Source organism: Thunnus albacares, chromosome 5 (assembly GCF_914725855.1).
Source record: "Thunnus albacares chromosome 5, fThuAlb1.1, whole genome shotgun sequence".
In the NCBI taxonomy this organism is placed as follows: domain Eukaryota; kingdom Metazoa; phylum Chordata; class Actinopteri; order Scombriformes; family Scombridae; genus Thunnus; species Thunnus albacares.
Genome location: NC_058110.1, coordinates 33,668,223 through 33,812,401, shown reverse-complemented (window position 1 = coordinate 33,812,401; position 144,179 = coordinate 33,668,223). Strand labels below are relative to the sequence as shown.

At 39.6% G+C, this 144,179-nt stretch overlaps 5 protein-coding genes across 12 annotated transcripts in view; 1 reads left to right on the top strand and 4 right to left on the bottom strand.

Annotated features, from left to right (window-relative positions):
- bcap31 (B cell receptor associated protein 31) overlaps window positions 1–19,931 on the top strand; it is a 35,641-nt gene extending 15,710 nt beyond the window's left edge. Inside the window, exons 6-8 of the mRNA XM_044350583.1 lie at window positions 12,208–12,334; window positions 13,682–13,782; window positions 17,071–19,931. Coding sequence (XP_044206518.1) covers window positions 12,208–12,334; window positions 13,682–13,782; window positions 17,071–17,097 — 255 coding nt within the window. The 3' untranslated portion in view covers window positions 17,098–19,931. The remainder of the gene's footprint in view (window positions 1–12,207; window positions 12,335–13,681; window positions 13,783–17,070) is intronic.
- A 9,638-nt stretch (window positions 19,932–29,569) lies between these two features.
- Window positions 29,570–87,809, bottom strand: slc6a8 (solute carrier family 6 member 8). Of its 4 annotated transcripts, none has more exons than XM_044350479.1 (15): window positions 87,644–87,809; window positions 86,805–86,814; window positions 78,092–79,215; window positions 57,082–57,213; window positions 53,775–54,042; window positions 48,446–48,578; window positions 45,300–45,434; window positions 44,663–44,766; window positions 43,967–44,091; window positions 39,995–40,107; window positions 38,116–38,253; window positions 37,833–37,935; window positions 36,910–37,010; window positions 36,201–36,371; window positions 29,570–35,513 (listed from the first exon to the last, which is right to left on the bottom strand). In XM_044350479.1, the coding sequence occupies exons 3-15, from the start codon at window positions 78,438–78,440 to the stop codon at window positions 35,379–35,381; spliced, it is 2,007 nt and encodes a 668-aa protein (XP_044206414.1). In that variant the 5' UTR covers window positions 78,441–79,215; window positions 86,805–86,814; window positions 87,644–87,809; the 3' UTR covers window positions 29,570–35,378. The 4 variants fall into 4 exon arrangements, with proteins under 4 accessions (XP_044206414.1, XP_044206416.1, XP_044206415.1 ...); XM_044350481.1 differs by having other exon boundaries at window positions 78,092–78,556; XM_044350480.1 differs by lacking the exons at window positions 86,805–86,814; window positions 87,644–87,809 and having other exon boundaries at window positions 78,092–78,556; window positions 79,139–80,451.
- A 3,986-nt stretch (window positions 87,810–91,795) lies between these two features.
- Window positions 91,796–110,767, bottom strand: slc35a2 (solute carrier family 35 member 2). 3 transcript variants are annotated; one of them, XM_044350546.1, is made up of 6 exons: window positions 110,374–110,767; window positions 108,082–108,264; window positions 106,000–106,151; window positions 105,659–105,781; window positions 103,732–104,318; window positions 91,796–93,299 (listed from the first exon to the last, which is right to left on the bottom strand). In XM_044350546.1, the coding sequence occupies exons 1-6, from the start codon at window positions 110,435–110,437 to the stop codon at window positions 93,272–93,274; spliced, it is 1,137 nt and encodes a 378-aa protein (XP_044206481.1). In that variant the 5' UTR covers window positions 110,438–110,767; the 3' UTR covers window positions 91,796–93,271. The 3 variants fall into 3 exon arrangements, with proteins under 3 accessions (XP_044206481.1, XP_044206479.1, XP_044206480.1); XM_044350544.1 differs by lacking the exon at window positions 91,796–93,299 and adding an exon at window positions 101,985–102,421; XM_044350545.1 differs by lacking the exons at window positions 91,796–93,299; window positions 110,374–110,767 and adding exons at window positions 101,985–102,421; window positions 109,772–110,275.
- A 4,758-nt stretch (window positions 110,768–115,525) lies between these two features.
- On the bottom strand, window positions 115,526–119,651 carry pim2 (Pim-2 proto-oncogene, serine/threonine kinase). Of its 2 annotated transcripts, XM_044350566.1 has the most exons (8): window positions 119,204–119,651; window positions 117,884–117,984; window positions 117,727–117,777; window positions 116,527–116,735; window positions 116,257–116,426; window positions 115,978–116,154; window positions 115,666–115,849; window positions 115,526–115,620 (listed from the first exon to the last, which is right to left on the bottom strand). In XM_044350566.1, exons 1-7 carry the CDS (start codon window positions 119,259–119,261, stop codon window positions 115,689–115,691), a joined length of 927 nt encoding a protein of 308 aa, XP_044206501.1. In that variant the 5' UTR covers window positions 119,262–119,651; the 3' UTR covers window positions 115,526–115,620; window positions 115,666–115,688. The 2 variants fall into 2 exon arrangements, with proteins under 2 accessions (XP_044206501.1, XP_044206500.1); XM_044350565.1 differs by having other exon boundaries at window positions 115,526–115,849; window positions 119,204–119,649.
- Window positions 119,652–123,197: 3,546 nt separating this feature from the next.
- The window catches only part of otud5a (OTU deubiquitinase 5a), a 37,721-nt gene continuing 16,739 nt past the window's right edge, over window positions 123,198–144,179 (bottom strand). For both annotated transcript variants that reach the window (XM_044350497.1, XM_044350498.1), the window contains exons 3-9: window positions 135,738–135,802; window positions 135,497–135,653; window positions 135,244–135,392; window positions 134,947–135,132; window positions 132,984–133,188; window positions 131,602–131,673; window positions 123,198–126,621 (exon numbers count right to left, since the gene is read on the bottom strand). In XM_044350497.1, the coding sequence (XP_044206432.1) occupies window positions 126,488–126,621; window positions 131,602–131,673; window positions 132,984–133,188; window positions 134,947–135,132; window positions 135,244–135,392; window positions 135,497–135,653; window positions 135,738–135,802 (968 nt within the window). In that variant the 3' untranslated portion in view covers window positions 123,198–126,487. The remainder of the gene's footprint in view (window positions 126,622–131,601; window positions 131,674–132,983; window positions 133,189–134,946; window positions 135,133–135,243; window positions 135,393–135,496; window positions 135,654–135,737; window positions 135,803–144,179) is intronic.

The window sequence follows — 144,179 nt, the reverse complement described above, 5'->3', positions numbered from 1 at the left end:
AGTCTGGTTTCCAGGAAAATGTTTACATGTTGTATATTTCAGGACTTGGTAGCAACGTGAACTGATTTGAATGAATCACGGTGTTTGTTTATAACTCGGCTCTGCTGTTTGTTTTCTCGTTAAACACGTTCTGAGACACGCTGACGATTCTCACAGGAAGTCAGGACGGTTCTGCAGGTTTCAGCAGCTGTTCGATCAGACATCTGTCCGATCTCAGCATTTTCCCACACAGTCATCTGTGACACACCGACACGTGGCACCACACCCTCCACAGCATCATAAATCACCATGTTTCATCATAAATACACGTATTAAGTTGAGAAACAGTTCTGTTGTCTGCTGAAGAGAAGTTTCAGAGGTATATAATTAAAGCAGCAACGATTAATCGATTAGTTGAAAATTAATTGACAACTGTTGTGATAATTAATGGATTAACCCTCTGAAACCCAAGCATTGACTTTATTGATGTAGATTTTTTTTTCTCCTTTTTTAAAACCATTTTTAGCAAGTCTCTGATCAGGAAAATAATGAGATTTTTTATTATTTTTTGTTTTTTGGAGAATTATGTGAAAATGTCGCAGAATTGCAACAGCAGGTCTTATCAGCGCTTATAAATATCACCCCTTTAGTTTTTAAAAAGTCCATCAATTATTAGGTATTGATGATTTAATATATCAAAATATGTATCTTAAAATGAATTTTATTGACATGAAACAGTTTGATACAGCACAATAAAAAGCTAATTAAATTGTAATAGTAATCTATGCTATAATGCTGAAAAACTGTAAGAAAACAACTTGTTGTTGTAACTTTTTTTTTTTTTTTTTTTTTGGACCTTGTAAAATTGGAATTTTATTACATCAGTCCTCTACAATTTCTTCATATTTACATATTGAACTTTGCCTGAACATCAGTAATTTCTGATGTCTGAGGAATCTGTTCTTATTTGGTGGATGTCGTCCTGGTTTGGGTCTCCTTATGTGTGAAACTGAAGGAAGCAGGTTTTTTGGATCTGTGATCAAATGAACATCACTCCTGAATCATGCAGGTGATGTATATCCATCCTTGCAGAGCCAGCAGCGGCCTCTCTTTTTTTTTTTTCCCCAACTTTGATTGGCAAGTGCCTCACATTATCCCTGTGAACCTCAGGAGGGGGAGCACTGTGGGACATCTCTTTCACACTGAGGCTTTGTGCTCTTGCCTCATCCATGGATGGTCTGCCTCTCTTCAGGGTATTGATTTGGATGAGAGAGGTTTCCAGCTGTGCCTGTTCATGACTTCCTTTTCAGGAATCTGCAGGGTTCTACAGTCACGCTTGTATTGCCGCCAAGCATTGACCTCTCCAAGGATGATTGTGTGCAAAAAAAATGTGCAAATACCAGCGTTGGACCTAATGTGAACTTGTACTTGGCTGTAAAGGAATCAAGCAAATCGATCCCACCCGTGTATTGGTTGTATGTCTTCACAGTGGATTGTCTGCTCACTTCACTGTAGGACTTGTGTGGAGTTGTCCCACATTGTCACCTGGGTGTGACCGTCAGAACTGGAGAGAAGAATAAGGCTGGATTCAGACCAATCAGGCGTTGCAGTGTACCGCTGCAGGGTTTTATGGAGGTGTGTGTGTGGGGGGGTGTGGGTGTGTTTATTTGTGCTCTAGAATGTAACCGCTGTTAAACGATCAGAAAATAATAATAACTGATCTGATTCACTGGCTTTCTCTCTACCACCACTCCCTCTCTTCATTCGTTGAGCTCCACTGCAGCTAAATCCCCTGCAGCCTAAACGCACTATACCCCCATTCAGATGAACTGGAGGACTGGCGTTTTGGCTGCACCGCCTGATTTGGTCTGAATACGTCCGAACTGACCGGTTGTCAGACCAACTCACAGCACAGATGTTGTGACCTTGCTCCACTCCCAAGCTCCCTCTGGCTTGTTTTCTCAGCTCCTTCTCTCCTGCTAACCTGAGGTTTTGGCACATGCGCAGGTCGCACCGTTCCAACAAAGTGAATTTCATGCTCAAGGACCTTTGACGAATAGAGGCACAGAAGTGAAGAAACTGTCTTGCAAATACTGCAATAGTTTTGTCGTGCAGAAAATGTTGATGCTAGCTTCATGACTATATCTCCTGATAATCCCAGCTGAGACTTGGCATGTTTACCCTGCACACTCCCTTGAGTACATGTCAAAGTGACACAGTATGCCTGATATTCCTGTTCTTGGCCAAACCTTGGAAGCCCCAGGAATGCCCCATGCATACTGTCTGAGTACACTGAACTTCCCCTTAAAAGTAATCAAAATTTCATCCACATACACATACATACACACACTGTATATGTGTGTGTGTGTGTGTGTGTCCCTTTTTTTTGTCAATATGTAGCTCAACATATGCACTGATGCAATATATGTATGATAAGTTTGACCAGTGTTTGAGCTTTTGTAAATAATGTGATCTTTAGTTAATTTGTCGCAGTTCTTTTGATTTATAAATTCACAAATTCCTGCCGTGACTGTTGAGTGTGCAGAGGAAATTATTATTATTGTTGTTATTATTATTATTATTATTATTACTATTATTATTATTAATATAACTGAGCTCTGAGGAGTCTTATTTCTCTTATAGCTGTGTGTGTGTGTGTGTGTGTGTGTGTGTGTGTTTTGAGGATGTGATATGAATCCGTCTGAAACCTTGAAGGTCAGTTATGTGAGCACACGTACATACATGTGACTCTCTGATAGTCGTCACTATTTTTGACAGGATGGACTTACTCAAGGTGACACAACTGCTGCATATGTGGGTGTGTGCATGTGCGCATGTGTGCATGTGTGCATGTGTGCATACACATGTTCTCAGATTGTCATGATCTTGCTTCAGATGTCATTTTCATAATTTACACCCGGTTTCTTTTAACAGCAGAAGTCGTAGAAATTACATAACAAAAATGAAGTTAATTTAATATTTAAATCATTTGATAATTTGTCCTCAAATGTAAAATTACAAATGTTCTCTTGAATAAATGTATAACATATCACAGAGCTGTCATTTGAAATAAATAACATCTCTATCACTGACTCGCCTCCCGGAGCTGTTTCACTCTTACAGCAGTGGCTCCTAAACTGTTTTAGACCGAGTCCCCCCCGAGTCCCCCAGCCCCCGATATAACTCACACAGCCTATATGTACACAGACGCTTCTGTTTAACTATATTATATTATATCAATATTAAGTTAAATAATATATAATCATTCTCGGTCACTCAGAATAATAGCCGACAGGTGCTGTGCAGATTTACAGATAAATAATTTCACTTAAAATAAACAGTGAATACGATTAAATAGGTTAAATGAGTTTTCATTTCCACTACGACTACCTGCATATTAGAGTTTTTAATATAGAGATTTATATATTTATTGCTGATTTATTCTGTTTTGATAAGTTTGAAACCAACATAAAAAGTAGTTTATGTAAATGTCACCTTTTTTATTTCTTTTTTTTAATGTGGTAAATATATTATAATAAACATACAGTAGATGAACAATGACATTAATTAACTCACTTTGGGAAACACTCACTGATCATTCAGGTTAATTACAACTTTGGTCTTTTGTGGTTTTGTCCAGAGCTGTAACCAAAAGATAGTTTTTATTATTAGTCTGTCTCCCTTTTCCTCTTGTCTCTGTATGTTTGTGAAGCAGATTCATAAAGCTTTGGGGATGTGCAATTTTTATTTATTTTTGCTGTAGTTGAAACATTTGCATCTTCAGGTAAAATCCTCCTCATGCAGGAAATATCTGCCGACCGGATGCTATGAAACAATCTGATCTGTTGTAACTTCAGCAGAGAACCGAGCCTTCAATGTTAGAATCATCTTTTTAGTATCTTGAGTAAAACTACAACGATTAGTCGTTTAATCGATTATTCTATTGACAGAAAAAATAACACCAACTATTTGAATAATCAGTTAATCATTTTTGAGTCATTAAAATTAAAAAAAATATTCAATTCTCTTGTTTCAGCTTCTTAAATGTGAGTATTTTCTGGTTTCTTTAGTCCTCTATGACAGTAAACTGAGTGTCTTTATGGACAAAACAAGACATTTGAGGACGTCACCTTGGGTTTAAGGGAACACTGATTGACATTTTTCACCATTTTATAGCCCAGATCGAGAAAATAATTGACAGATTAAGTGATAATGAAGATAACCATTAGTTGAGAATCAGCTGGTAACAACAGCAGCAGCAATTTAAACACTGAATTGACTAGATTTACTGTTTCAGTCTTCAAGTTCTTTGTAAAAGCCAGCCTTCAGTCATTATCAAAGCAGCTGTGATCAGAGAGTACAGTAGATGATATTGATCATCTGTCTGTATATGAGCAACAGATCAATAAGCTGAAGTGGCTGGATGTGATGCAGATGTTTTATAAATGAGTCGTATTGAACACTGAGGACCGCAGGCATCAAAACACAATCAATATACAACAGAGCTGATCTTTAACTTTAAAGGAATGCTAATCTCATTCAGCATTTATTTATGTTTTACTTTCCTGCAAACTGCGTGTTGTTTTTGTCCGGTAGTTGATGATTTCCTACATTTCCTAGAATGACTTTCACTGACTCCAGTTAGTTTATGAACCATTGTTTGGAGGAGTGTGTTACTGTAGTCTCTGGTCTCTGCCAGCTGCGCTGGCTGTTACTGTTGTTGACCTTCTGTCCTGCAGGATCATGTTTGTATTAACAGAACTGATGCAGACTGTCAGAGTCTGATCTGACTTCAGTTCGTCCTCGCAGCCGACTTGCAGCTGGGATTTTCTCTACAGTCGATAGATGATAAATATATGTCTGGGAAAGAAATCTGTCTGATTTCTAGAAGAAGAAATAAATAATTAAACTTCAAACATCTCTGTATTTGTTGCTCTGTATCAGAAGGCTGTTTGCCACAGAGAAGCTCCCTGTGTCAGTTCCCAAATAAACAAAAAACTGCTGCTCTGGATAATCTGTCTTCTAAAGGAAGGAATCTCTGTATGTATGTATGTCCTTTGCTTATCTCTTGAACCGTTCATCTGATCGACTCCACACTTGGTGAGTGCATTGCTGGGGACTCAAGGGAGTGCCGTGTCGAATTTGGTGCAATTTGGACACGCAGTACGTTTAATATTAATACATTTTGAATAAACCAGCTATCAGTGAGCCGCTTCACTCTGTGCTGGGGCAGGGCGGAGCTTCAGGGCTCTTACGACTGACTCCAGCATGTCTGAGAGAGCAGAGACGAGGCGTGACACGAGTCAGAGAAAAGTGCTCTAAACAGAGAAAAGTAGACAGTGAAAACACAGCTTTTAATCAAGAATGCACTCTGACCTCATGTCTAGACAGAAGCGTAGCGTTAGCAACAGTTTAGCAGATCAGCAGGGACGTGACTACACAGGTAGGTCAACCGTGTTTTGGAAGCACTCGGAGCCCGATACACAATGACTGTAGTTACATGCGTAAAACGGAATAAATGCTTCCAATGGGCAGTTCACAACCAGTTTGTCTCATATGCCCACTCAGATCCAAACTGAAGGCACAGAAAATAAACAATCTAAGAACACAATACGATCAATCCACTTTATTTTAGGATGCATATTATTTTATTTTTAAATGCAGCCATTATTTTAGGCTTCTTGAAATAAAGAAGAACAATTATTTACTATTAGAGTATTTATTTATAACATCTGTGTATAATAGAATGTTAGTTTCTTTCATGTTGTTGGGGTTTATATACGATATACGATGAACAGCAGCATTAAAACACGAGTCTTGCAGGTAAAACATGAGAATCATGTAGCTGTTATATCAGTTCAGTGCGGGGCGGCTGCTCTGAGGGTGCGCTTGATTTGACTGTAACTACAGTAACTAGGTGGAGATAAACCTCCTTAATTTGCACTTATGATTTAATTTGCATCTATAACCTTTTTTTTTAACAATCCCAGTATTCACATTATAGACACGACCACTGACTATCACTGTAACACACAGTCCAGACATACACTAGGTTTTGACCTCATCTTCTTTATGCAAATAAACTTGAGGATGTGTCACATGATTGTATATTGAATTTATTTGGATTTTGTTCTGTTGGTCAGACAGAACAAAACATTTGAAGACTTTGCCTTTGGTTCTAAAGAATTATAACGGACATTTTTCACTATTTTCTTACATTTTATAGACAAAATGAGTAACTGAAAGTAATTGTTAGTTGCAGCTCTAACAATAAACTATAACTGTGTTTCAGTTGGTGAACGTCCACATCTAGTTACATGTTTGATTCCTTAACTGTGAGGAAATGTTTGAACAATCTGTAAAATCTGCCCCCCCCCCTCCTCGTCCAAAGCTGCGTGTAGTTTTCAGTTTTAAATGTATTCGTCATTAATCATCCCAGAGGTGTCGACGGAGCTCTAATGTGTGCAGCTGCATGTTCAGTGTTGTAGCTGAATTGGGGTCCTGAGGTCTCGTGGCCTTTCTGAACCTGAGGCCTCGTGCTGCTGGATTCAGTTCAGAGCAGTAAAATCAGGTTTTATGACAGAGGCCGCTCAGTTAAAGGTCTGCAGAGAAGCTCGGCAGCTGTTTCTCTCACTCAACTCTGAACGCTGACGACACGTTACCAGCTGAAGTCGGTGTGACAGCTTCGGGTCTGAACTCTTCTGTTTATAAAGCTTTTTTTTTAATTGGACACTTGTGGTTTGGTCTCAGTGATTCAGATGGCTCTGGTGTTTCGTTCAGTCACTGCTGTTGTTGATTAGAGTGGGATAACTCCTCCCAAACAGAAAATCAAGTTACCAAAGCAAACAAATGGAGTGAAAACATATCAGACTTTTTTTGCAGTGATTCAAATCTCAATCATGCGTTTGAAGTTGGAGCTCAGACGGATATTTACACCGCTGAAGGTGTTAATTGATGTTCCTGCTCATTCAGCAGCAACTAGAAATACTTGAGTCCTGATTGGCTGGCAGGACACTTGGGCTGAAACGACTCATCAGTTAAGAGATAAATAACCTGCGACTGAAGTTAATTTTGGCACCTGATTTACTTTTAGTCTCAGTTATTTGGCAAAAAATCTCTGTTTGAGTCATTTGATTTTTTTTTTTTTTTTTGTTGTATGTGTTAGTTTTATTAAAACAGACATGCAACATTTTTGTTGCATTTGTAATTTTAATTCTTCTCAGCATTGTTGTTGTTTCCAGTTACCACGGTTACAGGTTGTCTATGTGATGTTGCTCTGCAGTCATCCAACACACTGACTCTCCTGGTTTTTTTTGTTTTTTTGAACAGAACATTCACTCACTGCTTCACTTAAATCTTCTGTTCTGGGTTTATCTCGAGAGGAGAAGCTCAAACGTGGGATTAACGTCCTGATATTTCTTTTACTGGACGTCTAGAGGGAGATTTAGATGTTTGACTGCTGATATTATTCCTGAACTGACTCATTTGGCCATCGTTCCTGTCGCTATCAGGAGTGAAACTAATGTTATCTTGATAACGCTACGTTAGCTTTAGCTTTATAAATGTCTCTGTGCTGCCTGCGTGTTTTCACAGTTGGTCAGTTGTTTTGTTGCTGGTCTCATAACATAAATTTAACCCAGAAATCTGTAACGTCAGATAACATTACTGACAGAGACAGAACGGGACTGAAAACAAGATTAATTTGGATTGTTGGTCGAACAAAACAAACTCCTTTAAGACATCAGCGCGGGCTCTGCAAATTATTAATGTTTCACATATTTTTATTTTCTGACATTTAAAATAAAGGAGTCATCGATTAAATAAATCGAGAAATAATCTAAGGGGTTTTATTTTTGCACATTTAAAAATCTTTTATTGTAGGAAAAAAATATGATTTTATTTGTACTCAAACACAGTTTCACCTTCACATATTCAGCTATACATGAATCAAAAGTGAACAAACACAGGAAGCTAAAAGCTGATACCTCCAGAATTACAATAAATAAGAATTATATAGTAATTAGAATAATGTTTAGTTGCAGCCCTGCTGAAAACATACTGTAGTTCCAGTTTTAGTTGTGACCAGAGAAGGAAGAAGACTCACGTTGACTTCAACAGATTATCAGATTTGAACTGCCAACCCAGAGACCGAAACGAGGAACACACTGTAGGTACTTTCCTAAAGTGTGTGTGTGTGAGTGAGTGTGTGAGAGAGACAGGTGTAAATGCCACACACACTCCTCATTCACCCTCACAGCTGCTCACACACACACACACACACACACACACACAGACACACACACACACACACACACACACACACACCAACATGTGATCCTGGTAATAAGACGGTGAATGTAAAAATGACATTCAGGGTGAAATCTAAAGTGATAAAACACTGGAAGTTCCAACATGAGGAGACTGAAGTGTTTTTTTCACTGTAAATAGACACAAATTAACAGAAGAAGATGAAAAAAGCAGAAGAAACATCAGCAACTCTCGATCGTATCATCTACAGTTTAAAGTTGAGTTGCGGCTGATTGTCGTCAGGGTTTTCCCGGGATTGCCAACCTTTAGAGAGTCTGCACTCAAGTGGAAAAAAAAACACAAATGACTTGACAGATGGAAGAAGTGACCATAGAGATTTAAATTTTATACCAAGATGGAACAAAGGTTGTGACAAATGACGGTTTAGATTTTGTCAGCCTGCTCAACAGTTGTCAGTGTTGTCAGAGGTTTTATCAACTAAATAATTCATTGATTAATCAAAGGAACAATTGGCAGATCACTCACAACTGATAGGAGGCCTGAAGTAACATTTTTTTTATATTTTAAAACTGTGTGCAGACGGTGTTTGAGTTTGATTTCAGACTTCGTGTTTTTATGTCTGCATCATTTTCCCCAAAATTTGCATTTTTAAAAAAAAAATTTTGTTGAACGTGCATGGAGCAAACCTTTTAGAGTGTTGTTCGTTTAAGTGGAAATAAATCATTATTTGACGGACGAAAGTGTCCATAGAGATTTAAATTTTATACCAAGATGGAACAAAAAGATGAAAAATAAAGGTTGTGACAGATGACGGTGTTTATTTCGATACCATCACAATACTCGAGTACCGATTCGATTCAGAATCGATTCTTGATTGAATGAATAGAAAAGGCAGCTGATAAGATAAATGGTCCGCATCCTTTTTATTTTAAAATGTTAACTGCATTAATTAATGAATCAATTAATTTGAAAGCCTCTTACAGTCTCCTACCTGTATGAGAATAACAAACTGAAGGGGAGGCAGACGGCTCCGCTGCGTTGTTATTAGTGTTTATATCTCCAGCAGTGGGCAGCCTCTCTGCTCCGCTGTGTTATTAGTGTTTATATCTCCAGCAGTGAGCAGCCTCTCTGCTCCGCTGTGTTATTAGTGTTTATATCTCCAGCAGTGGGCAGCCTCTCTGCTCCGCTGTGTTATTAGTGTTTATATCTCCAGCAGTAGAGAGGCTGCTCTCTGCTCCACTGTGTTATTAGTGTTTATATCTCCAGCAGTGGGCAGCCTCTCTGCTCCGCTGTGTTATTAGTGTTTATATCTCCAGCAGTGGGCAGCCTCTCTGCTCCGCTGTGTTATTAGTGTTTATATCTCCAGCAGTGAGCAGCCTCTCTGCTCCGCTGTGTTATTAGTGTTTATATCTCCAGCAGTAGTGAGCAGCCTCTCTGCTCCACTGCGCTGTTATTAGTGTTTATATCTCCAGCAGTGGGCAGCCTCTCTGCTCCGCTGTGTTATTAGTGTTTATATCTCCAGCAGTGGGCAGCCTCTCTGCTCCGCTGTGTTATTAGTGTTTATATCTCCAGCAGTGAGCAGCCTCTCTGCTCTGCTGCGTTGTTATTAGTGTTTATATCTCCAGCAGTAGTGAGCAGCCTCTCTGCTCCACTGCGTTGTTATTAGTGTTTATATCTCCAGCAGTGAGCAGCCTCTCTGCTCTGCTGCGTTGTTATTAGTGTTTATATCTCCAGCAGTGAGCAGCCTCTCTGCTCCGCTGTGTTATTAGTGTTTATATCTCCAGCAGTGAGCAGCCTCTCTGCTCCACTGTGTTATTAGTGTTTATATCTCCAGCAGTGAGCAGCCTCTCTGCTCCACTGTGTTACTAGTGTTTATATCTCCAGCAGTAGAGAGCAGCCTCTCTGCTCCGCTGCGTTGTTATTAGTGTTTATATCTCCAGCAGTGAGCAGCCTCTCTGCTCCGCTGCGTTGTTATTAGTGTTTATATCTCCAGCAGTAGAGAGCAGCCTCTCTGCTCCACTGCGTTGATATTAATGTTTATATCTCCAGCAGTAGAGAGGCTGCTCTCTGCTCCGCTGTGTTGTTATTAGTGTTTATATCTCCAGCAGTAGAGAGCAGCCTCTCTGCTCCGCTGCGTTGTTATTAGTGTTTATATCTCCAGCAGTGAGCAGCCTCTCTGCTCTGCTGCGTTGTTATTAGTGTTTATATCTCCAGCAGTGAGCAGCCTCTCTGCTCCGCTGTGTTATTAGTGTTTATATCTCCAGCAGTGAGCAGCCTCTCTGCTCCACTGTGTTATTAGTGTTTATATCTCCAGCAGTGAGCAGCCTCTCTGCTCCACTGTGTTACTAGTGTTTATATCTCCAGCAGTAGAGAGCAGCCTCTCTGCTCCGCTGCGTTGTTATTAGTGTTTATATCTCCAGCAGTGAGCAGCCTCTCTGCTCCGCTGCGTTGTTATTAGTGTTTATATCTCCAGCAGTAGAGAGCAGCCTCTCTGCTCCGCTGCGTTGTTATTAGTGTTTATATCTCCAGCAGTAGAGAGGCTGCTCTCTGCTGCTCCGTCAGCTCCGGGGAAAAACACATCGCTGTCCAATACACTGAGCGGCCGCAGGGTTCCTGAGGTGAAACACACTGAACACTGACTTATTTTCTTCACCTCCGAGTCGGTTTAAGTTGTTTAATGCTGCAGTGTGTGTTGGTCAGCTAGTGTTGTTTGTTACTGCTGGAGTTCGCTGCTCCGCTGTGCTAACATTAGCCTCTAAGTGACGGCGTAGAAAGTTAATATACTTCACGTTGGTCTTGCAAAGGTTATTATTTGGTCGTTAAATCAAAACATGTCTGCAACCACTGCCTGTTTTGAAGATGAACTACAAGATAACTCTAATATGTGCAGGCTGTAGGCTGTCCGGATGCTGCACTGCCCTCCAGTTGAGTTTCGCCTTTTTCATTCCGTCAACATCACATGTCGGAATTTTAAACAAAGGCGGCAGCTGGTAATACAAACTCTAACTTAGACAGGGAGGAAAAACCCTGGTTTTGGTCATTTTTCTTGCAAAAATGTCAAACATTTGCTTGTTCCAGCTTCTGAAATGTTAGGATTTCCTGCTTTTCTCTGTTTTATATCTTTGGGTTTCGGACATTTGAAGACGTCACATCGGACTGTCGGGAAATTCTGAGACATTTTTCACTGATTTCTTCTATTTTAAAGTCTTTGTCTTCATAGAAATGTAAACCTCAAACATCAGGATTTTTTTTTTGCAGCTGTGGTTTATCTTAAAAACAAAACACACTCAGAGCAGCTGGTGAGTCACACTGCGGTCCGCGTCGAGGGCTTAGGGGCGTTTGTTATGAACACCTGTTGGTCTCTGAGCGGACGGGGTTAAAACTGGATTCAAACTGAACCAGAAACCAACATCTGACTAAACTCCTGCGAGGAGGAGGATCGTTTAAATGTCTTTTTTTTTTTTTTTTTTTTTTTTTTTTTTTAGAAATCAGTTTTACATCATTGTGAACTGAATATTTGTGAGTTTTGGACTGTTGGTCTTCAGGTTGTAAAAACGGACAAAAAGCATAAAAATGTCAGGACAAAAACATAAAATATCTAAAGATTACGAGTGGTTCATTTACAAACTAAACAATTAATGTAATTGGAGAATAATTGACAGATGAATCCATGATTGAATAGAAAATGTTTTTTTATATTTTAAAACTGTGTTTGATTTGTTGTTAAAGTTGCAGCTCTTCACTGACGCTCTGTGAAATATTCAAACAACAGACTCCGTGTTTTTATGTTTGCATCATTTCCCCAAAAATCCAGCCTGACAGATTTTATGTCTTTTGGAAACTTTGAGTAGAATTTAAAAGAAAGTTCTGCAGGTTTTTGCAGAAGTTTGGACAAACATTAGTGTGTAAAGTTGGACACACTGAGATATTCACTGTTAGTCTTTCTCTCTCTCTCCATAGAAACTGCACGACGCCGGCATCGAGGTGCCGGAGGCCGGGAAGAAAGGACCCGGAGTGCAGGAGGAGAACAAGAACCTGAAAGAGGAGGTGAAGACCCTGAAGGAGGAGCTGGACACCACCAAGAAAGGTGAGGAGCAGGAGGAGCGTCTGCACACATTTATTCACATTTTTGTCACCAAACTATGAACTCTGTTGCCAGTTTATTAGATACACTTAGTTAAAACTAATGCAGTCTAATACAATATACATATAAAGTAGGTATAACCTTATTTTCTAAAGGTGTTAATTCAACTTGATGGTAATTTAGAGACTGTAGTTTGTGCTGCTGTCGAGCTGTATTCCTTTTAATCCACAGGGAGGTGCAGGAAGATGAAGGAGCGTCAAAACTCGTTATAACTCTAATCTGATACATGTTTAATTTCAGTTTCAGAGGATTCATTATCTCTGATGTGCATCATGAATAAACCTCCATAAATCTGCTTAGAAATCAGAGAAATAAGACTCAGAACCTTCCTCTTCAGCATCACACTGACAGTCGTCTGTACGTCCACGAACACGCTGCAAACAGGAGCAGCGAACAGATAAATCACCAGACTTTTAATAGAGACGATTGAACTGAATGTAAACAAATATCAGCTGAAAGTAACGCTGCTCAGGCAGTAGCTCACATGGCAACATTATACTTCCTGTTTGGACTCCAAAGCTTTATGTGAACTGTAGTTCAAAATCTGAGAGCTTGATTATCCCCCAAATAGAAGAAAGATGAGGAGCAAAGAATAATAAGAGGAGAAAACAAAACATGAATATGAACTTTTTTTCCATATTTTTATGACTGAATCTTATTTTCCTGGAGCACTGACACTGTCCTCTATCTGCTCATATACACATATGTGTCCTGTGTGGTGACAGACTTTGAAAACTCCTCTGATTTATACTGACAGATGTTTCTAATCGTTCATCCGCCACATTTATAGTAACGAGTATAAAAACACTTCTCAGTATATAAATGAATACACAAACTACAACAACACGTCTGTAAAACGGCTTCAACTGAAACATTTGAACTGTGATGAATGTTTTTATTGCAGGACTGTTGTATTAGACTGCATTAGTTTAGCTCTATTTATGTTTTATTAAATGTTACAGGACATTGTGACTGATATAGTTGTAGTGTGTGTGGAGCTGAAACAATCAGCCGATTCTTCTGTTGATCAACAGAATATTAGGCCACAACTATTTTGAGAATCAGTTAATCGTTTGTCATTTTTTGCCAAGTATCTGATGGTTTCAGGCTCTCAAATTTGAGAATTTGCGGCTTTTCTTTGTCTTAGATGATATTAAATTGAATATCTTAGAGTTGTGGACTGTGGTCGGAGATTAATCGGTAATGAAAATAGTTGTTACTTGCAGCGCGTGTGTGTGTGTGTGTGTGCATGTAATGTGTGTTTTGACATGTTGTCTGTGTGTTTTGCAGCTCTGCAGAAGTCAGACAGCGACGTTCGTGCGATGAAGAAACAGGCTGAGAACTTGACGGTGGAGTACGACAGACTGCTGGAGGAACACAGCAAGCTGCTGGTAACACACGCACACACACACACACACACACACAAGCTCACAGGCTTCAAATCCACTTACAGAATCCTTTCATTGTGTTGAGAATTTAAAAAAAGAGAGATTTTGAGGAAGAAGTTCAAACTCTGGCTCTTCTCTCAGCACCACACAGCTGATGAATGTGAATATCAGATGATCAGTTTCAGAAATGATCAGACGCCGCTCCCTCTAATCCGACGTCAGAAAGGTTTTGATGGAGGTTTCTGAAACTGGAGCAGTATAAAGGATCACAGTTTAAAATCCAGTAACTGTGATATAATTACTGGGTTTCAAATTCCAGTAACGTCTTTAGAAATACTTGTGTGTTGTTAGCTGACTTGCTAACGGTTAGCCTCGAGTGTGTCTACATTCAGGAGTCACCTGACTCTAGTTTAGTTCAGAGTTCAGGTGTGTGTGAATCGTACAGATGAGGGCGGGACTTCTGCAGCGCCGTGTGTCTCACTGCAGCTACGCTAACGCTAGCTGTTGCATGGTGAGTAAATTATTCCAAACTGTTTCCTGCCTGCTTGTTAAACCACAAACGTCTCATTTTCTGTTTCTACATGTGTTAAATACATTAGATGCTGTGTGTGTGTGTGTGTGTGTGTGTGTGTGTGTGTGTGTGTGTGTGTGTGTGTGTGTGTGTGTGTGTGTGTGTGTGTGTGGATGAGTCTGAGTTGTTTAGGTAATTTGTAGTCAGTTAATTCCAATTTTCAAGTAACTTGCCCGACACTTCCTACAGAGTTCTATAAAGAACCAGGAGAACCAAGAACATCACTGCTCAGTTACAGAACAAATATAAATCACTGAACAGTCAAAACATGTTTCTGATAAACGCTGCAGGTCCGAACCGTCAGCTTGAGTCCAAACGTTGAAGCTGCTGCTCGATAGAAACAAACTTCAGAACACTTTCGGTCAAAATGAAAAATTTATTTAGGGACCGAGCCCAAAAGGCAGAGGACTACTGTTTTGCAGTAGTCCTCGGGTGAGGACGCTATCGTTTTTCGTGTGTTTGTTTTGTTTGTTTCTTTCTTTATTATTACGCCACTTAAACCCTAAATTTGACCCCCTAAACATGCTCAAAAACTCAAAAACACATCAGGTCTGGTGAAAAATTTAATGTAAAAATGAACCCTTAAAGTGCCAAAATGTGCTCTTTAGCGCCACCTAGGTAACTAAAATGGCTGCCACAGTCTGTAGGAATGTTGTAGAGAGATCAAACCAAAACTCAATTATTCGTCTCATCAAGACCTACAAATCATACGTTGACACTCCTGACCTTAATCCAACAGGAATTCCGCAATTAGCCTTTCAAAATAAGACTCTGCCCCAATTTTGGTCCCCGAACAAACGCTGTCTCCTCCGAGGGCGTTAATGGTATCAGCTTCAAACTTTAATAGGTGACTTATGACACTATACTGAAAAAAAGTTGTTAAAACTTTGTAATAACTTGAACGGTTTGGATTTAATAAGCCCTGAAAGTTGCAGTGCCACATCACCCTTATAATGTAAACCAATGGGGAGGCATGAACTTTGTGTCAAACAGTGTCTGACGTCTAAACTATAAGTCTGACAACTTTCAAACCTGTATCAATGGATTCACAACGAAATTTCCTACTAAAATATGATTTTTAATGTAAGATTTGACCAAAGTCATGAGATTTATGAGGAGATTTCACAAGAAGCGTACTCTAAAATCCTCCTCTCCAACTGCTCCTGGTGATGTCACTCCCTCAGTGCTGTGAAACATTCCGCAATACACACTCATTATAAAATCACAGGAGGAGCAAGAAAAGACTTTAACACTCACACTCTAATATCTCAAAAACAGTAAAAGATAGAAAAAACATGTAAATTCAAGATTTGTAGGTCAAAGTCGTGTGACTCATTTAAAGTTCAAATTAAGTTTGTATCTAAAACTATGTGGAAGCAGTAAATGTTCAAAAAGGTGTGGGTTCGCTCACACTCTCCATTCAAATATGAGTATTTTTCTGTGTCCAGCTGCAGTTACTTATTGTCTCTACACACCTGACAGTACACATGTCAATCAAACTTTTATAAAAAAAGACTTGATGAAAATTAGGAAAATAATTTGTTTTACACACAAACTCATCAAGAGTTTTCAATCTACTCATTGAAATCCAAGTAAATGGGCCCAAAACATGCATGATTTTGATGACACAGGTGTGAGCAAGACAGACATGTCTCAACCTGCAGAAAATTCTCATCCTGTTAATCAATCTTTCAAAATAAAAGCACACCAAACTTGTAAGAAATATCCCTCATTTTTAAAAAGCAAAATGATCTGATCCCGACGGGCCAGAGCGTGAAGTCCCGACCAACGCTGCTCGCAGCTTTAATATTACATGTTCTTTCTTTCCGTCGAGACAGTAAAACGGTCTCAGTCCATTAAAAAGTTACAGAGCTGTTGTTCAGTTGCAGAGAAAGTCGTAATGATATAAAATATGTCGTCATAGGCGCCTATAACTGCTAAACAGGGAGACTTAAAGTGTTACTAAATCAGGTTTAGGTTCAGTTTAGGGTAAAGGTTGGGATTACATGTGTAGTTGTGATGCTTAAGAGCTGACAGTTGGGAATGCATTATGTCAGCGAGGCTGCGTGTGTGTGTGCGTGTGTGTGTGTGAGGACTCTTTCTGTTAAAGTTATATTTAGTGGCTGCAGTGTTGTTTGTAACTGATCAATGTAACAGTAGCTGGTCCTTCTTAAATCTGCCTGACAGGACACGTATAACACACACACACACACACACACACACACACACACACACACATACACATACTAGTGAACATACAGTTATGTAACATACTAAGAAATACTCTCACACATGTCGGTGCAGCGTTGGACACGACTGGACTGCAGAGTTCAGATCTGCTTCTGTTTTGGTTCCAGATTCAAGTTGAATAAAACAAACTGGACTTAAACTCTGCAGGAAACAAACATGTTGTTGAATATTTTATTTTATCTCCATCAAACGTTTTATGAGCCAAAAACAACCAATTTACGACTATTATTTTAGATTTTTTTTACTTTGTTTTCGTCTTTGCACACATTTAATCATTTATTTGTTCACTATTTTTCCTCATACATATGTTAATGAGATGGGCGTGTCCATGTGAATCCAGAGCAGTGATTGGCTCCTGACTGTTTAGTGGCTGCCCCCCCCACCCTTCCTGGATGTAAAACACTCTGCAGCCTGCAGGAGGCGCTGACGCTGTGTGTGTGTGTTTTTCCCGCCCTGTTCTGTGTCTGCAGGCGAGCAGCGACAAGAAATCCGACTGAGACGAAGACGGTTTCCAGCTTCTGTCCTCATCTTCATCATCTTCATCATCTTCATCAGCCTTGCACACAGAGATGTGATGTCACTTCCCGTCGGGTCAGCTGAGATCTCCCGGGGGGGGGGGCTGTGATTGGTTATAACGGGACCGTTTGGAAAGTTTCATCACAAGAAAAGAAAAAAAAAACTGAATGTCAGCTGTTTGATTTCTGTCACAGTTTTGAGTTTACGTCTGTAACCGAAAGGTTTTACTTTTTTTGTTTGTTTGTTTGTTTTTTTCATCTTTAATTGTTTTGTTTTTTTCAGTTTGCTGTTATCAAGAGTCGTCTATAAACTGCAGAATCACAACGTTTTCTCCGCTGAGTTTGTCTCTTCAAACAACCTGAATCATGTTTTCTGCAGGACGTGTTTCTCTCCCATATTAACGGCTGAAATTTAAAAGTTAAGCACATCCTGGTTTGAAAAGTCTCCACACAGTTCTTTCTTGAAGCACAACTTTTTTTTTTTTCAGTTTTAATTTCAGGTTGTAAATTTATTGGAAAAAAAAAAAAACGCCCAAAGTGATTTTCTATAAACTGAGAGTTCTGCAGCTTCATTGAGAGTCTGTGAATGTTTGAACCTGCAGTTGAATAACGTCGGTCATGTGGTCCAAAAATATGCGACTCTAAAGAAGCATCAGTGTTTCTTCTTCTGGTCACATTTTCTGAGTTCATTGATTTTTGAAAATGTGACCGGAGAGAAAAGAATCTTCTTTCTGACCTCAGCGGTTGGTTTGTTGTTATTTCCTGTTTTTTAGTTCTTCAGTTAAGTTTTTTGGGTTCAACAGTTGATGTTTTGGAGGCTTTGAGATTGAGATTTTGCCTTCAGATGAAATAACAGACTGTTGTTGTTTGTCGTGTCTGTTGGAGGTTCCCTTCCTGACCTGACGAGCGTCTGAAGAGCAAATATCTGTCTGAAAGCCTCCGTTCACTCTGAAACCTGTATGTTTGGTTGGAAAAAAGCAGATGTGATGTTTGTTTGATGAAAGTCTGTAAACAGGCATGCTGCTATGAAAGATAATTAGGGCTGCAGCTAAAGATTATTTTCTTTATCGATTAATCATTTGGTCTATAAAACGTTAAAAAATGCCATTTTACAGTTTCTCGAAGCCCACGGTGAAGTCTTCAATATGTTTCGTAAAGATTTTCACTTTGCTGTCAGATGGAAAAGAAAAGCAGCAAATCCTCTTATTAGAGAATCTTAAACCAGAGAATTTTTGGCATTTTTGCTTGAAAAAGGACTAAAACGATGATGATCAATAATTAAAATAGTGGCTTATTTAAATTTCTGTCATTGCAGCTCTAAAGATTATTTTTTTTCTGGATAGTTTCATGCAAACTTGCAGGCTGTGTAGAGCGAGAAAATATTTCGAGAAATATTCCAGAGTGTCATCAGCAAAAGAAATCTCGCTAAATTTTGTCTTGTTGTTGGTGCGTAACGTGTTGGTCGAGGCTCGTAGTGATGAACCTACAGAGACTCTGCAGCTCCTCTCGGCTTTACGGAGCTTTATAGTGAGTTTCAGCTCATTGTTTATCTGTCCGGCTGCAACTTTTACTGTTCTGGTTCACTCTCAGCGTCTCATAGCGTCGTTTTCAGAGAAAAAAACTCTAAAAAAAAGTCACTGCACACTACCTGCTCAGCACCAAACAGACATAGTTAGCTGTAGACTAGCTGGTGAACATAGTGGAGCATTTAGCAGCTAAAGAGCCAGATATTTCCCTCAGGAGTTGGTAGAGAGCAAAAAAACCAGAGCTAAAAGCATAGCACGTTGTTTCTGCTGCCCCCAAGTGACCAAAAAAACCAAGTTATTGCAGGTTTAATCTGCTCATGTTATGCATGCATGCTCACTTCATAGCTTCATGCCTGATTAAACTGTTGGATGTAGAACTGGTTAAAATACAGCTAATGTTTGGTTTGTATCTGATTTAAATGTTATCTTGTGTGTTTGCATATATTTTCTTCTACATTCCAAACTTTCATGACAAAACTTTGCTACTTCGAGTGATTTTTTTTGTTTGTTTGTTTCACAGAATGTTGTAGTTTCACAGAAACAAACAGTTGAGTTTCCTGCAGATCTCTTTGTTCTGTGGGATTTATTGACAAAAAAGAAAACATGAATCATCACCAGACTTCATTCGAATCTCGTCTGGTTGAACAAGGAGCCATTCCTCTGACTGTAGTTTCTTTATTCACGTTTGACTTTGTTCAATTGTTTTAGGTTTAGGTATTTAGTTTTTTTTCATATTATCATCACTTATTTTGGGAGGGAAATTCAGCTTTATTGATGAGAAACTTTTTTGTGGGGTAAATACTGCAGGTTAAAGGTGATGATACGCAGAGATTTTAAGCATAAATGTGTCTATGCATCATCAGCTTTAATGTGTTCGGATTAAACAGAGATATCGGTGTGTTTCGGGTGTTTTCTGCATGTTTCCTGTTTCAGTTCTCACCTCCAATAAAAGTGAGCTGAGACTTGGACAAAACTCTGAATCACACGTCGCTGCAGCCTGATGTAACGAAGCTTCTGTGGTTTATTCAGCAACAAAACTTCATTCATGTTTGTGGACAAATATATACATTTTCTTCTTCTGAAATGAGTCTTCTATCCTGTTCTCTCCTGTATTTTACTCTCTCGCGTACCTTGTTTGTTATTTTTTGAAAGAAATGCTTTCAGACAGTAAACTTGTGCCAGTTGTGTGAAAGCCATGAGACCACAGGGGGGCGCTGTTTCTTCACTGTATCTCCTTTAATCATCAGTCAACAAATGAAGTGCTGAAATAAACCACCAAAGCAACATCTACAGTGTGTGCAGGTATCTTCTTTTTTTTGTCTGTTTTGTTATTCGTGTTGATGTTTTTCAGATCACCTGGTTTACAACGTCGACACTTTTACTCACAAGGCCTTTTAAGTTCAATGTCACGATGTCATTATGGCGGTTTAATGCGTGTTGCACTGAAAATGTTTTGTCACTGAAGTTTTTATTTAAAGGGGCCAAAGTTCCAAAACTTGAGGTGAACATCTGTAAAAATGCTGCCCTGACACGTTTTATCTGCCCTGACACGTAGTGTAGGCTGACGTCATCTCGTCACATGTCCGTAAACATGTCCGTTCTGTTGCCTCGGTTGCTAAGGTTGTTGCTAAGGTGTTTCCATGTGTCTGCTCCAACATGTACGGATGGATTTGAGAAGTTGACGTTTGGAGTAAAGAAGGAGAAAAAGAAGTGAAATCCTGCTACTATAGTTTGTTTACGTAGCCTCCGGAGAAGCTGACCAATCAGAATAGAGTGGGGCTCATCAGGAGGCGGGGCCTTAAAGAGACGGGAGCTAAAACGGCCTGTTTCAGACAGAGGCTGAACTGAGGGGCTGCATAAAGGACCAGTAGAAGATAAATAAGGAGTTTAGAACTGGAAATCATTCAAAGATATTCCAGTAGAGCCCCAGAATATAAATATAGCTGGACATATGCAGTATGTGTCCCATTTAACTCTGCTTGGACGCCAATAATAGCTTCTTGGCCCTCTCTCCGTTTTCTTGCTGTGCTATATCTCACCCCTCCGTACACATGGACGCGTTGTGTTGCTGTAATCAGGGAGACCTTGTGTTTACAGAAATAGTATCCATTTAAAGTTGCTTAACAATTGGCCGTCTGTCAAATTCATTCTCCACACGCCAAACTGGGGGCAGCATATCACCAGAAGGTTGAGTTGTCCACCTCTGTCGTAAGAAAAAAGGAAATGCTCAGTCCCTCCCATAGAGGTTATGTTTACTGAATGAGCCGTTCAGATAAGCGCTTTGAAAGGAGTTAACGGGTCAGGAATTTCAATTCATTTCCATCGAAACACTTGAGGCCTTAAGTCAGCCCCACCCCCCATTAACTTGACGTGATGGCAGTGAAAACGTCATCGACAAAAGTAGCTGCAAGTCCAAAAGATGGACATTTGGATTCAGCACATGGGTCAGTTTTTACTGCCTGGAGGGCCCCGGTGAACTAAATCACCTGACGGTCCTCCACTGGTTGACCAGTACAACCTCTGAGACAATAGGAGGGTGTCACACCAGATATATATATGCAAATGTCTGTTTGATATCAACAACTTCCTGTTTCAGTGTAGAAACAATCTTCAGCTTGTGTGGTTTAATTTGAGATGTTTTGCCTCTCTGATCCTTGTGGCTGAAAGGCGGTGGCAGAACTGTTTTTCTCATTAATGTATGTAATACATTTTAGGTGAATCATAGAAAGTAGTAAAATAACCACAATCTTGACAGCTAGACTGAATCTCCCACAGAGGGTGTTGTCCAATTACAGTTTCTTATCTTCATTCTTGAGAAACAGTATCATTAGGGCTGCTGGTAAATGCTTTCTTGCTTTCTTGCATTTGCTTCATTGCAAAAATGTTCCACCCAGTTTGATACTGGCTGGAACGGATCTTACTAGCCACATGATTGATGCCGTGCTATTTGTTTTACTGTGAGGTGTTATATGATTAATAAATCTCACCCTCCCCAGGAAGCAAATATTGAACTCTGTGTGACAGATTTTGGCTCAGTAGATTTATGCCCACATGCTAAAGAAGTATTATATTACATCTACATATTATACCACAGTACTGTTTTTAAACCTAGTCGCTTGTTCTTTGTCTACAACTAATCTGTGAGCCTTTCATTTCTGCTTCTGCTGCAAACCGCTTAAGTGGTGGTGAAATATTCCTCTGTGTGACATCTTATGGAAAAAAAAAAAAAAAGGCAGACACATCCAGAAAACACTTCCTCTTATTATAGCAAATGAAGCTGATGGAACTCACAGACTGGAGGCCAGCGTGAGGGTCACTCTGTTGTCAGTCAGCATATTTCCACTGCTATCTCAATGAGCATGATCTTTTTAAAACACATGAGATACACAATGATGAACTGGAAGTAAGAAATATAAGTAAGCACGGAAAAAACACAAGAGAGCCGGCGTGTCCACTCCAAACATACAAAGAAATGTCCTTCCCATGGGTCTTTGGTCCCTTCCCACCACTCTCATAGAATGATCATTCACTGAAGCATAAATCTTACTGTTTACAGTGAACCAGTGCTACAGCGTAGTCAAGATATCAAAATGCTGTGAAGACATTAGAGCCAGCGGTAAATCACCAGAGAGCTGCAGATCAGTTCATCAGATCTTTTTCTTTCCGGGAAGACGATGTGTTGACTGGCCCATCAGCTGAGACGACCGGCTGGTTTTGTGACACTGAAATATACAGATATGTAAATTAGATGGTTTAATACTAAAAAAAAAAACCCTTAGAAGTTTAAACCTCCAATTAACTGTATCCCTGCTACCCATGCTTTTACTGTGCTGCCATGTATAGTTTCTTGTTGGGAATTCTGGCTTGGTCACCAGGTGTTTGGCCTGGAGAACAAAGGAAAGAGAATTGTTTGGACGGGAATGTTACTGTAACCTTGTTGGGGACAAACATACTTTGATATTTAATTTCTGTTGTTTTGAGGAGATTTTGGGATAGCAGGCGTTTAACACCTTGAGCTTGACGAAGTGTCAGAGCAGCTTTATCAGAGAGAGCCTAGTCAGGAAAGACCCCCCCACCGCCTTCATAGGATGGTGTCACCTTTAGAGAGCCTGTAGCATCTTCCCTCTTGAGTGATATGTATTTGGATGAGGAAGATGAAGATGAGGATATGGACACCACAGTAACCACTTCCATTGATTTCGAGGAAATTAGCAACACAGTCCAACTCCTCTAGGGCAAAGTCAAGGAGTAAGAGGAGGACTGTTAAACGTCCAGCGAAAGTGCCATGAAGAGAGCCTCAGAGGAAACGATTAATCAGTCCTTAAAGCAGATGGAGCAGGCAGCGGTGGACTGCATGCTTACTGAAAATTACCAGCAAACACCTCAAACAGACCCTCAGTGGTCACTTGATGTTCTTGAGATCACTACGGCAGCCTCGTCTGTTTCCCAGTCAGCGTAGCTAAGCCTCCTGTCCGCGTTACGTTTCCAACTTTTGGAGAAAACGGAGAAGCAACGGAGGTCTTGAGCTTTGTGGATCAAGGTGAAAACCTTTTGTCACTTAAGCTGAAATTATACTTTTCACGTCCACAAGGGTCCGCTACGGTCCACGTGACGTGAATTTCGTCATCAGAGGGTGAATGTGTAGGCTCTGTGCAGACATCCGCATACCTGCAGCCCACATGGTCACAATACTGTGTTCCTGTAAACGGCGATCTACTGTGCATGTATGGAACACGTCCTCCGAGCGGACCCCAGAAGGTAGTATAAGCAGAACAACTACCCATCCGTGGTGTCTGTAGCTGTATGTGTACGCGTCCGCTCAGGAGTATAAACGAAGCTTTAGACTCCTATCTAACAGAGAACTTATGGCTTCCATGACAGCAGTACTCACAGGCCCGACTAGAAGCTGGTGGATGGCAGAAAAGGCAAGAATAACAGACTTGAATGACTTTAGAGATGTGTTTTTAAGTGCCTTTTTGTTCACTGATTACATAACAGAAAAGTGTGGGCCTTGTTCCAAGACCAGTGTCTTAAGGACTTTCTGTATGATTACAGGGTATTGTGCCTGAAGTGGAAACCAGATATGACCAAGACTGAGATTGTTAGAAGCATGATGAACAACTGTAAACCCTCCTTAGTCAGCAGCTTGTGAGGCACCTGTCATACAGTGAAACAACTAAGAGACTGGGCAGCCAAAAAGGAGTATTGGGCAGAACAGCCAGAAACCCCCTTAAAAGCCCCAGAAAAAAAACAGGCTCAGAGACTCAGAGCCCTTCAGCCGAGGCCCATCAGCATTTGGAACGGTGCTCCGACATTCTTAAGACCAAACGGCATAACCTTGAAACGAAACAGGCCAAAGGGAGTCACAACAGCCGTCTTGTCCCTGCTTCCTCTTCCACGTCCACCTGCCAGTAAACTGATTGAAGGTCCAGTGTGCTGAAACACTCAGCTCCATGCAGAGACTCCAGGAAGCCACGTCGGAGCAAATATTTGGATAAACTGACCACATACTGGATATCTAAATGGTTACTTTCTTACCTAAAAATATGAAAACATAATAAAGTGACATATTAACAGGCCTAGAGGGAACATTACAACAGCTGTTAGCCTGGTTCAAAATCTCCGCCAAAGCTGCCAGTTGGTGTGAAATGGGACACAGCTGTTGACTAACCGTCAACATGCCCCTCTTCTCATTTCTCAGTTTGTACATCCTCGATTCCTTTTTTTTTTGCCTCCTCTCCTCGTACTTAGTCCCTCCCACCTGAAATGCGAGTGGAGGAGGCAAAGAGGAGACAGGAGGAGAGAGGTGTTGAGGCAATAGGCGTTTAACAAAATGAGACATCTTGATTCGGAGCCGTTGTGTCAATTAAATATGTGACAGCTGCATCACCTGTCCATTGTTTTGTTGTAGCCTACCACTGTAATCTATCATCTCTGTCAAATGAGCATAACAGTGCTCATGACAAATTATATATTTACATTTAATTCAAATCACAACGTGGCGTAATGTGACCAGAATGTGCGGATGTCAGACATTGTTATTTTTTATTTAACACACACTACAAATGGTTGTATATTCCAGCTCTGTCACATCTCTTTTATACGTCACAGCACAGGTGCTGTAAAGACTCCTGCAGAGGATACACCTGTATATCTCCTCTCTCCCCAAGATGCATTTTAGGAATTGAGACATTCTTAAACATGACGATGAGACACTGAGATCGATTTCCGGGGTCGCAGGCAGGAGGACGGAGGAGATGAGGAGGCACAAAGTAGAGAAATGAGAAGAGCCTGTGATGGACAAGAGGTTAGAGGTCATGTTGGACTGAAGGCAGGCTGGATGCTACAGTGACTTGGTGGTATTATGAGACATGACAGGCCAGGGCTAATTGGTTAGCATGCTAACTTGAGTAGATATCTCTGCAACACAATTCAGTCTTTGACATGATGTCAAAACTATTATTTCTTCACATTCTGTCGATAAGTTTAATTTCCGAATGTTTTAAACTAAAATTCTTACATGTAGCATCTTTAAATTGATAAATAACAGTTAGCATCAGAGACCACTGTGAACCAGGACTCTCAACACTTCAATTTTTATTGACTTCAGAGACCTTCTGCTTTGTTTCTGTATCACCTCAAGAGTTTCTGACACTTTAACAAGAAACTTTGGGAGGTTTCCTTTCTGGCAACACTGTATTTATCCAGATAGTCTCTGTGGTTCAGGAGCTCCAGACCATTTTGATTCGGGCATTTTAAGGCATTTTTACTCCAAAATAGGTGGAAGAGGTTAATATAGTTTGATCAAACAATTAAAACAGTTTGAAACGTATCATCATTTCTTTATAATTTATTTAGAGCTGCTTCCAAGTGGCAGTCAAATTCACCAGATCATTATACAGATCATTGTACAGTGTAACAACTACTGAGCTGGAAACTTTGACCCCTGAACTGAACTTTGTAGTAAATGTCTTCATGTCAAACTTGAGCACATAAGACTCAAATGTTTTCAACCTGTCTTGTCTTTCTGCAGGACTTTATCAGAGATCCACCACGTCTCCCTGTCTGTTCTCTGTCTAAACATAGCGGCCCATCTCCTCCTCCTCCTCCTCCTCCTCCTCCTCTAATGCAGCTGTTGGTCTAAACGGCCGTTTGGCATTAGAAACCGGTTTGAGCCGCACTGCCCATCCTCTCACCAGATCAGCTTTCACAGCCTACCCGGACCTTGTGTCTAAAAATGCTGACAGGAGAAACATCTCGGGCTGGGAACTTTTTTTAAGCCTCCAGTATTTATGTCTTCTGCTTCCTGGTAGTTTAAAGGTGTTCAGATTGCAGAGAACTGAAGCTTTCTGCTGGCAGCAGAGAGGAGGAGATAAAACTGTTTAAGGACTTTGTCTCAAAACCAAAGTTAGGCTCCCATATGGACACTGAATCTGTCATAAAACAACCAATAACACACTTTCCCCCATATTCACCAGAAAAACTAAACCACACAAACTCACACTGTCCAAATGAGTCAAATCAAGTAGATATCTTTCAACGTTACAGTCTTTTTAGTGCCAAAGTTCCTCTTTTTGTTACTATACTTCCACCTGCAGCTCAACAGGGAAACACTGTCCGAGGAAACACAAAGAGGGAATTAGATGCTAAAAAGACTGTAAATGTGTCAGATATCCACTTGATATGACTAACTCAGACTGCTGAAGCTGAATAGAAGCTTCACACAGACTTTTAAATGACTGTGTGGACACACTGTGGATTTTATCCTCCATCACTAACATTGAAAACACATTTGAAGGATCTTTTAATATCCAGTATGAACAGGAGGAATGATTACAGCGAGGAAAACCTCTTTCACTGCTCATATGGACACCTGACTGCTGGTTTAAGACGCTTGAAAAATTGTGAACCCGTCCTTTAAATATGAATGAACAGGGGACATCATCCCAGCTTCACAAAGTAGTCTAAGTATGAAAGATATTTTGGTTTATTTAACACTTTTTTTGATTCTACATGTGTTATTTCACAGTTTTGATGTCTTCAGTATTGTCTACAATGTAGAAACTAATTAAAATGATTTGGTATGGCCAAACTTTTGACTGGTATTGTACAGTTTATGATTCAGAAAAATCAAAACGACAACATTTTTCTGTATAATCTTTCTCGCATCCCAAACAACCCAGTAACCACGGAGACAGATCAGCTGTTTGTCATGACGTTAGTTTTATTGCCATTGGTTTGGTCAGTGGTGTTGGTGAGTGAGCACAGTGATCACAGTGGCTTACAGCATGAGGACCCTCACAGGGGTCAAAGGTCAATGAAACACAGATGACATCATCAGGGCCCGAGGTTAACTCTTACATCATCGACTCGGCAGGTTTTGGCTGGTGACTCGTCAACGTCGAGCCCCGAGTGTCGTCACTATCGTTAACACGGCTACTCATTAATTAAGCTACTTATCAGCTAATCGATTGTCTAATCTACACTTATGGATGGAAGACTGTGGTTTACAGGAAGTCACAGAGACACAGTTACAGTAAATAACCAATGTTTGGATGGATGAGGTCACCACATGGCTGAGTTTGGGCTGGAAACAGATGGGACTGAACTCTGATGGGACCTGCACGATTCAAACTCGACGTTCACTGATTATCATTTTAGTTTCTGCACCAAAGTGACAGAAGACGGTAAGATAAACTGATTATTTGTTTTTCTGGAAGCTCAAGTGGATGAAAAGGTCGGAACGATAAAAATAAAATTCTCAGAATGTGACAAACAGTCAAAATTATATTATTTGTCGTAATAGTCTGAATAAGTCTTAGTGTTATATAATCAGTTTACTTTCTTCTTTGATTTCTCTTCATTTTCCTTGCATAATATTCAATTAACAATAAATTAGATACTCTACATTGGAGAGAGTAAAAGAAAAAATAAACATGTTCGCTGATGATGTTGTGCTTTCTGTTCGTCATAATTTACGGAAAAACAACCTTAAATTCACAATTAAGTTATTATTTTGACTAAACCTGATAATCAGAAAGAATTCCATTTTGTTTTCATTTAATTAATCATCCTGACATAATTGCCCCGACCAATAGATACCAAATGATGAGGTTGATAGGAGCAGTTAGCTTCAAGCTAAAATTTCTGGAGTTTTAATTTTACCATGTTTTTTAATCTAATTTAGCTCAATATGAATCTCTTTCATCCCAGTTTGAAACCATCATGGCTTCATGTTTTTGTGAGAAGTAAAAATTCCCTCTCGTTATGTTTCCAGCCCGAGAGAACCGGGTCTCTGTTTCCAGCCCAAACACAGGGGAGAGTTCCCGCCGGAGGAGAGCGCCCCCTGCTGCTTCCATCACTATAACATCCAACCTGAGGTCACCTCCCATAACAACTCATAGGTAAGAAAGCAGTTTCTTCATAATAGTCGAGGATGTTGTTGATTGTTGTTTCTCTACTTGTTCTTTTAAAATTTTGAGGATAAAAAACAAAAAAAAAACAAAAAACATTTTGGCAATGTTTTTGGCTATAAACACTTAAAAACAATTTCAAAAAATTATCTAAAAAATAATGCACAGTGAAACCTGACCATGTCACCTATTGAGAAATCCCAAATTTGAAAAGCTGTGCTGTGAGTGAATCCACTCTGCGCCGGTCTGAAAACAAACTCCGGGTGTTTTTTTTTGGGAAACAGACGCTCTCCTCTGAAGGAAACCAGCTGACGGTTAAGTTTGTTTGACAGTATCGATCATCAAAACCTGCGTTGGACGGTCAGACAGACAGACAGATTATATTCAGTTTGTTTTTAAAGAGTTTTATATTCAGGAGCTGAATTTTCCTTGACAAGTTACTAGTTAATATGTTTGGATGAGATTAAAAGTTTGGGTGCACAAGATAATCAGATTATATTCTTTTAACTTGTGTGAGCAAGATAAAAAGGGCTAAAAGGGAGTCTAAAAACTATCTGCATCATAATTTGAGTGTAACTGTAGAACTTAAACTCCTCCTCAGGTCATTAAAACACAACACAGAGGAGACTGTATGAGCTCATCTTGTCGTCTGTCTGACCGTTCATCCAAAACACAACAAACTGAAGCTCGACTCTTTGCATAGCATGTTCAGTTCACACCTTCCCCAAATCACCTGTCGGTGACGTCACTCTGACATCACTGCTGGTCAGTGTTAGAGACAGACTGATGGCGGGTTTATTGATATCTTAATGGCAGCTTTTCAATCACTGTGATTAAACAGAATCTCTTGTATAAACATACACGTGGACATTATTATAAAAAAATATTGAAAAAGTATTTGGTTTGTTCATTGTTGTCTGTGTGAGAGATCCTCTCCTCTATTACAGAGTAAAGAAAACTAATATTTTGAATATTACACCTTTCTCTTGAAATAATGTGATTTTTTTTTTTTTTTGCATATTCCAACTTTATCCTCAAAATATTAGCACTTAAATAACATAAAATATTAGAATTCGTCCTTGAAATATTATGGCTTTTCTTTAAAGGTGCAGTGTGTTGACTTTAGTGGCGTCTAGCGGAACGGACTCGGCAGAAAATGGAATATAATATTCATAATTATGTTTTAATTAGTGTATAATCACAAGAATCATGGTGTTTTTCGTTACCTTAGAATGAGCCCTTTATATCTACAGAGGGAGCCCGCCATGTTGCACCGCCATGTTTCTACAGTAGCCCAGAATGGACACTGTGCTTGGAAGGGGAGGGGCTTATTCAGTTGGTTGCAATCTGCAGCCTCACCACTAGATGCCACTAAACCCTACACACTGCTCCTTTAAATATTACAACTTTATCTCAAAATATTCAACTTTACTTCTGAAATATTTTGTATGTTACATAAAAGTTGTTTTTTTTGTTTAAAAATTAAAGCTGTATTGATTGTTTGTTTGTTTTTTGTTTTGTTTTTGTCCAGCTGATCATACGACAGGAGTAGTGTGTTTACTTTTTGTGTAAAAAGCAAAACTAGGAAATAAAAGAGACTTAAAAAGCTCCGTAGAGCTGCAAAGAGGGCAGGATGTATTCATTATCACAAATTTTAATTTATTATTTATATTGAAAATCCCTTATCAGTCTGTCTCTAGTCAGAGTGAGGAAGGAAAAACATTCAAACTCCTTTAAAAAAAAAAAAAAAAACCTTAATAATCACCTTAATTATTAGTATACAGCACATCTCTGTATCTGTACAGGCATGATGACAGTTTTACAGCAGTGAGTCACGTTTTACAGCACCTGCAGAGTGGTTTACAGTTTTGGACCAAAGATACTGTCACAACAAGTTTTTTTGGCAGAAGAGCACACAGACAAAATGACACAAAACAACATCAGATTTTGGTAATGTACATTTCATTTTTTCAAGTTGTTTTTTTTTTCATATTTTCTTGTGTCTTGAATGGCTGCAGATTTGTACTTTTTTTTTCTCACCTTCTGACCCACCCAGGCTCCAGTCCAGAGACGAGATGTTAAAACATTAAAACATTAAATGATACATGTCGATTTTTAAAAATAAAGATTCTACATTTAAAATGTCCGTTTTGATCGTAGTTAAGGTTTCTACAAAATACTGCCTCAGGTTAGTTTTATTAGTGAAATAACACTTCTCAGTGGCACCTTTTGATCTCTAATCTTACTAGTTTTAATAATCAGTATAATTAATAATCTCTGTACGTCATCAGTGTTGGTTCACACTCGTGTCTGTTAAATTGTTTTTCTTCTAATATTTCTCGGCTGTGTTCAAATTTTTGTTTAATTTTTAAAACTTTTGTTTAAAAAGATCGTGTGAACCGTCTTCAAAGAGAGCGAGAAGCCGACTGAGCTGATTGGCTAATTGGCTAACTAGCCGACAGGAAGTGGCTCCTGTGTCGACCATATTGTGTAACAGCTCATGTAAATTGATTTATCACCAATATATTCTCCGGTTTCTGCCTGTGGTTGGTGTCTGGAGGCTTGCACTGACTGCTGGGATATGTAGTCATAAAAAAAACAGATTTTTTTTATGTTTCTGCTGCATCTTGTAGGTGTTTGTGTTGCAGCTACAGACTGTTCAGGTGGACAGTAGCTGTACTGCTGCATATTCAGACAGCAGTTTGTGGTGTATTCTCCCTTTTTCTGCATCAGTTGAGCCTCAGACAGAACAACCTTCATCAGAAACAATCAGCAGTTATTTAGTCTTTATTTGACTTTTTTCATCTTCAGTTTTAAAACTTAATTTATTTCTCTGCCAAAATATAAAGTATGTGAAAAAAATATTCTATTTAATGAGAAGAGCAGATAAACTTTTCCTTCTTTGAGGAAATAATAATAATAAAGTGAGAATGTGAGCCGTGGGGGGTCTGAGAGAAAAACACTGATATTCATTAAAACACACAGAGAAAAAAAAAAAAAGCTATCAGGCTAAAATCATCTAAAGCTAAAACTCTTAAAACACTTGAGCACTTTGAAAATTAGAAATCAAAAAAGTAAAGAAAAGAAAAAAAAAAAAAAAAAAAAGAGATTCCCTTTCGTAGTGTGTTCGGAGCCACACGAAGCCTCAACAGCCTTAACATCACTGCATCGCAGCAAACCCTCAGAAAGAAAAGCTCCGCCCCTCGCTGCTTGTTCACGTTAGCCGGTCAGACGCTGCCTGAAGGCCTCGCAGCACCAACGCGTGTTCATTTTAGATTTAAAGCCACAAAAATGTGACACTTTTCTTGTCAAAAAAAAAAAATCAGTTTTACAGTTTTCATTTCTGTTTAAATCTGCAGCGTAAGATGTTTACCCGACGCCGCAGATTTCTAGTTTATTACATTTCCATTAGTGTTGGAGAACCTTGAAAGCTGCGACGTAAGACAAGACAACGAGGGATTTTTCCCTCCCTCGGTCCTCGCCCGCTAGCAGCCGGCTGAGACGCGGACGCCGCCGCCGCCGCCCAAAAATGTTTTGCATAAAAAGCTGAAAGAAGGTTGTTTTTTTTTTTTGTTTTTTTTTTAAAGTTTGAATGAGAAGTGAGGTAGCCTGAAGCTCGAGTTGGTCGCAGCCGGCGCCGCGTTGCTCGTGTTCGCCGGCTAAACGTGAACAATCAGCCACAAATCATCATCATCACAATTACATACTGCATCAAATATAGATAACACCCAAAGATATTCAATATATATATTTTATACTGTATGTATAAGCAAAATAAAAGCCTCCACAAAATAAATCTCTGAATTATTTTACAATATGTAAAACAAAACACGATTTCTAACACGATTCCTTTAAAAGTGCTAGCAACATTATTTTACAACAATGTGCAAATGTATGTAGTTTTTAGTATATTTTACATTCTAATCATGATGTTTCCCCCCCCCTCAATGATAGGTGGATGGTGAGTGGTTGCTAGGAGACAGAGTTGTAGACACGCCCCCCGCAGACTGCTGATTGGTGGGATTATAGACCAGAGCCGTACACAGGACGTCCTGTAGGGCTCTGGGTTTGGCTAGTCAACCGTACGGACTCTAAAGTTAAGACAACGACGTAAGGCAACGCTTGGCATCACGCTGAGTCCTCCAGCTCTCCATCAGCTGATCTGCCTGCAGGCAAGACTCGTTCTCTATGAACTACGGGGCTCCAGGAACTAGACCAGAACACACACACAAGTATTAACAAAGATGGCAGCCTTGTTTGGATCTGAGGTCACATTTCAGGTTAATCTTTAGTGAACACGAGCAAATTGTGATGTTTTCTGGATGTTCTTAGACAGAAAAGCTGCAATTTATGGAACTGATGGACACCTGTCAGACTTATTATCAAATCTAATTGAGGAAGAATTGGACTAATTGCCAAATTATTGATTAAATCTGACAGTAAAAGAAACTTTTATGGCAATATTCAGTGAAAAACATCCTTTATTTATATGTAACAAGGCTTAATGCTTGTCCTGGAAACCAGCCACAGTGTTACTGTCCAATTCAGTGTCTAGTGAGGAAAAAAAAATTGTGGCACAAATGTAAAAAAATGGCAACTTTACAGGTCAGATGTTGGTACCGTCGTCATGTGGAGCTGTTGAGGAGGAGGTGGCGTGATGTTTGGCGGGAGGACCGCAGCGTTAACGAGACCGATGAGACGAGGCAGAGAGAGAAGAGAAGAGTGAACAGGTTGATATTGGCAGCCTGGAGCCCTGGTCTGGGATCAGCCCTAGCAGGGCGAGAATCGCTCCGTTTGGCACTTCAGTCGACCCGGGGACGCATTGAACGAAGCCCGACCTTTGACCCGATTCGGACACAGGCCTGAACCCTCCCCCCCCCTACAACACCTCGGACAGGAGGAGGTCAGATACGAAAAATATGAAGGGGTTAAAGGTCAGATCCAGTGTGATTTCAGTCTCAGTGTTTATATTTGGACTGTTTTTTGTCTTAGTTGCAGCTGTCTGAAGCTGAACTGTGTCTAATTAACTTCTAATTAGTTTCTGTCTCTTTTCACAGGCTGTAACTCTGAGCTTCATCTGCTGACGGCTGCAACATCAGGTACAGTTTAAAATATGTGTTTTTTCTGTTGATAAAACAGTCTTAACTTAAGGATTTAACTTACTTTTAAATGTGAAAATGGCCGAATTAACCTGTTTGTAGGGGTATAATAGTGACAAATCATAATTACCAAAAGCCTGTTCGTTTTGGTCGACCAACTTTCCAAAATATAAAGATATTCAGTTTACGATCACATAAAAAAAATCAAGAAGCTGGAAGGAGAGAATGTTTGTTCCATAACCGATATAGTAAGTGAAGTAATTAAGTCCCTGGTGTGATATTGTAGAGAGCTCAGTGAACGGACCCTTTTGAGTCGAGACTGTTTTGTTGCCCTTCTTACTTTTCCTAGGAAACCGGACTCGAGCTGCGAGGTTCATTCTTGAGAGAAACAGCAGCTTGAATAAGTTGTTCCTGAACTTCGCCTTTTGTTTCCAAAGCTTTCACCCATCCCTTGTGGCCTTCCTCAGCAGATTCCAAGAGGCTCGAGAGTTTGAAAGCTTCGGAAACAACAAGCTCCTCCTCGGCGATGAATCACCTTCACCGACTCTGTTAGAAGTGGTTTTTTGATGCTGTTTGGACTCGGAGGTTTGGAAAAAGTGATTTTTTTTTAAAACATTCAGCTGTTGAAACATTTAATATGAAAGAAAACACATTTAGGGAACAATTGAATTCACACTGGACCCTTCCTTCCAAAAATCAGATCTATTGTCGCCTGAGTGAATCAAGCCTCGGTGTGACTGTCGATAACAGGTCAGAGGTCAGAGGTCAGAGGTCAGACAGGAAACCGCACGCTGCTCAGGACGGTTCTGGGATCGATAGCAGGAGCTGGTGATTCACAGTATTATAGCTTCGGGACTGAAAGGAAAGAGAGCGGCGCCGATATGTCGAAACAATCGAAACATCAGGTTTTTTAGAATTTAGATCAATAAGAGGCTTCGACAATCAAAGTGTCACGTAAAGTGCTGACAAACAGGCGTAAAGACATATAAGACTCGTTAAACCCGAACAGTCTGACGATGCGTTCAGGACTCGCTGAGCTCAAGTTTTTTGGCTTCCTGGCAGCGTGATGCGTTCATGGACCTCTCGGTTGCGTCGTATCAGGAACTCACGAGCGATCGAACCTGCTTTCACACTTCAGTCCTGTTGCCAAATTATTATAGTTTGTGTGGTAATAAAAAGCCACAAAGTGTTTTGTATTTTTAGTGTGTCAGAGCAACCAAACCTCCAGGATTTGAACCCTTCTCGATCGTTCCCCGAGTCCTGATACGTCGCAAACGACCTCTGGTGATTTTTCTGGGGGTTCAGTCAGTCTGTCTGTCTAGAACTCTGTCTTAATAAACAGCCATTACACCCACACAGCTCCATGAAGTGTCACAAAATTTTGGAAAAGTTTCAATTTGACACAAACTAGTTTCGACTCTTGAGCTCATGATGTTGTTTAATGTTAGTATGATGATGAGTAATGACAGGCTGTGTGTGTGTGTGTGTAATGGCCGTCTATCAGGTATGTAAATGTGTGTGTGTCTGCATGTTGAATCCACCCGCCCAACACCCAAAACAAGATTGCATCGATACCCCAACATCCGCTTGACGGGAGACGTTCAGCAGCTTTTTTTTTTGAACACAGTGAGACTCCGTTCCTCTTCAGCCCCTCCAGGGTTTTGGTTATTTTTGCATTAAATTTTGGGATTACCCACATCCTGTATTTTATGGGGTTTTTTTTTTTTTGTTAAATGTCATTTAAATAGTCAATATTTACATTATCCTCATGACAACCGTTGAAATCGAAGCCCTTTACGCTTAAAGAACCCAGTGAGCTGCTGGTTTTAATCACAATAGTTTGTCTTAATCTGGAGAAAGATGGATTTGTTGTTGTTGTTGTTGCCGTAATTAAAACCACCCTCCTGGAGGAGCTCCCTCATTCCCTTATTCCATCCTTTTACAGGTATTAGAGATCCTCTTTGGTCTGCCTGGTGACGTTCGGAGGAGCGATCAATTAAAATCGATCCCAACAGACCCGATGATCCATCGATCGAGGGAGACCGACGGGATCGATCCTCTTAAAGGAGTCCTTTCCGAGGCCTGGTACTGAGTGGAGGTAAATCTGAAGGTTGTGTGCACTGGGGGAGATGAGGTGTCGGCCATCTTGTTGTAGGTGGAGGACGGACGGATGGACGGACGGACGGATGGATGGAGATGGAGTGCTGCGATTGGAGGAGCCCGGCTCACATGACGCTCTCGAAGATGATGACCTTGTTGTCGTCCGTGCCTGGAGACAGCGAGGTCAGGGACTTGATGTCGGGGGCCATGTACTCCAGGTGATGGACCCCCCACACCGGAGTGGTCAGGTGGGCCCAGCGCTGCAACACACACACACACACAAGCAGGAAACATCAGTGCACATGCAGACAGGAAACCGGTTCAGACGCTCTGATTGGTTAAAGAGGAGCCAAATCAGCGTGAGGTCTCATTAGAGCTGAGATCTTTTATTACTGCGGTGAAAAAGCAGCTCTGTGGTTTACCGCTAATGTCAAATATCTTTTTTTTTATTGCACTTTACAAACCTAAAATAATTTTAATAGATAAAAAGGATTAGCGGTTAGCGCAGCTAGCTGGAGAGCCAAAGTTAAATATGTCACAATGTACTACTGCGGCATACTTTTCATAGTTATGTAGGATATAGTACAGTATGACATATTATACTTTACTATAACAGATGGTCAGGATTAGATTTTAGGCTTTAAATAGTTTTGGGTTTGGTTAAAGCTTAATCATTAGTTTCTTTATGGGAAAAGGTTCCACAGTATTTTCCCTCCAATGTAAATAAATATACACAGAGTTACAATATGGACGCCAGTTATAAATGTTGCACCTTCTTTCCTGACAAATCCAGTTTTTCTGTCTTTATAATAACTACATACTACAAAAAAGAACCAACTGACGACTAAAATCCTGACGTTAAATGCATTTATCCACAGAGATAAACAAAGGGAGCGTCAGAGTGTCGTCGGTGTGTTTGTCTGGTGTCGGTGTCGGTGTCCGCTGACCTCTCTGAAGGTTCCCTTGGCTCTGAAGAGTTTGTAGAGGACGCTGACGGGGATGCAGAGCATGGAGGACAGAGCCAGGCACCAGCCAATCACCTCGCCCCACCACGGATACACGTACATGTTGTTGTAGGTCAGCGGCTTGTAGTTCACCAGGTGGAACAGAAAGATGCCCTGCAGAGAGGAAGAGGAGGAAGAGGAGGAGGAAGAAGGTATTAAATGGTCATAAAACAGGACAAATTTACTGAAAATGAACCGTTTGAAGTACATTTTTCTGCAAATTGTTATTAAATGTGTTCTATTATTATTAATATTAATTAAATAAATCAGGTCCTGGTTATGGGATGTTATCGGTAGTAAGTTGCATTAAGTTATTGACTTTCTCTGTATGAAGTGTGAATGAGGAATTACATCTGGGAATAGTTTTGATCTCTGACCTTTGAACCACGTATCAAGAATGTCAGTAAATCTGCTGTTTCAGCAGTAAATCCAGGATCCGTCTGTTGTTTTTATTCAGTTTTGTGTCTGTTGGTCGATTTTGTGTCGAGTTTCAAGAATATTAAAAATGCAGAAATGATGATGTTGCAATTTTTCTGAATTTCTTGTCAAGTATATTTTACTAACTGTAACTCAGTAACTAGTATTTGTGATGTTAATGTACAAGTGTGTGTGTGTGTGTGTGTGTGTGTGTGTCGGTGTTGTTCAGTCTTACTATGCAGACACACGGAGTTATAAAGGACCAGCACCACTTCATCCAGGGGAAGGGCCGGTAGCCAATCATACGAGCTACATCGTCCATGAAGCGGTCAGCACCTGCAGTAGATTATGACATCATCAACCAACGAGGAAACCGTTACTACACAGTAGAAACCTACAACATGACATCATTAACTGGTTTATTTCCCTGTGACTGATATACTATGTAATACTTTATTATGACATTCTTGACTATATAATACTATGATACACTTTACCTACTATAATATGTTTACTATGACATATTATACTGTGTTATACTTTACTGAGATATACATATATCTTATGAGAGAACAGTGTGTCATAGTAAAGTTTACACTGGTTTACTTTTCTATGACTCACTTTACTATGACAAACTTATGTCATATTACAATATATACTACAGTATGTAGCACATTTTGCCTACTATAATATGTTTACTATGACATATTATACTGTGTTATACTATACTATGTTACTGAGATATACATATATCTTATGAGAGAACACTATGTCATAGTAAAGTTTAACATGTGGCCCATTTTTCAATGACAACTATATAATGGTTTACTTTGCTATGACTCACTTTACTATGACAAACTCATGTCATACTATAGTATAAACTATGGTATGTAGCACATTTTGCTGTGACATACTGCACTATGATAAATAACACACTTTACCCTCACATACAATAACATTTTGTACTATGAAATAAATATATTTAAACACTCTAAATCACGACTTACTTCACAGTCACGTCACGTAACACCACTATTCATGTATCTATTCTGGGCTCAGATACTTCACTGACATGCCTTAACTGTGCTCTGAAATACTACACTGTGTGTGTGTGTGTGTGTGTGTGTGTGTGTGTGTGTGTGTGTGTGTGTTGCGTACCGTAGACCCAGGCAACTACTATGCATTCCCAGAATGCTTGCCACAACAGAGTCATTCCACTGGCCGAATAGTAGTCAAACAATTGGAAGACATACATCCCTCCCTGCAGAGAGAGAAACAGATCAGCGTATAAGAAGATAAAGTGTTGATGAGACTAACTGACCTTTTTCTACCTTCAGTTAACAGTTCGGTTTGTTTATTCGCTCTTTTTTTGGCTGCCAGTTAGTAATAAAGACGCCACTTTTTGAAGTGATGGAAATCATCTCAGAAGTCTGTAACTGACCTGCGTCACCATGGAGAGATCAATAATGAAGCACAGTAAACAGCATATCGCCACGGCGATCTCCCTCTTGTAACGATGGTAGTTTTTTCCAGGAAACAGATCCAGAATTCCAGTAATAAAACCTTCCACTCCGACGAACTGAAGAGAGACAGAGAGAGAGAAAACCAGATAAACAACAAGGATATGAGTGAACATGATGGATTATCTGTCGTCGTTTTTGTACAAGCTGTTTATGTTTCAGTTTTTTGTCAAATTTACATAATAATCATCGTCAGTGAACGTAGCTGAGAGCAAAGACAGTTTCTGCTGCTTTCAATGGGCCTCGTGAATGAATGTTTTCTTATTTTTCTCTTAGATTTTGTTTTTGCATCCAGAAAATCCTACAACAAACTCTCTTAACTGCCTGAACTTGTTGTAAATCGCCGCCTGTTCATGAGGAAGTGCATGATCCACGCCCATGAAAACAGCCATATAAGGCTCCACGTGGGCGACTTTCATTCACAAAAAAGTTCCCAAAGAGTAAAAAAAAAAAAAACCACACAGCGCAGCTTCAAACCCTGCCTCCAGACATCAGAAGACAAAACACAGAACAAATTTAAGACATTTAATTTATTAATCATCATCAGAGCGTCGCTGCACTGTGACAGAAATAAAGAAGGAAAAAAAACATCTTTCTAAAGCAAAGCGCTGCTCGGTGACGGTCGGCGGTAATGTGACCGTCACAGAGATATATCAGAGGAGAGAATATTACAGCCTACAGTACGTAATATTACACTGTCAGCTGCAACACAACATGATACTGGACACACAGAGAGCTGCAGACACACTGAGGCAGCTGCTGTCGGAGCTGAGAGAAGTTTCCAACATCTACTGACATGTAGAAGAAACATAAATTCTACAAAGCTTTTAAATAAATTGGCAGCCATGATGATGAAAATATGGTAAACAGAATATAAATTTTGCACAGCTTTGCTTATATATATATATATATATATATATATATATATATATATATATACACATATTACAGTTTCTCGGCTGTGAAGGAAAAGGCAGAGATGATCTATTCATGACACGTCCGACAGCTCTGAGCTCGTAAATCTTCTTTGAGAGAAAGTACGAGAAAACTGCTGAACGTCACAAAACGTTCTTAAATCATTCGAACGTGCATCTTGAGAGGGAATCTGTCAGTTCGAGAGCTTCTAGCATGAAGCCTGTCGATCCCATCGGTCACCGTTTTTAATTCTTTTCACACTGTCGATATTCAGCAAAGTAAAATACTCTTCACTAAAGTGCTGCACTTGTACTTTACTCAAGTGTTTCCAGTTTCTGCTACTTTAAACGTCTATTTTACTACATTTCAGAGGGAAATATTTGACTTTTTACTGTATTATATTTATTTGATAACTTTAGTTACTTCACAGATTGAGATTAATAACAGATCAACAGATAAATTATTATAGATTATTATAGATTCACACACTAACCAGCAGTTTATAAAGTCATTAAAATGAATCTCATCTTTACAAGCTGCAACATTAAAGTGATCAAATAATCAAATAGGAATAATAATCATTATTCTGCATAACGAGCGCTTTTACTTTTGGTATTTTAAGTATATTTTAAGTGTTTCTATATTGTTTCAGTGATTCTTCCACCGCTGGTTCACTGCAGATCTTGTCAACGTATGTTTAGCAGCTTCTGGTCTCAACTGTGTCGCCGCATGATGATGATGATGATGATGATGATGATGATGACAAAACACAACAACATACTAACAGCGACTGTGATGTTTAATCTCGTATCTCGGCGGTTAAACGTTCCTGCTGTTGTGTGTGTGTGTGTGTGTGTGTGTGATGCGTGTGCGTGTATCGGTCACCTGACTGTCCAGTCCCAGCAGCAGCAGCATGAAGAAGAAGAGCGCCGCCCAGAGCGGAGCCACCGGCATCAGACTGACCGCCTTCGGATACGCGATGAAGGCCAGACCTGGACCTGAAACACACACACACACACACACACACACACACACACAGATTAGCTCTGGATGCTACAAGAAAATAGATTCTAATATTTTCCTCGACAATTTCAGCTCTGAATGTTTAACTTTTCCAGAAGGAGTTTTGAGAGATTTGCTCCATTAAAGCTTTAATGAGCCTCTGATTCCTTTAAATGAAGCAACGTCTGCTTATAAACTCCTGAAAGTCACAGCAGAGGCTGAAGGTCGGATCAGAATAGAGGAATAAAGGAACCTTCAAGGTGTAAAACGACAAACTACACGACCATATATGTTTATAAATGAGTCAAAATTCAATCCAAGACACTTTAGATTCATTCAAAATCACATTTCAGCAAAGACAAACCACTATATTCATACATGAAATGCTCATTTCCCATATTATTTACTGTTTAACAGCCTGATCGCAGGCAGAAACATTTACAACACCAGACAGGAAATCAGCACATTTACATCACTGATAAATGTTAAAAAACTTGCTAAACAGAATAATTCTCTCATCTGTAGACATACAAACAGTTTGTCATCATCACAACAACTACAGAACATATTCTGTTTATTATATTATTTCTATGTATAAGTTGCTTTTCTATGTCTGCGTATTTCATGCTTCTCTTTAAAATAAACATTTAATAAATCAATAAATAGAATAAATAAACAGACAGTTTGACTGAAGAGAAGGATGTAGGTTTAGTTTTATATATATTTTGATTTAATGTGGCCTGAGGAGGTAAAATTAATCAGTTAATGTGTCTCCTGGTTCCTGTTAGTGACTCTCAGCTCTTTCTGCTACAGTTTGGAACAACATGAAACTCTGCAGTGATTTATTTTTTAGTATCACAGCAAAGATTAAATAAGAAAGACAATAAATGAACTCAGTGACGTTTGAAAGATGTTCTTTATATCTGTAACTTAAACAGTCAAAAACAGACGGACTGAGCCTTTAAGCCTTTAGTCTCGTCTGGACGCACGTTTGTCTTGATTGACAGGTTCATCATCCAATCAGCTGTTCTCAGCTCTGCATCATCATCATCATCACCATCATCATCATCGCAGCCTTTAAATGAAAATTAAATTTACTGCGAATGCAGAAGCGACGTGTCGGTTTAAACGTCAGCAGCTGCAGATTAAAGGTGCATTACGCACATTTTAGACTTTAAAAAAAAACACACACACACACACACTGCACACGCCCACACGCCGCCGTGTTTCTGTTTCTGTCGCCTCATTGTTACAGCGCCGAGCCTCATGAAATAAAGATGAGTCACATGTCATGAGGTGAAAGGCCCCGGTTAAATAATCCCTGCGGTTAATACTGCACGCACACACACACACACACACACACACACACACACACACACACACACACAGTGATGCTAATACTTTAAACCATTGTAAACGCATCAGACAGGATTCACAGTAAATTGGATTTGTTTTTATTATTTTCACAGCGAGATTAAGACAAAAAAAGTTATTTCTCTCCGTCTCTCTCTCACACACACACACACACACACACATTTAATCTCCGTTATGTACATCATCAATCAAAGATACACTGATGCTATTTTTTTCTGAGCACATTATTCCTACAAGCTTCAGTCTGGCGTTGTGATTGATGTACGAGCCGTCTTATTTCAGTCAAAACAATAATATCACAATCATCCGTCACGATGAAGAGCGTCTGTCTCCGTCTGCGTCCATGAATGAAACGCGGAGGAGGAGGAGTCAAAAAAACCCCCAGAGACGAATCTATCAGAGAAACCTGAATCTGCTGCGAGGCGGCCGCAGTGCCGCAGCGTGCTTCACAGCCTTCTGAGGAGAGACTAAATATAACCGTGTGTGTTTGTGATGTCACGTCATGTGCTTCAGAGTTATTAATACACATACAGTTGGCTGACACACACACACACACACACACACACACACACACACACACACACACACGCAGAGTGCTCTGGGTTCATTCAGTCTTCACATGAAAACATCCGACTGGTTTGACATTTACGGACGAGGAGTTCAGACCTGTCACTGATGATTCTGATTGGTTTAGAGGTTGTAAAGCTGCATTAGTCAGTTTTAAGATGTTACCGATCACACTGAAGCACTTTATGGTTTCGCTGCTGGTTATATATCGCTGAATCATTCCTCCGCTGTGAGTCAGAGCCTCACATCTTCATGCACAGACATCCTGGCTGCTCCTGAAGTCCTGCTTCAGGACTAAACTGGTTTATAACCTTTTTAATCCTGACATGCTGCTCATGATGCTGAGTTTTAACAGTATCCACTCATAAGTAGTCTCTATAACCAGCAGTGGTAGAAGTATTCAGATCCTTAAATGCAGTAAAAGTACATAAGTATTATGAGCTTGATGTAGTTAAAGTATTGCAGTAAAAGTACATAAGTATTATGAGCTTGATGTAGTTAAAGTATTGCAGTAAAAGTAGTGGTTTGGTCCCTCTGACTGATATATTATTATATATGACATCATTAGATTATTAATAGTGAAGCATCAGTGTTAGAGCAGCATGTTACTGTTGTAGCTGCTGGAGGTGGAGCTAGTTTACACTACTTTATATACAGTTAGCTAGTTTAGTCCAGTGGTTCCCAACCTAGGGGTCGGGCCCCTCCAAAGGGTCAGCAGATAAATCTGAGGGGTGGTGAGATGATTAATGGGAGAGGAAAGAAGAAAAAACAAAGTTCTGATACACAAATCTGTTTTCAGCTTTTGGACTTTTTCTCTAATCTTTGATTTTTGCTGAAATATTGGATCATTTGAACATTTATTGAAATGAAAGCATGTGAGAAGTTTAGAGGGAAAAATCACTATTTGGTGGAGCTGTTAACAACTCATAGACATGTGAAATGTGACCCCGACTACACACTGCTTTTTGTAAGACGTCAAAAGACAAAAAGGTTGGAAACCACTGGTTTCATCTTTAACAATGTGTTGTATTTTAAAAGCTTGTTATATTATCCATTGTGTCAAATCTGCATCTGAAAAGTAACTAAAGCTGTCAAATAAATGTAGTGGAGTAGAAAGTACAATATTTATTCACTTCCTCCACTGTCTAAACCAAACTTCTACTACTGTTCATTCATAAAAACCTCATCAGTCGTTAATAAACAGCTGATTGATCCTTAATGAAGCTTTCAGAGAGTTTTCTTTTGGTTTGTTTATAGAGAATAAAACACTCACAGCTGTGATTTCATTGAATGTTTAGTGAATATGAAGAATGCAGCCACATCTCTGAATGCTGATTTTTGAATAAATACGCATCAAATTTAACCCAAAACACACAAAAATATGACATGTTGGTCACTTTGTTTCCAGCTGACAGGAAGATGTTCCAGATGTTTTTACTGCTATCAAATGTAAAAAAAGGTCAAATCGGACCTAAGAATGTATAAATGTTATATTAATGTTAACTCAATGTTACTGTTGGGTTATTGACTCAAACTACAGCTTATTATAATCTAATCTACTCTTAATAACTTGTGTATCTGTTAAACGTCATCTGCACGTCGTTTCATACAAGAAACAAAACATTTGAAACAGTTTTTAGCTAAAGTTCGTTAGTGTAACATCAGAATAATCAGATTACTACTGAATACTGATTCTTAGTGTGTTTTATTATTATTAGTTATTGTTTTTAATAAGATAAAAAGTCATTTGAATCAAACAAGTGAAAAATATTAAAAAACGAACATCATAAAGCTTCAGTCAAACGTCTGTGTGGTTTGTTTTCCTCCAGTAAACATGTGAACAGTGATAAACTATAAACATACTATAATATCACAGCGGGACAAACAGCTTGTGTGTGTTGTTTTTTTTTTTACCTGACTCAGCGACCTGCGAGATGTCGACTCCCTGCTCGGCGGCCATGAAGCCCAGAATAGAAAACACCACGAAACCAGCGAAGAAACTGGTTCCACTGTTGATCAGAGCCAAGACGAAGGCGTCTCTGCAGGAGAGGAGAGAGAGGAACCATCAGCTGCTTCTCTCGCTTCATTATGACTTTCTCAAAGAACTTCAGGAGTAAATATCCTCCCTGTATTACGCCTGACATCCCATAATATCCTGTTCATTTCTATGAACACATGATTCACTTACAGGATTCCTACATTCTTGCAGGATCAAGTTGGAATATTAGAGCAACAATTAGTCTTATTTATCTTATTTTCTGACATTTTACAGACCAAACAACTAATCAATTAACCGGTTACAGCACTAATATATAAATATATATAAATATATATATAATTAGAGCGTGTGTGTGTGTGTGTGTGTGTGTGTGTGTGTGTGTGTGTGTGTGTGTGTGTGTGTGTGTGTGTGTGTAGCAGGTTTTCCTCATGTTGTGGGGACATAAATCTATTTACAGTCACATTGTGGGTCCACATAATGAAATCATTAAGGTTGAAGTAATTTAAAGTCAATGTGACGTCCTCTGAAGTGTGTGTGTGTGTGTGTGTGTGTGTGTGTGTGTGTGTGTGTGTGTGTGTGTGTGTGTGTGTGTGTGTGTGTGTGTGTCGTACTTGTAGCAGTCGTTGTTGAAGCGGTTGTAGCTCCCCAGAGCGGTCAGAGCTCCGAGTCCGATGGCGTACGAGAAGAAGATCTGCGTACCGGCGTCTATCCAAACCTGCAGGGGTCACAGGTCAAAGGTCACAGCTCTGATGCGTTCACTGCTCAGTTCAGCGTCCAGGACGTTTCGCTGCTGAATCTCTAATCTGCGTGCGACTTAAATTCCTGATTTATACTGTGAACGTTTGCACATTCCTGGTCAGAATGTATTCATTACGTCTTTTTATTGTAAATTTATACTTTAGTTCTATTCTACTTTATATTATTTATGATTACTTGACTTGTGATACTTGTGTTTTCTCTCACTTTGTAGATTTTGACTGTTATGCACCAAAACAACAGAGCGAATTCCTTCTATGTGCAAACCTACTTGACAAGGTTCAAGGTTCAAGGCTGAATTTATAATATATTACTTATATAATACAATAAAAGCAGAAAAGTAAAAAAGACAATAAAGTGCAGATAGTGTCGAGTGTTTCTGGCTCCACCAATCACATGCTTTTGTTTAACGAGGGTTAATGTTTAAACGAAGTCCGGTTGGCGTTCCAACAGTCTAACAGGGCACCAAAGCTCCGACGGTTTGACCTCTACCTGAGCCTCCTGCAGCTTGGACCAATTAGGTTTGATGTAGTACATGATGCCGTCGTAGGCTCCAGGAAGCGTGACTCCTCTGACCAGCAGGATGATGAGAACAACGTAGGGGAAGGTCGCCGTGAAGTACACGATCTGAAACACACACACACACACACACACACACACACGTTTCATCTGTGAGAATCAGGTAACGAAAACAAACGTGAACCTGATCTGATGAAATAAAGTAAAAGGAGCTGACCTGCTGAGTCTGTCAACACACACACACGCACACACACACACACACACACACACACACACACACACACTGAGGTCACACAGTTTCAGTTTCAGCACCATGGAGAGCTTCTGGCGCCAGGTGGAGGCGAGTTTCAGTCAAATCACAGCGGAGGACATTTTCCTCCCAGAATCCATCACAACCTCAGGTTAACACACACACACACACACACACACACACACACACACACACACACTAAGGTCTTTGAGGTCAGTATGAAGCATAAAACTATACAATTAATTTATCTGGTGCAATCAAAACTTCCCTCAAATTATTCATAATGTAAACTTTAAGTCCTCTTATATATCATTTATACTCAGTTAATAAATGTTTATAACACAACACAATGTAGTTATAAGCAGATATAAGGACATTATAAGTGTTTATTAATGTGTTTTACTATGTTGTCATTCATTATCTGTTCAGGAACTAAAATGACTGTGTTGCATTCAGGAACTAAAATAAGTGTGGTGCGTTCAGGAACTAAAACAGGAATTGTTGGTCTGATGTTATTTACATCTAAATACGACTTTAATTAACCATCTATAAATTGTGTTTTTAAACATCAGATAAGTATTTAATTCTGATTAATGACATCAGCCTAATGACATGTAGGTTAGGAGGTTTTCAGCTGACAGTGATGTGTGAGCAGCTCTCTCTCTCTCTCTCTCTCTCTTTCTGTCTTGTGTCTCTGCCTCGCTCGCCCTGCTGTGACATGACGTTCAGCTTTCAGACTCCTGCTGCTGATCAACAACAAGAAACGGTTTCTGTTGGTATTGAAGAGGCGTGTGAACTGTTTGACTTGGACTGAGACCAGAAACACACACACACACACACACACACACACACACACACACACACACACACACACACACACACACACACACCTATTAAAAACATAATGTCAGTGAGCCACAGCGCTGCACTGGGTGACATGTTTAGTAAACGGCTCCAAGAGTAATAATAATGGACAAAATATTACATTTCAACACCTTTAAATTCACTGTATAAAAGCTGAATCAACATCTCACCTAAACAGGACTGAACTTGTATTAGACTGTATTAGTTTTAACTAAATACAACCGTGTTACAGTAAAGTCTGAGCCCCAGCGGAGGAGGAAGTACTCAGATACTTTACTTCAGTAAAAGTACCAATAAAGATAATAAAAGTCCTGCATGAAAAGTGCTACTTAAGTAAAATACACAAGTATCAGTGACTGTAAAAGTACAAGTACCTCATAAACTGTATTTAAGTACAGTACTTGAGTAATTCTCCCCTTCACACATCCATTCTCATACATGTACAAAGAACTTTCTCTGGTTAAAAATGACATTTGAATAAAATTTCACTGTGAATTGAACCACATGCAAATGATGTTGAGTTACGAGGTTTTTCATCCTGTAACAGTACAGTGTACACATACAGTACACGTGTAGATATGAGTATTTCTCTCTCAGTGTCTCTCAGTCACGTCCCACTGCAGTCAAGCTGCCCTCCCGCCAGACGGCCAATCACATTCTGCCACCTCACAGCCCCCCCCCCCCCCCCCCCCCGCACCCACATCACCCCTCCTTCCTGCAGTCATGGCAACGCTTGGCCTGCCATGTGACAGCAGTGTGTACGAGTGTCATCGTCACAAGCCAGTGAAACACACACACACACACACACACACACACACACACTGAGGATTGTAGTTTTAAAGTAACAGTCCCATCGTTTTATGAACTCTTCCTGTTCTCCGTCCTCTCCAGAGTCAGATTGGATCAGTTTCACGTCTGAGCATCGTGCTACTAAAGAGCTCCAGGATATGTTTAAACTAGCTTAGCACAAACACTGGAAGTAAAGGGAAACTGCTAGCCTTCCTCTATCAAAAGAGAGAAAAAAAATACACACACACCTTCCAAAAACTGCACAGCTTGATTTGATTTGAGTTTTCTTTTTTATCGACTTCCTGCAGCTGTGTGGAAGCTGATCAATCAGCTGTCAGGTGACCTCTGACCTTCAGCGGTGTTATGTAATTGCCCGTAATGAGTCCAGCTGTCAGCTCACTTCACAGGCTGACACACAGTACTACGCTGGCTGCAGGGTTTCTAACATGTGGACACTGATTCTGCCACAGTGTCACAGACCTGTTTACACTCTGACACTGCGGGGACTCTCCTCCCATCAGGTCCCCGCAAGGAAATAAATGTAATTTTAGTTTAATTTAGGGTTAAGACTGTTTTTTTTAATTAAAACTGAGCCTCATTTAGGAGGTGATGTACTATTTTCCTGGACTTACGACACTTTTAATCTGTCACTGATTTGAAGGCAGGGTGACATCATATCTTTTTAAAAAATTATACCTAGATCATTTTGGTGACTGAGCTTTTATTTTGAAAATGAACACAATGACCAAAAAGAGTCTAAGTTTAATCTATTGATAAATATAAAACATGTTCATGTTCTTGTATTAACAGGATTGTGGGGACACAGGACTCACCTCCCATCTGGTCCCAACAAGGTCACAATTTAGTTTTGGGTTAAGATTTAGTTTAATTAACCCTTTCACACCCAACCAATATTTGAAGGCAGCCTGTCTAAATTGAAGAAATTGATTAGTTTTGATCATTAGGTTCCTTGTAATGAATTGGGACACCGTCAGACTGCTTTGAAGGTAGGAAGACACTGTATTTTCAGTTGTACTGTATATTCTACTAGGTGTTGTGCCTGGATTATTAATTAATCACCAGTAATACAGAGGACTGGACCCGTGCTAACAGATGTTCATGTGACCAGTGGCTGCCTGAGACTGTAGAAACATTTATAATAATCCAAATAGTCACCAAATATAAAGTGTGTATTCTGTATGTTTGTGTGTGTTACCTTTCCGGCGGATTTGACTCCCTTCCAGACGCAGAAGTAAACCAGAACCCAGACGGTCACCAGACACAACATGAGCTCCCAGTTCATCTCTCCGGGTTGATCCAGACCGGACGAGATGTTCAGCACTTTGTTCCTGCACAGAAAGAGAAAAGGACATTTATATCAATACAAGAACAGCTTAAAGGAATAGTTTTAACACTTTAGGAAATCCTCTTATTGTTTCTTTCTGAGAGTGAGATGTTCAGATGGATCAACGTCATGTCTGCGCGTTAAGTACGGAGCTGGAGTTCAAGACGTGGTTAGCTTAGCTTAGCATAAAGACTGGAAACAGATAGCCTCGTATCTGGTTTTACATATCAGTGTTATATCTTGTTTCTTGTCTTCCAGGTCTGTGGATCTTTCCAAATTATCTTTATCTTTCCTGTTATATTATCTGTTCTTATCCTGTCTTTTTTTAATTTAACTTCATCTTTTAATTCAGTTTTGTGTTTATTGTGAAATGTTATGATTCTTTGTTTTTCTGGATGTTGAGCACTTTGTGTTGCATTTTATGAATAGAATTGCATATCAGAAAATGTATTTTTGTATTATAGAAATAAAGTTATTATTAATGTTATTATTATTTATATATTTCTAACATTTAACAGTTTGAAACGCAGACATTTGAAGGACGTAGTTATTTCTCTTCAGCCAATCAGGAAACAGCTCATCCAACTTTTTGAAGAACAACATTCACTTTACGATTGTAGCTCAAAAACAAACTCCAATAAAATAAACAAACACAGCGTCCAGGGTGCGTCCGGTGAGTTACGTCTTGTTCTTTTTCATTCACATTAAGCTAATGTTGTGAGTTAAGTTAGCTAACGTTAGCAAACAAAACACCGGTCACGTTTAATCTGTTCACAGACAGTAACGTAGCTGTTAGCCATAGATTAGCTACATGACTTGTTGCGAATGATTGATCTGAACTGGTTTTAATATAAAGCGTCTCTGAGACAAACAGAGAAAAATTCTTAATTTGCATTACGGTTGTTCAAGGCTAACACAGACAGAAAACACGCACCAGTAAGAACCAATAAACAGAAATGGTTTTATATCTTTAGTTTCATGGAAAATATAACAACTTCTTTGTAAATCATCTATGAAAGATGAGTTCTTTCAGGAAATTCCTCCTCAACTCAGACGCTGAAAGAAACGAATACCAACACTGAAAGATGATGACGTAATTGCTAAACAGGAGATTTCTCACAATTCATCTTTCCCTCAAAGATTGACAGACCTGCCGTGCCTAGTAACGGTTGCTAAGCTATGATCGGACAATCACTGTTTAGAGGAGGAGTTTAGTGAACGTCCATTCCTGCTTCTTCTCCTCCCTCGGACCCCTCAGAGGTCGAGCGCCGCTGACCTGACTCTAAATTGAAATACTAATGAGCTCTGTCGCCTAATGAGCCCTTTCACCTCGTTAACTGCTTGTTGGTTTAATAGCCTGCCATGACAACACAGCCTGTAAGGACATCCTGTTCAGAGCTATTACTGCTGACTGTGATTGGCTTAGAAACATGTCAGTCAAGACAAACGTGTCCCCAAATATAGACGTACAGCCCTCTTTAAGCCTCAGTATTGTACAGAAGAAGTAAAATTAACCACTGAGCGCTCTAGTGGCTGTTAGAGGAACTACAGCTTCAAACGGCGGCTGCTGGTTGAACTCAAATGTATAATTCCCTTCACCTTAAACCAGAGTATATAAAACAATATGTCAGTTATTTATTATTACTTTATTAATAATGTGGTATGATCTTATATAGTTGTTTCTTACAACCAGTAGTGGAAGAAGTTTTCTGAAGTAAAAGAACCAGTACAGCAATGTAAAAATACTCCATTACAAGTTAAAGTCCTGCATGAAAAATCCTATTTAAATAAAAGTACATAAGTATTATGAGCTTGATGTAGTTAAAGTATTGCAGTAAAAGTAGTGGTTTGGTCCCTCTGACTGATATATTATTATATATGACATCATTAGATTATTAATAGTGAAGCATCAGTGTTAGAGCAGCATGTTACTGTTGTAGCTGCTGGAGGTGGAGCTAGTTTACACTACTTTATATACAGTTAGCTAGTTTAGTCCAGTGGTTCCCAACCTAGGGGTCGGGCCCCTCCAAAGGGTCAGCAGATAAATCTGAGGGGTGGTGAGATGATTAATGGGAGAGGAAAGAAGAAAAAACAAAGTTCTGATACACAAATCTGTTTTGAGTTTTTGGACTTTTTCTCTAATCTTTGATTTTTTGATCATTTTGGATCATTTGAACATTTATTGAAATGAAAGCATGTGAGAAGTTTAGAGGGAAAAATCACTATTTGGTGGAGCTGTTAACAACTCATAGACATGTGAAATGTGACCCCGACTACACACTGCTTTTTGTAAGACGTCAAAAGACAAAAAGGTTGGAAACCACTGGTTTCATCTTTAACAATGTGTTGTATTTTAAAAGCTTGTTATATTATCCATTGTGTCAAATCTTCATCTGAAAAGTAACTAAAGCTGTCAAATAAATGTAGTGGAGTAGAAAGTACAATATTTCCCTCTGAAATGTAGAAAGTAGCATCACATGGAAATACTCAAGTAAAGTACAAGTACCTCAACATTATACTTAAGTACAGTACTTGAGTAAATGTACTAGGGCACCTTCTCTTCACACGAACGTTCTCACGCATGTTCTAAGAATTTTCAGGCCTCAATACTGAGAAAAGATTCCTGTGATTCATAACAAAAGACACTTGAATGAGACTTAACTGTTTATGTTAATTAACCTACAAAAACACACTGTAAGTGATTTATCTGCAGGAAAAATCTAAACCACAACATCATGCTATTCAAACACACTCTGTCTACATAAACAACTCAAAATTAGATCAGGATGTCAGTGAATCACCTCATGATTCACAACAAACTGAGTCAAGAGTCAAGTCTTTACTTGTAATCTGACGAGCTGTGTGTCAATCCCAAACTATGTACCAACCTTTAGAGTACGTTTTAACAGTTAGTTCACAAGGAATCGACACACTTTGTTGTCTAATACAACGATTCAACCTTAAACCTGCATTATCTGATGTTTTGTCCACTAGTTTCCAGCAGAAACAAGCAGTGAACACAACACTCACACATCATCTCCAATATTCACTCTCTTTTAGCTCTGTTTTTGTTCTCTACCAACTCCTGAGGGAAATATCTGGCTCTTTAGCTGCTAAACGCTCCACTATGTTCACCAGCTAGTCTACAGCTAACTGTGTCTGTTTGAACAGCAGCTTTTTCTCTGAAAACGACGCTATGAGACGCTGAGAGTGAACCAGAACAGTAAAGTTGCAGCCGGACAGATAAACAATGAGCTGAAACTCACTATGAAGCTGAATATGGTGAATAGTGGATATTGTTTCAGGCTTTATGGCGTCTTATTTTCTGTGGTTTGTAATTTTTAACCGTCACGTCATTAGATTCAGAACATCTGGCCAAAGAGCTGCAGTTGAAACACTGATACGTTTACAGAAATGTTCATTAATGTGTGTTGTCCTTATAAACAAATAAATGAAATGAAATATGTCTAACAGGGATCAGTCAGGCATCAAAAAAATTACAAAAATAAAGAAACAGGAACCGTGATGAGTGGCACAGAAGTCATCCAGACTGTATAAATATGGTAAAAGCTGATATCTAGAAAGCTATTTCAGTGTAACTATAGTAACTGCTTTGAATTAGACCCACAAAACATCTAACTATTACACATTTTATGACCTAGAATGAAAGGAAAAACCTGCTGTTCCTTTTTTTTTTTTCTTATTGTCAACAAACCTCATGTGCAGATAAAACCAACAATGAAAACACAGCCGGTAGTTTTTTAACAAATAAACAGGAGGAAATAAGTGTGTATTTGTTGGGGACTACTTTCAGCAGCGGATGAATCCACATATTTGGTTTGTGTGGACTGAGTCAAAATAAATGACCCATGAAGGTTCCTGTGGTTCAAATGCAGGTAAAGTTTATAAAAACATCCCAGATGGAAAAGTTCCTTCAGTTAAAAAGCTCCAGATATAAAAATATATAAACTCTAGCCTTAAAATGTAACTAATTAATAATGATCTGACACTGACTAATAAGTGTGTAAGACTGTTAATAGTTTTCCCATCATGCTTCATTGCTGCCACGTGGATTGTGTTGATGTTTTGGGTTTTGTAGCTGTGGAGAACTCAGCAGGTCAGTTAGCTGTGCTGAAAAAACACACACCAGCATATTTCAGAGAGGGATAAAGAGATTTACACCATGAGAAGGTTAAGCTGCTGCTACAATAAAACATGATCTGCAACAATAACAACCCGACATTAACAACAACAAAGCTCACATGTTCAGCTTTTTAAAACCACCATCAACAGACTAACAGGGGGAAAAAAAAAAAAACGCTGACAGACAAATAACAAGAACAGAATCCATTAAAACCAGAAAATAATAAACAAACCCGCTCAACGAACTCTCGGGAATATTCCACAAGCAAGAAAATTAATGCTGGGAGCAGATTATCTAATATCAGCCAGATAGAGCTGCGACACAACAGCAGCGGGGCGTTCAGGAACTAAAACTATCGTGGGGCGTTCAGGAACAGTTAAACAATGAGCCGAAGCTCTCTATACAGCTACATATAGCAAATAGTGGATATTGCTGCTGGATTTATGGCTTTATGTTCAGGAACTAAAATAATCGTGTGGCGTTCAGGAACTACAACGAGCATGGGAGACAACAGTTAATGGTTTCATCCCTTGCAGAGTATTTTAACTTGCAGGGTGAGGTTGACCAATAGGAGCACAGAGCGCTCTCTAACTGTAAACATGGAGAAGAGAAAGAGGAACGATGATGTCAGTGCTGTTAACAATCAAGTTGTTATCTGAACTTTAATTGGTCAAGGTCTAACGTGCAGTGTGTCGCGTCTCTGGGCCAATCACAACAAGAATTTATGACTCTATGATCAACTGATCTGACATCATTATCTGGGGCAGAACCTCTATTAAGTTTTAGTGCTTTTATCTTGTTTCATGTTTCAGTTTTATATGTAGCACTTTGTTATTTGTTTGTTTTGTGTTCCTTCATGTGCAGGTTTTATGTTTATTGTGTGAATCTGTGCTTTTGTTTGTTGGTTTTCCTGCTGAACTTGTGTAAAAGTCGACGTGTTAGTTGTTTAATGACAAACCAAAACCTGAGCTAACCAGTCCAACACAACCACAACATTCATCAAACCTAAACTTAAGTCAACATAAACCCAACAAAAAAAAAAAAAACAGAACTCACTCCCAGAACTCGATGATGGGCGATCGGGCGTCCGCCAGTTCGGCGCAGGTCATGTTGCCGCTGATGGTGAGGTTGGCGAGGCTGGCGTTGTTGCAGTCCGGGTGACGGAAGATCTCGATGCAGTTGGGCGTGTTCCACTCGTTGTCGCAGGTGGACCAGGGCAGGATGGAGTTAAAGGACTTGATTAGGTAGTAGAAGCCCCACGCCAACACCATGATGTAGTAGGTGTTACAGAAGAACACGATCACCATGGAGGCGTAACCCAGACCTGAAGACCAGCAGGAGAATCGTTTTAGACACGAAGCTCATTCTTAACAAACTGACCAATGACAGATGCTGATTAACTCATCAATTATGAAACATAATTATCACAAAGACAACTGTTGAGTACATGAGGTCCTGTTTATGGAACAGTGTCGAAGCTGTAAATCTGCATTACTGCGTTTATGAGCCGCAGTGACATCCAGTCTGACCGACCCTGAACTAAACTGAACTCCTGTAAAGCGAAGGAGTCCCACCTGTCAGCATCACATGTCCAGTTACTGTTAAACCACAATAAAGTTTGAACTTCAGAGACAGAGATCGCGTCCGCACTGACACGTCGACATTACTCAGCACTCTGCTGTTTTACAGAAGTTATATTTTCACTCACTGATTATTTACAGTCGACGCTACACTTCCTGCAGATGTTTTAAATTAAAAGCCTACAGGAGGGATTATGCTCTTTGAGCTGCTGGACGTCTTTAATTGTGAAAGATATCAACAGGAAGTTTCAGGCTTTTGATGGTTTTAAAATGAGCGATCAAAATTAGATTATTAATAGTGAAGCATCAGTGTTAGAGCAGCATGTTACTGTTGTAGCTGCTGGAGGTGGAGCTAGTTTACACTACTTTATATACAGTTAGCTAGTTTAGTCCAGTGGTTCCCAACCTAGGGGTCGGGGCCCCTCCAAAGGGGAGTAGTAGTGGAGTAGAAAGTACAATATTTCCCTCTGAAATGTAGAAAGTAGCATCACATGGAAATACTCAAGTAAAGTACAAGTACCTCAACATTGTACTTAAGTACAGTACTTGGGTAAATGTACTTTGATATTTTCCACCAGTGGTTTTTATTGGTGACGAATGTGGACAGAGAACCAAAAAAAGAGAGAAAAATGTCTTTTAAACTCAGCCAGCTTAGCACAGATGTGCTTTAATGTCTTTCTTTGAGTCAAGTTTAATATTGAGCTGAAGTAAAAACAAATCTTCCAGGTTCTTTTCAAGAAGAAAAAAAAAACCTCATTAAAATCCCCTCTGACATCTGTAGTAAGTTAATAACTAATAATCCAGCCTTGAAACAACTTTACTCAGTAAAGTTCAGGACAACATGACAGTGTGTCATGTTGTTCGCTCCATGTGTTTAGATAAAGTTCAAAGGTTCAGTTTATTCATCCATATGAGCATGAAAATACAGACCTCCTGTCCTAAACAACAAATAAATAACCTACATATAAACCAACATAAAAATTTAAATTTCATTAAAACATCCAAACAAAGTAAAATAGATTAAACTCCAAATTTACTTCATTAACTGTCTATAGCATTCACGGCATTTCTGTTTTTAGGGGCCTTTAATGGACGCCGTTTCCCATAATCCCACAGACCCACTGCTTTCACATAACTACAGACCTGATTTACTGTGAATATTCTTTCTCTCCAGAGGATGAACCCTTTAGATCTTAATGACTACATGACCTTTCCTCTATAGCGCCGCCCTCAGGTCAATCTACACATGTTCAGCTCCACAGCTGGTATGACTCTATTAATATATATCTATATATCTATATCTCAGCGTGTTGACTGTTGGCGTTGCATGAATGTAAAGGAAGGTGGAGCTCAGTCAACACCGCCGGAGGTTTAAAAGGTTGAAGGAAGGTCCGTGTAGTAAACGGAGCTAAAAATACAATTAATTAGAGTCATGTGGTCACCTGTAAAGATCAAACAGCTGATAAACTGTGTGTGCTGAGCTAACAATGATATAAAGGAATCAGGCGACATAAAAGAGATTTATTTATCATTGTGTGTGTGTGTGTGTGTGTGTGTGTGTGTGTGTGTGCGCGTGTGGTAGTTTTCCAGCCGTGTCTGCAGGCACGTACAGCAGGATCACAGATTATCACCTCCAGATAAACCTCAGCGGAGAGCTGAATGTGTGTTTGCAGACTGACGTGTCCACTCAAACTCACCTAAACTGCTTACTGCATGGATTTATGTCTGTTGCCACGGCAACGCGACCTCGCCTGCCACGTGAAGGGTTTTTTTTTTGTGCAAAACACATGTCGGCAAAGCGTTTTGGCACCAAAACATCAGACTTTTAGTGCATTTTTGTTGATGTTTATCTGACATATTGTTGAATATTGAACCCTGATTTACATCTTTAATTTTCTTTAAAGATGTAAAGAAAATATTTTATCCTGACTGTTTGAAGGTGAGTTTCAGAGTCTGTATTTATCAAACCACTAAGAGTCAAATACTGGACTTAAGTGAAAGATAAAAGTAAAAATTCTTCACTTTTACTCACAAACTTGAGAATAAAAACTATTAATAAAACTAGTTTTGAGTGTAAAATGCAGTTAAAGGACCAGTGTGTAGAATTTAGTGGCATCTTATATTCATAAGTATGTTTTAATTAGTGTATAATCAGCTGAAAATAAGAATCGTTGTATTTTTATTACTCTATCATGAGCCCTAAGGTAGGGGGGTGGGGTGGATGGGGGGGGGGTATTCAGTTGGTATTATTTATTTTTGTATTTATCCACAGACCTAAAATTAGACACATTTATATAGAGAGACTATAAATATACTGGAATCAGTCTATAAAAAAGCAACAAGTATTCATTTTTAATTATAGAAACTTCCCTTAATCCCCTTTAGGACTTACAGTCTTCTACGATTGGTTACCTGCACGGTTCAGTACTGAGTCCACATCTTCTAAACTCAACTTTACCAGCACACTGCTGGAGAGAAGAGCTCTGAACATGTGGACTCAGTATTGATCCATGCAGGTAACTAATCATAAGAAATTGTAAAGTTTATGTTCTTAATACAATACTCACGTGCCATTATGTACGTGGAAATATGCCTTGGTGGTTGTAACATTTCCTACGCTCCATATTGGCCCTGAAGATGTTCCCCACAAACGTGACTACAGTCTAAATCATTGGAGACAAAATCCATCTTTGCAAACTTTCCCGAGGTTTCGGGAACTTTTTCAGACGACAAAATAGTGGAATCAGTCTATAAAATATGGTGAAACACATCATTTACTGCACCTTTGAAGAGCGGCGCGATGTTCCAGACGTTGATGCTGCCGGCCTTCATGAACTGACCCAGAGCGATCTCCAGGAAGAAGATGGGGATTCCTCCGACGAACACGATCAGCAGGTAGGGGATCAGGAAGACGCCTGCGGGAGGAGACGGAGACACGTTTACATACCTGTGGTGTGACGTTCAAGAACACTCAGACATTTTAATAACTGAGACTTGTATAAACATGTCTGCTGATGGGAGGATGTTCCCTGGAGAAACAAATTAATTGGATTAATGCTGCATTCACATTAGAGCTGCAACAATCAATCAATTAGTTGCCAAGTAATCAATTAGTCGCCAACTATTCTGATAACTGATTAATTCCTTTGAGTCACTTTTAAGGAAAATGGTTCCAGCTTCTTAAATGTGAATATTTTCTAGTTTCTTTAGTCTCTATGACAGTAAACTGAATATTTTTCAGTTGTGGACAAAACAAGACATTTGAGGACGTCATCTTGGACTTTTGGAAACACTGATAAAATTCTGACATTTTAGATTAATCTATAAAATAATCAACAGATTAATCTATAATGAAATGAATCGTTAGATGCAGCCCTAATTCACATGTCGGCAAAATTAGAAGAGCAGGAATATCTCTACTGCTAAGCTCGTAGTCACATATTTAAAATTAACTACTGTTACTAGGTGAAACCAGATACAAATAAACACATTTTAAAGTAGCTGAATCAGTTGTAAAAGAAATAACTGTCTGTGATGGCGGCTTGTTGATACTTCTGTGCTTCGTCCTGCCAGCTGGGAGACATCATCGCTTTCTGAAATATCCAACAACTCTGAATTACAACTCTGAGGATGAACAGTTTTCCTACTTGGCTGCTTGTAAGAACAACATGACCTGAACTCGGCGTTAGAAAAATGACGACAGTAAAATGTCTCCAGTGTGGATGTTTGCAGCTGAACAGGTTGTTCAAGTCGACTTACAGAAGGAACAACTCTCAACAGATCAAACCTGCATTAACTGATGATGATGATGATGAACACAGCACTGACTCATCATCATCTTTAAGTTGTTATGTTGAACTTGACATCAAACAGTTGCTTATTTCCACATCCAACAGTTATGGAGCAACATTATCATTCATGTGGAGTCGTGTTTCTGTCCATTATTCACTCTCTTTTGCTCTCTACCAACTCCTGAGGGAAATATCTGGCTCTTTAGCTGCTAAATGCTCCACTATGTTCAGCAGTTAGTCTACAGCTAACTGTGTCTGTTTGGTGCTGAGCAGGTAGTGTACAGCAGCTTTTTACAGCTTTTTTTATCTGAAAACGACGCTATGAGACGCTGAGAGTGAACCAGAACGGTAAAGTTACAGCTGGACAGATAAACGATGAGCTGAAACTCACTATAAAGCTCCGTAAACAACCTCAACAGCTTCTGTGTCCACTGAAAATATTGTCATCATGATGAAAACATCAGTCACAGCTGATGATCGCTCGAAGCAAAACAACCGTCCTGCCAAACAGAAAACAGCTGACATGAAGAAGAATGAAGAGAAATAAACAGGACGTTCAGTCTGATTATCAGACTATAAAAAATCTAATCTCAGATGTCTTTGAATGCAACAACAAGGAGACTTTTCAACATAATTAAACAGAAAACCACCTGAACTGTATCTGCAGAAAGTTTCACATCTCTGCAGGTTCATAGAAATCAAGTCCTGCTTTAATGTTATGCATTTAAATTGTTATAAATGCATTTTTATTGTATTTTATCATATTTATTTGAACTCATTTGCTCCTTATTATTTATTATTACAAATTATTCTTTATAGCAGCTGTCTTCTATGTTTACAGTGACTACATTATTTCTGCAATGCCTTGATATATCCAAATCAAAAGAGAATTAAGAATAACAAAGAAATAAAGTGTAACTAGTTGCAGTCTGAAGAAAAGTAATCAATTTGCAGTACAATCAGCAGGAAAGTGAAGTAAAACATTTAAATGGTGGTTTGGTCCTTTAACGCTGCCTATCTTTAATAAGTCAGACTGACTCTGGTTGTAATTTAGGTCTCATGTTTATTTCAGCAGCATCACGATGGGAGCTTTATGTAACCGAACAGGAAGGAAGTGAAGCTTCATCCCGCCGTCCGTCTCATCCTTTATCTCTCCATCAAACTCTCTCTGTCTGTCTCTGAATGAACGAATGAAGGACGAAGAAAAGTCTCATTTCACTTCCTGTGTTCATATTCAGTCCTGACTGAACTGAGTCAAAACACGAATCAATGAATGAATGAAGGAAAGAAGACGTTCTTTATTTCTGTCCCTTTTTGTCTCTGAGTCAAACGTTTGGAAAATGAATGAAGAGGAAGTGAGAGAATTTGACTGAAAATGTGGAAATGCTCCTTAAATATTGTTTAGTTTATTTTCACTGGTTGTAAATGTGGGAATCGTTCTGGATTATACAGAAACGATGAGCTGAACGAGCTGTCAGCAGGTGAGAAATCTGACACCAAATCCACAAACAATTATTTAATTATTAGACATATGTGCACCAAACAGAAGCAGAGCATGAGCCACGATACATAAAAACATCCTGATGGTGTCCATGAATCAAGTTACATGTTATTATTAAGAGAAGATAACGTCAGCCACACTGACATTAGAGGACATCAGACTTTAATCAGAGTTTCAGAGCTGCAATGATTAGTTGATTAGTTGCCAACTATTAAATTCATTATTTTCTCATTTTTTAAGAAATGAATGTCAAAATTATCTAAATCCAGCCTCTCAAAAGTGAATATTTTCTGGTTTCTTTACTCCTCTATGACAATAAACTGAATATCTTTGGGTTGTGGACATTTGAAGACATGATCTTGGGTTTTTGGGAAACAGTGATTTGACGTTTTTCACAATTTTCTGACATTTTATAGACCAAACAACTAATCAAGTAGAACAACAGTCAGGTAAATAATGCTTTAGAGACAATACTGTACTATACTACTATTAAACTGTAGGCTGATGAGCTGATGAGCTCTCAGAAACCATCACCAGCATGAAGAGGGGAAAGGCTGCTGGTCCAGACGAGCTTCCAATAGAGATTTATAAACAATTTAAAGATAAGCTGATAGAACCACTCTTGGATGTGCTGTTGGAGTCATACAAAAGGGAAGTCCTGCCACCATCTCTCAAAGGGGAACTAATCACTCTGCTGCTGAAACCAGGAAAGGCTTCTACTGGCTATGAATCATATAGACCTAACTCACTGCTCAGCACACGCAGCAGAATCTTATGCAAGACTCTGGCGAGACGTCTGGCGAGACCTCGTGAAGAGTTACCGCCGGACAAGATGAAATGTGATCAAAACGGCTTAATCCAGGGGAGGCAGGCTTTTCATAATGTTAGAAGGGTACTTAATATCCACTGCTGTCCCTAGACGCAGAGAAGGCTTTCGACCAGTGTTGGAGAGGTTTGGAACAGCTGAAGGCTTCCTCAGATGGATTAGGACGAAATATAAGAACCCAACAGCCGAGGTAGTGACAAATAATATTACTTCTACACCCTTCTCACTGTACAGATCTACACGTCAAGGTTACCCCCGTCTGCCCATTGCTATTTGCGTTAGCAGTCATTTGCTACGGCTATTAGAGGCTCTCCATCTATATCAGGCATCTCAGTAGGTGAGTCAGAACATCGGATATCACTTTACGCTGACGATGTCGTCCTTTTTATTGATCAAACGTTGAGTATTTGGTGCCATCCCGGTTAGACTTAATTAAGAGTTTTGGGGAATTTTGGGGAATTTTGAGGCTACAAAACATATATATGAATAAATCATCATGTCTAAATGAACAAGAAAGGCAGCAACCTACACTTTCAGCAGGTTCTTGACGCAGTTAGCAAGATAACAAAGATGAAAATTGTTTGCCAAAGTTGTGCCTCCTGGGTATTTATCCAAGTGATTTTATTACTAAGAAGAGTGACTGACTACTAATAGACTGATAGACTTGTGTCTCTTACAAGCTAAGAGAACAAAAGCATGTGAACAAACCAAGTATGAATCAATATATTCTAAGGATCTATCATGATGTGTTGCTCTGGAAAAACTAAGATACATTACTAAAGGAAAGCTGGGGGCTTCATGGAGTTTTTGAAACAAGATGTTGCTAATGATCAATAAAACCAAAGACTGGGGTGGGGGTGGGCAACTGGGATAGTATCATAAAGTGGAGTGACCCATGTGACCTTCAATATGTCTGTGAAATGACTGACAGCTTATGTAAATAAGGAAACTGGAATGTAATGAATGAATCATCTTCCTCTTATTCCCTTCCCTCTGAACTGGTGGCGAGAGACATGAATGAACAATTAGGGAAGCTCTCTCTCTCTCTCTCTCTCTCTCTCTCTCTCTCTCTCTCTCTCTCTGTCTCTCTGTCTCTGTCTCTGTGTTGATGGTATTTTAATTGGTGTGATGGAGGCGTCCTCATACACACACACACACACACACCACAGGGGGTAACTGGGTCACAGTGCCACTGCAAACTGGTATGAATGGAATCAAACTGGAATGATACTGGGAGAGAGAGGAGAGAGAGAGAGAGGACAGGAGAGGGAGGAGGATGGGGATGAGGAGGAGGAGGAGGAGGAGGAGGGTGCTGATGCATGCCAGGAGTTACATAACAGCGGCTGCCATTACACACTGAGCTTTTATACGAAGAGAGAGAAAGAGAGACTCCGTCCATTAAGATCACCGTTATGTTCAGAACACCTGATAACTCAGGAGGCTTTTAGCTTCGTCCTGCTGAAAGTCCACATCTATTACAGACCAGATCCTGTAAATCCCCTGTGGTTAAAATGCCGTCCAGAGCCAGAGTTCAACCTCCTCCTGTGATGTTCATCCTGTCTGAACGGAGCTTTAATTGAAACTTATTGATAAACTGATGAGTAACTTATGATAAACGTCTCTGTTCTGCATTCGGGGTCGACCCTCATCTGCATAATCACTCAGGCTACAGCAACAGGGTGACGTGGCTGACACGTATCGGGCCAAAACAAAGAAAAAAAAACACATGCTGGAAACATTAAAAATGGATGACCGCGAGGAAAGACAAACGTCCACACAGGACGAGGAAATTGTGGCAAAGAGAGGTCGTACGACACTTCTGATTTGGTTCAGATTTCTAAAGCTGGATGAAGAGCAGATGGATGTTTGTTGTAAAAGATGCAGGCGACCTGTGACAACAAAGAAACACAACCAACCTGTTTCACTCCCACCGAGTATACAGGAAGCCAAAGTCTTTGGTCAATGCACTAGCATTAGCATTCAAGCACGCAAACAAGACTCTTGTGGTAGTTTGACTGTCAAACTCCAGCAGCAGATGCTCATGTCTGCCTGTTCAGCCATTATCTCGTCTGATAAGAGCTCAAGTTCTCTACAGGTATAATGGTTATTATGTTTAAACCAAAAACACCACTGTAAATAAATGTATTTAAGATTCAATCCTAAACTTCTTCAGTGGTATTAAATGCATCTTGTGATCGTTATCGATATCAATCAATATGAAAAGAAATATTTATTTTATTTGACAATATTTTTGGCCGTATCACCCTGACTTGCTGTTAAATAACATTATCTAAAAACCTCCTTCCACAGCCTGGTTTTAAGAGCATAAAACCTCTTTTTTTAGATTTTTTTGTTTTGACAAAAAAAAAAAAAGAAAATGAAGTGACTGAGCCAGCCAATCAGCATCCAGTATTCAGTGAGACAGAAACACCTCAGGATGGAGCGAGGCGACTTAAGAAGCAGCTCGTGTAGCGGCTGCTGATGATGTATGAGACACACACACACACACACACACACACACACACCATCACTGATGACGCAGATTAAAGCTACGCAGGTTAGCGTTAGCATGCTGCTGTGATACACGCACTGCCAACAAAACAATACTTTAGCATGAAAACATACGACGAGCTGATGGTGACTCACAACTGCAGAGAGAAAGAGAGAGAAGAGGGGTGGAGGGGGAGGAGATGTGGGGGGGAGGGAGGGTGGGGGGGGGGGGGGGGGGGGCATGTCAGCAGCTCAATAAAAATCCCCTTCACACACACACACACATGCTCGCAGACACACACGCAGCCTCAGAGCTAAGTGGTGTAATGCCGTTAGCTCATCAGTAACTCAGTGTTGATGGGATTACAGAGTACTCTGGCCTCGTCACAGTCGGCTGCACACACACTCCGACTGAAACACACACCAACTGTTAACTCAACACACCAGCAGCTCCATCATGTCTCATTCAAACACATAAAACTAAAGGGTAGCAGGAATAAACACCATGTTACGTAACATAATAGGACAGTTTTATACTTAGAATTTGTTATTCATAAATTGTACATTTGCTATTTGTCATTTTATACTGTATATTTATATTTAATTGTGTATAAATTTAGTATTTTTCTGTTTTTATTTGTGTATCTGTGTTTGACCTGACACCTGATTGGGGGATGCAGCTGTGATTTCGGTGTCAGAGATGTAAGAGAGGTGTGTTAAACCAGCAGTCAGGTGTCCATATGAGCAGTGAAAGAGGTTTTCCTCGCTGTAATCATTCCTCCTGTTCATACTGGATATTAAAAGATCCTTCAAATGTGTTTTCAATGTTAGTGATGGAGGATAAAATCCACAGTGTGTCCACACAGTCATTTAAAAGTCTCTGTGAAGCTTCTATTCAGCTTCATCAGTCTGAGTTAGTCATATCAAGTGGATATCTGACACATTTACAGTCTTTTTAGCATCAAATTCCCTCTTTGTGTTTCCTCGGACAGTGTTTCCCTGTTGAGCTGCAGGTGGAAGTATAGTAACAAAAAGAGGAACTTTGGCACTAAAAAGACTGTAACGTTGAAAGATATCTACTTGATTTGACTCATTTGGACGCTGAAGCTTCATATTAGCTTCAGATAAACTTTTAAATACATTTTTTGCACAGAAGGAGGACTGTGGATTTTGTCCTCCATCACTTCCATTGTAAGGTCATTATGAAGGGATCTTCTAATGGTCAGTATGAACAGGAGGAATGATTACAGCAAGAAAAACAGGTTTAATGTTCATTTGGGCTCCTGACTGTTGGTTTAAGACACACATGAAAAACTGTCCTTGTTGTTTTCTTCTCCATTCCACTACATGAAAAACTGGTGATTTTCTATATTTTTCTTCTTGTCAACAAATCTCATGTTTGGATCCAAACCAACAATGAACTGATCTACTAACAATCAAAGCCTGATATATCTTATTCCTCCGTGCCGTAGACCTCCGTTGTTGTCCAAAAACTATTACTGGATCGGCGACCGCAGAAGGTGAAACCATCATGGCCTGATCTGTTTGGTGTCACACGTGGTTTGTTCAGAGTTGAAAGTGAGACAGAGAAACAGAAATAGAGTCGCGGCTGCAGTTAGCGCGCTAAGCTGCAGCGCTACAGTTAGCTAGCTAAGCTGGCTAATCCGGGGTAAGTCACTGGGCTAAGTACTGACAGGCGGAGGGACTGATAACAGGGCTAATGACACAGCAGGAGCATCGTCATCATCACCACCACCATCATCATCATCAGTTTTTTACTGCACACACTGATGTTTCAGGTGTGTTAACCAGGTGATTATATTGACGTCTTCAGCACGTGTCGTTCAAAATAATCAGCACTTCCAACACGAGACAAAATAACAGTAATACTACTGATAAAAATTATAATAACTATATATATCTCCTGACCAGGTGTTTCTGGCCCTGATCCCAACCCATTAATAATGATTATCTGCTGATAACGAATTTATATGATACTTTTACTATTTACAGCAGCAGAAGATAATAATGTTGATAAAATATGTATCTGACACATAAAGATAACAGCTGCAGCCGTCTGACTTTGGCTCACATTTCTCACAAAGCTACTTGATCCAAATAAAAGTGATCGTCTTCAATTATTGATCTGATCTGAATGAAAACAACTCCTGAGACTGACACGAAGCCAGAACGAAGACGTCTCATTCTGTCTAAACTACGGAAACACTCTGATTGTACAGTAGTGGTACAGAGTTGACCTACTTCCCTCACTAATGACCTTTGGTCCAGTAAAGGCACAGAAACAGACAAGTTTCATTTTGTCATCAAGTTACTCACAGAATGAATTAGTGACAGTTGATATGAGCCGCTGTCCGACATGTTTGTTGTTTTAACCACTGATTTTCACTCTCATGTTGATGTTGTTGTCTCTGTTATATTTTCAAACATGAAAATTAGACTTAGTGTTGTTTCTGAGTGTAAATGGGGTATTTGTAGGTGCATTATATGAACAATAATTATTATTTTTCTCATTTGATTTATTGATAAGTTGTTTTTAATTTGGACTGCAGACATTTGAGCAGCTGAATCTCTGATCTCAGATGTCAATTTTCATAGAAATGATCTGAAAGCACACCGTAATGATAAATGTAAATCATATTTTACATTTTAGTCTTGACACCTTTATGTTATTTGTTATGTTTTTCTCCTTTTCTTTGAAAAATACCCTTCATATCAACTATTTTTTGTTTCATTTTTTTGTTGGTCGGCCAATAAACTTTTAATTTGAACTTCTTAGAAAAATAAGTTCACAATCCAAGGTGACATATTCAGATGTTTTGTTTTGTCTGATTAACAGCCCCAAACTCAAAAGATATTCAGTTTATAATTATATAAAAGAAAATAGCAGAAAATCTTCACATTTGAGAAGCTAATTTTTGTCTTTTTTTACCTAATAAATTGCTAAAACGATTGATAAATCAACGTAATTCCAGCAGCTCTTCATAACACGGCCTCTTTCATGAGTGACAAAGCCGTCAAACATCCAGCTAACCAGCTATCAGTCACTGAAACTAAAGGAAATTTTTAAAAAGCAGACAACTAAAACATAATTTTTCCAGCTCCCTGTCAGTCCGTCTGCCAAAAACCTCAGTGACCTGAGCCAAAGACTTTCTGCCAAATGCTAACTTAGCTTAGCTAAGTTTATCTCCCTCTGGCAGGCTGCTGCAGCTCGACTGGCCCACATACGCACCTGTATAGAAAAAAGGATTATCGCACCTGTACCAAACATGACTCAGCACCTCACTGCCGGGGTCAATGAACTCAAGCTGGAGGTTTCCAAACTCTGAACCACGTTGTGGTTTACCATTATTATTCGTTTATCAAATGCAAAATTCAAATCAAGCTCTACAAAGATAAGAATGAGGAGTGACAACACATAATGGTCACATGTCAAACTGTGTGCAATGTGATGAAAACTTTCAACCAAAGGCAGGATAGTCAGACTTCTCACCTGGAACACACTAATTATTATGTGTATATAGATATTATGTTTGTATCTGCACCAGACTCTGCTCAGAAAAGAATGGGGAGTGATGATAATGTGGAAATAGACGTTATACCAGCACTCGAAGGCCGAACGATTCAGGGAAAATATCTGTGATTTAAATTATGATTATTTTCAACAAATTCAGCAGTACTGTAGGACTGTAATTGTCGGTCTACATAATTTTGAACAGAATCATAAATGTATCTTGTTTCACCTTGAATACAAACAGATTAAGTCATAGAGCTGCTTATTGTTGTTGAAGTCCTGCAGAGTTCAAAGCCGTCAGAGAAACTCTGCTTCTTGGAAAATTTAACACTTTGACCTTTATTACAATATTACATTACTGGCAGTGGTGGAAGAAGTATTCAGATCCTTTAGTTAAGCTGCTGCTGAATCAGACTTTCAACACAAACCACTGATATCAATCTGTAGGAGACTGAGCTGAACTCAAGGACCTCTTCCAGGAACACTGGAGCCCCCCAAGGACCCATGGAAAACCTGAAAACCCTTCAAAGACGACTGGAAACACTTCTAGAACCACTGTATCATTGTCCATCCTCTGGAAAATCCTCATGGACATCTGATACGTCTTCTAGGACCCCTGAAACACTTCAACGACCTTTGGAAGCTCTTCAAGGGTCACAGAAACCTATCCAAGGCCCTATTGAACCTCCGCTACCTCTGAAGCCCCTTCAATAACCCTTGGAAGCTCCCAAGGATCACTAGAACTTCTCAGTGATCTAATTAGGGGTTCCAGGATCCATTGAAGTCTAAAAGGGCTCTTAAAAACTCTTCAAGGATCCCCGTAATATTGTCAAAGAGCGCTAGAATATTTTCAAGGATGCATAAGAACTCCTTAAGGACACGTGGAAGCTCTTCTAGAGCACTGATACTGTGTCAAGGAACACTAGAACCTCCTAAGTGACCTCTGGAACTTCCTCAAAGACTCTCAAAATATTTAAACTCAATTAACCACAGCAAAAGAAAATGCTGGTATCTGATTGGCAGGCAGATGGACCAGGTTCCTCTGTTCATCTCCCTCCACTGGCTCCGGCTGCCAGCTTACATTAAGTTCAAAGCTTTGACGTTCGCCTTCAAGGCAACAAATAGAAAGACACTCTCTTACACTGAGTCACTTATCAGGTCCATATGTCCCCTCGCCGTCTGCAAATGAACAATGTCTGGTATTACCATCACCTCCTGGTACGAAATCACTATCCAGACTCTTTGGTCTGGTTTGTAGTTCCGCGATGGTGGAATGAACTACCAGCTCCATACAGTCTGATGACTCCCCTGGTGCATTCAAGAAACGCCTGAAAGCTCAGCTCTTCCTTGAACACCTCAACACTTGAGTTCCTTTAACCTTTCAGCACTGTTGATTGTTGCACTTCTTTCTTGTTTATAGTATTTCTTCTGCATTTGTCTACTTCCAGTCGTTTCTTACTTTACTTCTGTCTAGCGCTCTCTATCATTGCGCTTGTACCTGGTCAGCTACTTGAGAGTTTGTACCACTCTTTCTGAGTCACTGTTCTCTAACGTTTCATTGTCTTGCCTTGCTTGTAAGTCGCTGCCAAATGATGAAACGAAAAGAAAAGTACCCTTGGAAACTCTTCGAGGACCACTGTATCCTCTTCTATCCCCTAGAAATCCTCAAGGAAATATGGAATATCTTCTAGGATCTCTGAAACCCTTTAAAAAAGACCTTTGGAAACTCTACAAGGGTCACTGGAACCTAGTCAGGGACCTATTGAACCTCATCTACCACTGAAACCCCCTCAGTAACCTCTGGAAGTTCTTCAAGGCCCTGTTGAAAGTCCTCAAGAATTCCTGGAATATTTTAAAAGGACCTAAAGGACCCCTGCAACCTCCTCTAGGACACTGATACCTTTCTAAGTGATGACTAAAACCTCTAAGTGACCTCTGAGCATTCACAAGGACCTCTCAGACCCCCAAAATATTCAGACCCTAAACTAAATTAACCCCCGGCAACAGGACATCCTGGTTTCTGATTGGCTGGCAGGTGGACCGGGGTCCGTGGGACATCCTCAGGGGAAGAAGGAGGAGGAGGAGGAGGAGGAGGAGGAGGAGGAGGAGGAGGAGCAGTGAGGTCTGTCAACAGGATTAAAAGATTACAGGCCACTCCTGTTAATCTCTCATCCACGTGGTGCGAGGGATGATGATGTCACACTTGGCAGCCAGTCGCAGAAATCACACACACACAAACACACACTAACTATCAGTCCCCAACAATAGCTCTGACTAATGGCCACCCTAGCCCTGACCTTTAACCCCTGACCCTGAGCAGCAGTTCATTGCCATGGAGACATGCAGCACAAAGCACATGGAACAGCTGAAGGGAAATTGAGGAGAAAATGGTTTTTGATTGGCCGTCTGATGAAAATCATGTGTTTAACTCAGGTAACCATAGCAACAGGACGGATACTTCAGGCTCTGTTAGCAGTTAACTGACAGGTCGTATTGATTAGTGGCTCGAATTTGTGGTTATGAAAAGGGTGTCAAATTTAATCTCCTCCACCCTCTAAATGCGCAAATATAAAATAATTCAGTATATAATTTTCTACAGAGCTCCCATTAGAGAATTATGCTCACCAATGCTGGCATGGTTGGGGAAGCAGATGTTCTGTATTACATCTTTTGTCAGAGAGGTTCAAATTATTTGGACCACGTTAGTATCGGGTATTAATGATATCTTATGTGCCAATTTTCCAGTTTTTTCCAGTCCTGTGGTTTGTCTGCTGGGCCAGAAATTTGAAACATTACGCTCATTTCCTACAAACCATCTTTTCACGCTGGGATGTGTCTCAGCAAAAAGAATAATCCTGATGAACTGGAAAAAGAGTAAACCATCCTGCTTTCCAGTAAGTGATTAGTTGGAGGACGATCTTGATCTGTTAAACATGGAGAGAACAGCTGTTGTTCTCAAAAAACTCTTTGAAATAAAAGACCTGGACGACCACTGGGTGAACTGTCAGGTCAGGAAACTCACAGAAACACAACATGTAACTTAACTTTTATGTTAAAAGGACACAATCTGCACATTTCCAGCTGGAAGATCTTATTTATCTTATACTGGCCCTTTATGCAGCCCCACAGTTCAGGCTCCTGTCTCTTTAAGGTGGACAACGTGAACAACACATGGAAAAACCTTAGCAACCACCTTAGCAACCGAGACTACGGAAACGGACGGCTGTTTATGAGCGTGTATGACGAGTCAACGTCAGCTCGTCAGCAATGTAGAAAAACAACCATCGCAAATGAAGCGTTCAGAGCAGGTTGAAGCCCTGAGTTTTGACTTTCAGGCAGCATTTTATACAAACGTTCAACCATGTTTAACATCCGACATCAGAACAGGAAATAAATAACAGAATACCACAAAAAGCACAATATGTATAACAACCCTAATTGTGTCCTTATTTGTTTGTTTGTAATATTTTGTCTTGTAATTAAATAAAATCTTAATAGGAAAATAATAAATATCACGTGTAACAAAGTATCCAAACACTCAGCTCACATGTTAGTGAGTCATGTGGCTCCAAAGTAGTGAATTAAGTTTCATAATGTGCACCAATAATTACACTATTGATTGTCAGTTATTGATGTTTTGGATGTCTTCACACAGACCAAACATACAGGCTAATGAAGTATCAACATAACTATACAGAACCACAGTGAGGGGGTTTATGGATTTAATTTGCCGGCGCGGTCCGATGGCGATGAACTAAACGTCGCATTTTGGCAAAAGGTGAAGCAGGTTGACCTTTTTGTTTGCAGGTGTCTGCTGTGGATCAGAACCTCTGCAGTGAACCTGCAGCTGTCTGACTGAAATGAATGAACAAGCTGTTTGTGACGCAGCTCTGAAACCAGTCTGCACACGGCCCAACAGTCATGTGACAGACAAACACACACACACACACAACACACACACACACACACAGAGTTTTGAATGTGAGTCTTCATGCAGATCCGTCAGACTGTGTGTCATTATGTTATCATGTCAATAAAACTCTCTCAACTGGAGAGAAAGAAGATAACACACACACACACACAAACACACACATATACACACACACACACACCAACACATGACCTGTGCTTCTATACTAATGAGGACCTTCAGTGACTTGACACATAATACAACTTAACTCAACCCTCAACAGCACTTTGAAGACAAAATGTTCTCAGTTGTAAAGGTCTAAAACTCAAAACTGAACCTCACAAAGATAGGAGTACGAGAACACACACACACACACACACACACACACACACACACACACACACACACACACACACACACACACACACACACACACACACACACACAGAGTGTATTATAGCGTGGTTGCCCAAGGACATCACTGATCTCTGAAAGATGAACACTGAGCTGCAGGTCACTTTATAATCAGTGAAGCAGAGAACGAGCTTCTCTCTCTCTCTGAGTGTGTGTGTGTGTGTGTGTGTGTGTGTGTGTGTTATGGCCTGTCCTTGGTGGGGTGACTGTAACACACACACACACACACACACACACACACTCTGCAGGATAATAAATCAGAGAGACTGTGTGGAGAGGAGGGGAGGGAGGATGAGGATGGACCGGGACATGAGACGAAAAAGAAGAAGAAGAAAGGAAAGACAAAAGGAAAACGACATGATAAGAGGAGACAGACAGACAGACGGGAAAAAAGGAGAATAGGAAGTAAATAAATAAAACAGACTGTCTGATGAGGAAACTGAAATGAAGAATGAAAGTAAAGACGGACGGATGTTGCAGCAGAGGAATGAACACCGAGTGTGTCGTGAGAGCTGCTGCAGGTGAGCAGGTAGATAAGCAGCAGCAGGTCGACTCCATAAATCTCTCCATAAAAGGAAATTATTAAACCACCACATCACACTATGACCATCAGCCTCCATCAGTCTACACGGACGAGTCTCTCTGGAAACAAACTACCAGATGAGCTGAGATCAGTCACTACTGTTTCCTCAGGTTCATGATCGGCTAGTTTCTTATCTGAGTGTGTGGCTGGACAACTGTTCTTCAACGTTTGTGTGTGTGTGTGTTTGCTTTAAACGATTTTATCACGTTGATCGATTACTTTCATACTGACGTTAAGCACTTTGAGCCGCCATTGTGTGTGAAAAGTGCCATATAATTAATATTGACTTGACTTGACTAGAGGTCAAAGGTCACGAGTCCTGATTAAACTGTTTCTATCTGCAAGTCGAGACACCAGAAATCAGCCCGCCTGCCTGCTGATGTCGAGAGCAGAGAATCAGCTGGTGTGTTCAAGGACGCTCTGACAGCTGAGCTTTAGAGTCAGCTGATGCAAAACAATACGTTGATTAATTAAAAAGGCCCGACGGATACATCAGCACGGCCGAAATTATCTGAGAATTTAATGTTATGGATGATGTATCAGTGTAAGATTTAGAGGATAAAGTTATAATTTTATGAGATGTATTAATGTTGTGTGTTAGTGAACAGATGAGAGCCGTCTGTCAGCTCTTACATGTCAAACATTGATGACCTGAAGATCCAGATTTCACCAAAAAAGATTCAAGATTCAATACTTTATTGCCATATCAACATAACTGATTGGAATTAGTCTCACTTGTGAGCTCACTTAAACAAAAACAGAAAAACACAGTATAAAACAGAGAGGTAACATCAAGCCCATAAAATCATCATAAAAGCATAAAACAATAATAATAAAATCTAACACATAAGAGCACTGTAGATAAAACACTTTCATCTACAGGGAAACCAGCAACAACATCAAATGACCCACTGGATAAAGTGCGTCGAGTGCATTAAAAACATTTGCCCTATTGCACAATTATTTAAACCTGCCGAGTGGCCTGCTGTGCTATGTTTGGAGTGTGAGGGAGCCGCGCAGCCTCAGGATATGCGCTAGCAGCGGATCTTGTTATCAGATAAACTGAAACCAGTTATATGATGCTTGACGTGTTTTTGAAGCAGCAGCTGGAGTTCAGCTTGACATCAGAAAGTGATTAAAGCTCAGTGAGCCAGAATCTATCTGTGCTTATAGTCTGCTGTGCATCATGATATTATTCTGCTGATATCGTGGTTTCCCCTCATTCAGACCGACATTATCTGACTGACAAGACGTCTCTGGATGAGAAACAGTTTATCAGGGAAGTTACAGAGACAAGACAAACATTTAAACAAACCAACCGCTCGTCCTCACGAAGACTCTTCTCATAGAAAACTGAAAAACACTTGTGACCAGACAGAAATCTCACGTTTGTGCGACTTAATGTCCACACAACTGTTAACTTCTACATCTCTGCAGTGTGTCTGGAAACACACTACAGTCCAAACACACCCAAGTTCAAATATCTGCAGGCTGCAGCAGCATAAAACATAAAATATGCACATGTAATTAAATCCAATTATGACGTTTTTTCTCTTAATATCACAACTTAAGTCTCTCATTTTTTCCTAACAGTGGTCCTAATAATCCATTGCAGTATAAAGCAACATTTGGACGAGATTTATTCATCTTTATTTATCTTTATTAATCTTTATTAATCTGGGGTAATGGCCGGATTAATCTGGTTGAGGGTCCCCCCCGTTCCTCCTCTTCTCTCTGTGATGTTTACAGTAATGCTGCCTCTGGTTTGCTGTGTGGTCATTTGATTAAACACAAGTTCATTTATGACGTTGCACCAGCGAGCACAGTATCACCTGGAATAATAAAAGCTTTTAAGCACAGAGATCTTCTACAACAGTAAAATGAGGTAATAAAGCTGCAGATGAAGAACGTCCTCATGTCAGTGGATACTGTGCTTTAGTGAAGTAGATTCACATATTTCCAAACAAAATTATGATTAACTGAACTAACTGACAAGTTTCTTCTTACACTGTAAAATGTCACCAAATGTCTGAGTCACAGTTGTTTAATAACGAAATTCATTAAAATGTTTTGTTTAGGCTGTAAGTTGATGTTACAAAAGTAAAACTAGTCAGATTGTTGCTAACATGTTAGCCAGGGTAACAATACAACATAATAATATGTCAGATGTTTTGTTTCTGCTGCCGCCAAGAGGCCAAAAAAATTCTTGACAATCGTAGCTGATGTTGTACACTTAAAAATAAAAAGAAGACAAGAGTTTACAGCTGTGAGGCTGCACAGCAGAGCTTTGAGCTAAATGCTAACGGTTATGTTCAGATATGTTTTGTACTATGTTCACCATCTTAGTTTAGCCTGTTAGCATGCTAACTAACTGAACTAACTGACAAAATAAACCTGGAGGAGTTTTTGGTACCTCTGGGGATCTGGCATCTCAAAACCTGCGTAGAAATAATATGTGAGACAGCTCGTGTCTGCATGACAGAGTGTGTCCACCAGGGAGCGCTGACAACTTTATTCTTACACTGTAAAATGTCACCACATGTCTGAGTCACAGTCGTTTAATAACCAATTAATTAAAATGTTTTGTTTAGGCTGTAAGTTGTTATAAAAGTAAAACTAGTCAGATTGTTGCTAACATGTTAGCCAGGGTAACAATACAACATAATATGTAAGATGTTTTGTTTACAACTTGTTTCTGCTGCAACCAAGAGGCCAAAAAAAAAAAATCAATGAATGCAGCTTTTAAGTCGTGAGATTCTTGGACGATCGTAGCTGATGGAGTTGTACACTTAAAAATAAAAAGAAGACAAGAGTTTACAGATGTGAGGCTGCACAGCAGAGCTTTGAGCTAAGCGCTAACGGTTATGTATCACCATCTTAGCTTAGCCTGTTAGCATGCTAACATTTGCTAATTAGCAGTTAAAACAAAGTGATCATGATTCAACCTCTAGAAATCCTTCCAATAGTTGAAATATTTCAGTCGGGACTATAATGGCGGACTGACGTTACCACCCACGGAGCTGCGAGGCCAAAAGACAAAACAACAAAAGAGGGAATTTTGGCTTCAGTTCCTGTTTGATAAATCAGGTGTGAATCAGAGTGAAGGAGGTAACCTTTACGGAGAGCCAGAGTTACCAGGACATCTGTGTTTGTCTCTGTAATGTGAGAACTGAACCTTTTCTCCTGAATCTCGGTGATTTAACATGACTTTGACCTTCTTCTCCTCCTCCTCCTCCTCTCTGTGTGTGAACATCCAGACCTTTCTCATCTCTCCTCCCTCCTTTCTCTCCTCTCTGTCCAGCTCAAACTGGATGAGTCTGTGAACGAGACCTTTTCAGGTGAGAAGACACATCTTTCTCTGTCAGCAGTGTCTCTAAATCTTTAGTTTTTAAAGAGATGGCGAGACTACTGCCGCTCCTTTCTTCCATTAAATCATGTCCACTTTTTACAATTAACTAATTCATTTTGTAGTCTGTAAAACATTAGAAAAAGTCCAAAGTGATGTCAATAAATGTTTGTCCAAACAACAGTCCACAACTTTAAGACCTTCAGTTAAAATGATATAAAATCATTCAGCTTTCAGTTTTTCTTTGCACGGCATCATTTGCAATGTGACATTTACAGATGAAAACACTTTTCTGACAAAATTGTTTTTTTCTTTGTCAGGTATCAGGTGAGACACCAGGCAGCCGTATCCATCGCCGGACTGTTCATCCAGCCAGCTTTCCTGTCTGGGCTCGCTGCTGTCTTTTTTTTCCTCTTATTACACTGTCACCCTTCAACACGGAGCAGACGCTGCATACGCAATGAGTTCTAGCGTGCAGCGTCCTCGTGGTACTTAAGGTTGAAGGTGTCGCAGAGGTGAAAAACAGTTTTGTGTGAGATAGGACACCTATCTCACCTGGACTTAAAGTAATACTTCTTCCACCACGTGTCTCAGTGAGTCAATGAAACACTGCAGACAGAGAATGATCGACTACCACAAGAAAGAGCAGAAAGAAAACTGGTTTAATGATAAAACTGAAGTTAAACACTCTTTTTTTTCCCTCCTTGATTGTTAAATATTCACATTTGTGTGTTGTGATTGTGATGTATTATACCGCTGTGGTTTAGATCCGACGTTATGTCTGCAGATAAAAACTGAATAAACTTCATCTAAACTCTTCTTGTGTTGCACCTTGGAAAAAAATCCTATATAATGACGAGGAAAATGGAAAAAAATGGAAAAATTTGGGGCTCTGTGATATAAAATTATTCCTACAATAAATATAAACAGTGAAATTAGAAATAAGATTTTTTCAAGAAGGTATTGCAAGCTGTGCCAATCAGAGTTGAGTATAACGGGGTTAAAGAAAGGATGAGGCTGGTAGCTAAGAAACGGACATATAACATGAAGCTGGTAGTATTTTTACAGAAATAGATAAAGGATGGTATTAAAAGATTGCAACAATAAATGTAAGAAAGGAGTGAAAATACAAATAAGGTACAAATTATGGCTTAATCTAGACGTCCTGCAGCCGAGTCCATACCAGTTGGAGTTGGGTATTAGACTCATAGGTGAAACTAATTCATCAGGACTAGTAGGTGTAAAAAATGGATATAGGATGGAGTTACTGGGCAAAAAACTACAGTGGTAGATAAAAACAGGATGAGGTAAATCACATAGGATGAGACTGGCTGCTTGATAAAATGGATGTAGGATGGGGCTGGTAGGAAATAAATATATATTGGGATATAAATATCTGCCCTATCCAAGATGGGGTGGATATTTTTAAAGAAATGGATATAGGACGGGATGAAAACATTGCTTCAAAGGAATATAATATAGGAGTGACATTTGAAATAAGAGATACAAATTATGGCTTAAGTGGAGAGTCACTGCAAGCTGTATCAGCTGGAGCTGAGAGCACATGGCTAGATATAGACTGAGAAAAAGAAATGGACTGGGGCCAGTAGGCAAGGAAAGGCTGAATGGTGGGAAAGATATAGGATGGGGAAGGAGATACAAAAATGGATATAGGATGGGGGTGGATTACATATAGATGGATTAACTATAGGGCTGGTTGGCCAAAAAAAATATATAGGACACAGCTGGCCAGTAAAAAAAGAAAGATATAGGATTAAAAGGGTAGATGGTAAAAATAGATATAGACCCGTCCTATGTCCATATATATATATAATGGATATCAACAGGGGGGCAGTTTTGAATATCAGTGTTCATACAGAGCTGTGAGACTGTGTCATTGTGTTATCATGTCAATAAAACTCGCTGAACTGGAGAGAAAGAAGATAAAACTTTCTCTCACACACACACACACACACAGAGTTTGTCTCAACAGTAAAACATGACGACACACTTTATCTATCTCTATCTCTATCTCTGCAGGGTGTGTACATGATGATGTGTTTCCTCTGAAGTGAACACACACACACACACACCACATGTGACACATGATTCATCTTCCTTTCAATCAATTTGTTGTTTTGTCTTTTAACTGTCAGAAAATTGTGACACCGGTTTGTTGACACTTTCTGCAGCTGAACATGTAGATTCATTCTCAACTTTAAGGACACAAATCTGTAGTAAAGAGGAGCCTAGTTAAGGGTTGAAAGCTCTGGAAACAGATAAGTAAGTTGGACTTTATGTTTATGTTTTGTGCAGTTCTGTGCGCCAAATGAGTTGGATGTCACAGATGTCAGAAATTCATGAAAATGCGACACAGAGGCTGACGTGAACAGTTTTACACACTCTGCTTGCTGCTTGTGACTAAAGCGTGAAAGACGTAACGTGAACGCAGCGTTAGGTGTCGCAGAGATACCTGTCGGGTTCAGGTGAAGAGGAAAGGTAGGAGATCGATGGGGATTTACATACACAGAGCGATGGAACAGAGGCTAGCACGCTTCCTCTTAGTGATGCATAAACCTCTATCACTATGCTGACGATACACAGTTATACATGTCTCAGATACCGGCGTCATCATCATCAATAAACCAGTGGATGCAGAATAATTAAAACTAAATGAGGACAAAAAAGAAATGTTATCAATTGGGCCAAAACCTAAAAGGGACTTAGTGCTCTGCAAAATGGGACACCTGGCTAACAGAACTAAATCTAGACTACTGCAATGCACTTTTTACCCGACTCTCCAAAAAAATAAATAAATAAATCAGTGAAACAACTACAACTCATTCAGAACTCGGCTGCCAAGATCTTAACCAGAACCAGAAGAGGGATCTCATTAACCTCTCTATACTGGCTCCCAGTTACTTTTAGAATTGATTTTAAAATTCTTTTAATGGTTTATGAAGCACTAATTGGCTCAGCTTCAGCCTATACTGCATAAAACCACATGTCCCGGCCTGCTGCTGCTCTCACAGCACCGCACCCATAAAAACATCGGGGGCGCAGCCGTCTCTGCTTACAAACCAAAAACCTGGAACATCGTATCAACAGGAAGTAAAGAGGCGACTTCAGTGAGCAAATAAAACTTACCTACAGACTGGCCTCCAGTTAACCAACATCTACATGTGTGTGTTTACTGCGCTTTGTGCACTTGAATGTCTAATTTTTAATGTTTCATTTTTTATGTATTTTAATGTTTTTCTTGTGTACAGCACCTTGAATTGAACATCTAAACTTAAGCTTAGGGGAGGGGGCGTGGCTTGAGTTAGGGAGGGAACGGGGCTTAAGCTCTTTATACCCTCCGTCACCAGGTGTGTGTGTGTGTGTGTGTGTTTTGTCTCACCTCCTCCGTTCTTGTAGCACAGGTAGGGGAACCTCCACACGTTGCCGAGGCCGACGGCGAAGCCCACGCAGGACATGATGAAGTCCATCTGCCGCGTCCACGTCTCTCGCTCCTGGTATCCTGGCCCCGCGCCCGTGACGACGCCTCCTTTCTTGTCCGGTCCAGCACAAGCACCACCCACGACTCCGCCACCACTGCTGGCGGATCCCGCCACCGGCACGAGGCTGCCGTTAGTAGCCGCGGGAGGGTAACCGCCGCCGCCGTTAGACAGGAGGAGGTGGCTCTTCTTGGTCTCCTCCATGAGAACCAGAGAGCAGGAGGAGGCTGGCAGGGCCTGCTTCTCCATCATTCACAGTCCACAAACCAGTCAGGAACCAGTCACAAACCAGTCAGGAACCAGTCACAAACCAGTCAGTAAGGGCTCCAAAATTTCAGTCTATGTCTGCCTCGGAGTCCCTTTAATTCCTGCAAATTTTAATCAAATTTATTTAGTTTCTTTCCTCCAAAATCAGGTCTTTCCAACAGCTGGACAGACTCACCCAAAAAATGAGTCAGACACCAGTTAAAACCACTAACAAACCAGTCAGAAACCAGTCAGTAAGGCTAACAATCAGCTGTGGATCCCAGTTTATCTCTTGGTTTACCTTTAATTGTTGCAGGATTCTGTTCAGTTTCACTAGAATCGGGTCTTTCCCCCACCAGTCACAAAAACCAGTCAGACACCAGTTCAAAACCAGTAACAAACCAGTCACAAAAGGAGCAGTCAGCACTGGTTGAATTTCAGTCACTTTTGTCTGTTTAGTTTTATAACGTTTTGTTAATTTATGAGTTCAGATCTCTTCTCTTCTTTTCTAATGTAACTGTTTCTTCCTCACCTTCAGTTCACCTCTTCCACAAAAAACCAGTTAGAAACCAGTAACAGACCAGTCAGAGAAGGTTGGTTGGCTGCAGAAGTTATTTCAGTCTAGATCTTCTTCTTTCTCTCTTTAAATTTTGCAGCTTTTTTTTTTGTCCCTTTAAAGACTTTAAAATCTTTGTCTGTCTCACCTTCTCAGCGTCCCACAAACAGATGAGTCAGTCAGTCAGCAGGTTGAGGTTCGTCCCGGTCAGTCTGCTGCTTCCTTCTGATCCAATAATAATGCAAACAATTGTTATTATTATTATTATTATATTATTATGATCACCGAGCTGCGCGAGGATCGTGGATCACATGAGCCGGAGCTGAATGATCCAGAATCGGTTTCAGTTTTATTTATTAATCCAAATTGTTTCCAGAAGAAAACAGATTTAATGTGTTTTTTTAAGAGAGAAAACAAAACGAGGACACAAATTCAAATTGTCTAGGAATAATCAGGAGACATTTCCTTTTGTTTCCGAATCAGAGAAGAAATTATAAAATAAAAAAATGTGAAAATAAAAAAATAAAGGGAATTACACCGAAAATCGTGCAGCGACCTTCAAAAACAATCCACGAAACACTTGAATGTGAGTCTGAAGAATCGCATGGGAACAGAGAGTCACGGAGGAGACGGCGGCCTGCTGGAAGACAGAGAGGACGGAGAGGACGACCAAATCAAAATGATGGTCTTAGAAAAGACACCGAGCGGCGCTCAGCTTCAGTCCCGGCGGCGGTGCACGCTGTGGGGGGATTTCTGCAGCTCCATCCGAGGAGCGGGAGGAGGAGGGAACAAAAAGGAGGAGAAAAAAGAAAAAAAAAACGTCCGATCAGACCTGAACGCGTCCCGGTGCTCTCAGCTGTCAAATGTCCCGTTACAGACACTGCGAGGTATTTAAAGTGCTGTCTGTCCGTCTGTCCGGCCAGCGGCTTTAAAAGGAGAAGCGGCTGCTAGGGGTGACGTCACGCCCACACGCCCCGCCCACTGCCTCGCTCGCTTTATCTCTTTCTTTCTCTCTCTCTCTCTCTCTCTCTCTGTGACGTCACAGGGGTCCCCCCTCATCCACCCACACGCACGCACCGCACGCACACGTTTCATAAAGAAAAAGAAGCTCTCGTTGTCTTGAATGAGCCGAGACAGAATTAATTACTATATATAATTAATCAATAATTATTTCATAAAGTTGATCTTTTGTGTGTGTGTGTTGGCTGCAAATTATATTTCCACAATTTGCAAATTAATTGAGGTGATGCATTTTTTTTTTTTTTGCTTTAAGTTATGAATTGATGTCAAGGTAACAGTTTCTATGACGCCCATGTCTATAACGCATAATAAACTTACTCTGTATAATTATATAACAATAATAACACATTATGAGGTCAAATATCATAATACTTTATGACTGCAGGTCACTCACTGACGTTTTTCTGTGCAAGGATCATAGTGTATTATAATTATCATAGTTGTAATACATTATAATAATTTTATAATGTATTAAAATCACTTATTAATTACCAAGTTTTTTTGATTAATTAATTTTGTTGATCAAACGTTTACATATAAATCAAATATACAGCAAACTGTTTCAGTTAATATCTATAATATATAATATGTTTTTTGGGGGAAACATTACATTAGTGAAATATAAATGTCCATCATCAGTTGTTCATCATCAAAAAAAAGTTATGCAAACTTTGTACTCAATTTATGCTATGAACCGAACAAATAAGTTAATTTTACAACATTTTGTGTTGTTCTTGCATAGATTTAATATTTTTTCGCTTTACTTAAAGCAAACAATGAACAACTACAGCGACTTTTAACCAGTTTGTAATGTTTTATATCTTAAAACATCAGTTAGAGTAACTTATAATCACATTATAATACATTATAAAATGATTATAATGTATTACAACAATGAGAATGATAACACTATGATCCTTGCAATTATTAAGTATTATGATATCTGACTTTATAAGTAATTATAAAATGCTTTATGATGTGTTATGATTATTGTTATAAAGCTTTATGAATATTTATGAATGCATATTACTATAATTATACAGAGCTATAAGAAGATTATAGCAGATTATATGTTTGTCTAGACAAAATCCACAGTCCTCGTTCTGTGTAAAAAATGTATTTCAAAGTTTATCTGAAGCTAATATGAAGCTTCAGCGTCCAAATGAGTCAAATCAAGTAGATATCTTTCAATATTACTATACTTCCACCTGCAGCTCAACAGGGAAACACTGTCCGAGGAAACACAAAGAGGGAATTTGATGCTAAAAAGACTGTAAATGTGTCAGATATCCACTTGATATGAATAACTCAGACTGATGAAGCTGAATAGAAGCTTCACACAGACTTTTAAATGACTGTGTGGACACACTGTGGATTTTATCCTCCATCACTAACATTGAAAACACATTTGAAGGATCTTTTAATATCCAGTATGAACAGGAGGAATGATTACAGCGAGGAAAACCTCTTTCACTGTTCATATGGACACCTGACTGCTGGTTTAAGACTCACTTGAAAAACTATGAACCGTCCTTTAAAGTCTTCCTCCACTCAACAATGTGTTTTTCTTCTTCTTGTTCCTTCAGCTAATGTTTGTGCAGAGTTTGTTTTTTACATTAATCTGCTTAAAGCGGAAAGTTTCTCTGATCTCACTGAGTTTTAGGGGCGGGCCTATGAGCAGGATTTGTGACATCACAACCAGTTTGGAGCCAATCAGGGTCCAGAATTCTTACACAGTGCGTCACAGCTGTAATCATAACATTGTTATGTGGGTTCACGTCCTCTGTGTGTGTACGTGTGAATTTATCTTTTTATGATAAGTGCTGATTAACTAACGTACATGATGACCGAGTCTGACATGATATAACTTGATAAAAATCTCTATCACCACACCTAAAGGCAATCTACCTTCCAATAACCCTGATGTAAGCGCATTTAGGTCATCCGGGGTGATGAAAAGGAAAACTTTATTTTAAAATAAATGTACAAAAACATGCACAAGAGTAACAGCTGAGTTTTGCTGCCCTCTGTGGTTGAAAGTCTGTTTAATCTAAATGTAGCTCAAATTTTAACCAAGTTTCCACAAAATGATAAAAAGAAAATGTAACGAATGTTTGTTTCTGTCCGCTGCTGTTGTGTGAATATTAGCAGATAAACAGCAGGTGGCGCTAATTCTCCAGTCGGTGCCATTAAACTGTTGCAGAAGAAGAAGACACGACGAGATGACGCCATTAAAGCTGCTATAACGTTTATTCTTTTAATCATTTTTTGTTGTTGTCTATTTATCTATTAATTGATGAATTGTTGCAGCTCTAGCCCTCACTATGTAGAGGGTCCTGAGTTTAAACCTGTTTTAAAGCAGCTATAATATTTATTTCTATCCTCCAGAGTCTGATGTGTCAGTGTGTAATGTTGGTTGTGGTTCGTAGTGATGAACCTACAGAGAATTATCAGTGACTCTGCAGCTCCTCTCGGCTTTACGGAGCTTTATAGTGAGTTTCAGCTCATTGTTTATCTGTCCGGCTGCAACTTTACTGTTCTGGTTCACTCTCAGCGCTCTCATAGCTTATTGTCTTAGAAACCGTGTGAATCATGAGGCACCTAGAGGAGCTAAATTTGTAGGATGTCCATGTTTGTAAGCCATCCTATGACCATACTTGTAAGAACAGTTTGTGTCCATTTAGGGACTTGACTGTTTTTAACTTTGCTTCTGGAGACATATAACTCTGTCTGGTTTGTGTTCTTTAGAGAAAGGGCCACGCTTTCTCTCCAAAAATACAAGAGAATTACCTTGTATTTTTGTATAATTGTTACTGATTGTACAGTGTCCACAACTGCTTCAACAAGTAACACTGTTGAATGCTTTCTCTTGTCTTTTTTGATCGAGCCTTGCAAAAAAATGTCCACAACAGCAGGCAGCTGTTTTCAGAGGAAAAGCTGTAAAAAGCCGCTGTACACTATCAGCTCAACAGCAGTTAGCTGTAGACCAGCTGGTGAACATAGTGGAGCATTTAGCAGCTAAAGAGCCAGATATTTCCCTCAGGAGTTGGTGGAGAGAAGAAACAGAGTTAAAAGAGAGTGAATATTGGACAGAAACACACTGGATGAGGAAATAAGCAACTGTTTGCTGACAAGTTCAACATATCACCGGAAAAGATGATGATGTGTCAGTGCTGCTCGTTTCTGCTGAAAACTAAACATCAGTTAACATTAAAAAAAAAAGCAGAAGCTGCTTCTAGAATTAGAAACCTTTAACAAACTTTAACAGCTTCCATTAAAATCACCAGATGGTCCAAATTATATGGGTTTTATGTTATATGGGATTGATGTGAAAGAACTATTTTGATGATCAATTCATCATTTTGAATCATTTATTAAGAAAAAAACATCCAAATTCTGTGATTCAAGCTTCTTAAATGTGAATATTTTCTGGTTTCTTTCGTCCTCTATGACAGTAAACTGAATCTTTGGGTTGTGGACAGAATGAAACATTTGAGGACGTCATCTTGGAAACACTGATCCACATTTTTCACATTCTATAGACCATACAACTAATCAACTAATCGATAATGAAAATAATTGTTAGCTGCAGCGCTAGTTGTTTGATTACCAGTGAGGGTTAAAAACACTGTTCACTGAAAACAACACATCTATTAAATTTGTGTTTAATCATCGTGAACGTCAGACTGACGTGAGGCGGCCATGTTTGTAGTTCTGTGTTATGAAGCAACAGGTCGGATACGTCGGCGCTTTCAGAAAAGTTTGCTTATAATTATGACCTGGAAGTTGGTGCAAACGCCGTGAACAAGTCAGAATCTTGTAATTACGACAACATGGTGACCTTTAACCTGCGAACCTCTGTGGGCTTATTGGAAATGTTTGGAAGTATTATTATTAGTATAAACACATGAAGCGATAAACACAACATACTGTTCTGTTCGAAGCTGGATTTTTACTTATTAAGTTACTACAAATGTTAACGAGGAAACAGAACCTGCAAGTTCTGATTCTAACAAACGCCTCGTCACGGCGGCGAGCAACCGTTCAGCGCACCGGTCTAACCGATGGGAGCAACTGGAGTTCAGAGTGTTGCTGAAGAGCGAGGAGGGAGGAAGACACACCCGTACAGTCATGACTGCTAGTATATGTCAGTGACCTCTGACCTCTCTGACTCAGGACGAGAGGAACCTCCTCGTCATAGAGAAGACTGATGACAGGTGGGAGGAGAAATCTGAGGAACTGTTGAACCCGATCCTCCCTGTGAGGAAAGTTTTCAGGAAAATCTTCCATTAACACTCACAGAAGCTTCGTTAGCTGCTTCAAACAATTTCGATAATTGGTTCGTTGTTTCAAATCATTTTTTCAGCAAAAATCCCCAAAGATTCTCCGCTAGCAGCTTCTCATATGTCAATATTTGCTAGTTTTCCGGTTTAACATGACAGTAAATTTGTATTTGTACTCGAGTAAAAGTTTAAACGCTTGACTTCATCTAGCGACGGAGGATTTCTACACTGTGATACTTTTACTTGAGCACCAAACACAGGAGCTGTTTGCTGTTGACTGAAGCTGTGATTTATGTAAATAAAGCAAGAACAGAAGAGACACGAGGCTCGTTCGAGATGAACCAGGCCTGCGATCGATGGCGATCACTGCACCAATGCACGCTGGTTAGATTTCTGTGCGATTTGATCCTGACTTGCTCTGACGTCGTGCACACGTTGGCGACAACAACCTCGCAAGATCAAAGTGGCTTCAGCTTCAGGAGCCGCAGCTGATCTCTACAGACTGCAAGACCTCAGTGCATGATGGGAAACGCCTGGATGTCACCTGATCAAGGAGCTGATGAGCAGTGGTGGAAATTAACTAAGTGCATTTACTCAAGTACTATACATAAATACAGTTTTAAAGTACTTGTACTTTACTTGAGTATTTCCATGTGATGCTACTTTATACTTCCACTCCACTACATTTCAGAGTGTATCAGAACTTTGTTTTTTCTTCTTTCCTCTCCCATTAATCATCTCACCACCCCTCAGATTTATCTGCTGACCCTTTGGAGGGGCCCGACCCCTAGGTTGGGAACCACTGGACTACTACTGATGCTTCACTATTAATAATCTAATGATGTCATATATAATATATCAGTCAGAGGGACCAAACCACTACTTTTACTGCAATACTTTAACTACATCAAGCTCATAATACTTATGTACTTTTACTGCAGTACTTTAACTACATCAAGCTCATAATACTTATGTACTTTTACTGCAGTACTTTAACTACATCAAGCTCATAATACTTATGTACTTTTACTGCAATACTTTAACTACATCAAGCTCATAATACTTATGTACTTTTACTGCAGTACTTTAACTACATCAAGCTCATAATACTTATGTACTTTTACTGCAATACTTTAACTACATCAAGCTCATAATACTTATGTACTTTTACTGTAGTAGGATTTTTCATGCAGGACTTTTACTTGTAATGGAGTATTTTTACATTGATGTATTGGTATTTTTACTGCAGTAAAGGATCTGAATACTTCTTCCACTGCTGCTGATTGGCTCAGGTGTTTGATCAACAACATGACGTTTTATAGAAACTCTTAGTAAAGTATTAAAGTGATATAACCTTCGGGGAACCTGCAGTTTACAGATGTGAAGCTCTGAAAGTCGAAATATCTGACAGATTAAAGTAAATTGACTTTTTGACTATTGACTGATGTTTTGAATCCTGGGCAGCAGTCTGCTACAGCGGTTGAATTTCTGTATAAAATCATTTAATAATATTGTAGATTTATAATTAATTAGATTACAGAATAAATGCTGTCAGGATTATAACAAGGTATCAGGTCAGTTTAATAGGCTGTTCCCTGCAGAACATCATTAAAAACAACAACAGCTGTTAGTGATCGAGTACCAGCTTGAATAGATTGATCTGAAAACATCTGATTAAATCGAGATCAGATCTTACATGATGTAAATATCTCTGGCTTCCTGTATATTCTAGGATGGCGGCTGAAACTGCCCAACTTGCAGATTTTTGTCACGTCCTCCTGCTGCGGCTTCCTCATGTCGAGGCGCAGTTCACCTCAGACGAGGGTATTTTCTGTCTGACTTCTTGGAAATTTGCATAAACTGTGTTCGGTATTTTGGAGGAAGTTCACAGAGGGGAATCACTCTTTAACTTTTATCTCGGCATGTGCTTCTAGTTAAATCTGCGGGACTTTCACATATTAATGAACGACTGTTACATTCATACAAACAAAGCTGATTAAGTCTATCACCGCCAGATGAATCTCTCTGTATTTCACGATATACAGACTTTTTAAATCTCATGTCGGGCACGACATTCCCGCGCTGGCCGTTTGGCCGTTAATCGTCCATCTCTTCAAGACTTCCCAAATGTTATCGGACCAAATGGATCAAATTATGACAGTGGAATGAGTTTTGAGGAGTTGTGTGACACTCAAAACAGTTTATCCACCGTTTTACAGTCACAACAGTAGGTTGCAGCCAGTGTGTACTGGCTATCGGGCACACTGGGTCAAATCCCGTCAAAACACATCCATTATTACCGGCCCTCTCTGTCATTCCGGGTGCACATGAGAGCTGCTGCAGGCTTGTGTCAGCCAATCACAGCTGAGCCTTCACTCTCACTGCCAGAAGGGAGACAGAAGTCCTGCACTCCAGCTTTAAAGCTTTATGATATAAGAATTACTTTTATGAGCTTCTATATAGCTTCTTCTGTCTCAAGTTTGTTTGTAGTTTAGGAAGTTTAACACTCACCTGTGGTGACCTGAGAAGAGAGGAGACAAACAGCCTGTCAGTGGTTTGAAGGGATCTGACTAATACCTGGACGTTACCTGAGTGCCAGGGAAAAAACCTTGCAAACATTAAAGGACCATGCTGATGCCAATGCCAGGCCTTTGTGTGGAAGACTCTGACTAATACCTGGCAGGCACTGGAGGCTCAAGAATAACACAATTAACATTACTGAAAATAAAATTTCAAAGGGCCATAGCTAACACCCGGACTGCAACAGCCAGCCTTGATTTCCAGGAAACAGTTCAGAAGGTTGTGACTAATACCTGGAAGTGACTGGGTGGCCTTAGCTAAAATCTGAATGTGACTGGAGGACAATGACTAACAGCTGGAAAAAAGTTGAACTTCTAATAACTATCATCCTGTGGAAAACCTAAACTAATACCTAGCTGGGACTGAAGGACCTGAGTAACACCTGGTGTATGAGAGTCTTCGTCAACTGAAACAAAATACAAAATAACATTTCAAAGGGTCAGAGCTAATACCTTGATCTTGATCTCCAAGAAAATGTTTGGAGGGCTGTGACTAATATCTGGAACAGACTAGGTGGCTTCAGCTAAGACCTGACCAGGATTGGAGGACTAAGACTAATTTCTGGAAAACACCGGAACTTAATACCTGGCTTTGATTAAAGGGTGCCAGCTAATACCTGGGAGGGAGTTAAGCTGAGTTCAAACTTAATACCTGTCTAATACCTGGCTGTAGGTAGAAGAAATTAAGTTTTGGGCTCCTGGTTCTGGCTCAAGCTCTTCTCCAGGTGTTTTTGTCCTGATAAACACCAAAATCTGAATATAAGCACTTACATTCATATTCCTTAAAGATCCTGCATATTGTTGAAACTGGAAGGAATCTCTGAAGCTGTGAGGAAGCGAATCTTTGGATGTGATTATCTGTGTTTTCTTTTATTTCTTCTCCTGTCTGAGATATTTTTGTCATGTTCACCTGAGCGGCTTCTTTCTTTTCTTCTTTGAGCCTCTCAGGATGGAAACCAGTGAAGCTCCTGTGCTGAATGAGTCACTGTCGCCTCCTGCTGGTTCCACAATCAAACTACAACAAACTGTCTTGATGTCATGCCAGTGTGTGTTTTTATATTTGTTTTATGGAAAGAGAGACAAAAAGGAGACAAAAGGAGAGGAGAGAAAGGTAGAGAGGTAGAGTCATGTGCATCTTGTAGGCCAGTTTTTCCAGTATGGGATCACTCATTGAACTGGTCACATGTTTTTTTCTTTTCTTCATAAAAGTCGTCCCTTAGAAGAAGGTTGTCAAGCTACTGATTTGTTCACGTGTGAGCAGTTAATTATATTTTACATACAAAAAAAGTCAAATCTACAAAGTAACTACAGCCAACAGATAACTACGTAAATCCAGAAATAAACTTATTTGCCTCCAAAATATCACAAAATTATGAAGTAAAATGTCAGCATCTCTATATTACATCAACTATAATAATAAAACTTCTGCATTTTTGCAGATGTAACATTTCATATTGAAAGTGTGTTCGCACTGGCGGGAAAGTTTGTTCCTTATGAGACAGTGTTTGATCATCTGTGGGTCAGATTGGTGTCACATGACAAGTTTCCTCATCTAACTAAAACCTCTCTAACAGGAATCTGTGTCTGTCTGTCCTACGATTTTCTCGCCAGTCGTTCATCCGATCGACTTCACACTCTAGAAAGCTGCTTCCAAACAGGCACGTTTTGAACAGGAACTGCACGAGTTATATTTTAATAAGGTCACGTCCTGCAGGGAGGCCGCATGGTAGCTGTTTATGCTACTTTCTGGAGTCCGCTTGGAGGACGCGTTCTACACATGTGCAGTAGATGGGCGTCTACAGGAAGACGGCGTTGTGACTGTGTGAACTGGCACGTACAAGTGTTTGACCTTTACTCATTTCATGTTTCTTCTTTTTTATTTCTCCCTTTGACTGTTTGTCTTCTGGTTTTTGTTGCGTTATGTGACATTCATTGGATGACATTCTGCCTGAGTCAGTGGAGCCTTAAGAATCATTTATCAGACACCACCAGTGTGGGTTTGGCCACAGAAATGACATCTATTTACACAGAAATAGCATCTATTAATGTTGTAGGTGAGAGTGTAAGAGTGAAGAAACCACAGTGAACAAGCAGGCTGACTGAAAGGATTTATGTGCAGTTTATTTATGTAGTTTCATACTTTAAATATAAGTTCCACAAGCAGGATTATCAACAGGTGTCTTTCACTTTTTTGTGAGTTTGCTTGAATCAAGGTGGGAGTTTCCTCATAAGTAGCCAAAAGGTTTTATTGTAGAATATCACAGATATTTAGATGCTCTGTTTATCTGTACTTATTCTTTTGTTAAACAAAGATTTATGTTCAATTAATGTTTGGATTAATTTTAACGATTTTCATGAAATCAAATCCAGTTTTTGATGTTATTTTGATGTTCAAAATTTTTTACATCCTGTCATTAACTCTCTTTAGTTCTGTAGTTTTCATTGTTATTGGCAGGTCTGTCACTTCCTTGCTGGGTTCAAACTGCAGACACATGCAAAAGGGATTCACAAGATAATGTCGTGTGTAATTGTTTCAATTCTGACTCATTATCAGCCTCACAGTTTACTGTCGACTCTCCTCACACAGTGTCAGAGCTGTATTAAGTTACTGCTAATGCTAACCTACATTTCTCCTCCACTGTTTTGTTTCATACAGATTACTGTTGAGTTTTCACATACAGTATAAAATATACAGCCAGTTGTAGATGTAATTAGCTGTTAAACAAATTCATATTAACAAATTGAGTTTTAACACAGATGAAGCATGAGAAAAACAGGAAAATGACATAAATTTGACATAACGGACAAACTGAGTAATTACAACATCATGTCATGCTATTGGGCCCAAAAACACTTTTTCCTGTAGACTTACACTGTGAATGAGACATAAAACAGTGGATGCATTTTTTTGAGCATCACAACCCCAAGTAACGACTCGTTGCACCATCAGAATTTGATCCATACAGAAGAGCTGCACAATTGAATCGTTTTATCCCCATTCAAGTTAGCGAGAGGGCTAAACAGGAAGTTAGCTGTCTTGGCTGGCAGAAGTCTCTACTGAGCATGCTCCATGGGCGCACTGGGCCTATAGAGCGCACGCAGTATGTTTTCAGGAAGTGGCTTTTTTGGCTTCACGCACCACTGAGTAACTTTCATAGGAATGAACGGGGCCCCGCCTCCGACACTGTATCCAGTTCTCTTCATGCATCCATGACTCGTTGGCCAAAATATCTCCTTTCCAGGAGCGGCCATCTTGCTTTTGTGACATCATTTGAAACCAGAGTCTGTGCGGTAGAGTCGGGCGGCAGGATGACGGTCTGCGGGACACGACCCCTCGGCCGCCCTGCCACCTGACGTGTCATGATCATGACATCATAACCCCTTTTTATATTGTTAAATAACTAATTAAAAACAAACCTATCAGAAAAATGAGCACTTGGACAAACATCAGCATGATAAAAAACATGACAGAAACCATCTTGGGGAAAACATTTTTTTAACATGTAGGGGGCGGGACGTACGACCTATACTGCAGCCAACCACCAGGGGGCGATCCATATTTATATACAGTCAATGGTTACGACACGGTAAAAGACATTTCTGGCAATCGGCTCGGCTAAAAACAAGGCTGACCTCTGCTGAGTCTCAAATCGCTTCACTTCTGTACTTACACTTAACATTTTGAGTGCATAAGTGCGTTCACACTGAGAAGTATGGAAAAATACTCTCAAAATGGTCAAATAGTTGAAACTATGGACACCTCTCGCCCTCAGTGGTCGCCATCTTGGCTACGTAGCGGAAGGGGAGGGACCATTTTTCAAACTGGAAATGGCGGCCGGGTACGTTGTAATTACGGTGAACATCACCACGTTATACAAATGTAAGTTATACATGTGTTTTTTAGCACTAAGCACCACTATACTGTTGTCAGATATAAGCCATCAGTATGTTTTTTGGGTTAGTTTAACAGTCTGTAATGATTTGGTAGCATGAACGATAACGTGAATGCTAATGCTAGCTAATGCTAATTTGCGATCGTCATTCCCGGTAAGTGCACAACGGCTGTGTTTGATTTGAGACGACACAACCCTGTAGAAATTCACGCACTACACCAGTAATATATAGTGTACACAGTGTACTGACAGAAGTATGTGATTTGAGACACAGCTATGGTCTGCTGCAGGTCACATTTTGGTCTTTGTTGTGGCTCAAAAAACTGACATCCACAGAAAAGTTTGGTCTCATCTTGAACCGGAGCCTCTGCAGATTAATTCCATACCTGATATGTTGTGATCCATTAAAGTTTGGCACCATACGAGATGAATAAATCTCTGTTTTAGTTAACTTTGCTGCTATCTTGACTGTACAGACCTGGCAGAGATCTGAGTGAACTCAGTCAAGTGTCAGTGTGTGTGTGTGTTATTTAGAGAATCTGTCCTTTTCCAAAGCAACACTGACCTCTAATGTTTACTATGAGAACAGATTCTTCTTTCACATCTCAGAAACACATCAGCGTCCTGCAGCTTTAAGGCTCGGCGGTGAGAAAACAACCTGAAACACGATCACAACATGGATCCAGTATAACCAGCGTTTTAATGGTAAAAATGTCTTTTAAAAGAAAAAAAAATACATTATTACTGTCATATAAAAAAAACAACAACTTGTAACTGACAACAACATCTGAGGAGGAAGTCCTGTAAACTTTCAGAATAACAGCTGTGAGGCACTTTGGTGTTACAGACGTTTGACTTCAAATAAAGAAATCACAGAAATAGTTTAAAATACTGGAAACATAAACAGCACCGTTTACATTCTGAAATGTTAAAAAACAAAAAAGATCATAAAAATACTCAAGTTATGAAATACAAGACCAGATATTTAAATATTCACTCAGTAAATTTCATTATTTTGATTTATGTCAGTTTTTTCAAGTCTTTTTATAATTTTAATTCGTTTAAATATTTTTTATCATAATTTTGTCCTAAAAAGTTCTAATATAGTCAGTCTATGATATAGTTTTCCATTTCATTGCAACTTTTATTTTGATTTCTCATCTAATTATGTTGATTTAATGAGAAATGTTCACAATAACAGTTTTGAAATAACAGATATTCCACATTCACTTAACATCCACATGTAAAACAAACAAAATAATATCTAAAATCATGAGATTCTACTTAAAGAGTCAGCTTTGGTTTCACATCATAATCATATGATCTCATTTTGATTTACTAACTTAAAATATTGATTTTATCCTAAAAAGTTCTAATCTGTCTTTACGAGCTCATTATTTGACTTCGTTAAGTCAAAATTTTGACTCAGTATCTCATAATATTTACTCAAAAACACAGTTTTCACTTTTATATTAAACATATTGTCTTTTATCATTTATCTTAACTTTAAATATTGATGTTTGTCATAATTTTGTCCTAAAACGTCTCATATAATTAGTCTAGTGTGATATAGTTTTCAGTTTTATTGTTAGTGTTTTGATTTACCATCAAATTATGTTGATTTAGTGAAAAATGTCGACAAAAACAGTTTTAACTGATTTTATCTGGAAACAACAGATATTCATCTTCCACTTATCCTCCAAATGTTAAGAACAACAGAAAAAACAAAATCTCCTGTTAAAAATTAAATTTTTAATTTTTTAAAATTTAAAAAGTAGTGTCATTAAATCTCATTATTTTAAATTATGAGACAAGAGGTTAAAGAGAAAACTTGAATGATTTCCTTTCTGACATGTTGACGATGAATCTATAAATAATAATAATTTATTTTGAAATGTCAGATACTCCACACACTGTTACAACAAACATAAAAGGAGCCATAAAAATAAAAAATACTGATTGAAATACTAATTAAAATTTCAGGCCATGATTAAATCTTACTTTTGATTTTTTTTTCTCACAATTGTAATTTACCATTATTTTTTAGCATTTTATGTTTTTTTCTCTTCCTGGTAGAGACGTGCTTCCACAGCAGACGACCACCAGTTTTCTATCTTTATTAAATGTTAAATTAAAAGGTTGAACTTGTGTCTGAGGTGCTGAAATCGTAACGGTGAGAGTTTAAAGCAGCAGCAGCTCAGTGAGGCTGCGTGAAGGCACTGTGGTGCTCTGAGCTAAACGCTAACATTAGCACAGTGATAATACTGACATACTGATGTCGTCTTGAGGCTGAAGTACCTTAAAGAGTAAAAAACTTTTCTTTAATCACTATTTCTAAATATTCTCAAGTAATTCTGCCGTGGTGGCGGCAACACGCTGCTGTGAGTTTGATACTGTAGGAATTAACTGTGTATTTCCAGTAATACTGCAGTACTGCGGTGCTGACTGAAGCAGGAGAACTACAGAAATTCAAACATCCATCCGTCGTTCAGAGTCATTCGTCCTCTCACGATCCTTTCTCTTTACCGTCACACCTGGAGGACAGATACAGGAAGAGGAGTAGAAGAAGAAAGAAGAAGAAGAGGAAGAAGAAGAAGAAGAAGAGGAAGAGGAGGAAGAAGAAGAAGAAGAAGTTGTTAGACTGCCTGAACCCAACTGGCATTACATTGAATTCCCTCTGCTGGTAAACAACTACACTTCCCATGATGCTTATGGTGCCTTTAGGTGACGTTGTGTTCATGAGGTTTTGTTATTTTGGTCTCATTTAATCAGCATGAAACACAAAATAATTCCTGGTTTATGACGCTTTAAGAGAGATTTTACATTAGTGTCTCTTCTGTGGTTGTGATGAGGTCAGAAGTTTATTTTTCACCTGAAACCCCACCCAGTAGTGATGTCACCGTGTACTGGAGTACACGGTGACATCACTACAGTAAAATGAGATGTTAAACCTCTGGAGGTAAAAAAAGTTTTTAAAAATACCAATACAGCAAAAAATACTCCAACAGTAAAAGTACATAAGTATTATGAGCTTGATGTAGTTAAAGTATTGCAGTAAAAGTACATAAGTATTATGAGCTTGATGTAGTTAAAGTATTGCAGTAAAAGTACATAAGTATTATGAGCTTGATGTAGTTAAAGTATTGCAGTAAAAGTAGTGGTTTGGTCCCTCTGACTGATATATTATTATATATGACATCATTAGATTATTAATAGTGAAGCATCAGTGTTAGAGCAGCATGTTACTGTTGTAGCTGCTGGAGGTGGAGCTAGTTTACACTACTTTATATACAGTTAGCTAGTTTAGTCCAGTGGTTCCCAACCTAGGGGTCGGGCCCCTCCAAAGGGTCAGCAGATAAATCTGAGGGGTGGTGAGATGATTAATGGGAGAGGAAAGAAGAAAAAACAAAGTTCTGATACACAAATCTGTTTTCAGTTTTTTGGACTTTTTCTCTAATCTTTGATTTTTGCTGAAATATTGGATCATTTGAACATTTATTGAAATGAAAGCATGTGAGAAGTTTAGAGGGAAAAATCACTATTTGGTGGAGCTGTTAACAACTCATAGACATGTGAAATGTGACCCCGACTACACACTGCTTTTTGTAAGACGTCAAAAGACAAAAAGGTTGGAAACCACTGGTTTCATCTTTAACAATGTGTTGTATTTTAAAAGCTTGTTATATTATCCATTGTGTCAAATCTGCATCTGAAAAGTAACTAAAGCTGTCAAATAAATGTAGTGGAGTAGAAAGTACAATATTTCCCTCTGAAATGTAGAAAGTAGCATCACATGGAAATACTCAAGTAAAGTACAAGTACCTCAAAATTATACTTAGATACAGAACTTGAGTAAATGTACTTAGTTATTTTCCTCTACTGGAGAATAATGATCAACATTTTCTACACTGATCAATCGATGGATCATTAAAGAAAACAACAGCTATTTTCAGTCTTACAGTCCTATGATGGAATAATATAAACTGTCCCTCAGTTTTCTGTGTGAGTCTCTCTTCAAGACCAGGACCAGCAGATGGAGGACCAGTTCAGAGTTCAGTTTATCATTGATCAGATTATTTAGACTCAGATGATTTGGAGGAAAAACGTCCTGAATACGAGTGTTTAACTTTTGGTCGTCAGCTCCAAAATACGAACTGAACTGGAGCTGCAACAATCAGCTGATCGGAAGCTATTTTGATAATCAAATAATTAATTAATTGTTAATGAAAATAATCATTAGTTGCAGCTGCAACCTCCCACTAAGAGTTAAAGCAGCGTCTACGTTATCATGTGCAGTGTGTGATACGACTGCAGTTTTAATTTATTACTAATTTCATCAGCTAAACGAGTTTTACAGTTTTTTACAATTGGTTTTATTTTTCTACTGTTGAAATTTGGCTTTTTAAAATGTATTTTTATTTATGAATGACTGTAAAGATGCTGAGACCAAGAAAAACATATTATTATGGCAAATATTTGACTTTTATATTGTTGTTTGGATGTTTTTAACAGCTTTTATTATGAAATATAGTTTTATGTTTTTATCTGTGGTTCACTTTGTGTCTTTATTTCAGCTTTGGTTGATTAGAGCGCTGCAGTGTTTAATGGACGAACACATTTAAACTTTGACTGGAATTAACAGCAAGATATAAACTTTCTGTATAAAACAGAATATTAGAGACACTTAAGAAAAAATAAATCTGAAATTTCAAGAAAAAAGTCAAAGTTTTTTGAGAAAAGAAGTCTGAATATTAAAACTTCAGGTCATGTGTATTCCTTATTTGACATGTAAGCAGCAGACAGACAGTTTCAGCTGTTAACTGATTAAATATTAGGATATTATCTCACATATTACAAGTTTTTATTTCAAATTTCATCCTTGAAATCCCAGATTATTTTTTCCTCTCAGTGGCCTTAAAGGACGAGTTCACAGTTTTTCAAGTGTGTCTTAAAACAACAGTCAGGAGCCGAAATGAACATTAAAGCTGTTTTTCTTGCTGTAATCATTCCTCCTGTTCATACTGACCATTAGAAGATCCCTTCATAATGACCTTACAATGGAAGTGATGGGGGACAAAATCCACAGTCCTCCTTCTGTGCAAAAAATGTATTTAAAAGTTTATCTGAAGCTAATATGAAGCTTCAGCGTCCAAATGAGTCAAATCAAGTAGATATCTTTCAACGTTACAGTCTTTTTAGTGTCAAAGTCCCTCTTTTTGTTACTATACTTCCACCTGCAGCTCAACAGGGAAACACTGTCCGAGGAAGCACAAAGAGGGAATTTGATGCTAAAAAGACTGTAAATGTGTCAGATATCCACTTGATATGACTAACTCAGACTGATGAAGCTGAATAGAAGCTTCACACAGACTTTTAAATGACTGTGTGGACACACTGTGGATTTTATCCTCCATCACTAACATTGAAAACACATTTGAAGGATCTTTTAATATCCAGTATGAACAGGAGGAATGATTACAGCTTTCACTGCTCATATAGACACCTGACTGCTGGTTTAAGAAACATTTGAAAAGTTGTGAACTCGTCCTTTAATACTAAGATTGAGGAATCTGATGATAATAAATAGTAAATATGAAGGGAAACATCCTGTTCTACTGTTTACTACATTAGAATTTTAAACTTTTACATATAAATTAAGACAAACTCCAGTGTTTTTTGAATCCATATCCTTGTTTATATAAAACTTTACCAAAAGAAGTATGTACAAATTCAGAGGCATTGGTACAAATCAAGTGCAAACTAACAGATCAGTGATGAAACCCGATGAAACAGGTTTCATACTAAACCAAACATTAGTGTCAAGACAGGAAGAGGAAAGAATAAACATCCTGTCGGATCTCTGATGGTCCGATGAGACAAAACTAATCAGACGACGACAGCAGAGAATCTTACAGGATGTTTTTATAACAGGCAGCAGGTGGCGCTCCAGACTGAAATACACTGAAAACTGTTTGACAGTTTTACAGTTTGGTATAAATTAAAAAAAAAAGAAAAAAAGATTCAACTGTATTTAATTGATTGAAATTTAAAGATTCTGATTTTTTTAAATTTAAATTTGCTTTTGGAAAAACAAAAGATTTTACATAACTTTGTCAGTAAAATTAAAAAAAAAAAAAAAAGTAATAAAAAGGAAAATTTCAGATGAAATTCAACAGTCCCTTTTTGTGTCGTAATATTTGGTTTAAATTTTGACAAAACAGCAAAGAAAATAAAGTACAAATTTTAATTGTACAAGTTAACAAACTTTATCTACGGAAGCTGAGAGTGGCCAAAATTACAAATTATTATTTTTTTATTCTGCTATCTAGTTATGCTGAATTAATTATCTCATTATTAGGTCTTTTTTTTTTTCAAAGTAAGAGGATAAAAATGTGTTAGTTTATGGATATAATGATAATTATCCTGAGATATTTTTTTCCCAACATCTATAAACAACAAGATATTTTCTAAAACATCAGTAAACAGACGCTGTGCTTCGCTATGTTGGAATAACAATCATTTTTTCGAGGTAATATCTGTCAAAAACAACTTTTGTTTTCTTGTAAAAATGCAGATTTAAAAACAAGAAAACATAAAAGTTCTTTTTGAAAGAGTTAAATGTGATCCTTATATAACAGGTTGGTTTTATTAAGTAAACATTATAATAAAATTAAATAATTATCCTGTTATTGATATATAGATATATTTTTTATAATATCAGAATCACAGACGGTCATATTATAATAATATATATAATACATATATATATATATACAAACACATATACATATATAATAATCTTATTTGTTTCCTTGTAATAACGGGATCAAAATCTCTTTTTATCTCCTGTAAACAAAATTTTTGTTTATTCAAGATTTTTTATCCCCTTAAAATGATCTGAGATGATGATCCGGAGATAACGAGACACTTCACTTCCTGTTGGTGACGTGAGATAATTAACTTGCATCTCGAGATGAAAGGATTAAATAAATTGTAATCATGGCTGCTTTTGACTTCCGTACTAAAGTAAGTAAACTGCCGTCGTGACTTTTTGAAATCTGGAGCGACCTGCTGCGTTTCCTCTTCGCTCACCAGCAACTGAAAATAAAAAATAAATCAAACCTTCCACACCCACATTAAATAAAAACAAACAGATATATTAATATATATATATTTTTGGAGTTCCCCAAAGACTTTTTTTTTTTTTTTCCTTTACAAAAACTGAAAATGACATAAACGTCAAAATAACATTTTGTTTTTTTTGTTCTCTTTTCACAGTTTGATTGATTTGAGATTTCAGACAAAAAAACATCTTTGATTGTGATGAGAATTAAACAGAAAAACAATTTAAAGTTTCTTCTTTGGGAGAAAAATGTTTGTTTGTTTTGTCTCTACGTCGACGTGCGGCAGCTGAGAAACGACGACGCTACGACGTTTCTCACTACAGGAAGTCGAGGAGGAATTATTATTATTATTTATGAATCATTTTCTTGTAAAATCAGAAAACATCGTCGGCTTTAACGAGATGAAGCTCAGGGAGGGAAATCAGCACCAGACAAATGCTGGTGAAACATGAAGGTCGGCTGGTAGATTTCAGACATTAAATAATATTTGACTGTTGAGAAGCTGGTGAGTTTGAACATTTATCTGTCAGCGGCTGGTAGATGTTCACATTTTTAAAAAGTTAATTTCCCACCCTGAAGCTGGTTATGTTGACATAAAGACTCACATGAACATTTAGAGTTTTTTTATGGAGAATTACTGATTTACTTCCTCGATCTCAAACATTACTGAAGTTTTCTTGAGATTAAAAACTCTTCTTGACACAGTTTTTGTTTTCCTGTGAAGGAAAAATGTTCAACTGTCCTCATGATCGCAAATTTCATCTCCAGAAAACAAAAGTTTGTAAAAATGTTTAGATCAGAGTTACTTTTTGTGATAATTAATAAAGGTGGTGTTTTATAGTTGACTTCAGGGTCTGATTGATCTCTGCAGGGTCAAAAATGATCAATGTAAGAACAATATAAACCAAAATAATAAAGGACTTCATGGAACATGAAGGTATTTTTCAACTTGGTTTCACTCTTTGGACAAAACAGGAAGCAGTGACCACCTGAAGTCTCCTAAATAAACTTTTTTATACATATAAATTTTATAGAAATCATTTCCATCGTTTGTTTTTTTCTTCTGATTGAAAGTAAAAACTAAGATCTACTTTGAGGGAAAAGTTCTGGTTAAAAAACACGGTATTTTTTCTTTAAACCTGCTTTAACTGATGTTGATGAAGATAAACACAACTCTGACTCATCATCATCTTTTAAGTTGATATGTTGAACTTGTTAGCAAACAGTTGCTCATTTCCACATCCAGCAGTTACAACATGATCATCACATTAATAATGTCAATAATTAATCGTGGGGTTCCTCAGGGTTCTATTCTTGATCCTTTATAGTTTCAGTTTGGTTGAAATGATTTTTTTTTGTCCACTTTATTTTAGCAGAATAGTTTCTAAACATGACTTCTGTCATATCATCAGTTTATAGAGTAGTTGTTGCTAACATGTTAGCAAACAGTTGCTTATTTCCACATCCAGCAGTTACGGAGCAACATTATCATTCATGTGGAGTCGTGTTTCTGTCCAATATTCACTCTCTTTTAGCTCTGTGTGGAGGGAAATATCTGGCTCTTTAGCTGCTAAATGCTCCACTATGTTCACCAGCTGGTCTACAGCTAACTGTGAACAGTTGCAACAATTAACTGATTGTTTGAAAGAAAATTAAATGGAAATTATTTTAATGATAAATTAATAATTTCAGTCACATTTGAAGCACAAAATGTGGAACATCCTCTGGTTTTCGCTGCTCAAATGTGAATAATTGCTACTTTTCTCTGTTTTCTGTCAGTAAACTGAATATCTTTTGAGTTTTTGAATGTCGGTGGAACAAAACAAAACCTGTGGAGACGTTACGCTGGGCCGTGTGAGAGTGTGATCAGCTTTGTTCACCATTTTCAGGACGAAACAACTAATGAAAGAACAAAGTTAAGTGTCCACACTGGATTTCAGCTCCTAAAAAAAACATTATTTGACTGAAAATGACAGTTTTAAGGGACTGATCATGTATTTTATTGTGATTAAATATTGAGTCCTATCATGAATTGTATATATATATGACATGCAGGATGGTGTCTGTATAAACCTCGCTGCCTTCTTCAGTCTAATTCAGTCTCTCAGAGATAAAATCCAGCGTGCGACAGTTTACTTTGTTCTTTTATTGAGTCTTTTGTCCTTCAGCTGGTCGTAAACTGAGTCTTTGAGTCTGAGGCTGTTGCTGACCTGCAATTATCTGACAATTAATTGAGGAAAATAATCCGCAGATTAAATGACAATGAACATGATGGTTAGTTGCAGCTGAAACGGGGCGTCAATATCAGGCCATAAAGCCTTTATTGTTTAAGTTTATAATGTGCTTTAAACACATTTTAATAATTCAAACTGCCACAGACTAATTGCTGGATGGTGACCACTTCCTGCAGCCACGTTAGAGACCTGAAAACATTTTCCTCCCAAAGAGAAACAGCAACGTAAACACCAAGAAGCAGCTTAATGGAAAAAAAAAAAAACACGCAAACTTCGACTTCCTGTCCGTCCAACAAACCCGCCACTAAACTCAACAGGAAATAAAAAAATAAACATTCAGGACGCCTCCGCCGCAGGACGCCTTCTTCAACAAGACGCCTGCAGCAGGACACATTTGGTGAGAACCAACATTATAATATTATGATTCATTAAAAGGTGCTCCAATCAATGAGCACGTTCCCTCTCGGCTCCCGTCACGGCTGCGTCTTCCGTGACGGGACGTGACGGGAGGACGTTTTGTCCCCTCGAACCAGAACAAAGAAAAGTGTTGATGGTGCGTCTGCATGAAGCTGCAGAGCGTTACTGTACATCACTGACTGTACACCCACTCAATCATATGGCTTCTGTACAGATGAAGAAGAAAAAAAGGCACCAAACACAACAGTCCGTCTGTAGATTCACATCTGGACGTCACCTTTGACCTCTGACACGTTTTCACTGCGCAGCTCGTCTGATCACAACAAAACAAAACAAAACAAAACAAACAAACAAAACAACCTTCCTCTGATCGATCAGGAGGATTTCTGGTGAAATATTTCAGATTCAGGATGAAATCTAGTAGATAGTTTATAATCAGTTTTAATTATTGATTCATCTAACGGTTGTTTTCTAGATTCATTGTTTTATTATTATTTATTAATTGTTGTTGTATAAGTTCTTAAACCAAACGTGACGACGGTCAACAGTCCAATAATATTCAGTTTACTGTCAGAAAACACAGAAAAGCTGCAACCAGCAAATATATTTAACATTTATACTTAAAATTACTACAATTATTATTTGATTATTATTTAATGATCAAATAATAATAATTGTTGATTAATTTTCTGTCGATCACCTGATTCATCAATCTGTCAAAATCTGTCATCTTTACTTTAAAACTGTTTATTTAGTTTGAAGAAAATCATTTTGATGATTAATTGTTTCGTTTTTCTATTAAAACATTTATGTTTCACACAGATTTACTGTTTCAGGTCACAAATCAAATGTTTACATTTAAAGTTTTTACACATTTAATTTATAAACTAATTTTAGGATTTTAAATGTTGGTTCAGAATATTCAGATTTCTGATTGTTGATGTTTTGTTTGTTTTCGTTTTTTTGTGTTTTTTCCAAACAAACAAACAAACAAACAAACAAAAAAAAAGTCAAATGACCTCGTTAAAATGATGAGATGTTGTTTTAAAGTGATTTAACTTTTTGTTTTGTGGGTAAAACATTTCTGACAGATTAATGATTCAAAGCAGATTATTTTTATAGATTATAAAACATGTGAAGAAGAAACTTGAGGTGATTTTGTGTTTCTACGTCACAACGAGAAGAAAAACTTCTACATTAAATAGACCTGAAACGACCGTTCAATATGTTGATCGACAGTAAATTGATATTTTGATATAATCAGCTGATCAGTTATTTATAAAACAAAAACGTTTTGTCAGTTTTATATGAAAGTAAACTGAATATTTCAGGAGTTTTGGATCATTTCTGGATTTAAACTTCAACATTTTCACTGTTTTATCAGATTCTTCTGTCACATTAAAGACACAAACATCAACAGATAACAATAATAATAATAATAATAATAATAATAATAATAATAATAATAATAATAATATAATTGAACTTAATGTCAGAAACATTTCTGTTTGAGCTGATGAGATGATTGGAGACGTCGAGGCTGCACAGTGAAAACAGTCGATCAAACCGCAGATCGACCTCCAGCAGACACATCAATAATCAATAATCAATATATTATCTATAGTCAGCGTAAGGCTTTTTCTCTTTTCATTCAGTTAGTAAAGTAAAGAGTTTTAAGGCAGAGAGGGCGAGACCACAAACAGGAAACAGACAGACAGAGAGAGAGAGAGACAGCCGGTGGTCAGGATATCTGAGTCGCCGGAGCTCCTTCCTCCTTCCTCCTCATCATCCTCCTCCTCATCCTCATCCTCCTGTTGTGCTTTGAGCTGTTAGTCTGTGATGTGGACGGCAGAGGGAGGAGACGCGACGCCTCCCTGAGCTCTGAGGCAGAGGGGGGAGGAGAGAGGAGATGTTAGTGTTTTGAGAAGAAAGAGCAGGAAGAGGAGGAGGAGGAGGAAAGAGTCAACCTTCCTCTTCTCCTCCTCCTCCTCCTCCTCCTCCTCCTGAGAGGAGCTAAATCAAGGGAAGCGGACAGTTAAAGAGATTCAGCAGGAAAGTGAGGAGTCAGTCTCTGCTCTCCTCTTCATCACAAACCCAACGTTAACTTTCAGGTTCGAGGAGGTCGTCCGACTCCTCTGTTTCTCCTTTTCCGTCGCAGGAGGAGGAAACAGGAGGCGAGGAGGTTTTTTTTTTTTAGTTCAGGAGGCTGTGATGGAGAGCAGAGCTGGAACAAAGAGAGTTTAAGAAGAAGAGTTGGAAGGTAAATAAAGCTGCTCCTCTTCTCCTCCTGTTTCTCCTCCTTCATTAAGTCTTCAGTTCTCAGAGTTTGAGCTCAGGAGGAGGTCAGGAGGAGGTCGGGAGATTAGGAGGTTTATTAGGTCAGAGGTTCAGGAGGATCGGGAGATCAGGAGGATAAGAAGGAGGTGTGAGGAAGGTCTGCAGGAGGAAATCAGGAGGTCAGAGGGAGAGGAGGAGGTCATGAAGATGTTAAGGAGGTCAGGAGAAGATCTGGAAGTCAAAGGGAGGTCAGGAATCTGAGGAGGAGGTCAGAATGTCCGGTAGAAGTCGAGAAATCAGGAGGCGGTGAGAAGGAGGTGTGGAAGAGATCCGGAGAGGATCGAGGAGGAAATCAGGAGGTCAGGAGGAGGCGAGGAGAATCACAGGAGGAGGTGAGGAAGTCAGGAGTCAGGAGAAGGGCTGCAGATTAGGAGGTGAGGTGGAGGAGAGCAGGAGGGAGGAAGGATGAGGATGAGGAGGAGGAGGAGGATGTTGCCTCAGGAGGAAGGAGAAGGTCTGCAGATTAGGAGGTGAGCAGGACACAAGGAGGATGAGGATGAGGAGGAGAATAATGAGGATGAGGAGGAGAATGAGGAGGAGGAGGATGCCTCAGGAGGTCAGGAGGAAGTCTGCAGGTTAGGAGGTTGAGGAGGAAAATAAGGATGAGGATGAGGAGGATGAGGAGGAGCATGAGGAGGATGAGGATGAGGATGAGGAGGATGATGTCTCAGGAGGGCGGAGACCTGTGCAGGTGAGAACAAGCAGCAGCAGATGAACCTCAGTGATTGTTTCGTTTTGACCTCTGACCCCTCTGACAGCAGACAGGAAGTGAGAGAGAGAGAGAGAGAGAGAGAGAGAGAGAGAGAGAGAGAGAGAGAGAGAGAGAGAGAGCGAGTCACTTCACCAGCACTGACTTTGGCAGAAACGCCTCCATCTCGGCGCCTCTGTCCGTGCCCGGCGCCGCCGCCGCCGAGGAAGACGAGGAGGAGCTCGGGGACAAAGAGCCGCTGGCCGCTTTGGGAAGGCTGTACATGTAGACGGCGCCGATGACGAGTCCCGCCCCCGCCGTGAACATCAGGTCCACGTGGAAACCGAACAGGTAGATGGACATCACCGTGGAGACGATGATGGAGAAGGAGGTGGCGAAGCCCTTCAGGATGTTGTCGGCGTATTTCACCACCACGGCGACCAGCAGCCCGCCGAACGCCTGGTTGAAGATGACGCACCACACCATGCCGGTGTAGCCGAACAGGAAGCCGCGCTCGGCGATGGCGGCGCCGTCGTTCCACCACATTCCCAGCAGGCCGAGCACCGTGCCGAAGACGCCCAGCTGCACGTTCCGCAACCAGACGGAGGCGGAGCTCCCCTTCAGGATCTTCTCAAAGTAAACGCCGGCGAATCCCGACGACATGCAGCTGATCACCACGGCAACCAGGCCCACCGTGTAGTTCTGATTGGAGCTGTCTGACACCGACGCCTCCTTGTTCCCCTCCTGCTGCACCTGAGAGGAAAATAAATCAACCAACAAATCAATCAATCAATCAATCAATCAATCAATCAATCAATCAAGCTGGAGGAGACAGACAGGTGAGATGAGGGAGACAGACAGGTGAGATGAGGGAGACAGACAGGTGAGATGGAGGAGACAGACAGGTGAGATGAAGGAGACAGACAGGTGAGATGAAGGAGACAGACAGGTGAGATAGAGGAGACAGACAGGTGAGATGAAGGAGACAGACAGGTGAGATGAAGGAGACAGACAGGTGAGATGGAGGAGACAGACAGGTGAGATGAAGGAGACAGACAGGTGAGATGGAGGAGACAGACAGGTGAGATGAAGGAGACAGACAGGTGAGATGGAGGAGACAGACAGGTGAGATGAGGGAGACAGACAGGTGAGCTGGAGGAGACAGACAGGTGAGATGGAGGAGACAGACAGGTGAGATGAGGGAGACAAACAGGTGAGATGGAGGAGACAGACAGGTGAGATGAGGGAGACAGACAGGTGAGATGAAGGAGACAGACAGGTGAGATGGAGGAGACAGACAGGTGAGATGAAGGAGACCGACAGGTGAGATAGAGGAGACAGACAGGTGAGATGAAGGAGACAGACAGGTGAGATGGAGGAGACAGACAGGTGAGATGGAGGGGACAGACAGGTGAGATGAGGGAGACAGACAGGTGAGATGAAGGAGACAGACAGGTGAGATGGAGGAGACCGACAGGTGAGATGGAGGAGACAGACAGGTGAGATGAGGGAGACAGACAGGTGAGATGAAGGAGACAGACAGGTGAGATGAAGGAGACAGACAGGTGAGATGAGGGAGACAGACAGGTGAGATGGAGGAGACAGACAGGTGAGATGAGGGAGACAGACAGGTGAGATGGAGGAGACAGACAGGTGAGATGGAGGAGACAGACAGGTGAGATGAGGGAGACAGACAGGTGAGATGGAGGAGACAGACAGGTGAGATGAGGGAGACAGACAGGTGAGATGGAGGAGACAGACAGGTGAGATGGAGGAGACAGACAGGTGAGATGAAGGAGACAGACAGGTGAGATGAAGGAGACAGACAGGTGAGATGGAGGGGACAGACAGGTGAGATGGAGGAGACAGACAGGTGAGATGAGGGAGACAGACAGGTGAGATGAAGGAGACAGACAGGTGAGATGGAGGGGACAGACAGGTGAGATGAGGGAGACAGACAGGTGAGATGAGGGAGACAGACAGGTGAGATGAGGGAGACAGACAGGTGAGCTGGAGGAGACAGACAGGTGAGATGGAGGAGACAGACAGGTGAGATGAGGGAGACAGACAGGTGAGCTGGAGGCGGGGTTTACCTGAACGATGGCCACGCCTCCGAACAGCAGCAGCAGTGAAACCCACTGAACTCTGGACAGAGACTTTCTCAACATCAACACGCTGAACAGAGCCGTGGTGAGAATCTTCAGCTGGTACGTCACCTGAGGAAGAGGAGGGACACTCAGAGTCTGATGATGATGATGATGATACTGTACAGATCAAACTAACAATGTATTGATCCGCTAACAGGTATTGTGATATATGTTCCTCCTCTGCTGTTGTCCATAAACACATGTAATAAACATGTAGAATAAACTAAAACTAATCAATAGATACGATGATGAAGATGAAGCCGGTTTCTCCTGATCCTCAGTCTGACCTGGAAGGTGGCGGCCGGCAGGTTGGAGATGGCGATGTACTGCAGGTTGTTCTGCAGCGTGTAGATGAGAGAAGGAACGGCCAGTTTCAGAGTGTCTTTGTACTGAAACACGATGGAGTCGACCAGGAAGGACATCGTCTCCTTCACGCTGACTGCACACACACACACAGAGGAAGAGGAAGAAGAAGAAGAAGAAGAAGAAGAGTGAGTAATGATCTCAGACGTTTAGCTGCTGATCTGGTAAAGGTATACTTTAATAACAAATCTGTCTGAAATAAATCCTGACTAACATCTGATCTAGGACTGCAGCTAACAATGATTATATTATCAATTACTATCATCTCGATTCATCGTTTTGTCCGTAAAATGTCTCAAAATTGTGAAGTTTGTTCATGGTGACGTCTTCAAACGTCTTGTTTTGTCTGATCAACAGTCAGTCAGTCATGTACGACACAGAAAAACATAACATAAAATTGTCACATTTAAGAGGCTGCAACTGGCGAATATTTGACATTTTTGGATCAGTGTTTAGGTTTAAATCACTGCGAAACTCATGAAAAACATGAACATGAACCTCTCTAGAGTCAGTGTTTGGTTTGTCCGTTCTGGGCTACTGTAGAAACATGGCGGCTCTCTGTAGATATAAAGGCTCATTCTAAGGTAACGAAAACACAACAATTCTTATTTCCAAGGTGATTATACACTAATTAAAACATACTTATGAATATTATATTCCATTTCCTCTGAGTGCGTTCTGCTAGATGCCACTAAATAAATTCTACACACTGCACCTTTAATAAAAGCAAAACAATTATTCAGTTGCAGATTAATTATCTGTGGATGCAGCTCTGAGTCTTCAGCCTGCTGGTGTTCACCGCAGCGCTCTGAGTGTTTCTGTTGTTCAATCAGGAGTCAAGTTCAATCAGCGGCTACACGTCTTGATGCTGAAGAACCTTAAAGTGTCCCAGACGGCTGCTAGCTGCTCCAACTGACTCTCATTCAAAACCATTCAACTTCTCTCTACAAACACTGAGTCAGTCTTTGTTTTCAACCAGACTTTATGGTCTCAACCTGTAATTAGTGTGCTGCTGCTGGTCATTCTGGAAATTATTGCTCCATTAATAAGATTTGAAGACTTATAGCAGCTTTAATGTCTGCTGTGTGGGCGTTGATCGACACACTGAGTCGCACTACTGTCACGATATTTCACTTAGTTTAATGTTACTCGACTTCGACACCTGATAAAAAGATGGCGCCGACCATAAGCTGCAACGACTGGGCTTCAAACTGGCTCCAGTGAAACCAGCGGGTGATGTCAACAGGCTGTGCTCACATTCTCCTCTTCAACTTCCACTCAGATCAGATCAATCAATCAATTACACTCATCAATAAATAGTTTTACACCTGGAACTTCAGGATTCGATCGAGTAGCTCCTGAAAAATCATTTTAATAAATTTAATAAGCTACAGCTGTTATTTCAATGAGTCAGATACATATTCAATCAATATTTAGGTAAATATACATATCAGATCAGACTGGATATGATTAGATAATCAATATTAATATTTAATGATCTCCTGGATAATTTAACCATCACACAGGTTCATGTTCTGACACCAGTTTGAATTATTTTAAATTTGTTTCTGACAAATTAAAATAAACAACAAACACCACTACAATACCCATGATCCTCAGCTGCTGTTGCTATGGAGAAGAAGCCAGTCGGACATCACCATGGTTACCGAACTGATCCCAAACTGATTTAAACTGCTGAGTGTTTTATCAGGTTGAATCTTTAGCTTCAGCTCGACGTTGGCGGATAACGCAGCTCTGTGATTGGATGTTTGTTACTGAGGTGCATGTTGGGAGTCGTAGTTAACTTCTCTTCTTCAGTATTTATGTCCGCAGGCTTCTAACACACCGCCATTCACCTTACAGCGTCCACGATGACATGAACCTGACTGTTTTGTGCAGGAACCTGAAAGAGCTTCTCTCACTTAACGGCTGTGTTTTAATTAATTACTTATTTTAAATCAACTGCATCGTTCAAGTTTTCAACCGTCCGTCCCGTGACTACTCACATTTCTTCTGCAGCAGGATGATGAGCAGGCACGTCAGGACCTTCAGGATCTCCGCCATGACGACGGCCGACGTGGTGAAGAAGCGGTCGCCTGGCAACGTGCGGACGTATCGGATGCTGAGGATGAGCGACGCATTCTGGACCACGAGCACGGCCAGACTGATGTACTTCAACCTCCTGTTCACTGGAAGACACAAAACACACACACATCAAACCTCCAGATGTTTCCTTTGCTCTGGAATTTACTTTAAAGATGTTTTATGTCACATCTGGTTTGTTTCAGCTTCTTAAATGTCCATAAACCAAAGATATTCAGATTACTGTCATAAAGGACTAAAGAAACCAGAAAATATTCACATTTAAGAAACTGAGAATTTGGGGTTTTTTCTTGAAAAATGAATCAAAATGATTAATTGATAATCAAAATAGTTGCAGATTAGTTTAATAGTCGGCAACTAATTGATTCATCGACTAATCGTTGCAGCTCTAGCTGACTTAAACGATTCGTCGGTTATAAAAATTGTTGCCATTTCATTTCCTGTTGCTGTAGATTGAACATCATGAGACAAATGTGACGATCAGGAAGCTCTTGTAAAATATTTTGTCAAAGTCAGAAGGCTGCAGCTCTTATTTCAGTGTGTTAGATGCTTATTAAATGTCATCTCTAACTCCGCTGCTGTGTAAATAAAAGCGTCAGATCAACAAACATTAAAAGGGACTCTGAGCAGGATCGAGGCCAGAAAAACTTGATCGGGACATCCTGAGTACATCCTCCTCTGTTTCACACTGTTACTGTAAAAACAAATCAACACACTAAACTGTTTTATACCAACAGGAAATCGATGGAAAATGATCCAATGTTTGATTAAGAGATCCTTCAAATGTGTTTTCAATGTTAGTGATGGAGGATAAAATCCACAGTGTGTCCACGCAGTCATTTAAAAGTCTGTGTGAAGCTTCTATTCAGCTTCAGCAGTCTGAGTTAGTCATATCAAGTGGATATCTGACACATTTACAGTCTTTTTAGCATCAAATTCCCTCTTTGTGTTTCCTCGGACAGTGTTTCCCTGTTGAGCTGCAGGTGGAAGTATAGTAACAAAAAGAGGGACTTTGGCTCTAAAAAGACTGTAACGTTGAAAGATATCTACTTGATTTGACTCATTTGGACGCTGAAGCTTCATATTAGCTTCAGATAAACTTTTAAATACATTTTTTGCACAGAAGGAGGACTGTGGATTTTATCCTCCATCACTTCCATTGTAAGGTCATTATGAAGGGATCTTCTAATGGTCAGTATGAACAGGAGGAATAATTACAGCAAGAAAAACAGGTTTCATTTGTCTCCATTTTCCCTGCAGTTAGAAAATCACAAACCTGTAAATAAAAAGTTTCCACTGTGTGATTTAGTTTGTAGAGAACAAAGTGTCCTCAGCAGCACTCGAACACCTTCAGACTGTGATTTTAGGTTTTTTCTGAGCAGCTGAGTGTAAAACAGACTCAGAGCCTCTGAACAACTAAACACCATTAATGTGGACAAACCTGAAGACACATTTACACCACAAGGGCTGAGAGTGTGTTACCTGCAGACATACAGGTGTGACCATCTCAGGAACAGTGTGTGTTTCTCTCTCTCTCTCTCTATATATATATGTGTGTGTGTGTGTGTGTGTGTTCCTGAACATAAACCCTACCTGAGTCAAACATCCACGTCACCAGCAGCCAAACCTCTAACAGTCCCCCACTCATTACTACCTAATACACCTGATTTCTACATCTTTAAATCGGCTTTTTAGTAACTTTTTAACATCATCTGTGGATGTTCACTTTACACAACCTGAAGTAGAATCATTGAGCGACACTTACAGCTCAGTCAGCTACAAAACAACTAATTTTAGCTCAGTTAACTGTGGAGTTGGATGCTGTAAATTAGCTTAGCATGACACATTAGCCTCCAGCTCAGCTAGCATGCTAACAGTTACTTTTTTCTTGGTTTTCTGTCATAATTATGATTTATTTTTTACTGATGAAACACCTGAAATTCTGTCTAACTCTGTCGATAATAGTTAGTTAGCATCCTAGCTAACTTTTCTGATTAACTTCTGTAAGTACTGACCGCCAGGAAGTCGGTTAAGTTTGGTTAATTTAACGACTAGTTAGCTCGCCTTCACCTGCCTGGAGGTTGAGACAAAAATAACTTTATTGACAGAAACATACTTATATTATTTCAACATCTCAACCAGCTTTAGAGCCGTGCGGGCCGTGTTAACCCAGCTTCCTCCTCGGCTCCACGTACCGTCACTCTGACCCCGAGTCGTCGTCTTCTCCTCCGCCGCCTGGCTGTGCTTCCCAACGGCCATGCTGCGCTGCCTCTGCCCGCCGTTCGGACCGAGCTATCGCCCCGCTGCCTGCTCGGCTAACGCTCCGCTAGCCTCTCAGCTAGCCCCGGCTCTCCTTGTAGATCCAACCGGAGCAGCGACCCCCCAGTTTGTTATTCCGGTTGAAGTGGGGAGAAGCAGCGGGTCTGTCAGGCAGTATTTACACCGGAGCTGAGTGAAGTGGAGCCTGCGGACCAAGCACCGGGACCATCAGGGTGAAACAGTCCGCGGAGGGGCTGCTGTTTTCGGGTACTGAAGGAGCCTCTGACGGCTGCACAAATAATAAACACCTCCGCTGACAGGATGTACCACTCTGTTGAAAAAAACCGCCCAGAGGAAAAGCTCATAGACTCCACGTCACCATGGAGAGCAAAACCGGAAAAAGCCGACATGTTTAATTTACTAATTTTATTTGGTAAAATTCTACATCTACCAATGGAAAAAAATGGATATCAATAAGTAACACAAGTACAACATTTTATTGTATTGTGATCAAACTTTTTTTTAATCCGTTATTGTTTTAATTTTGATATCAAACTTCTATACTGATTGTTCATTTTCATTTTAGTTTTTGGCCTAATTTTGTTTTTGTTCTTGTTTTTTAAAGCCAGTAGTAGAAGAAGTATTCAGATCCTTTACTGCAGTAAAAGTACCAGTATAACAGTGTAAAAATACTCTATTACAAGTAAAAGTTCTGCATGAAAATCCTACTACAGTAAAAGTACATAAGTATTATGAGCTTGATGTAGTTAAAGTATTGCAGTAAAAGTACATAAGTATTATGAGCTTGATGTAGTTAAAGTATTGCAGTAAAAGTAGTGGTTTGGTCCCTCTGACTGATATATTATTATATATGACATCATTAGATTATTAATAGTGAAGCATCAGTGTTAGAGCAGCATGTTACTGTTGTAGCTGCTGGAGGTGGAGCTAGTTTACACTACTTTATATACAGTTAGCTAGTTTAGTCCAGTGGTTCCCAACCTAGGGGTCGGGCCCCTCCAAAGGGTCAGCAGATAAATCTGAGGGGTGGTGAGATGATTAATGGGAGAGGAAAGAAGAAAAAACAAAGTTCTGATACACAAATCTGTTTTCAGTTTTTGGACTTTTTCTCTAATCTTTGATTTTTGCTGAGTAGAAAGTACATATATTTCTTTATACTTTTCCTTTAAAGTTATAATCCGTAACAAACCTCTTTCTTTCTGACACTGTTTATGGACTACATGAGAGGAACAAACTGCTGGATAATGTGAGAGCGATCTGTGTTGAGGAGCTCTGAATAAAGGTGAGAGTGAGACCTCTGTCTTTCTTCTGATCTCTGATGCTGCTGACAGAACAACAATCACTTCCTTGTTCTCCTTCAGGTTGAACTTGGATGAATCCTATTGGCTGCTGGCAAACATTTCACCTGTCAGATGAGTTTAATGTGCAGCGCCACCTGCTGGTTAACTGAGTGTAAAACAACCAGGAAGTTTTACACTTTACACAGTGTCTTAAACCAGTCATTTAAAAGAAGATGTGAAGCTCATATGAGGCTTCATCAGCCTGAGTTAGTCATATTTTTTAGCATCAAATTCTTAAAAGACGTAGATTTAAGCCTGTTTGGCTTCATGTATGAAATGAACAGTCAGAAATTCAAGTTAAAGGTGCTTAAAACTAAACTTTAAACTTCATCCTACCAACATATTTAACATACAAGTACAACAGACTGAGGTCCTCAAGAATAATAAACTACTGTAAGAAACAACCATCATAGCAAAATGTTAAGGTAGTTATGTAATTAATGTCATCTGAAAAAATTTATAGGGAATTTACAGTTAATTTGCAGATTGTGTAAAATATAAATTTCTCTTTATACAAATTGCAGCTTTTATCCAATCAAAATGATTGACAGAGTGCTCCTCCGACCCCTCCAATCACATTTCACTGTATTTGTCCAGATTATTGACACTTCAGGTGTTTTGTGTGATGACTACGATGAAAGTATGTCTCTTTTTTTTTTTTTAAACTGTCTTTGTTGGAAACATATATGTGTGTCTTTGTGACAAACTTCAATAAAATACATGTATTTTCCTGTTCTGGCTACTGAAACATAGAATCACAGGACTGTTATTGATCACAGAACAAACAGAAACGTGTCTGTTTGTCCTTTTAGTGGTTTCATGTTGTCGTTAATATTTCACCGTCTCATTGTTTCCTTGTTTAAATCCAATCTGTGAGCTTTATGCTTTATGTCGTGTAAATAAATTTGATGTGAAATAAAATTTTTAAAAAACTATTCTGGTTTTGTGTTACTTGATACTTCTTCACTTCATTTTGGAGACAAATTTTGTGTTTTTTACTCCTCAACATTTATCTGCCAGCTGTAGTTACTCTGTAGATTAAATGAATGATTATTGAACATGTTATATGACCATCTCTCTCTGTGTCTCTCGTTTCCTGTCTGCCTCTTCATGATCCCCCAAAAACCTTCTAAAAACATTATGAAAACAATGTATAAACCAGTAAATGATGCTGCATTAATCTACCAGCAGTATATAAAATACAATTACCCACCTTTAGCAGCTGCACATTAAAGTAATACTACTTTAATACTAGAGTGTAAAATAATATAAAACTTATACTTTTAATCCATTAACATAATATATGTTTGTGAAATAGTGCTTTTACTTTTGATACTTTAGGGACATTTTGCAACAAACATTTCTGTACTTTTCCTCGAAGTTCCTCCACTCAGAAACATGTTATTGTTCTTCTTCTTCCTTCAGCTGAATGTTGTTGTTGTTGTTGTTCTTCTTCTGTTTGTTTTCACATTCATCAAAGCGGAAAGTTTCTCTGAGCTCATTGAAAATCTGACTTTTTAGGGGGGCGGGGTCTACCAGCAGGATTTGTGACATCACAACTAGTTTGGAGCCAATCGTGTTCCAGTATTCAACTTTCACAAGTGTGATGTGGGAAGTTGAAGCCTCCAGAGCAAAAACACTGAGACTTTACAGTGAAGGAGGAAACATCTGGTGTTCAGCAGGAGAACTTTTCAAATGAAATATATTTACATATTCATGGATTCTGGATTTTTAATAAGGGAGAAGGAGCAGATGCCTGAATAATTATACTTGTTTTATGGAAAATATGTCTTAATACATGTCTGGAGGGGATCTTTAATATCTGTGTATTTCTGCACTGTGCTAATGATCTGACACATATTTTATCAAAGAGAGAAAAATAAAAAGATTAAGACAAAAGGACAAAATGTGTAAAAGTGACCAAAAGAGTTTTATTCAAACGTTGGATCTGTGGTCTTTGATCCGTAGATTCTTATTTAATGTAAATAAACAGAAACAAGTGACCAACGAGCCACTTTGACCATAAAAACCATTGAACAAATACACAAGTATTTACAGCGACGTCACATCCGAACATCAACAGCAGATCGAACTCTGACACGCTGACGCCAAACAGCAATTCTGACGTTAACAAACGAACGAACTTTGACCTCAGAGCTGAAAAACTGAACTGAGATCCTGAAGGTCACATCTGTCCCGCTTCCACTTGGACGGTTAAGACTTCATCTCACAGGTTCCTTCAAACTTCCTGACGAACAGCTGGAGCACAGCTGGTGTAGAAACGCTTCAATTATTTACAGTTAGATGGAGAATCGAAGGGCAAATGTTGTTTAGTTTATGTTTGATAAATGATAAGAGAAAGTAGAAAAAGCCTGAATGCAGAATACTGCAGGTAGGGCTGCAACTATTGATTATCTTCTCAATTAAACCAATAATCTTTTCTGTTCTTTTTAAGTAATAATGACAAATATTAGCTGGTTTCAGCTGCTCAAATGTGATGATGTAATGCTTTTTTTTACATTTTTGCTTTAAAAAAAAATGACTAAAACAATTAATCGGTTATCAAAATAGTTGCTGATTAATTTTCTGTTGATCAATTATTTGTTAATCTGACTGTAAGCTTCCTAAAAATGTAATAAAGCAAAGTTTCATCCTACAAGAAGCAGGCTGGATGTTCTGTTCAGTCTGGAACAGTTTGTCTGGTTTTTTGTAGATAAACAATAAATAATCTTTGGGCAGCTGCTGTTATTTTGTATCTTGTCATCATCTAATTATCTTTTTTTTGTCCTCATGTTGTTTGATAAAGACTTTGAAACTTTGCATCGTTACATTTTTAGGGAGTTTTCAGTCTGAACGCAGCAGAGTTTGATGTTCATGTTGTTCCTGCTTTGCTTTCAAAAAGAGTCAGAATGTGATTAAATATTCATCACTGAACCCAAATAAAATATATAAACAGATGAATAGATACCAGCTACTTTCTGGGGAAAGTTCCAGGAAGGTCAAAGGTCAGTGAGGGACTCGTAACATAAAGCGTAACAGCAGAGAAGCAGAACCAGTGAAAAGAAGGAAAAAAAACCTGCCGTATACAATCTGCATCTTCAAAAACCAAATAAATACTCGACTTAATAAATAACCAAACAGGAAGCCCATCTGCCCAAATCAAACATGGCTTCCAAACCCTTCGCTTTCATCAAAACGGATAAATAAAAACAGCTGACTGCAGCGTGACAAGAGAGAAAAACAAACAAACAAACAAACAAACAAACAAAAAAGAATAAATATTTTTGGTTAGAAGATCGTATCGCTGCTTCGTTAAATTATTTTCTTTTCCTTCAAATCAGATTTTTCTTTCAGTAAATGAAAACGAGTCACAATCATATTTATCACCACGCGCTGATGCAGCTGATGGTGCGTTTAAGGACGCTCCGAGATTTAAGAGTCAGCCGCTCAACAAAAAACAGATTAATGCAGGAAATCCAGCTTCAGATGTTTTATCTGCTGGAGACAATTTTTCTGTTTCTGTTCAGCGATTGACCTCGAAAACAAAAATGTAAAAAAAAAAATTAATAAGTTAAATGTTCACTGTGATGTGTTTTCTGTCTGCGAGAAGTTTAAAGTCTCTTCAGTGGAGCTGGTTTGTAGTTAATGAGCTAAAACGTGACAAAACACCACTGACTGCTACTTTAACATCCAGTGTAAGTCAACAAAACGACAACATCCGTCCGCATGTGTCCTCAAAGGTCCTCCACAGTTCTGTCTCAATGACGGTCCAGAGCCCTGCGTACGGAGGGTTGTGTTTATTAGGAAGGTCTGTCCAGAGCCCTGCGTACGGAGGGTTGTGTTTATTAGGAAGGTCTGTCCAGAGCCCTGCGTACGGAGGGTTGTGTTGGCTAGAGGGACTGGCTGGGCAGAGAGCTGTGGTCCTCCTGCAGGTCTCCTCCCTCCTCCTCCACCTCCCCTCTCTCCATCCAGGGGTGAGACAGGATCTCCTCCAGAGTCGGACGCTCCTCAGGACGGTAAGACAGACACCAGCGAATCAGAGACTGGCATTCTGGAGGGAAAAAAAACAGAGGGAGCGGAGACGTCAGGTTGTGGTTCAGGGTTTTTTTTTTAAGTTACTTAAATTGATGTTTGGAAATATAAATTGAAGCTATGTGACGTTAAAAAAACGGTGTTCACCTTTAGAGACTCGTCTGGTGAAAATGGGCGTGGCCCCGATGATCTCCTGGTCGCGCTCGAACGGGATGTCGCCGCACACCATGTCGAAGAGCAAGACGCCCAGAGACCAGACGGTGAGAGAGACGGCCTTATAAGACTGAGACTGGATCCACTCCGGAGGACTGTAGACCCGAGTACCTGAAGACAGAAGAGACAGAGAGTCAGCAGTCTGTCAGAACATACAACACACGTGTACTATATGTAATACTTAAAAATGTGATGTAACTTCTCTCTCTGTACCTTCGAACTCGCTGTACGGCGACTCTTTGAGAGGAGCTCCCGATCCGAAGTCGATGATCTTGACCTCGAGCGTCCTCGTGTCGACCACGATGTTCTCGTCTTTGATGTCTCTGTGCACGACACCGTGAGCGTGCACGAACAGCAGCGCCTCCACGATCTGACGGAAAAACCTGCAGAGGCAGAACAGACGCAGAGACGTCAGACTCCACAGAACGGAAGAGAGAACAAAGCTCGGAGCGAACGCAGCGGCGGGCGGGAACGGAGTCCAACCTGAGCGCGAGCTGTTCGGGAAGCGCTCCTCTCTCGGTGATGAAGTCGAACAGATCCTGGCACTGCGGCGGGCGCTCCAGCACCAACAGGAAGCCCCGCCCCTCCACCTCGAACCAGTCCAGCATGCGGACGACCCCGCTGTGACTCCCGACCTCAGACAGCCGCTGCAGCAGGGCGATCTCCATGGGAACGGGACTGACCTCGCCGGGCTGAGGAGGGAATCAGAGAAGAAGAATGAACACCATCGTCCAACCATGAATCATTTCCTATTAACTGATTAATCAATTAGTCTATAAAATAGAAGAATTATTATTGACACCTTCAAATGTCTTGTTTCATCTGACCAACAATCCAAAAAACAAAGACTGAAGTGATGATTTATTAATGAAGGTTAATTTTCTGTCCGTTGACTAATTGCTTCAGCTCAAATTAAGATTAATGTCTAAAAAACTAAAAAGTCCACAAACTGACAGTGAATAATAAAGTTAAGTTCACTGTGACGTCTGGTGTTTACAGGTAAGAAGAAATTGTGGTTATGAGTCATGTTGGTATTTTTTTGTTTTGGAAGAATCTCCAGATTTACATGTTGTGTTTTTTTTAAAACTCAAACAGAAACTCCACTGTGGTTCCTGTTGGGAGTTTTTGGTCCCTGAATCATCGTCTGCAGGTGAGTTCAGGTGTTTCTTTGGTGGTCGGGGGGGATCCCAGTTTTACCGCAGTGATGAATAAGTGATCGTTTTTGCCACTGAGGGGGGAAATCCTGACAAGCATCATTTACTGAGCTGTGACATCACAGGTTTCTGTGGGAACCGGAGGGCAGTCCCCGCCCACAGCTGTAGTCCACCTGTCAGTCCAGCAGAGGGCGGCGCTCAACCCACACACCAGTCACAGGAAGACAAACATCAACTTGGACTGAATTTTTGTAATGAATTCATCATTTTTTTAGTCATATTTCCAGATAAAACTCCAAATATTGTCAGTGTCAGCTTCTCCTGTGACTCAGAGTTTCTATTTTTCTTCCTGTTTTATATCATAATAAACTAAATATCTTTGAGTTTTAGACTGTTTCAGACAAAACAAAACATTTGAAGATGTCACTTGGGACTCTGGGAACACGTGAAGGAAATTCCCCACATTTGTCAGACATTTTATAGACTGAGGTGATTAAAAAATAATGAAAATAATTGTTCTGTCACTCACCAGTCTGGCCCACTGCTGGACTCTGTCACTGGAAATCTGCTTAATGGCAACCTGGATGGACAAAAAAAAGGGTGAATTTGCTGTCACAGTATATGTGTCAGTCAAAGCAGAACTAAGGGTGAGAATAAAGCTGAAACTTGTGTGTTTGCGGTCTGACCTGCAGTCCATCAGAGAGCCGCTGGCCTGAAAACACTGAGCCGAAGCCGCCGCTGCCGAGCAGAGAACCACAGTGATACTGACTGCAGAACGGTTCCTTCACTGAAAGAGACAACACACAATAAATCAATTTGTGACATTTAACTGTAGAAACCAACAGATCTCGCTGCCCTCAAACACACCATGATGATGTCCTAACCTCTGTTTGACTTTATTCCCTTTTCTGCTGTTAATCTATTGTCTCATGTCCTCTATCTGTGCTTCTGTGCTTAAAAATAAAAAAGCTATGACATCTGCAGCCATCTCAAAGACCATGAAATGGTGTTAAAAGCACTGTAAAAAGCTAGTAAGTGGATCTTGAGTTAAGAATATAATCCACCGCTCAACTTGCAGGGTGAGGCAGGAGAAACAGAAGACTTGAAAAGGAGAAGGAAACGTTGAAGAAAGAAAAGTGTTGTATAATAATTGTTGAGGAACTTTCATATTTCATGTCACATTTCCACAGGTCACTGGGTTGGGTTTAAAACTAAGCAGAGTCCTCAATAAAACATTTAAATTAATTGTTAACAATTTTAATTATCGATTAATCGTCTAAATTCCAGTGTCAAGCAAACATTCCCCAAATTCCCTGCTTCTGCTGTCCAGTGTATTTTCTGCTTTTCACTGTTTTCTATCACTATATAAACTTTTTAATGCACAAATTGAAGGAACTGATTACATTTGTTGTGATCGTACCTTATGATTACATGCGACAATTAAACCCGATTGATCGATTGATAAAGAAACTTGTATCTGCTCGGTCTGTTTGTTTTTGTTGTGGTCAGTTAGCAAACAGCTAAGCTAACGTTAACCGTTGCCGTCTTATCAAACTAACGACATTAGATATAAAACGGAGGTCAAACTACCATAAAAAACGCTTCAGCTAAAAAAGGCAACATTGACCTACATTTAAGGCTTTAATTTGCAACAAAAAACCCTTTTTATTAGGTTGACAACGATAATTTAAGTTTACATCGTGGTTAGTATCGGCTTAAAGTGTTTGAAAAGTCTCCTTTAAAAAGGACGTTAACCGTCGTTAAAACTAAATTCCAGTAACCATAGAAACGGTTCTTTACTATAAAGCTGCCGAACAAAGACGTTTTTTTAAATTTATTCAGTGTAGTCTGGTTGTAGTCGAGCTAAAAGACGGTTTGCAAAACAAAAACATCCGCGGAGTTTCACTGAGAGACAGTTAATGGACCTTTTCATCAGCCTGGAGGGTGAAACTGAGACTTAACATGAAAACACAACAGTTATTCATGAGCTCTTCTGTTGTTCTTACCGTTTTTCCCTCTGACTTCCTCCTCCAGATGAAACTCCACAGTCCTCTTGTCCAACATGTTTTTCTTGAAGCGGTCAGTTTAGTTGCAGCTGATAAAATCCATCCTGTTTGGTTAAGAATTCCTCTGTGTCGGTTTTAAACTTTTTTTCTCCGTCTTAAACCGACTGACGATGCCTTCTTTTTCCCGGATTACACTTTATAAATCCAATTTCAACAAAGGAAAATTACTTTAAAAGTTACTTTCTGTGTTTAAAACGGCTCAAAAAGTTGTAAATAGTGACTGACGTCGACTGGTAAGATCCCTATAGCTCCCGCTGACCGCCTTCTGTCCTACGTTACTGTTTTGGTCTTGTATTTATTATGCTCGTCTCTGGCTACGCCCATCTTATCTCACTGTCCAATCACCGCCGAGACGTGTGCGCAATGTTTTGAACCGTCCGGCCAATCAGATTAAAGCTTTTGTAATGAATATTCATATCCCGCGAAAGGAATTCAGAACGCACAGCGCGCGCTACACTGATGACGGGAAAGAGGAAGACGATTTCCCCCCAACACACACACACACACAGACCCACACAGACAGACACACACACACACACATATATAGAGGTTGAACAGAGCGACCAACGGTTCCTCTACATACCGCGCGCGTTTTCTCACCCACGCGCACGCGCACTGGCTTTTTTCAGTATGACTAAACTTGTTCTACTTATTCAAGTTTACCGGTAAGGATGTAAAACTAGAAAGCCACAGCCTGCAGTTCAGCTCTCTAATAAATGAAGGTCAGTTTCCTCTTACTGGAAACTTCCTCATATATATTTTTAATTTTTTCTGTTTCTTTTTTTATTGTATGCAAAACTTCAAGCATGTGTTTTAGTCCAAATTAACTGAGCATGACTGCCAGATACTGATAAAAAAACTCATATATGATAAATAAAATATAGTAAAATCTATAAAACTAATAGAAATGTAATAGAAAAACAAAAGTAAATGAGTACAAAATAAAACAGTGTCTCAGAAAAATAAAAAATAAATTAAGGAATGAAGTAGTCTTGATGATTTTTTTTCATAACTACAAAGTAGCAAATACATATTTAAATGCTTTGGATAGAGAGAGGGGATTTATAAAATCTACACACCAAAAATCAGCAGTTTGTGTCAATATTAACTTTACCCAGCAACAGAAATCTGTTTACACACAACAAACTTTACCTAAAAACTGTCACAAATGTTTTGTTTCTTGCACAAAACAATGTGCATATGACATTTAAAAGATACACAAGTTATTAACAATCAATAACAAACCGTGACGTGTAAATTTAAAAAAAAAAGAGTAGATTATAGCAAGCTTTAGTCTGGGTAAAATAATCCAACAGTAAAATAAAAAATAACACTAAAACTGGGTAAAAACAACATTAACCCAGTATTGTGTTGGTGCTATATTGACCCAAACTGGTTTAAATTATAACACAGTGATTTTTAGTGTACATCTGTGTAGCTGGTATAATATTTAGCTTGTAAAATCATATTTTTTATAAGATATTTGACCCCTTTGCTCTGCACAAACACTCCGAAAGCGACGTCTCTTTATAGGAAAGCTGAAATTTTTGTTTTTCAAGCGCGGCGACGAGTGCAAATTGTTCCATAAAGCTATAAAAAAAAAAAAGTGTTCTAATGATTCGATGACAGCTTTACAGAATGTGCAAATATTATATTCAATGTTCTGGTGAATGAATTCATTACATGTGTGAATCTTTCTGTCAAAGTGAGACAGGATGACTCCAGATACCTCAGCATTCCTACAAATGAAGGAAGTTCATTTTGTGCTTGCGTTTAGTTCTTGAGAATTCGTAGTGATGAATATGCATTTTGTCATAATAATGAAACCGAAAACTCCCCTCTTTACATTTGTTGTGACATCAAAGCCTTTCTTTGATAAAGAAAAAAGAAAACAAAACACTCACCTAAGCTGTAATCTCTAACTATGACTAATCTGCTGATTATTTTCTCTATGAATCAATGAGTCAATAAAATGCCAGAAGACTGTGATAAAAAGTCCATTAAGAGTATTTCAGAGAACAACATGACATCATCAAGTTTCTTGTTTATAAGAGGTATCATCAACAACATGTACTTTAAACAGGAAAAGTACAATTAGTCATAAATCTTTAGTAATTACGTTTGTTTATGTTTTGTATGTACAATAATCATCTAGTCATCTAAAATATTCATCTGTAAAGTAACTCCAGCTGCCAAGTAAGTGTAACGGAATAAAAGTGCGATATTTCTTTCTGGAAATACTCAAGTAAAGTATAAATACCTCAAAATTGTAGTTAAGTACAGTGTAATTAAAGTACATTTTGTAATAATATCACTGAAAACCTTTTTGTACACCTGTGATGTCATCAAAGCACATCTGTGACACATCACAACATCAGCTGTTGCTTTGACTGTAATTCCTCCTCCGTCCCAAAAAGATATGACTCATTTGATTATATTGTATAAATTTCACATACATACATCAAAATATTCCAAATCTACCCCAAATATTTGTTAGAATGAATAATCTCATAGATACTTTGAAGCCAATTACCAGAAAAAGTCTGTATGTTTGGAGCACATTACGTCTCTGTAGGAGCATCTTATTTATTAATTATTATAAATTATTTTATCTTTTTGTTTTAAAAAAACCATATACATCATATTTTAAAGGTATAATTTTCAATTGTAGTTTGTTAATAAAGTTAAAAAACCAAAAATTCCAGATTTTCTATCTTGTTTAATGCTTTTCTTTCTCATCCAAAAACAAACAATTGGAGGTAATTTACACTGTATAAACATAAAGATGCTTTTTTTTGCAACCCCTTTTTTCATTTTGAAAATATAAAAAAAATCTTACTATATACTGTATATTAAATATTAGGAACAATGAAGCCCCTCTAGATAGATCGATGGGATGAAGGGTAAAAGCCTTGTTGTTAAAAACACATTTTAAATACATTTCTGACCCTTTTTAACAGTCTACATCCTCATGTCTCTAAACAGTTTTCAGATAAAACCACCTTTACAACAATTAAAACAGAAAAAAATCTCTTTTTTTGGTTAAATTAGCCGACACCCGGTGATGTGTGCAACTTGTACTGAAGGGCTGTAAAATTAATATCTGTATATTGTATCTTCATTTTAAGGAGTAAATGGGAATCAGTGCTTCATACTTTCTGGTTCTTCTATATTAAAACGTTTGTCGTTTAGAGAGGGAAAAGAGAAAGAAGAAGAAGAGAGGATATAGGGGCGAAGAGGAAGGATAAGGGAGATGAAAAGCAAAGAACGGAGTTTAGTGAATGAAGAAGTAAAAACAAAATAAGGATGTAGATGAAAGGAAGTGAGAAGAGGAAGACGGGAAAGAGAAGGGGAAGGATTCAGGCATTAGAGGACGTGTTTGCAACTTTTTTAAGTGTCTTAACACAAGTCAGGAGGCCAAATGAACACTGAAACATGTTTTTCTTGCTGTAATCATCCCTCTTGTTCATACTGACCATTAGAAGATCCCTTCATAATGCACTTATCATTAAAAGCACATTTGAAAGGGGTCTTTTAACAGCAAGTATGAACAGGAGGAATGATTACAGCGAGGAAAAACCTCTTTCACTGCTCATATGGACACCTGACTGCTGGTTTAAGACACACTTGAACAATTATAAATCCGTCCTTTTAGAGAGGATAGAGGATGAAGAGTGAAGAGGGAAATCAGGACAGAAAAGAGGTTCAGTATGTTTGTGTGCATAAAAGTAAAAAAAAAAAAAAAAATCTCCCAAACATTTTTTTCAGAAACATTTTCCTCTTTTTATTCCAAGAAAAAAAGGTATTTTCATCCCAAACAAGAAAATAAAATAAAACAAACTTATATTATTAATAATAACAACAATAATCAATCATTAAGAGGATAAGTATGACAATTCTCTATTTTTTTTCTCTCCTTTTTTTTATTTGTCGCTTTTTCTCTATGATATTGGTCGTGGTCAATTAAACATGCAGCTAAATAAGTCCGATGATGATGTCGATGATGGAGGTGACGGTGGGGAGGAAGAGGAAGAAGAGGAGCAGAAAAAGGAGGAGAAAGATGGAGGCGGTGTTACAGACGGTGAAGTCACTGCTGGATATTGAAGAGGCGTTTTATTTCCCAGCTAATGATGGAAAGTAAAAGTATGTCCGTAGACACAAAATGGCTGCCAGTGGGAGCTGGGAAGATGATGGAGGGAAAAGATGTTGCTATCAGCAGCTAAGCTAACTGTAATGGAGCTTGTTAGCGGTGTTAGAAACCTGGAAACCACAGGAACTAGCTTTAAAAAAAATAATAAGACTTCAGGTGATAGCTTGCTCGCTAAAGAGCATGCTAACGTAGCCTACAGGACACTGATACAGATGGGTCGTCTTTTTCATTTCTGATTAGCGTTCCTCACACATAATGGCTGCCGGTGGGAGCTACAAGATGAGTAAGAATTAGGGGTGATTTGCAGCTAAGCTAACGGAAATGTGGCTTGTTAGCAAGTAATGTTAACAGGAACTAGCTTTGAACTTCAGGTGATAGCTTACTCTCTAAAAAGAACGCTAACGTAGCCTACAGGATGCTGATTTAGACTGCATTCCTCATACAAAGTGGCTGCCAATGAGTAGAGGGGGGGAAACATTTTTGCTAACGGCAATCCAGCTTGTTAGCCCGTTAGCTAACTAGCTTTAAAACATAGTAAGACTTCGGGTGATAGCTTGCTAACTTGGCTTTCTCCAACCTGTCTTTCTGGGTCCGATTAGCATTCCTCATTGAAAACAATGGCCCTAATAGCCACTGTGCTAGCCTGCCAAATGTTTAAAACCAAATAAGACTTCAGGTGATGGCAGTGATCAGAGCGAGCTAATGCTATCTCAGGCTATGTGATAATAAATAAACAACGTTTAGGCTGATGGTCACTCCAATTTTGGTTCCTCATCAAAAGAAATTGTTCTGATAGCCACAGAGCTAACAAAAGAAATGTCTAAATCTAGTCACTCTCAAGTTAAATAAGTGATTTTCATAACAGTATGTTGTCTTATATATATTCAACTTATGCTTTATTCCCTCATGAATTCCAAGTAAATGTCATTTATTGGAATGCTAATTTTTGTTAGCTTAAAAAGCAAAACGAATTGTTACTTGAAGTCCACGGTTAAATATTTCAAACGTGTTGAGGTTGAAGCCTTGAAAACGTACGCTCTGACCTGCTGTTACTGTTTTAAGTTCCCTTTGTTTTCTTATTTTAACACTTGTCATCACTAGTGTGAGCTAGCCAAAGTAAGTCACTGATAGTAGATTAGCAGCTAGTTAGCAAATATTGTTCCTAACTATTAATTAAAGCATTGACTTTATGTTTGTTTTGTTACCTAGCTAGGCTGTTTGTCTACCACAGTGGTTGAAGAGTTTGGTTTAAAAGTGACTCTGACCTTTAACTGTTTACAATTGTTTTTGTTATGTTTGCTAGCTAGCTAACGAGTTAAGGAAAGCCTGTTTTTGGTAGGTAAGAAGCAATATTTCATAACCTCAGACTTCACTAGAATTGTGTGCTGCACCTAACAACTAACACAGTTGTAGTAGTGTGTAGTAGTTTTAATTCAACCCTGTTTAATAAGTTTCTGCCAGCAAGCTAACTGGGTAATGCTAAGTGTTTCTTGGTAGTGGTTATCTCGTCCCAACTGCTGTCCCCTACCAACTCAAGACCTTCTGTCACACTTAACAATAAGGCGTGGTTTTTACTGCACATGTGCAAATCCACAATGAAGCGCAAAATTATAGAAAACTAACTCATGCTGAAGAAGCTAACTAGTAAGCTTAGCTTGCTATTGTACAAATCATATTTTTCTGAAAGTGCTGAAAAGAAAACACAAACCCATCCAAAGGTAAGCTATCATGTTAACAACTTTTTAGATGTTAAAAAAAACAAAACAAAACAAGAATTCAGTCTCCAATTTAAGTCATGACAAACCATTTAAAATCAAAGACGGTGCAGGATTTCTTCGTCGCTCACCGACTGGCGTGCTGCTCAGTGCTGCCACTGGTGGCCAGAAGCTTCATTACAGCAGCACTACTGAATAAAATGGCAGTTTCCTTTATATATCTTGTGGCGTTTACTTCTACAGCACCGTCTTTGATGGTTTGTCTTGAGCTTGTTTGGTCAGTTGTTTTTTTTTTTTTTTTACTTTACACGTACCTGAGGCCATTTTTACACCTTAAAAGTTGTTAAGAAGATTTCCTCCCATTCTGCAAATTTGTATTTTCCACATTCTTCTCTAACGAGCTCAGTGACAGAAATGTTCAGGTTTTTGGAGATGGCAGGACTGTATTATGTAGGTTTCAGGTCTTGGATTGTTGTCAAGATAAAGCACTGAGGTTATGTTGGTTAATAACTGTTAACTAAGGCTCAAATTATAGTATACAGGTCTACAGAGCTGCGAGCGTCCATATAACAGACTATAGCAACAATTTTGATAACTGATTAATCATTTAAATAATATTTTAAGTAAAAAAAGTGTGCATGTCTACATCCGGCCCTGAACTCCTCACGTAAACTTGTTTGTCCCACCAGAAAACAATTTGCATATCACAACAATAGTTTTCAACAGTTTTCTATTTCTCCATGTGTTCATCACTTCCTGTCAGCACATAGGTATTGTTGTTTTGCACACGTGCAGCAGATGTCCTGTGTCATTAACTGTGACTTGAGGTCTCAGTCGTCTCAGTGTTGCGTGGTGAAAGCTGCCAAATATGATGTTTAAATGTATCACAACTGATCCCAAATCAGCATTAAGACCGAGCTCCATCTGAGTGGTAACCAGGAAATGAAAAAAGGTATTGGTGGTGGTGGGAGGGGAGGGGGGGGTTCCTGATAATGCTGGATCACTGTTGGCTGGAGGGGGGTGTGGAGGGGGGGGGGTGTTATGGGTAGAAAGAGGAAATGACAAGTGAGGAAAGAAGGGAAGGAAGAGGAGACGACAGAATGGAGAGACGGATGAGTGGTTGAGTTGAAACGTGACGGTCTGGAGAAAAGAAACAAGTGTGCATCTCTTTGTTTTGTGTTTATTTTTTTCCCTGGTCGATCTCCTTCTGCAGGTCAGAGGTGAGGGGGGGGTTCAAGAGGGGTGGAGGGAGGGGGGGGAGAGGTGGGAAGAAGAGGGGAGGGGGGGGTCAAAGGTCATCGTTGTGCGTGTGTATGTGTGTGTGTGTGTGTGTGTGTGTTTGTGAGTGTCGGCCGGCTATCAGCTGCTGTCAGGTGACGGCTCCCGCTCTCGATGCATGGCGGTGCTCTGGTGTTTCATGCTGTCCAGGTACTCCTGCTGAGAGACGGCCAGTACCGACGCCAAAATCTCATCGTCCTCCCAGTCTGTCAGACCTGACACACACACAGATTTATGAAGGTTTATTTGATATGATATTATAGGGAAGTGTCGGTCATACTGAAACTAAAACTGCATATCATACATGTGTGTCATGGGTGTGTTCAGATTAAACTGAGTCATAAATCACCACTCAAACCTTTGACACACTTTCTAATTGAAGTGAATGGGAAAGTGTCCAAACTTCTGACTGGAACTGTATGACTCAAAGGAGTCCGAGTTTTGACACAAAGTCTTTGAAACGTCTTCTTCTACTCGGGTTTTTTATGTGCAAATTGAAAAAAACAGGTTGCTGTAAACACACTTAATTGGGGAACGCTTCAAAAAGACGTCAGCTACACATCAACACACACACAACTATCGATCCTATATGGAGTGAAAAAAAATAAGAAATGTTACTGAAAACATTTTAGGTTTCAAAAGAGGGATTTTTGCAAACCCCGCCCTGCAGCTGCAAAGAGATCAACATCTGTAGGTGTATTATGAAGGGAAAGTCTAACGGTCGGAATGATTACAGCGAGAAAAAAAACAGGTTTCAATGTTCTTTTTGGACTCCTGACTGTTGTTTTAAAGACACACTTGAAACGTTGTGAACCCGTCCTTTAATAAGTGCAGGCGGAGGTTGAAGCATCTCGCCATGTTTTCAGTGGACTTCAACTCGCTGCCTCACATTTCTCCAAAGTCCTGCGAACTTCACACACAGCTTCTCAGCGCAGTTTGTTCATTATTTAAATAATATAAAGATTTAAGGATAACTGGACTCGTATGACTTGTGTGATTTTCTAGCAAAGCAAATCTATAAAGCCCATTTTGTATTAGTTTGTTTTGAGATTTAAGGACTATTTAAGTTTTTATTTTATTTTAAAGACATAAATGAGGATTTTTTTTCATTAATTTTCCTGCATTTACTGTTTAGTTTGCAGCTGCAGCACCAAAACACATGTTCTGTCCTACTGGTCGTCACCTTGTCGTCATTTCAACATAAAAATAAACTTTTAATAGATATAGATATAGATAAATAAAAAAATAATCAGCTTGATTTAGCTGTAACCCCTCTTACAGTTTTGATTTGGACATTTTTGTAGGACTCTGGGTGTTAATCAAGGGTTCAGCTGCATTTAATTAGTAGAATTTTTTACTTTTTAGTTAAATCATTTCAAATTAAAAGTTTATACCTCAAAAATTTACCAAAAAACCCCCCAAAAAACATATAAAGAAGCAGCTAAAGATATTGTTCTTTAAGACATGCCTGCAAAAATCAATACATAAAATAGTTGATATTATTCATTTATTTATTTTTTTGCAATTTGCATGTTTAAATGAACTGACTTTCTTATTGTTGTTTTATTTTGAAATTGTTCGATTGAGTTATTTTCTTGTCATGTCATTTTATTGTTGGATGTAATGATAATGTAACTATATTGTTATGTATTCTACCAACTAATGAGGATCCACATAAACAAATCAAGCAGGAAAAACCCTGCAGGAGCGATGAGGAGAAACTGTGTTCAGCGATGAAGGAGTTCTGGGTAACAACTCACGACTGTGTCCCAAGAAAACACAACAGTAGAATGACTAACGAACAGAAACATCTTGGTTAGAGTTCAAAAGCGTCCTGTCCTTTGATAAAATTACTAATTGTTAACAGTTGTGCTGTAAACATCTGATAAAGGTCTCAGTTGTTAGATAGAGACAACAATGAAACTGTTTTCGCAGAGTGACACTGCTTCACCTCGGATAACCCACAAACACACACACACACACGCAGACACACAATCACACAATCACACACAAACACACACACACACATGCAGACACACAATCACACACAAACACACACACACACACACGCAGACACACAATCACACACAAACACACACACACACACACGCCCTACTCCGCTGCTTCCTGTTGACTCAGGCTGAGTTTTGACTGTAAACAACAGAGACTGACTGACAGCAACACAACTGACTGCTGCAGGGAGAGTACATTAAGATGAGTTACTCTTGTTACTGGTAGCAGGTACTCAGTTACTGCTGAGTCATATCAGACAAAATGAATATCATGATTAATTGTTATATTTAACTCAGTAACGATTAATCTACTGGTATCTTATTAAACACATCTGTGCACAACATTCTGTCTTTAAGGTGGAGCTCTTTTATTTATTTGTGCTGAAAAATAAACAGAAAATCATGGATTATAGATTATTTATTTACCATAGTCCCTATTTTAGGTATTTGTTTGCTAAAACAGGAACTTCAAAGTAAAATATGACTGATATGTTTAACATCTCCTGTGACTATCAAAATAAGTTATATTATATATATATAAATAACTTCTATTCCGTGTAGAGTTATGTTATTTTGAAGGGGACATATTCAGCTTTTAGTGATTTTCTATCATTTATGTCCTGTTCTGATGTCGGATGTTAAACATGGTCAAAGTTTTAAACCTTGAGGTGAATGTATGTAAAAATACTGCCTGTAAGACGAAGCCCAGGGCTCAGCTGCCCTGATGCTTCATTCGCGTTTTACTGACATCATTATTGACGTCATCTCGTCACACTTTCATTAACGCACATCCGCTTTGTTGCTGCGATGGTTGCTGCGGTGGTTGCTAAGGTGGTTGCTGCGGTGGTTGCTAAGGCTATTGCTGCGCTGATTGCTGCGGTGGTTGCTAAGGCTGTTGCTAAGATGTTTCTTTGTTGTCATGCCAAGGAGATGTGTCGAACATGTCCTCTTTAAAGTACCGAAAGCACTCATTATGCAAAAAGTCCCTTCTCAAAATAATGATCATTATTTTATTAGATTATTATTGGATTTTTGGATAATTATTGAAATAAGACTTGATTGATCCCCGGGGGAAATTCACAAACTACCCAGCAGTATATAAACCCAGAGAAGTGCATCAGAATTATCTGTTGATCATATCGTATTAAGTAATCAAATACATTTAGTGTAGTAAATTGTAGGATATTTCCCTCTGAAATGTAGTAGAGTAGAAGTATAAAGTAGCATAACATGGAAATACTAGAGTACAGTACAAGTACTTGAATAAATGTACTTAGTTACTTTCCACTACTGACAGTAGCCGTGATGGCGTTAGTAACCGTGGTAGCACAAACAGCAGTGGCTAGCCATGGTAGCAGTAATAGCAGTAGTAACAGTAGTAGTGAGTAACTCACTACTACTGTTACTACCACTCAATTGTACTGCTTACTACTACTGTTACTACTACTAACAGTAGTGCTATTCCTACTACTTAGTAGTTGTAACAGTAGTAGTGAGCAGTAAAACTGAGCATTAGTAACAGTACTAGTGAGCAGTGGTAAGAGTAGTAGTGAGCAGTAGTGAGCAGTAGTAACAGTAGTATTGAGTGGTAGTAAAGGCAGTAGTGAGCGGTAGTGAGCAGTAGTGAGTAGTAGTAAGCAGTATTAAGAGTAGTAGTGAGCAGTAGTAACAGCAGTAGTGAGTGGTAGTAAGAGTAGTAGTGAGCAGTATTAAGAGTAGTAGTGAGCAGTAGTAACAGCAGTAGTGAGCATTAGAAACAGTAATGGTGAGCATTAGAAACAGTAGCAGTGAGCAGTAATAGTGAGCAGTAGTAACAGTAGTAGTGAGCAGTAGTAACAGTAGTATTGAGCAGTAATAGTGAGCAGTAGTAACAGTAGTAGTGAGCCGTAGAAACCGTAATAGTGAGCAGTAGAAACAGTAGTATTGTAATAGTGAGCAGTAACAGTGAGCAGTAATAGTGAGCAGTAGAAACAGTAATATTGAGCAGTAGCAGTGAGAACTAATGGTGAGCAGTAGAAACAGTAGTATTGAGCAGTAGCAGTAACAGTGAGCAGTAGAAACAGTAGTATTGATTAGTAGCAGTGAGCAGTAGAAACAGTAGTAGTGAGCAGTGGGAACAGTAGTAGTGAGCAGTGGGAACAGTAGTAGTGAGCATTGGAAACAGTAGTAGTGAGCAGTAGAAACAGTAGTATTGATTAGTAGCAGTGAGCAGTAGAAACAGTAGTAGTGAGCAGTGGGAACAGTAGTAGTGAGCAGTGGAAACAGTAATAGTGAGCAGTAGAAACAGTAGTATTGAGCAGTAGAAACAGTAGTAGTGAGCAGTGGGAACAGTAGTAGTGAGCAGTGGAAACAGTAATAGTGAGCAGTAGAAACAGTAGTATTGAGCAGTAACAGTGAGAACTAATGGTGAGCAGTAGAAACAGTAATAGTGAGCAGTAGAAACAGTAGTATTGAGCAGTAGAAACAGTAGTAGTGAGCAGTGGGAACAGTAATAGTGAGCAGTAGAAACAGTAATAGTGAGCAGTAGAAACAGTAGTATTGAGCAGTAACAGTGAGAACTAATGGTGAGCAGTAGAAACAGTAGTATTGAGCAGTAGCAGTGAGCAGTAGAAACAGTAGTAGTGAGCAGTGGGAACAGTAGTAGTGATCAGTGGAAACAGTAATAGTGAGCAGTAGAGACATTAGTACTGAACAGCAGAAACATTAAAAGGTGCTTTCAGACAGCGAGCGGTTGCTGTCTCTGTTGTTTCCGATGTAGACACGACGGCTACAGGAGTGAAGACAGAGTCGCCCTGACTGCCGCTCTTGTGAACGTGCACAAGTCATCATCTGAGGTGATGATGGTTCTACTTTTCTCACGTGCTGTTGTAGCTTTTCATGTCACCACGACAAACACAGAAACCACAGCTTTTCATCAGAGGAGAACAAATAAATAAGTTCAGCAAGTTCAACAAGTTCAGCTTCACAGTTCAGGGGACAAAAAACTCCAAAACATTTAGGACGATTGTTGATATATTAATCATGTCATATCGATAACCATTCCTCTGTTTTAATCCAATCAAATTACAGAAATACAAAGATGTTAGCGGGCAGAAGACATAGTCGCTGTAAACACTCGCTGTCTGAAAACACCTGAACTGCAGAGGCTACAGTAACAGTCAACTGTGTGTGTGTTTGACTTACCAAACGCTGTGGGCGACATCTCCTGCATGATGGCTCTGTACTCCAAATGATGACGACTCTGATTACTGGGACCTACACACACAAACACACACACACACACACACACACACACACACACACACACACACACACACACACACACAGATATCAGACAGGTAAGCTTTGTGTCACCTGTACACACCAGTGCGACAGGATGGTTCCAATACAGACGACCTCCTATATTCATTAAATTTGAGTTCAGTTACCTTGAACAACAGACTTTGTGTTTGTTTATTTTGTATGTTGTATGATATGATTTATTTATGGATAACAGACACAAAAACAAAATCCAAGCTACAGTGAAAACACTAATTTCCAAGATGTTAAAAGACAAAGAAACATAAGGAAGCACAAGAATATTCAACATAAAACTAAACAGTAAAACCTTGAAATCTAAAAACACATCACCGCAATTTAAATAAAAATGATAACGCCCACAAGGTTTTCAGCTTTAACCTAGACATGATTGTGATGTGAACACTGTTTACAAGTCAGAAACTGGTAATTACAGTCACACTGAAATGACATGAACACGGCAGGAGAAACAGGTTTTAGTGTTCATGTTTAATCGTGCGTTCTGTGTTTCTAATTTTAGAAGCAGCACAATTGCATAGAAAGTCACTGGAACGCCACACGTCACACCATCTTTGTCACCGCGCGAGGTTACGCCTACAGGTCGGTCAGGACGCCCGCACGATGTCGAGGCGAGGGTCATGTGACCGACGGTTGCAGCCCAAAGGTGGGCTAGTTTTCGATAGCCTTGCTAGCTCGTCTACTTGACGAAGTGCAGAACGAGAAAAAATGCAGTAAAGCTGTTAAACGTCCATTTCTTTATTCTTTCACCTCTATTCAAAGATTTTAAAATATAAAAACTTTGATCATGAGATGAACAGACTTGTTTGCTCTTGTTTGTTGATAGCGCGGCTACCACCGTCGGTCATGTGACCCTGACCTTGCAGGTCGTAGCGTCCCATCAAAAGAGTCTCCCCTCCAAATAAAATACAAGCTTTCCACCAGTGGGGCTCTTTGGTGCTGACCATGAACCACAAACGTTCCTGCATGTCATACCTGTCTTCCTTTCCCCTCACTTCCTGTCATCTCTCTACTTTTACATCTCTGATAAAAGTTTAAAATGCAAAAAAAAAAGACTTTGTGGACAGTTTAAAATACTGCCAGGTGTGTTTGTTTGCTCTTGCAGGTCTATATTTGTGTTTGTCTTTGTTTAACCAGTAGACTTTCAGAAGGCAGTTTGAGAGTCCAGACTGTGGTTTAGAGTGAAGGTCCTCACAAGTACACATATACAGACACGTGTGTGTGTGTGTGTGTGTGTATGTGTGTGTTACCTGGTGCGCAGGGGGAGGGGGGTTTGCTCAGGATGAGGGCGGCTCCGGCAGGGGAGGGGGGCTTGTTGTTGGTCGCCGGAGCAGCTGTGAGGTCGGAGTGGGAAGGGTCTGAGTCGCGTTGCCGCGGCGACCTGGCGCTCCAGTCGTCCAGGCCGCTGGAGGCCGCCGCCGTCGCCGAGCTGCAGGTAGCGCTGGCCTTACGGGGCTGAAAACACACACACGATGTTGTCCAGTTAATGTAACACTGTAAACTCAGAGCTGAATGTTCACTGATTAAACAGATTAACGTGTTGACATGTAGCCGCTACTTCCTGTCCAACAGCTGACACTAGTTAGAACCCGACTGCTGTGTAGATATGAAGGCTCAGAGATGACGTGATGCAGATGTTTATTTACAAACTCATCACTCTGTTGGTGTTTTTGAACGACAAAAAGACAAAATTCAACCGCCAACTTTTAAAACTATCCAAACAGCACAGGAGTGGTGTTTCTTTCCATAACTAACCATCTTTACCTGAGTGTACAGACACTATTTACCAGTTTAACAGACAACAGTTTAATGATGTGTAACTGATGACATTAAGGGTATTGGAATAGTTCAATGTTTTGGGGAAATACTCAGCTAGATGTTCAGTTTGATACTCTCATATCTGTAATGTGTTTTTTAATGCAGCTGAATTTGCTGTTTAGTTCCTCTCATTTACATATTTGTTCTGTTTTTGTTGTCAGACAATGAAACAGTGAATAAATCGCAGAGCATAAACTCTGACTGCGATCGGCTGAACTGACATTTAACATGAACGACCACAGACAGTTAAAGATGACATAAAGTTCTTCACTTCGCTGACTCACAAGACTCTTGTGCCTCACTGAGCAGCTTTTCATCAACATTTTAACCAAAGCTCAGTTTTTCCTCGTACGCACTAAACCACAGAGCTGATGTTTTCAGATTTACACTCTGGAGGCCGTTTTAGTCTGAGCAGAGAGCTGAAACACAGAGAAAGACTTGTGTTTAAAAATTTCCCCCAGCGTAGCGAACATTAATAGTCTTCAAGCCTGATATCACTACGATGTCACCATGTCACTCATTTCAGGATCACTTCTTCATTTTTTCCCCCATATTTACTCATTAGTCATGTAGAAACTTAAAGACGTAGCCCACTAGTTCACACACATCTCATAACCACCCTGGTTCAGCAGACTTTTGCCGTCCGTCTTTCTCCTCTTGTTTCATGTCATCTCTCAGCTGTCACTATCTAATGAAGACATAAAATGCCCCAGAAATATAAAAGACGTCATACAGCTGTTTTCACAACCTGAATAGTGAACTGAAAAACAAGCTTTAAGGAGTCATTTCAGCTTCCAGAAGTAAAAGTCTCATTCATTTTTCTCAAAGACGATATTATGTCAGTTCTCTCTTCTATAGTTTCATCCTGGTTCAATCATCAGAACAAAACATGAACTGTGTCAGAAAACATCTGGTTCTTTAGTAAAAAGTCAAAGGTGCAAGACTGTGGACATAAAAGTTTTGCAGTAGAGATTAACTACAACTCCCAAGGTGCATTTCAGCAAGAAACAGAGCTTAAAATTGGGTCACATACATGCGCCGCCTACGGGCCGGCAGAAGCTAAAGATTACGATTCAATCTGCAGCGTGAATCAATTTACTCTTAATTTCTGGGTCACTTTTGAGTGAGTTCAGTAACCATGGCGACGCCTTTCGTTTACAAGTTCAACAACAAAAGCGTTATGAGTTCATTACGCTCTGATTTGTGTCCATTGTTTCATCTCCGTTGCATTGCGGTAGCTGAGACTCATGGGTATTGTAGTATTCTTAGCGGTCCGCCAAATGTTCAGTGACATTAATCAGAACGAGGAAACACTTCAGGAACCAGCAGCCTCTCACTACACAACTCTATTTCAGTTTGAAGAAGCTTCCTCCTCCTCCTCCTCCTCCTCCTCACCTGTCTGCCCTGTTTCTCCTGGTCCTGCAGCCACTGCAGGTAGGACTCCCGGGCCACCTGCTCCTCGATGGCCTCGTTGGTGGCCTCCCAGTCCGTCGCTCTCTTCTTGTCCTCCAACATCTGCTGCTCGATCCACGACTCCTCCGACGTCTTGATGGCCGACTTCATCAGAGACTGCTCTGCGTACTGGGGGGGGGGGGGGGGGGGGGGGTCTCAGTCAGTTTACTGGTTTACATGTGTCTGGTTCAGGTGTGTGTGTGTGTGTGTGTGTGTGTGTGTGCGTGTGTGTGTGCGTACCCCTGGTTTGAAGGCGGGCAGTCCCAGTCCGACCCCGATCGTGGCCTTGTTGGGATTCACTACAGAGTTGTAGTGAATGTTGCGGTGATAGCTCACTCTGATTGGCTCGTCGTTGTTCTGGTGGATGCCATGGAACGTGTTGATTGGCTCTGCAGGAGGAGGAGGAGGAGGAGGAGGAGGAGGAGGAGGAGGAGGGGGGTCAGTGATTGGCTGATGACAGAACTAGAGGCTTTTATTGGACAGAGAGACTCACCTGTGCTGTACTGGTACACCTCCACCGGTCTGTTGTACATCTCGGCCATGGCCTGCATCTCGATGTGGTTGCCGTGGCAATTGTTTTTCCTCTTCCTGTTGATGTATGTGGTGAAGTCCTCTGTCACGTAGTTGGAGAAATAGTCGGCGTTCTTCATCTGAGAAGGAAAATACAACCGTCAGACCGTGACAGACCGAGTCCTCCAGCAGGAAGGAACATGACCCGGGTCAGACTGACTCACCAGATAGTCCATACAGTGTTTTCTGACCACTTCATGCATGTCCTGATCTCCGTAGACCTGATCAGCTGAGAGACACAGAGAGAGATAGTTAGTCCAGCTGAGGATCATAGATACAGTCTGTTTATAGACGCATTTATTCCTGTTTTCTGTTGGGCCAAAACCTGAAGTGGATCATCTGTCCTGTACAGTTCAACAGACACGTCTTTAGACATATTTGAGATTTTATTATTTTCAGTGGTGGAAAGTAACTAAATACATTTACTCAAGTACTGTACTTAAATACAATGTTGAGGTATTTGTACTTTACTTGAGTATTTCCATGTGATGCTACTTTCTACATTTCAGAGGGAAATATTGTACTTTCTACTCCACTACATTTATTTGACAGCTTTAGTTACTTTTCAGATGAAGATTTGACACAATGGATAATATAACAAGCTTTTAAAATACAACACATTGTTAAAGATGAAACCAGTGGTTTCCAACCTTTTTGTCTTTTGACGTCTTACAAAAAGCAGTGTGTAGTCGGGGTCACATTTCACATGTCTATGAGTTGTTAACAGCTCCACCAAATAGTGATTTTTCCCTCTAAACTTCTCACATGCTTTCATTTCAATAAATGTTCAAATGATCCAATATTTCAGCAAAAATCAAAGATTAGAGAAAAAGTCCAAAAAACTGAAAACAGATTTGTGTATCAGAACTTTGTTTTTTCTTCTTTCCTCTCCCATTAATCATCTCACCACCCCTCAGATTTATCTGCTGACCCTTTGGAGGGGCCCGACCCCTAGGTTGGGAACCACTGGACTAAACTAGCTAACTGTATATAAAGTAGTGTAAACTAGCTCCACCTCCAGCAGCTACAACAGTAACATGCTGCTCTAACACTGATGCTGATGATTCATTTGAATTTTATTTTCCATAATGTGTAAAATGTTGAAATTGTGGGTTAGAGTTATTACAACTAAAAGCTCCGACGGTTAGTTGATTAATCGATCGACAGAATATTAATCTGAAACTATTTTGATCATTGAATAACAGTTTCAGTCATTTTTTTAAACAAAAAAGCCAAAAAATGTGCTAGTTGCAGCTTCTGAAATGTGAGGATTTGAAGTTTTTCTCTGTCATATATGACAGTAAACTGTTGGGTTGTTGATCTGAAGACGTCAACTTGAGCTCTATGAGATTATAAAGGTCGGTTTTCTGACATTTTATAAACAAACATATCTGTTTCATATTGCAGGTCTGTAGACATGAGTCACACGTTGCATTAGAGCCGCAATAACCAGTCAATAATTAATCAGTCGAATGCATCTGCAACTTTTTTGATAATTGATCACTTATGTCACTTTTCAAGCAAAAATACCAAAAATTAGATGTTTCCAGCATCTCAAATGTAATAATTTGCTGTATTTCCTTCTCTTACCGTTTGTCAGAAAAAATACATTTGATGACGTCACCTCGACTTCTAGGAAAATGTGGTGGACATTTTAACTGTTCTGAGGTTTTTATCAACCAAACTACTGACTGATAAAATAGATCAGTGATGAAAATAATCGTTGCAGCTCTGCAGAGCATTGAAGATTGTGCCTTTTTCTCTTTTTGCTGATTAAAACAAAAATTATTAATAAATTGAACCTTGACTCTAATTTTCATCTTTTACAGTCTGGTTGGGTGCTAGGACCGCACACACAAACACACACACACACACACACACAGACACACGCATACATACACTTCCTGTAGGAGGTAGCGGTATGTAAACGAGCATCGCTTCGGTCTGATTTCCAGAAAGTCACATGGTCCGCGGTGATTCTCAGAACCCCCCTGCAGCCCCCCCAACACACCAACTTCCGCTTTCTCATCAGCGCCGCGTGCGTGTGTGTGTGTGTGTGTGTGTGTGTGTGTGTGTGTGTGTGCTTGTATGTGTGTAAAGTCAGTTAGCTAAGATGTTGTTGATGGTGCAGGAGAAGGAGGTCAGGCCTCTCGGTGATAACTACACACACACTGAAAGCCACAACACATCGAAACGTGTTAACACTCATAACAAAACTAACACACACACTCCGAGCCACGGCTGAGAGGCAGCAGGTGTGTGTTTCAGACACTAATGGAGGAAATCTCCTTACACATCACCCACAGTGTTTGTGTGTGTGTATCAGTCGCAAGTACAATAAAAAAGCTCGTACGTGTCGATGCGGTTACAGTTATGACCTTTGCAGATGTCGATCAGTCAAATCACATATTGATACTATTAGTAATACGCAGCGGTTAGTTGATGGGTTGACAGAAAATTATCTGCTCCGAGAATCAATTCGTGGTTTGAGTCATTATTCAACCGCAAATGTCAAATATTCGGGGCGTCCCCTCCGGACAGTCACTGCACTTCACGCTCTGACTCAGCGGGGCGAAGCAGTGACGTGTATTCTCATCTACAGTCCTCCATATTTATCTTCCAACATATATTTAATTCTTACATACTACACAGTTTACATTATTCATTTAGTTCAGTCTTCAAAACAGCCTCCCGAGAAATATTATTATTCAAATATCATTATTCATGTCTCCACTCGGTTACTGCGGTTACAGCCGCCCCGCATTAAACTGATATAACAGCTACATGAGACTCGTGTTTTAATGCTGTTGTTCATCATTTGTGATGTGAAAACATCAGATTTCCACCGTCGGAGAAATTAAAAAAAATGTGCGTCCTGATGTTAGTTCAGTTATAAAATCCTGCAGAGAGCGTCTCTCCTGATTGGCTGCTGACAGCGCCGTCGATCACACTGGACGGTAGAGACGCTGGTTCACGTCTGTTTTAAGTATTTCAACCATGGATGTATTATAAGAGCTGGATACCGGACTAAAAACGGCGCCCATTCAGTCCTATAGGAATTGCTCGGCTGGTGCATACGCTTCCGGGTTTGCTTCCGCGTTGTGCGGCCCACTGAATATGCGCAGTAGTGTTTCCCCCCGCTGGCCCCGCCCACGTGTTCCCGCTCGGCCCATAGACTTTACATAGTGATGGCGTCACGGATTTTTAAATCGCTTTTCTCGGCTCGAGGAAAGTTTTACAAACATAAAACCTCCATGGATCAAAAGTTCATAATAGAAAGAGTCATAATTGATGTTGTCTGCAGTTCGAGGCGTCCTGTCAACAGTTTTACAGACGTCTCTTCTACAATGGTGGTCTATGAGGGAAAATCCTTTTTGGGCCACAGGGGGATTTTTTGCTGCAATGACCACTGGGAAAAAAAACTGGCTGTGTTTAACAACGTAGCATAAAAAACCCTGCAGCGATTCAGCTCAGGGGCTTATTGACTGATGCACTGACTTTTAGGGAGCAGCCCTACAGATATTTGATGGTTCCAGCTTCTCAGATGTGACGATTTTCAGTTTTTATTTCTCATATGTGACAGTAAACTGAATCTGTTTTGGTTTTGGACTGTTAGTCGGACATCACTGTGACCTCTGAGAAAGCCTCACTGACATTTTTTCACTATTTTATAACATTTCAAACACCGATTACTCAAGAAAATAAACGGCAGATTAATTGATTATGAAAATGATGATTAGTCGCAGCCCTGCATACATAGAGCTGTAACGATTAGTTGATTAATCGATTAGTTGATTAATCGATTAGTTGATTGACAGAAATTTGTTTCAGCCATTTTTCAAGCAAAAAATGTCAAATATTTGATGTTTCCAGCTTCTCAAATGTGACGATTTGCAGTTTTCCACAAAACAATTCACACATGAGTTGGAGAAAATAACCGACCGACGACATATGAACGTATGAACAGCTGAGTGTAAACAGTGTTGCTCTGAAACTCTTCATGAACCTCAAATAGTTAGTTTTTAAGTTGCAGCTTCCTCCAGATCGTTAATTATATATATAAATATATATAATTATAGAACTTCCTGTGTGACGATGAATCACTGATGCACGGAGCGCTCCGGCTTGATAAACAGGTGTGTGAGTCAGAAACAATCGGAGGGAATCTCCCTACTGATGTGTGAGTCATCGAGTAAACCGGTAGAGGAAAAATACGTTTTTTTTTAGATTTCCATCATGCGGACACTTTATCCAAATAACAGACGTCAGACTCCTTTATGCACGGAACGACACGTTTCAATACTAATCAATACATCTCGATCTATTAGAGAGGAGGCAGTGAAGTCTATAATGCTAAATTTGTTTTATTTTTTAGTAAACATCACAGATTTTTTTATTATAACTACATTACTAGGGCTGATGATTGATTCATCTGTTATTTTCTCAATTAACTGATTAGCTGTTTGATCTGTAAAATGGTGAAAAATGTCGATCAGTGTTTCATAAAACACTAATATAACGTCATAAAATGTCTTGTTTTGTCCACAACACAAAGATATTTAATTTACTGTCATAGAGACTGAAGAAAACAGAAAATATTCACATTTTAGAAGCTGAAATCAGAGAATTTTTACTTTTTTTTTCTTAAAAAATGACTCAAAGCGACGAATCGATCATCAAAATAGTTGGCGATTAATTTAATCGTTGACAGCTAATTGATTGACTGATTGTTGCATCTCTGTACAGATGTGACAACATAACTGCATCTCTGTCAAAAGTTTGTCAGTGGAGCTCTGAGTGGAGGCGATGATGTCACAGATCAGGCAGGTACAGGTGTGCTAATGATGCAGCCGCGTCTTCCTGTAACATCTGTAAAAGGTTAAAACTCCCATTTATGAAAACGATGGCCTTCTGAGTACTGAGAAAGGTGTGAGCGGAGGCGGCTGATTCTTGAGAAACAAAACACAAGATAGGCCTCTGCAGAATTAATAATAAACCGCACACACACACACACACACACACACACAGGAAACCACAGCCAGTGCTCTGATTGGTCAGTCTGGCTGTTATTCTCAGAAAGAGGCGGGGCCTGAGAAAAGGGAACTGCGTCCATCCTGTTTGTGGTTCCGTCGATGCCGATAAAGTTTTTATCTGAGCCTTGCAGACTCCTACTCCACCCTGTCCGCCGGTACGAGCCCGCAGTCTGCAAAGCATTCTGGGTACTATAGTCCACTGAGAATGAACACAGACAGGACGTTTGTCTCTGAGCTGCAGCATCACTGGTTCCAACAGAAATATTTTATACTGTTATTCCTGATTATCTGGAATTATTTAACTACAGTGAAGCTGGTTTCCATCACTGACACTGAAATAATATCCAGTATGAACAGGAGGAATGATTACAGTTGTTCATATGGACACCTGACTGCTGGTTTAACACACACTGGAACAATTGTGAACCCGTCCTTTAACGTGCATGTAGAGAAAAGGAAGAATTAACTGCTGAGTAAATAACATCATTACTGAGAAGTTATGTGGAAGCAAGACAAATATAGAAAAGAAGTGGGATACAAACGATGCAAATTAGCTGTTTGTGAGCTAATTTAAACATTTCCACTGATTCTGAAACACGTAAATGTAAATTAATGTGCATCATGACCTTTAACCCCTTTCATGCATGAATTATAATGACCTCAGTCAGGATGTTTTATTCCCCTTTAGGCATGAAAAACAATATTTGAACTTTTTTTTTTTTAAAGATGGGACGACACACTAGAGTCCACTATGTTGGCTGATGTGCATTTATACCAGTAAAACCTGCATATATAAGAAAACTGCTTGTGAACAGCTGTCCACTGTAGTGACCGCTATGCATGAAAGGGTTAAATAAACAATAACATCAATAAAGTAAAGTTTTCTCTAAACTCTTGTAATATTTCTTCTTTCCTGCTGTAATCTATATTTTCTAAGACTTTTCAGGAGCTGCAGGAATGAGGTCACCGCCTCTCGGTCTGCGTCAGCACTTCTTCTGCAGAAATCTATCAGCTCTGAAGCTCCGCCCACCGCTGCTGGCATGTCTGACCGAGAGGAGCGCTTGGTTTAAACACCACCCTGCGGGATCAGGACTGAACTGATACCAGAGGGTTTGTTAGTTAGTGCTGCTGAACCAGGTGGGAGGAGGGGGGGGGGGGGTAAAAAAACCTGCAAAAACCGACCAATCAGAGCATCTCCTCAGGTGAGCGCGTCAGGTGTGACAGGATGTGTGCTGTGGCTCACGTCCTTTCTTCTTCTGCGGAAGTTTATCTTCCTGTTCTGTGAAGTGCAGGGAAATAACCTCCTGACATAGATCACATGACCTCCCCCCCACCCCGCTCAGCCACCGTACTGCACACCGCTACGACGTGTGTGTGTGTGTGTGTGTGTGTGTGTGTGTTGACTCAGCTCGATGTGACCAGCTCGATGTGACCGGTCAGTTTCAACTTTGACACATTTCAAAAAGCAAAGTAACTTTTCTTTGTTTAACAGAGTCGACTGTGATCTGATGTCAAACACACACACACCCACACACACACACACACACACACACACACACACTCACACACACACACACTCACACACACACACGCACACGCACACACACTCTATGGGCGTCTGCTTTAATGCCAGCAGGTCACTCTGGGTCTTGGTGGCTGCAGCTTGTTGAAGGATTGTGAAATGTTTCCTGATAACGATCGATCTTAGAGAAGTTAAAAATGTTTCTACAAAACACTTTTAAATTCCTTCACGTGTTTCCCAAAAAAGCACTTAAGAGCGTTTTCACATTCACGCCGTTAGAAGCTTCTAACGTCGTCTTCCTGTTGGCGCTGAAGGTGATGATATCAGCTGTAGGTAATTTCAACATGAACTCATTTAACATCAAATGTCACTTAACAAAGAACCTCAGTGTTCATGAATAAAGTAGAGACGATGTTTTTGGTTCCTCCTGCAGCTTGTGAAGATGCTCTCAGCCTCCTGCTCCTTGATCTTTGAACTCCTCTTAAGCTTAAGAAGGTTTTTAAGATGGATTTTTATCGTCTTCTGAGCCTTCAGATGAGGCTCAGATGCTTCCTGATGTCCAGAGAGGTTTATAGTAACTGTAAAGTTCATGTAAGCGTCAGCCAGCACCTTGTTTCTTCCTGTATGTTTGTTATCTTAATGTCAGTTTTTGCTTTTTCTGTGTTTATTTTATGTGGAAAACTATGAAAACTGATGATTACAGCAGCAGCATTTTACTCTTCAGTCTCTGACACACGTTTGGATTTATTCACGATGTTCTGCCTCCGTTTAACGCACACGTATCGCTGACTGACGCTGTTTAGGGGACGTTTGATTCGATGCAGCTGATACAAACACTGAGAACAAACTGAATCGAGATCTAATTTCATTAATTACGCAACACTATTTACTATAACGTCATCATATATTGATATCATATAACCGTTATTGGTCGTTATCCGTTCATCTGTTGACTCGTCTGAACTTTCCTCTGCATGGTTCAGCTCCAGCTCTGTTTCACCAGCTCATCACTTTGTTAAGTTTCAAACTGTTTAAAGCTGCGACTGACAATCATTTTCATTATGGATTCATCTGACTGTTATCCCCCCCCCCCCCTGATAAGTTGATTAGACATTTGGTCCATAACATATCAGAAAACACTTCAGCTGAGTCAACATGACGTCTCTTTCTGTAGTTTACTGTCATAGACGATGAAAGAAAGCAGAAAATATTCACATTTAAGAATCTGGAATATAAAATCAGATTCTGTAGCTGATTATGTCTCATATATAAATGTCACAGTGTGTCCGACATCCCGGACTTTTCTCCAGATGAACTTTTAAAATCAGAGGTTTTTTTTTATTATCAGCGTTATCACGGCTGCGTGACACTCGTCAGTGTTTGCACACGCTCACTGTTCACCGTTCGAGATAATAAAAACTGAGAACAAAACTGTCAAACAATCAAACAACAAAGTGCAGACAAAGACACAGACAGACGGACTGCTGCTGTCAAACAGAGACAGAGGTCAGTGCGTGTGTGTGTGTGTGTGTGTGTGTGTGTGTGTGTGTGTGTGTGATGTCTCAACAGTCGGTATTTCAGCTCCGTCCAAACGCACGTTCGCTTTGTCAATCTAAAGGGAAAGTCCACCCTAAAACCAGATGTTACTAATAACAGCAGTACAGAACACCAGTCAGCTGGTGAGGTCACACTGATGAGGAAACACACACACACACACACACACACACACACACACAGACACGCGCCGGTGGAGAAACAGTGGAGATTCCTCTTTACACACACTGTACTGTCGACACAAACTGTCTGGACACAAACTGACAGACGTCCAGCGTAACCGTCAAAAGTTACAGTAAGACGGGTCAGAGGTCACTTTAACAGAGGTCTCACACACACACACACACACACACGTCTGGGTCTTCACATGCACACAGAGCGACTCATCAGCAGCTGAAAGTTATTAACTCAAAATCAAATATTTGACTCATAACTGAAACATTTTCATCTTTAAACATCAGCTCTGATTATGACAAATGAATGTTGTCTTTTAACTT

Coding starts and splice junctions, on each gene's coding strand:
- slc35a2 (XM_044350544.1), bottom strand. CDS start 110,437: ATGGCCGTTGGGAAGCACAGCCAGGCGGCGGAGGAGAAGACGACGACT. Junction 105,782..105,999: donor TGCCGGCCGCCACCTTCCAG/GTCAGACTGAGG, acceptor CCTCTTCCTCAG/GTGACGTACCAGCTGAAGAT. Junction 104,319..105,658: donor GAGGCGTGGCCATCGTTCAG/GTAAACCCCGCC, acceptor TTTTCCTCTCAG/GTGCAGCAGGAGGGGAACAA.
- slc6a8 (XM_044350479.1), bottom strand. CDS start 78,440: ATGATGGAGAAGCAGGCCCTGCCAGCCTCCTCCTGCTCTCTGGTTCTC. Junction 54,043..57,081: donor CATCGCGCCGCTCTTCAAAG/GTGCAGTAAATG, acceptor GCTGGTCTTCAG/GTCTGGGTTACGCCTCCATG. Junction 37,011..37,832: donor AGTAGTTGCCTGGGTCTACG/GTACGCAACACA, acceptor AATCTACTGCAG/GTGCTGACCGCTTCATGGAC.
- pim2 (XM_044350566.1), bottom strand. CDS start 119,261: ATGTTGGACAAGAGGACTGTGGAGTTTCATCTGGAGGAGGAAGTCAGA. Junction 117,778..117,883: donor GGCTCTCTGATGGACTGCAG/GTCAGACCGCAA, acceptor TTGTCCATCCAG/GTTGCCATTAAGCAGATTTC. Junction 115,850..115,977: donor CACCAGACGAGTCTCTAAAG/GTGAACACCGTT, acceptor TTTTCCCTCCAG/AATGCCAGTCTCTGATTCGC.